The sequence below is a fragment of the Hippopotamus amphibius genome, chromosome 11 (genome assembly GCF_030028045.1).
Source record: "Hippopotamus amphibius kiboko isolate mHipAmp2 chromosome 11, mHipAmp2.hap2, whole genome shotgun sequence".
NCBI classification, from domain to species: Eukaryota; Metazoa; Chordata; class Mammalia; order Artiodactyla; family Hippopotamidae; genus Hippopotamus; species Hippopotamus amphibius.
Window position 1 is genome coordinate 15,096,344 of NC_080196.1, and position 121,896 is coordinate 15,218,239.

The 121,896-nt window shown below is 40.6% G+C and overlaps 2 long non-coding RNA genes across 3 annotated transcripts; one reads left to right on the forward strand and one right to left on the reverse strand.

Annotated features, from left to right (window-relative positions):
* Positions 1-49,583: 49,583 nt before the first annotated feature.
* On the reverse strand, positions 49,584-68,542 carry LOC130831522 (uncharacterized). Of its 2 annotated transcripts, XR_009048069.1 has the most exons (7): positions 68,428-68,542; positions 61,602-61,645; positions 60,192-60,279; positions 55,256-55,451; positions 53,993-54,169; positions 51,463-51,621; positions 49,584-50,876 (listed from the first exon to the last, which is right to left on the reverse strand). It is a non-coding gene; the product is annotated as an uncharacterized LOC130831522 (long non-coding RNA). The 2 variants fall into 2 exon arrangements; XR_009048068.1 differs by having other exon boundaries at positions 49,584-51,621.
* An 18,320-nt stretch (positions 68,543-86,862) lies between these two features.
* Positions 86,863-102,863, forward strand: LOC130831891 (uncharacterized). The gene is made up of 3 exons (XR_009048138.1): positions 86,863-87,001; positions 93,743-93,818; positions 94,281-102,863. It is a non-coding gene; the product is annotated as an uncharacterized LOC130831891 (long non-coding RNA).
* The last annotated feature ends 19,033 nt before the right edge of the window (positions 102,864-121,896 follow it).

Genomic DNA, 121,896 nt, shown 5'->3' on the forward strand with positions numbered 1-121,896 from the left:
TTGCAGGTTTATGATTCCATGAGTCAATGAATAATCTCACTTTGAAAGAGGAATGTCCTTGCTCATTTGAAGATTTATAGCAGTTTAGCACCTTCCTTCCCTCTGTAGAAATAACTTAATATTAGGAAAACAGATTTGCAAATTTTGATAAGGGACTATAATAACATAGACAACGATTTTAAGTGAGCCTTGCAAAGAGTTAATAATAATGCAATAAATACTTTTGCTGTGCTGCTAACTGAAGAAATCAGAACAATATTGTACATATTACATTATCCCAGTTATAGGTGTTTTCTAACTTGCACAACAGCAAAACATTGCTTGGCTCTGACAGGTGGGAGCATGGTAGATAGTTGGTTTTTCATTTTCTTCTTTGATAGTTTCTTTATTTTTCATGAAAATAAAACCCACTTTATTTTCAAGGAAAATAAATAAGCTTTGTTTTTTGAAAAGATTTATGACCCTGGCATTTTGCAAGTACCTGAAAATTTATGCATTTAACAAACATAGGCCACTAGAATCTGCTCAGAATATAAATGAGCTCTGATAGGATAGAATGTATCTCATGCTTCTTTCAAATTCCAGCAGTTACTTAACAAATATTTTTGCCCTTGACTCTGGTGCTAGAAAAATCTAATCACAAGAATATGAGGTTAGGGCTGAGAAGTGGGGTCTTTTGTAAGAGCCAAGAACCACATGACTCTCAGAAACCAATTCGAATCCCTACATAGTATAAGACAAATGTTAGACAATAAATAAAACCAGATTAATTGATTGACTTATGGTCGAAAAGCATCTGGCTTCAGCTTTCTCCTTATGCCATTTGTCAGGTCAGCAGCTCTGGGCCCTCATCCAGGCCAAATGGTACTTAACCAGTCTATGGGCTCCTAACTGAGGATGTAGGCTTGAGTAACATGAGCTGGAACACCTAGACCATAGATGGCAAATACATATGTTGTTTGTGAGCTGCCTACTATTACTTCCATTTCTCCAGCAAGTATTACTAATGGATAAAGGTTTGCACCCTTTATCCTTGGAAATAACATTAGCAGTCACTACCAAACAATGGGAGCTGACATGTAAGAAGAATCCAATTCACCATCTCTTTCTTGGGTGAGGTCTTTTTATTTATTTATTTATTTAATTGGCTGTGTTGGGTCTTTTTTTGCTGTGTGTGGGCTTTCTTTAGTTGCGGTGAGTGGGCTCCTCATTGCCGTGGCTTCTCTTGTTGTGGAGCATGGGCTCTAGGTGCATTGGCTTCAGTTGTCACAGCACATGGTCTCAATAGTTGTGGCTCATGGGCTCTAAAGCGCAGGCTCAATAGTTGTGGCGCACAGGCTTAGTTGCTCCACAGCATGTGGGATCTTCCTGGAGCAGGGCTCGAACCCGTGTCCTCTGCCTTGGCAGGCAGATTCTTAACCACTGCGCCACCTGGGAAGCTCTGCTTGGGTGAGGTCTTAAGGTAATCATACAGCAACGACTTGTGAGGAATAAATGGAAAGTATTGGATAGATGGACGGATGGATGGATGGATGGACAGATAGATAGATGAACAGATGTGAAACTTGTAGTAAAAATGTTTTGACAACTCTAAAGTGTATGCTTCAAAATCTTGACTGAGGTTGGAGGGAAGATCTATGTCACATACTTAGCGACTTAGTGCTGGTTGTTGCCAGGAGACCTCAATTCCTTGCCAGATGGACCTCTTCATCACAAGGCTGCGTATGTGTCCTTACAACATGGCAGCTGGCTTCCCCCTGAGCCTGTGAGCACAAGGCAGATATCATAATGATTTCTATGGCCTAGCCTCAGAAGTTACACCCTATCCTTTCCTCAATATCCTATTGCTTGTACAGGTCAAGCCTATTCGACATGGGAGAGTATTACTCAAGTGTATTAGTACAGGAGGTAGGGAACACTGGGAGCCATTTTGGAGCTATCATACAAGTCTCTATAGCAGATTCTAAAAAGCCAACCCTTGCTCTTATGGAGCTCTTCGTGTAGTTAAAGGGACCCCATATATGCAAAAACAAACAACTTATCTAAGTAAAGAAAAAAAAATACTATGACAGACTACTAAGACTCACCAATATGTATATTCTCTGTTTCTTGCTAGATACACTGCTACACTCAATTTCCTATCCTTCTTGGGTTTTGGTATGACCATATAACTAACTCTTGGCAATGGAATATAAGAGGAAGTGATATATGTTACCTCTAGACTGAGGCAGTAAAGTGCAGCTTTGTCATCTCCATGCTCTTTCTCCTTCTTTGTTTGGTGATACCAGGACATAGAAAAGTGGTTTAAGATAGGAGTCCAAATTCGTTGTTTTGCATGTGCACATCCAATTTTCCCAACACAATCTATTGAAGAAATCATTCTTTCCCCATTGAATATTCTTGGCTCCCTTTTCAAATAGTAGTTGGGTTTATATGAGTGGGTTTATTTCCAGATTCTCAATTCTGACCATATATGAGTGGGTTTATTTCCGGATTCTCAATTCTGTTCCATTGGTTTACATGTCTGTTTTTATGCCAGTACCATACTGCCTTGATTATTATAGCTTTACATTATAGTTTGAAATCAGGAAGTGTGATTCTCCAGCTGTGTTTATTCTCAAGATTGCTTTGGCTACACAGGGTCTTTTGTGACCACATATAATTTTAGGATTGTTTGTTCTATTTCTATAAAAAAATCCATTAGAATTTTCATATGTATTGATTTGAATCTATAGATAGCTTCAGGTAATATGAACACTTTAATAATATAATTCTTCCAATTCATAAACATGGGATATCTTTCCATTTATTTGTGTCTTCTTCAGTTTCCTTTAATCAATGTCTTATAGTTTTCTGTGTACAGATCTTTCATTTCCTTGGTTAAATTTATTCCTAGTTATTTTATTTTTTAATGCTATTATTAATGGGACTGTTTCCTTTATTTCTCTTTCAGATAGTTCATTGTTTGTGTATAGAAATGCAACTCATTTTTGTACATTGATTTTGTATCCTGCAACTTTCCTGAATTTGTTTATTAGTTCTAACAGGTTCTTTTTGGTTCAGTTTTGTGCTAGTTTCAGCTCATAGTGATGCTATCAGCTAGGAATGCCTGGGGCATTCACTTGGGCCCATACTATTTGTGGCAAGCCTCAAAAGACATTTACCTGACTGGAGCCAGTGTTGTGACTGGACTGGCCTTTGTGGTTCTTATTATGCTTGCAAGATGCACCTCAACAACAACCATCAGGGTACTTTGACAAAACAAGATTTATTACTCACACGTTATGAAGAATACATGACACGCCCAGGGCCACAGAGACAGGTAGCAGGAGTGGGTGGGGAAAGAGACAGAGCATGCAGATCTGGGTTTCTGCATTTATTGGAGTTGAAGGTGGTTTGCCTAGGGTTTTGTATGTTCACTCTTTATTGGTGAATTTAAAACATAAGAGCAAGAATTAAAGCATGGAAATGTGAAAGGGTGGGGGGGGTCACTCAAGTAGTCAGTTTTCTATGTTACCCAGGGCTTTCTAAAAGTAGAACTTCATGGGTGGGGCAGCCTATTTATCTAGTTGTGTAGCTGGCAATATTTTTATTTGAGATAGATGTATTTGAAATTGATACTCCAGCAATCAAAAGCTTATTGTTTCGCACTTACACTACAAAGGTTTTCTATATATAACATCATGTCATCTTCAAACAGAGACAATTTCACTTCTTCACTTTCAATTTGGATTGCCTTGTGTTTCTTTTTCTTGCCTGATTGCTCTGTCTAAGACTTCCAGTACTATGCTGAATAGGAGTGGCTAGAGTGGGTACACTTGTCTTATTCCTAATCTTAGAGGAAAAGCTTTCAGGTTTTCACCAGTATGATGCTAGCTGTGGGCTTTTATTACATTCCTTCTGTACCCAATCTGTTGAGCATTTTTATCGTGAAAGGATGTTGAACTTTGTCAAATGCCTTTTCTGCATCTAATGAGATAATTGTATGATTTTTATCTTTTATCCTATTTATGTTATGTATCACATTTATTGATTTGCTTATGTTGAGCCATCCTTGCATTCCAGGGATGAACTCCACGTGATCGTGGTATGTGAGCCTTTTGATATGCTCTTGAATTTGGTTTGCGAGTATTTTGTTGAGAATTTTTGCATCTATATTTATCAGGAGTATTGGCTTGTAGTTTTTTGTTTGTTTGTATGTTTTGTTTTGTGTGTGTGTTCTTAGCTGACTTTGGTTTCAGAGTAATTCTGGCCTTGTAAATGAATTTGGTAGTAATTCCTCCTCTTCGGTTTTTTTGGAAAAATTTGAAAAGAATTGGTATTAATTCTTCCTTAAATTTTTGGTAGAATTCACCTGTGAAACCATCTGGTCTTGAGCTTTTCTTTGTTAGGAGTTTTTTTTTTAATTACTGATTTAATCTCCTTACTCATTATTGGTCTGTTCAGATCCTCTATTTCTCATTATTCAGTTTTGGTAGGTTATATATTTCTAGGAATTTATTCATTTCTTCTTCTAGGCTGCTCAATTTGTTAGCATGCAATTGTTCATACTAGTCTTATGATCCTTTGTATTTCTGTGGTATCGGTTGTCATGTCTCCTCATTTATTTATAATTTAATTTATTTGAGTCTTCTTTTTTCTTCATTAGTCTAACTAAAGGTTTGTCAATCTTGTTTCTCTTTTCAAAGAACAAATTCTTGATTTTTAATCTTTTCTATTGTTTTTCTATTTTCTATTTTAGTTATTTTACTGTAATCTATATTATTTCCTTATTTTATGCCAACTTTGGGCTTAGTTTGTTCTTCTTTTTCTATATTCTTAAGGTGTAATGTTAGGTTGTTTATTTTATATCTTTTGTTTTGATGTATGCATTTATAGCTATAAACTTCCCTCTTTGAACTGCTTTTTCTGTATCCCTTAAGTTTTGGTATCTTGTGCTTCCCTTTTCTTTTGCCTCAAGATTTTTTTAATTTCCCTTTTCATTTCTTCTTTGACCCATTGGTTGTGGAAGAATGTGAATTTTCCAGCTTTCCTCCTGTTATTAATTTCTAGTTTTATATCATTGTGGTTAGAAAAGATGCTTGATATAATTCTATCTTCTTAAATTTGTTGAGACTTGTTTTGTGGCCTAACATATGATTTATCCTAGAAAGTCTCATGTGTGCTTGAGAATAATGTGTATTATGCTGCTACTGAGTGCTTGGTCAAGTCTGCTGTTGAAACTTTCACTGAATTCTTCAGTTCAGTCATTATATTCTTCAGTTCTAGGATTTCTGTTTGAATTTTTTGGTGGTTTCTTTGCTGAACTTCTTTGTTGAACTTCACATTATTTTCCTAATTTTGTTTACCTATCTGTGTGTTCTTTTATTTCACTGATCTTCATTAAGAAGATTATTTTGATTCTTAGTGAGAGATTTCATAGATCTCCATTTCTTTAGGGACAGTTATTGGAGCTTTATTAGTTTCCTTTTGTAGTGTCATATTTATCTCAGTCTTCTTTTTTAATATAAAGTTCATATTCACCTGCTTGGGGTTCTATGCTAAATCAAATGCAATCTTAGAATCTTTCTTGACTGTAAATTCTTCTGAGGAGTGTACCCTACTCTATTCATCATCTGTATTAGGTCAAATGTCACCTTTCAAATGCCTTTGTAGACTATTCCATCTAAATGAGTGCTCTCCTCACTGCTACCAGTTACTTTCACATTATTCTGTTGAAATTTTCTTTATAACACTCATTGCTACTGGATGGTTATTTTTATTTGCTTATTTACTTGTTAATCATCTGTCTTTTCCCACTGGAGTCGCAGCTTCTTGACATCAGGAGTCTTGTGTTTCTTGTTCACCTCTGTATCCGCAGTGTCTCAAACAGTGTCTGACACATAGCTGGTACTCAGTAAATGTTTATTGGATAAATAAATAAATCTTCATATTTCCCACTATGCCTAATGACTGGCCTTAGAAGGATCAATACATATTTACTAAATGAATGAAATTTGTAACTCCCCCAATACATGCTAATATGGCTAAAATACATTTTTATTTATTTATAAAATTTTAATTTATAACAATCATTTATTAGGACAACATTGATATTACAAATAAAAATAACAAACATGGAGTATTTTCTCCCTCTCTAACAGCTGACTTAACTTCCTAATTATGTTTTCATCCTGTGAACACTGGAAAAAGTCAGTGTTCTCTGAGCCCATATCAGCTGGCTAAATGATGAAGAAGAAGAGTGGAAACAGAGGGAATTGTCCCAGGTGCTGAGGGGATCTGGCTCATGCTTAATCAAAAAAACAAGCCACTGAGATGTGCCTGGGTGGTCAGATAATATAAAACCTGGCATAGGATGAATCAAGAAAGAAGGAAGAAAGAATTGGCCAAGGCAGCCAACTACCTAAATTTGAGTTCAGTATGGGAAACCCACTTTAAGCCACATGGAGCATTTACCCAGATGGGAAAGAAAGAAATGGAAATCCGAGAAGAAAAATAGCAATCCTTTTCCTGGACTGGAGAGGTGATAGAAATTTGGACTTTTTTCCTGGGTTGTTTGGTAAAAATTATCAATGGCTGACATTTAAGAGAAATGAAATCTGATGAGGCAGAGTAAATGCAGTGTGAATGATTTGCTTTTCCCCATAACTGAGTGGATAAACATGATTATTTACCTAATAAAGAATTCTTTGATCTTCCCAAAACAATCCTATTAGTTTAATAAATGGTTGAAAAATTATGATTTATACAAGCTTGGTTAATAAATATACTGTGCAATCTCTGCCCATTTATCATTGATTTCCATATGTTTGTACAGACAGCTGAGTTCTTTCTTTTCCTCTGAATGCTGTATTTGCAGAAAAATCAGGATTGAATTTAAAACATGAAATAATCATTATAAGCCTTCTAGGTAAATAGTACTAACTCATTACTCATATGCTGAAGAATCAGGGCCAGCATCCAGTAATAATGATTTTCCTGTTTTCTCTGTACTTCTCTGTATTTTAGAGAAGAGAAGACTATCCCAGGGTATGCCATCACTCCAAACACAGTGCCAAAGCTGGGGAAGATAGGAGAAAGAATCTTCACTTCATGATCACTTCTTGCCAAAAGAAGTTATGAAGGCATCAGAGATGAGCTCCCTAAAAGACTAAGAGCAAAAATCTCTTATCTGATCTTAAATATAAAAAGCAGTTCTGAGTCATGTTATAAGTTGTGCTAGCGACTCAGTTGCGTCCTGCAAAAATTCATATATTGAAATCCTAACCCTCAATGTGATAGTATTAGGAGATGGGGAACTTTGAGAGGTTGTTGTGTTTGTGAGGTCATGAGCATGGGACATTCATGATGGGATTAGTACCCTTATAAAAAGAGACACTGGACTGTTCTCTCTCTCTCTGCCATGTGAGAACACAAAGAGTAGGTGGCCATCTGAAAGTCAGCAAAAGAGCCCTCATCAGAAATTGAATCCTGGTAGACCTCGATCTTGGACTTTCCAGTCTCCAGAACTTTGAGAAAATAAATTTCTGTTGATTAAACCACCTATTCTGTGGTATTTTGTTATAGCAGCCTGAGCTGACTAATCCAGACTGCCACAGTATATTTATATATCTCATAAGCTTGCTCTCTCTGATATGTCAGGTTTCTAAAATAAAGAATTGTTCTTTTAATAGAAAGCTTAAATACCTTCACATGACAGTAAGATAGTGAGCTCCTTTCAGTAGACGTATGCAAGTAGATGCTGGAGGACTATCTGTGAGAAATGCTTTGAAAGAATGTAAGGGGCAGATGGAAGATTGACTTGTGGATCATGTCGATGCTAGTAAATATTGAGAACATGCAATTAAAATAATTAAATTAAGGTAATACATAAATTAGGTGAAAGCATCTGGACATTTAGTGGGAAGGTGAGGGAAGAGGACATGAACTGTCATTGGAAGGCAATCTACTCCACATGCTGAGAAGGTGGAGAAGGGAAAGTATTCTTCCTGGAATGACAGATGAATATTTCAGGAGTTTCTGTGTGATGGAAGATGTGACAGAGCTGTCACTGCCCCAGCCACAGCCGCCAAGGTCTTATTACATCAACGTCTGCCTACTCAACTTTGAACTTCCAGCAGCTCCCAACTTCCACTCTTTGTCCTTAAATAAACTTAGTGACTCACTTCTAATGAATAGAATATGGCAGAAGTGACAATGGGTGACTTCTGAAGTTAGGTCATGAAAGGTTTTGTGGTTTCTCTCTTGCTTCCTCTCTCAGATTAGTTATGCTGGGGGAAGCCAGCTGCCATGTCATGAGGACACACAAGAAAGCTTATGAAGAAATCCACCAGGTGAGGAACTGAGGTCTCCTGCCAAGACCATTGGGAGTGAGGCATCTTGGAAGCAGGACTCCCAGCCCCAGTCAAGCCTTCAGATAATTGCAGCCCCCGCTGACACCCTGATTGCAACCACTTGAGCCAGAACCACCTAGCTAGATGCTCTCAAATTCCTGAGTCACAGAAATTGAGATAATAAATGTTTACTGTTTTGAGCCACTGAGTATTGTTGTTACACAGCAATAGATAACTGAAACAGACTGAGCTAAACTACAGAGAATGAGCAATAAGGATCAAGGCCTGAGAGATGAGGAGCAAGACCAAATGTGGCTTGTGATTTTTAAACAAAAATTAGAATCACTGTGTAGGTTATTTTTTTTTATTAAGAACTTTTATTGAGATACAGTTAACAGACAATAAACAGCATATATTTAGAGTGTAAAATTTGGTATCCCCAATCTCCCAATTCATTCCCCCCCAACCCTTCCCGCTTTCCCCACTTGGTGTCCATGTGTTTGTTCTCTACATCTGTGTCTCTATTTCTGCCTTGCATTTCCTCTTTCATAGTTGTTAGCATTTGCCTTATGTATTGAGGTGATCCTATATGGGGTGCATATATATTTATAATTGTTATCTCCTCTTCTTGGATGGATCCCTTGATCTTTATGTAATGGCCTTTCTTGTCTCTTGTAACATTTTTTATTTTAAAGTCTATTTTGTCTGATATGAGTATGGCTACTCCAGCTTTCTTTTGATTTCCATTTGCATGGAATATCTTTTTCCATCCCCTCACTTTTAGTCTGTATGTGTCCCTAGGTCTGAAGGGAGTCTCTTGTAGACAGTGTATATATGGGTCTTGCTTTTGTATCCATTCAGCCAGGCTGTGTCTTTTGGTTAGTGCATTTAGTCCATTTACATTCAAGGTAATTATCGATATGTATGTTCCTATTACCATTTTCTTAATTGTTTTGTTGTTGTTTTGGTAGGTCCTTTTCTTCTCTTATGTTTCCTGCTTAGAGAAGTTCCTTTAGCATTTGTTGTAGGGCTGGTTTGATGGTGCTGAATTTTCTTAGCTGTTGCTTGTCTGTAAAGCTTTTGATTTCTCCGTCGAATCTGAATGAGATCCTTGCTGGGTAGAGTATTCTTTGTTGTAGGTTCTTCCCTTTCATCACTTTAAATATATCATGCCACTCCCTTCTGGCTTGCAGTTTCTGCTGAGAAATCAGCTGTTAACCTGATGGGAGTTCCCTTGTATGTTATTTGTTGTTTTTCCCTTGTTGCTTTTAATAACTTTTCTCTGTCTTTAATTTTTGTCAGTTTGACTACTATATGTCTTGGCATGTTTCTCCTTGGGTTTATCCTATCTAGGACTCTCTGCACTTCCTGCACTTGGGTAGCTATTTCCTTTCCCATGTTAGGAAAGTTTTCAACTATAATCTCTTCCAATATTTTCTCGGGTCCTTTCTCTCTCTCTTCTTCTTCTTCTGGGGCCCATATAATGCGAATGTTGGTGCTTTTAACATTGTCCCAGAGGTCTCTTAGGCTGTCTTCAGTTCTTTTCATTCTTTTTTCTTTATTCTTTTCTGCATCAGTGATTTTCACCATTCTGTCTTCCAGGTTACCTATTTGCCCTTCTGCCTCATTTAATCTGCTATTGGTTCCTTCTAATGTATTTTTCATTTCAGTTATTGTGTTGCATATCTCTGTTTGCTCTTTAATTCTTCTAGGTCTTTGGTAAACTTTTCAATCTTTGCATCCAGTCTTTTTTTTTTTTATAAATTTATTTATTTATTTTATTGGCTGCATTGGGTCTTTTTTTTTTGCTGTGCACAGGCTTTCTTTTTAGTTGTGGTGAGTGGGGGCTATTCTTCATTGTGGTGTGTGGGCTCCTCATTGCCATGGCTTCTCTTGTTGTGGAGCACAGGCTCCAGGCACGTGGGCTTCAGTAGTTGCAGCACATGGGCTCAATAGTTGTGGCTCACGGGCTCTAAAGTGTAGGCTCAATAGTTGTGGCGCACTGGCTTTGTTGCTCCACAGCATGTGGGATCTTCCTGGAGCAGGGATTGAACCCATGTCCCCTGCATTGGCAGGTGGATTCTCAACCACTGTGCCACCTAGGAAACCCTGCATCCAGTCTTTTTTCAAAGTCCTGGGATCATCTTCACCATCATTATTCTGAATTCTTTTTCTGGAAGGGTGCCTATCTCCTCTTCATTTAGTTGTTTTTCTGGGGTTTTATCCTGTCCCTTCATCTGGTACAAAGTCTTCTGCTTTTTCATTTTCTCTCTCTTTCTGTGGCTGTGGTTTTCAGTTCCACAAGACAAAATATTGCTGATACTGCTGTCTGCCCTCTTGTTGAGGAAGCTCAATTATTTTCTAAATGACTATTTTTTTACTGAACCTCAGATGGACACAATTTATTGATCATAATTCTTGGACCATTGCATATACTCGTCCTTCATCTACCTGTAGCCCTCTCTTACTTTGTTTTTAGTAATACAAATGTACACTCATGAACCCTATATCCAATCTAAGAATTCGAATATAGTCATTTACATTCACTGACGTAATTGTATGCACATGGATGATACTTTTTTTACTTTAAAATATATCCTATTGTTTCCTCATTGCATTAAATATATTTCAACATAAATTTTTTGTCTATATTCTGCCATACATGTGTCAGAATTTGTTTAACCAGTTCCTAATTGTTGACTATTTAAAATATTTGCAGATTTTGTTAGTAAAAATAAGATGGTGGTGAAGATCCTCATGCATAAATTTGGGTGCTGCAGTGATTAATTCCTTACGATAAGTTCTCAAAAGTATAAGTCTCTATGAGAAGCCAAAATCCAGCTCTACTGCTGTCAGGCATGCCTGGCATATTATAAATTCCCCATCTTCCCCACGTGAAGCTTCTGGACCACAAGACCTCTGGACATACCACAGAATCCACTTTCCTCCAAAAGACCATCAGAACTAAATTCAAAATGCTCTCCACCCCTCCTTACCTCATTCAGCCAGGAACAAACCTCTCCAGGCTTCATCTTCTAATCACTCATCCCCAAATTGTGCTGTAAATCCCTGACTCTGTTTCACCCCCCCCCCCAAAAAAAACACAAAAACAAAAAACAAACAATTAAAAAAACCCTTTCCACTGTGCATTCTGGAAATTTCTTTTCAGTAATGTATTATAAATTTTAACCTCCTTTCTGAACCACTACCCCCACCCACCTCCTTTCCTTAATGGAAACTGAACTCTTCCTTAAGGGTATTGCTGCGCCTATAGCCCTCTCAGGTGGAAACTATTTTCTCAACTTACTCCTTTGAGACAATTACTTTTCCTCTATCTTGAATAGCAATCATTTTGTTATGTATGGCAATTTCCTCCCTCCTCACAAGAATCATCTAGCAATTTCTTGGTTATTTCCCTCTTTCAATGAAACATAAGCTTGTGTCTTCTTCACCCCAACTCCTGATATCACTTGACATGGCCTCGAGTTCCCCATGAATGACCTGTCCAATAGCCTGGCCCTCAAATCCTCAGTCTTCTCATTGCCAGTGTTCTTTTTCTCTGTGTTACACCTGATTACCTCTCTGATCTCCTCATCACCAGAAACTACACCACATGTGAGATTGGTTTGTTGCTTTTATTTTTTGAAAATAAATTTATTGGTTATCTATTTTTTACATATTAACATATATATTTCAATCCCAATCACCCAATTCATCTTATCACCACCCCCCACCACTTTCCCTGCCTTGGTGTCCATGCGTTTGTTCTCTACATCTGTGTCTCTATTTCTGCCTTGCAAACAGGTTCGTCTGTACCGTTTTTCTGGATTCCACATATATACATTAATATACAATATTTGTTTTTCTGAGTAACTTCACTCTGTATGACCATCTCTAGGTCCATCCACGACTCTACAAATGATCCAATTTTATTCCTTTTTATGGCTGAGTAATATTCCATTGTATATATGTACCATATCTTCTTTATCCATTCATCTGTCAATGGACATTTAGGTTGCTTCCATGTCCTGGCTATCGTTAAAAAAAAAAAAAAAAAAAAAGACACTACATGTGATATTGTAAATTCAAATGATAGGGACCAAAAATGGAAGCTACCAGGCTTTGGTTGTACAGATCCAGATGATGGGCACAGCTGAAAAGCTGGACAGAACAGAGCAAAGCTTGATTGATGTGTGTTATAAAGGGCCTGAAGCTCTTCCCTGCAGAACACAGGAGATCTGGAATATAGAGATAAAAGGGAGAGGAAAACCCTGGAATTGCAGGCTGGAGTTCTAGAAGAAGGTGGTGCTGCAGCAAGATGAGAAGGGAGATGCTAGGGGAACTGACAAGCAGAGAGAATGCATACTATTTTGCTGTGACAAGAAATACAATTCTTTTCTCCTTTTCAAGGCATTTCAGTAAAAACAAAACAAATTTTTTAAGGTTTTTATGCTTCCTTGCATGTTGGCCTAGTATTTCTTTTTCTTTTTTTTTATAAATTTATTTATTTATTTATTTTATTTGCTGTGTTGGGTCTTTTTTTTTTTTTTTTTTTTTTTTGGCTGTGTGCAGGCTTTCTTTAGTTGCGGTGAGTGGGGACTACTCTTCGTTGTGGTGCACAGGCTCCTCATTGCCGTGGCTTCTCTTGTTGCAGAGCACAGGCTCTAGGCACGTGGCCTTCAGTAGTTGCAGCACATGGGCTCAATAGTTGTGGCTCACGGGCTCTAAAGCATAGGCTCAATAGTTGTGGTGCACGGGCTTATTTGCTCTGCGGCATGTGGGACCTTCCTGGAGCAGGGATCGAACCATGTCCCCTGCATTGGCAGGCAGATTCTCGACCACTGTGCCACCTAGGAAGCCTGGCCTAATATTTTTTTTGAACGCAACAGCATGTCGAGATGGGCCACTAGGCAGTCCAACATCATTTGTGGTACACAAACATTCCCCTCTCTAGCCACACTCACTTTGTCTACAAAGAAAATTCTTTGACTTCATGGAGAGCTCTAATCCCCTCAGCCTCCTCTGATATTCTCTACATTCATCAGCCCCCCTCCTATTTTCTTATAATTTCTTCTCAACTTCTGATTCTGTGGTCCAGCAATACAATTATCCTTGGCTTTTATGACCCTCTTGAATAAATGGCCACTGAAGGCCTTCTCCAGGTCAGTATGATGTAGCTGAATGATACTGGAGAAAAGTCTATAATGCATATTTTTGTCACTGTAAATGTATGACTACAACTTTCAAATGGGCACTCAGTACTGCCAGTGATTATGTTGATTTGATGAGTTTGATTTTACTGTCTCAGGAAGGATAATTTTACACCTACTCCACAGACTCTCTGTCTGTACATCATTGAGGAATGGAGGGCATCACTTAGGAACTCACTCATCTTCTCATCTCCAGGTCTATGCAACTGTTTCCATTAACATCCATCACTTTTCCCCCAATTAGTCTCAACAGAAAGTGTCCCTCCAGATATACTCCCTCTGCAACTTCTTTGTCGTCAAGTCTCTCTTCAGCATCTTCAATCATTCCTAGCATTCAGACATGCTCTAGGCTATGAGAATGGCACTCTCTGGTGCTGGGCACTGCAAGCAGCCTGGGTGCTACTATCTTCCCATCATTAACTCAAAACAAAACAATAAATCTTTGTTGAATCCATAGTTACCTCCATGTTTTATGGTCTTGCTATCCTTCTTTATGGTCAAACATCTCAAAAATTATCTACCCAATCTCATTCACCCTTCATTTAAAAAAATATTTAAGATATATTGACACAGAAGTGTATAGAGAACAATATAGGAAACAGTCTTGTACCCATCACCCAGTTTAAGAAATAAAACATTATATATATATTTTAAAATCCACTGCATATCTTTCCTAAATATCAACTCCTTTCCTTCCTCTAGAAAGTAACCACTATTCTAAAAATAATATTTGTCACTCTCATGTATTTCTTTATTCTTTTATCCCATGCAGTATTGTTGAACATTTACATCCACTTTATTTAAATGGTGTCATACTGGGTATGTGCTTCACCTTGTCTTCTTCATTTAACATGATGTTTGTGAAGTTCACCTATGTCTTTAAAGATGAGCTAATTTATTCATTTTGACTGATATGTAGTTATCCATTTTCCTAATGATGGACATTATGGCAATTATTTGCTGCTACAAGCAATGTCATGTGAACGTTCTTGTAACTAACTCCATGAGCAAATTTACAAAAATTTCTTTTAGGATAAATATGTAAAAGTCGGACTGCTGGGTGGTAAGACGTGTGCATTTTAAACTTTACTGAGTAGTGTGAGGTTCCTCCCCCAGCCTCAGAAAATGTCAGTTCCCTATAATCTACATCTTCATGAAGCAGTGTAGCCAAACTAGAAAACTTTTTCATTCTAATGGGTATGAAAAGTATCTCATCATGGTTTTCATTTTAAACTGGATTTTCTTGAATGTTGAAAAGACTGCATCTTCTCATATCTTCATTGACAACTTGGCCAATTAACTGCCTATTAATATATTTTACCCTTTTTTTCTATTGAGTTGTTTGTATTTTTATTATTGATTTCTGTCCAATTTTATATATCCCAATACTAATCTTGGGACTGTTAGATATGTTACATACATCTCTTTCAAGTCTGTTATATTTTTAACTTTTTGTGGCATCTTTTGATGCTTAGAAGTATTAATTGTAATACAACTGTATGTGTCCTTTTCTCTTTGGTTCACTCTGCTTGTATTTTGTTTAATATGCCCTACCCCAAATTTGTTCCCAGCCTTGAATTTCTAAATATATATTCTCCCATTTTGCCTTCTAATATTATAGTATTCCTTTCACAAGTAAGTCTTTCATGCATATGAAAGTCTTTCATTTTTTAAAAAAATTCTTTCATTTTTATTGTAGATAATAGTATGGATTTTTGTTATTTTCCATAGATAACAAATTGTTCCAGAACCATTAATTGATTTATCCATCCTTTTTCCATTGAAGGAATACTAATCCTGTCCAGTATCATGTCTCCAGATATGTATGGTGTCTGCTTTAAGTCTTTATTTTTCCCATTAATCTTTTTGTTTATTATTTTGTTAATACTAAGCTGTCCTAATTATTATAGGTTCAATTCTATGATGCTGCCAATATCTTATTGATTTATTGATAGAAAAGAAACAGAAATTTTGTATGATTCAACTTAATGATAAGTCTTGATAACCATTAAGTATGATATTTGGTAAAAGTCCTTTATCACGAAAGAGTATACCTTTCTATTCCTAGTCATCTAGAGTATATTTAAAGGTGTGTTGAATTTTGCCAACTGCTTTACAGCATTTACTGAGAGGTATTTCCTTCTTAAATTGGTTAACAGAATGAATGGTAAATTACATTTTTAAAAATATTAAGTCATTCTTTAATTTCTCAGGTAAATCAAATAGTTGAATACATTACTAGATTTTGTCTTTTAATAGTTTGTTGAAAATTTTAGGATCTATGTTCTTAAGTAAGACTGGCCCATAATATTCCATAATTACACTGTCATTTAAGTTAAGTGAGTTTAGTCTTAAAATGAGTTTTGGAGCATTCCTTCTTTTCTTATTCTATGGAAGTGTTTCACAGGATCTGAATCTCAGATCATTAGATGTGTTTTAGAACTTTCCTATTAAAAACATCTAGGCTTAATGTTTTTGTGTAAAATTTTAGAGAAGGTATATGTTTAACTCCCGGTTCAATTTCTTTATTGGTTATAAGTCTTTCCAGAGTTTCTATCTCTTCTTAAGTCAGTTTTGGTGTTTATATTTTTCTAAGAAATTGTCTATTTTGAATGTCCTTATATTTTTTAGCCTAAAGTTATTAATACAACATCCTTATTTTTTATTACTACATCTATAGTTATGTGCCCTTTTCATTTTTAATACTGGTTATGTGTGCCTTTTTTCTTGTTTTTAATCAGAAATTAATTTTGTTTAGTTTTTTAGAAAACCAACTTGGGGCTTCATTGATGCTCCCTAGCATATCTTTGTTTATTATTTATTAATTTTTGCTATTTATAATTTGTTTCTTTAAACATACTTTGGGTTTTCTTAAGTTGAATGTTTAGCATGTCATTTCAGTCATTCCTTTTTTTTAAAGCAACCTTATTAAGGTATAAATTACAAACAAGAAAATTTTATATTTCATTGAGTTTTGACAAATGTGTAACCACCTCTGTAATCAAGACATAGATCATTTCCAGTACACCAAAACTCTCTCATGCCCCTTTGCCATCAACCCCTCCCCACCACCACAACCTGGCCCCAGGGAACAGCTAATCTGCTTTCTGTCCACATGAATTTGCCTTTTTAAAAATTTAATACAAGTGGGGTCATACAATATATTTTCTTTTGTGTCTGGCTTCTTTTGCTCAGCATAGTGTTTTTGTTTCATCAAAAATTCATCCATATTATCACATGTATTAGTAATTTATTCCTTTTTCTTTCTGAGTAGTATTTCATGAATTATATTAAATTTCTTTCATTTATCAGTCAATGGAAATTGGGGGTTTCCAGTTTGGGGGTGTTATGGCTAAAGCTGTTATAAATATTTGTGTGCAAATCTCTTTGTGGATGCATGTTTTCATTTCTCTTGGATAAATATCAGAAGCGGAATTGCTGAGTCATATGTTAAATGTCTATTTAATTTATAAGAAATCACCAAACTGTTTTCCAAAGTAATTATATCATTTTACAGCCACTTTGGAAAACACCAGCAATGTTTGAAGTTTCCAGTTGCTCCATATCTTCATCAATACTTGGTATTGTCAGTCTTTCCATGTTAGCACTTCTCAAAGATGTGTAATGGCATTTCACTGTGGTTTTAATTTACATTTACCCAAAGCCTGACAATGCTAAGCAATTTTCTGGGTGCTTATTGGCCATTCATACATCTTTTTATCAAGTGTCTTCTCCCCATTTTTTGTCTTCTTATTATTGAGTCGTAAGTTATTCTCATAGTCTAGATACAAAGCCATTAATTATGTACATTTATTGATTATATACTTGTGTTATATATTGCTATATTTTAAATTATCAAATATCATATATTAACGCATATATATGGAATCTAGAACAATGGTATGGATGAACCTATTTGCAGGGCAGGAAAAGAGACACAGATGTAGAAAACGGACTTGTGGACACAGCGGCGGGGGGTGGGGGGAGAAAGAGAGGGTGGGACAAATTGAGAAGAGTAGCATTGACATATATACACTACCATGTGTAAAATGGACAGCTAGTGCGAAGCTAGTGTATAGCACAGCTTGGTGCTCTGTGATGACCTAGAGGGGTGGGATTGGGGAGGGTGGGAGGAAGGCTCAAGAGGGAGGGGATATATGTATCCATATAGCTGATTCACTTTGCTCTACAGCAGAAACTAACACAACATTGTAAAGCAATTTTACTCCAATGAAAAATACATATATGTTAACTTTCATGAAACTTAGTTACTATAAAGTAAGACTGAAGTGGGTTCAGCTTCACCATGCAGAACCATCCAGTCCTATAAGGGAAAGCTATATTTTTGCTTAAAATTGTGGACTCTAAAGCCAGACTGCCTCCACTTAAACCCTAGCTCTGCCACTTCCTGGCTTTATAAACCTAAGCATGTCGCCTAATGTTTCTGTGCCTTAGGTTCCTCATCTATGAAATGAGGGAAATAATAGTACCTACCTCCTAGAGTTGTCAAAGGATTAAGCATTCAGCAGTCCCTAGTACACACTACCTAATTTTTACCTGCTAAGATTGTTTTCTATCCTTACTTTGGCTTCTATGCACTCTTACGCACAGCCAGCTACACCTAATTGAAGCAGAGTATCCTTAACTGCAGATATTTTCAACACAAAGATTGGTATAGCTGACATTAGCTCTGACCTCTACCCCAATAAATGAGATAATCTCAGCTACTTCTGAGTTAGTTGCTTGCTAGATGCTTTGGAAACTCATAAAGAATGCAAAGAAGCAAAGAGAGTAACTAGTAAGTCACTATCTTTTTCATTTGTCCTAGTGAAAATTATTAGATAATGGAGTTATTTAGCAATAATTAGGTAATAGCCTAAGGTAGTGGACACCTCAATAGATTTATAATGAGAGAGGGCAACATGGTCAAAGCTAATGAGAATTTTCTAAGCCTAACTGGTGCTCCAAGACACTTAGCTGCAATATTTCTAATTATTTCATTCCAGGGAATTTCTGGGGGACCTGGCACTTAAAGACAGCTGAGGCCATATGCCATCAGTTTCCATGGTGAATCTGCCCCAGCAAAACAGCAGAGGACAATTAGGAAGTCCCAGTTGTCTTTGCTTGAGTACCAAAAGGCAGTTCCTGGTGGTTGCCACTCTGGGTCCATAACCCTGGTTACTGGAGTAGGTTGAGAGTCCTGGCAGTTTCTCCCTGAGCTTTCAAATGTGGTCTAGCATAAATTATAAGAACTTCCAGATGACCCAAGTTTCCACGATAATCCCTGTTATGTAAACATGGGGGTTGTGGGGGAGGGAGGCAGGTCACTTCTGTACTCTATACCTCCTAGCATATCTAGGCTATCTCAGCTGTGAGGACCCATCTCCAAGGAAGAGAGTTCCCAAACAATTCTATTATAAAGAAATATTGAAAGAGGTGTCCCAAAGCTGTAAGGAACCTGGTACAGACACTCTGGCCCTAAAAGAACTTGCTGGCCTCAGAATGTGCTTAAAGGGCATAGGGGACACCAAAAACTTTTAGAACAAAAGTTGCACATACAAGTGCCTGCAGGGCCAAGTAGGTAATATAAAACACAAAGGAGAGGTTAGGTCAGTGGGAAATTGGAAAGAATGTCCTATCTCAAGGGGCTGCAACTGAACAGCTCCAGAAGATGTCTACAAACTGAGGCCCAAGGCTAACCTACTTCTTCAAGAGAAGCCAGCAGTCAAGTTGTTCTTCGAAATCTTTTAAATATCAGTAACTATTTTTTTTTTTAAAGCTAACCCAAAACTCATAACTACAGGTCGTATTTTGCTTGTGGCTGCCAATTTCCACTTGTTTTAGAACATAGATCTCTGACCCTTTTGTAATCCATCATGGCACAACAGCCTGGAGCAAAGCCACGGTGCCTGTGACCAATGGGCAGCTTCTATGGCAATAAGCTGAAGGAAACTGTCAAATGTAGCACATGTGATGTATATTGTTAAGGTTGTAGACAGTCAATACAAAAAAAATCCCCTTTCTTTCTCTACAGACTTTGGATGCACTTGAAATATAAGATACAGGAGACAGACAAAATGATGAAAATGTCAACTTTCTTAATGATAAATAATGTGATAAAGCTCCGTGGCTAGACATGCTCCTAGTATCTCCAAGAGTTAGATTGATTTACCCTTGAATCACTGACACAAGGGGACAGCCTTGGACGGTACCTGCAAGGCAAAGCCTACCCTGCTAAGCTTACCCGCAGAGGACATCCTCCCAGAACAGGAACATGAGAAAAGAAAAGCTCATCACTGTGGCTTAAACATGCTCAGTTTCTTTTCCCAAACTCACCAATCAGAAAAGGAGTGACTCAGAGGGTGAGGAAAAAACAGATATGTGCTCCCCACCCCCCACCCCCCGTTTTTTTTTTGGCCGTGCCAGGCAGCTGTCATGTGGGATCTTAGATCCCCAACTCCCCAACCAGGGATGGAACCTGCGCCCCCTGTAGTGGAAGCTCAGAGTCTCAACCACTGGACCACAAGGGAAGTCCTTAGGTTCCCATTTTTAAACAAGAAAAAGTGCTCCCCCAACATAGATCTGCGGCGGGGGGTGGGGGGCATGGGGTGACGGGGAGAGTCATTTCAGCTTGGAATGGGTTAGGGAAACCGTCAAAGCACAAGTAGAATGTGAGCTACTTCTCAAGGAATGAGTAGATCTTTCTTAAATTGTGTTAAAAAACACATAACATGAACTTAACCATCTTAACCATTTTTAAGCATACAACTCAGTGGCATTGAGTACATTCACGTTGTTGTGCTACCATCATCATCATCCATCTCCACAACTTTTCATCTTGCAAAACTGAAACTGCAAACCTGAAACTCATACTTTTGAACAGTGACTCCCCCTATACCCCTTCCCCCAGTCCCCGGCAACCACAATTCCATTTTCTGTTTCTGACTCTGGATACCTCACACAAGTGGAATCATACAGAATTTGTCCTTCTGTGACTGATTCATTTTACTTTACTTAGCATAATGTCCTCAAGGTTCATCAATGTTCTCACAGATGTCAGAATCTTCTTCCTTTTTAAGGTTGAATAATATTCCAATGTGTGTATATCCCATGTTTTGTGTATCCATTTATCTGTGGAAGGACACTTGTGTTACTTCCACCTTTTGGCTATTGTAAATAATGCCATATGAACTTGGGTGTACAAATATCTCTTGAAATACCTGCTTTCGATTCTTTTGGGTATATACTCAGAAGCAGAATTTCTGGATCATATGATAATTTTATTTTTAATTTTTGAGGAACTGCCATACTATTTTCCATAGCAGCCGCACCATTTTACACTCCCACCAACAGTGTACAAGGATTCTCATTCTTCCACATCCTGACCCATACATGTTACTTTCTGGTCTGTTTTTGTTTTGTTTTATTTTGCTTCTTTTGTTTTTCTGATAGTAGCCATCCTAATGGATGTGAGGTAAAGGAATGGATGGAGGCTTAACATGAATATAATGCATTTTAGGGAGGAGGAAGAATGTGTGTAAGGATACAAAAGTAGAGATCCCGAGGAATATGAAGGGGATAGTTTAGCTGGGAACAGAGAGGAGTTTTTGTAGAAAACACTGGAAAGATTGTGAAGGGCCTTGGATGTCAAGCTAAGGAGTTCCAAAATTGTTCTATAGTCAGGGAGAACTCCTGGATGTTTTTAAGGGAAAATGACAATATGAGAGCAATATTAAAGAAGAACTGGAGGAAAGCACCATTTCAAAATCTGCGGTAGTTCAGGCTGAGGCAGTACCAATGGAGATGCAGAAGAAGGGAAAGAAAAGATTGAAATTCTTCCCAAATTTTCTTAGAAAGAAAAAAATCCCTTTTATTTCTATGTCCCTATAATTTTATTTATTCATTATAGTTAAATTTCCATGTACCTGTCTCTTAGAGAACAGCCTCTTCGAGCATTTCAAATTGCAAGTACCTTGTGGCTTGTTAAGGCACCGGGCTAAGGATGGCAGAAAACCAAGAAAGAAGTAGCGAGGGTCTCAGTTAAATATGGAGTCGCCATATCAGTCTTCCACTGCCAAACCTCTGAATCTGCTCCAGGTGAGAGAATGAACCTTGTGTGGTTAAGACACTGGTTTTGGTACATGTGACCAAATCTAACTCTAACTTATGTAGCCTGATTATTCTTTATTATTAGAAAAACAAAAAGCCTTTCTAATGTGTCTTATAAAGTAGAGACTTCTCAGGTGTTATTTTCTAATATAGAAAAATCCAGGGAGTCAGCAAGGGCCAGACGTAGGCTCTGACATTAGACTTTAGCAAATTGACTGATTGCTTTCTTCAGTCATTTGGAAAAAAGCTTTAAATTTAGAAGATTTAACTGAAGCAGGTAATAAAATGAAAATGATGTTTTCTGAGGATTTGGAGGACACTCTTCTAAACCCTTCTGTTATCAGTGCTCAGTGAATCCACAGAGTTGACTAAGAGGTAAGTTGATAACTCCTGCCTGTCTCCCATAACCTTCAAGTTTGCTTCTTGAGGACGTCTAAGTTTATAACTGTTAGCATGTCTTGCTAAACCTGAGAAGGATAATTCAGAACTGCTTTTGATTATTAAATCAGTAACTATACCCCAAAGGCTGCTGGTTCTTTTCCCATGCATACCGAGCATAGCTTCCCTGAAATGAACGTGCCCATAATACTGAAAATGACTAGGAGCGTTAATGTGAGCACAGACACCATGACCTTAGCAATTATGCCAGAAGTGTGAATTGTGCAAGAAAGGGGATTCTGTGCTGGGAACCACCTGCATTTATTCTCAACCAGTCAAAGCAGAGATGTAAGACAGTTAAAAAAGTATTCAAGGCAAGCAAACAATAAAGCAAGCAGCACACTCAACTTCAAAAGACATGAATGAAACCACCAATAAAAATGAAAACGTCCACCATTTTAATTTATCACTTTCAATGGTCTAAGAATTGTTATAATGAACTAGCCACTCTGATTATCTGAAGCTAATGGTTCACGTGGATGGTTTTGTGCTATAAATACACTGAGACTTTTCACAGAAATGCCCTGTTGAAGGTATTAAGGTATATGTCCTCTTTCCCTCACCCCTCGCTTCCTGCTGGGTGAATCCAGGAGCTTCTAGATAAAAATGCCCATGCCGAAGTTTTCAAATCCATTTAATGAGGCATCATGACTCAACTTGGCGAGGCTTTTTCCCCCTTGCTTCTATTCCACCTCAAACTGTTTTGATTCATTTGTGAGAAATTTACTTTTGCCAATTGAAAAACCCTTTTGTGGCTGCCAGTCACTAATCTCCCCTCTGACACATTCATTCAACCAGACTAAATCCAATATTGACATTTGTATCTAGGGGAAAAGAGGTTAAGCACTGGGAGGAAAAGCAACTCCTGCGCCCTGCCAAATGCTGTGCGGCATCTAAATGAGCTAGGATGGGTTCGATTCATGGGGAACCCCGGAGAACTGAGGGGGGCTTTGATCACATCCAGGGGCCGTCATTCGCTACCCAGGCAGCCAAATGGAAGCTGTTTGATGCTATCTATAGGTATCTGTAGCAGCCTAATTTAAATTCTCCCTAGCTCTCAGAAATCATTTTCTATTACCATCATCTCAAGGGAGTATCTTAAATGCTTTTACTAGACTTTGCTTTCTCTGGCATTAAAAAAAAAAAATCCACCATTGTAGTCCCTTGAACATTCTGCCCACTTCTAGAACATTCCCTTTCTTAGACTCATGCCTTAAGGTAACAGAGAGGCAATAACAGTTCCTCCTATCGAAGCTATGTGAGGTGGTCTATTTGGTTAGGACAAAACCTCCTCACCCCCACTCAGGGTATATGACTCTGTCTTCAGGGTACAGTGATACACGACAGCTGCTTACCTAATGTAGGCATTACTAGAAAAACACTTTTCTTTTAGTAAGAAATAAAAAATATAGATTGGATTGAAATGTAGGAAAATAAATATATGCCATGTAAGTCAAAAGTGAAAGTGTGAATTTGAAAGCGACTGAAGGAATCGAATGAAAATGGAGGTGAGAAAGTCAAAGTTCAATCTGCAGACCTGGGATATGATCCAGTATTCTTTACACCCATTTTCTTTGATATCTTCTTCTCTCATCCCCCCTGCCTCATCACTGAGGCATTATTCCTCTTTCTTTATGTATTTTACCAAATTAAACAAAAAGGAAAATATTATAGAGAGGATGCAGTCCTTACAGCTTTCTAGTATTCACTGAGCGTCAGTGTTTTTTTCTTCTTAATTATGAATATTCTCTGGTAAATAATATCAGACAGCAATAACATGCAATCACTTAGACTCTATGCCTTCTTAATAATGTATTGCTACATTCTGTTGCTTTAGGAATGTGTTAATTGTGTCTGAGTGGCCGATGGGGTACAAGTTTGTCCACAGAATTCTAACACAATATCCTTTTATGTCTTTTTGCAGTTATTTACATATTCTTATTATTTTAAGAATGCTACACTATAAACTGCGGAAACATAACATAGTCACACATCTCTTAAAATGTTTTTATATGACAACTTACTTTTCATGTCCAATTACTTTTCAAAAGCAGGTCATCGGTACTGAAGTTCCCTTTTTATTTTTAAACCAGGAGTATTTAATCTTTTTTTTCCCCAACAGTTTATGATTTTAGTCTACCTTGCACCTCTCACATTGCAAGCTGGTTTCATTACCTATTAATAGTCATGTCAGCTTCCCTTTGCTCCTCAGATTCAAGCCAGACGTGCCAACTCCCTAGGTCCCAGCCTGCTAGGCTCTCTTTCTTACCCACCTTTTAGTTGTGCTGATTGTCAAGCTCCATTAAGTAAGTTATTATTATGTAAATGTTACAGTGTGCACAATCCACTATTCATCACGACTGCCAACAACTCCACAGATCCGTCAGGAAAATGGGGATGATATATAGAAAATTAATTGTGTTTGAGGCAGAAGAAAACTGAAACTTCAACGTGTAGAACGAAAATGCAATCTCTGTTAGGTTTCCCTGAGAGTGTGATGTTGGTTTTGGAGTACAGATCAGAGGTAGAGCTCATCATAGACTCTGAGAGTTGGGATGGACTATTGAATATCTTCTAAGCCAATATAAAGTTTTCTACTGGGCCACTTAATATAGTTTAGCAGACAAATTTGCTGTCAAAGTATAATTGTCAAAAAGTTAAAACCATGACTCCCAGACAACATGAATCTGTGTTAAAAATTTATTCAGCTGATTGTGTTTAGCCATTAAAACGGTAAAACTGATTAAAATGAAAATAAGAGGAACAGATATATTACTAGGAAAAATTTTTTAAATAAGTTTACTGAAATAGAGAAAAAACTGGTTAATGTTCTATAGAATTATAAAACCATAGCCTTTGGGATTATCCTTTCTGCTGGGCAACAGTTATTGGCATCTCTCTTTTAGTGGCACCTAAAAAGCTTTACAAGTTATCATGTACTGTCCAGTGTCTGAACCTTTAATTAATAGTCAAACACAGGTATACTCCCTAGATAATAGATAATACTGGGGTGACCTGTTTTTTCTTTAAAGCCTCAGTTTGACGTTAAAAGAACATGCCTCCTAACTTTTGGCTTTATTTCCAAGCTTAAAATAACAAGGATAATAAATTCCTAGTTTATTCAGGGCCTATGGTAGGCTGAATAATGTTTTTTCCCACCAAAGATGCACATTCCCTAATCCCAAGAACCTGTAAATATGTTACCTTACATAGCCAAAGGGACCTCGCAGGTGTGATTAAATTAATGACTTTGAGAGGGGAAGATAATTGTGGATTATCTGGGTGGGCCTGATGTAATCCTAAAGATCTTTACGAGAGGGATGAAGAGGGTCAAAGGCAGAAAAAGATGTGAGGACAGAGGCCAAGGTTGGAGTCATGAGCTGTGAACCTGGGAACCAAGGAATGCAAAGTCCTAGAAGCTGGAAAAGACAAGGAGTTGGATTCTCCCCTAGAACCTTCAGAAGCAAAGCAGCCCTACCAACCCACTTCAGACTTCTGACCTCCAGAACACAAGATAATAAACCTGAGCTGTTTTAAGCCCCTAGGCTTGTAATAATTTGTTACAGCAGCTTTAGGAAACTATTGCAGAGCTCAAAAGGAGAGCTCTCATAGCATCTGAAGTATGAGACTTGGTAGAGGAATGACAAAATCTAAAACTCCAAGCTGTTTTCATTTGCAGTTTGCCCACGTACAAACTAACAGATCCAGAACAGAGAAAAGTTGGCTTAAATTTTTAAAAAACAATTAAGTTCAAAAAACTATTTTTACGGAGTTAAAAAACAATCTGGTTGATCAAAAATAAACAAATCAACAAACTGAAAACCCCACTTTGTTGAGTTTGCAAGTTTAAAGAAGAAAAACAAAATGTGTTTCATTACACTCATTGACAGTATGGCTGTGTGACTAGCACAGTCACCCTTCAACTCCGTACATGTGGTGCAAGTTTTTAACTCTTAACTGGCTCCATAAACTGTGTTGTTATACCCTATTCTCTATTATGTATATACAGCCATAATTCAGAGTTTGTCGTTTGAATGTCTCTTTGATACAGATTTCTAAAAGTGACTAAATTTAACTCTCAAACCTTATCAAAGTTCTTGTTTTGTTTTGTTTTTAAATCCAGACTCCCCAGTTCTCAGAACTGCAGATCTGGTCAGCAAGGTTTGGGAATGAGTGGCCTGCAATTGTCCCTGCCCTCTGTACCACCCTTCAAAATGTTCCCATTGCAAACCGCTCACATAAGGCTGGCAAGACCTGGCATGATCTGGACCTTCTTGCCACTGCAGCCTATCTGCCCCTCCTGGCCTCACACTCTGGCCTGGAATCCACCGCAGCTCTCCACCAGAACTCACCTTGCCCCTCCACTCACAACCCACAGGAACCATCCACTCACTCTTCAGACCCAGGCTTGCCGTGGCCCTCCTCCACAAGCCTCCCCTGAACTTCCACAGCTGAGATAGAGACCCCTGGAGCACCACCTTCTTCCCCATTACAATCTCTGTTTGCTTATGGGCTGTTAGGTCGCTGGAGATGGGGACAGTTGTCTACCAGTTTATCCTCTGTTGGATTCTAAACACTTAATTCAGTCTCTGTGCTTCTCTCAACCAGACTAGCAATAGTTTGCAGACCAGGAATGGTGTCTGGACAACACTCTGAGTAGCATTGGCCAGTAGAGTGGTAGTGGCCCCAAACCTGCTCCCTAACCCAGCCCTTCTTACTCACTCCCACCCCAAACACACATCAGCACTCCTGGGAGAGAAGCCTGTGCCTTGCTAATGACACTTGCCACATCCCACATCACATCCCAGTTTACACCATCCAGCCTACATCCCCAAGTTGAAGAAGCAGGGCCAAATGAGTGCTTGCACAAGGGGAGTCCCTGATTGGACCAGATTGAGCACCTCACCCCAGGGGGCACACTTCTGGGCTAGCTATTGATCTATATATCGAGACCTGGCACATAACGGTCTGTCTCACTGGGTGAAGTTAATCTTTGGGCAATCAGTTAGGTTCTCTCCAGAAGATACAGAGCAGAGTGGCCAGTGAATAAAAAGAAATAGAGGGGGCTGTTACTCCTAATATAACGCAATTTTTGCCCTCAGACTAGTGTGATTTAACAAAACACATGTTGTATATGTTACATTTATACTGCGGTATAATTATTTTCTTACCTGTCTCTCTCCTAAGCTTAGTGAAAAAAAAAATCTACCTTATTTTTGTATCCACATTTCTTACAACAGTGGCTGGTATGTACTATTAGCTCAATTAAAAAAAATTGTGTGTTTTATTCAAAGGAAAAAAATAGAGCTGGAAGAGATGAGTTTACACAAGGAATGAATTGCCAGGCAAGGACAATTTTATTCTAGGTTTTATCTTGTAGACAGAGGAGTATACTGAATCATTTGAGGGCATGGGTGTGACAGTCCTGTGCAAATGAGCAGGAGAATAGAAAGGCTGGAGACAGAGTTAATTCGAAGACATTTGCTAGGCAAGAATCTGGATAGGAGAGCTATAGAAATGGGAAAGATGGTGCAGATGTGCATGAGAGCATAAGACATTTATTATTACATAGGGAAGAATCTTAGGTCGTTAAAGGGAATGTGACTGCCTCTTAAAGTTAAATCTAATGGTATTACTGGAGTAAAGAGTGACCATTCCTTTAAGAAATGCTGCATCATCAATGTTGTTAATGATACAGGGAATGAAACTGAGGAGAAAGAAAGCACAAAAGATAAAGATTTTGAATAGACTGAATTCTGTACCATTCAGGGAACTGTCAGGAAGCAGATTTCCCTATTGGTGAGTCAAATACAAAGACTGTGATGAAAGGACTACTTACAATCATGTGGTCCCACCAGGAACCCATTACCACCCCTAAGACTAAGGAAATAAGGGAAGGAAATCTTAACAGAAACTCTATGAGAACTGGAGAAGATGTAGTCCCAGAAGATCATGGGTACTACCAGAGACACTGCCACAGCTGGAAGAAATGCCCCAACCTCCCTCTCCTCATGTCCTCCGGTCTCCAGGTAGTGCATTTCATTAGCTGAACCAACGAGCATCCATTTGGCACTAAGCTTGGAAGATCCAGTCCACAAGGGTCAGCCCCACAGGTCACAGAGCCAGGCAAAGGAAAGCAGACAAACAGATCCAAAAGGCTAAATAGAGAGTGTGAAGGAGCTTTAGAATATTTGACAAGTTTATTTCACTGACATTTTCCTTTTTAAGTATCTAGGCACTGAAGTAATAAATGATAAACACAAAGTCTAAATATGTATAAAAGAGCTTTTGCAAGAAGCATAAAACAAAAATTCTAAATAAGAAAAACATTGTGTCAGTTTAACTGGAAGACTTTTCACTTTCCTCATAGTTTATAAAATACTGGTGAGTCATGTCAGTAGCATCATTGCTACTCTTTAAAAAAAAAAAAGAGTATAAGAGTATTTGGTAAGTTAGGATACTTCCCATTGCAAGTAAACCCACCTCTAGGTGGACTTCAAAGTTGGGTAGATTTGGTAGCCCAAGGATGTCATCAAGCACATGGTCTCTTTCTGGCTCTCTGCTATGTTTTCCATTGTATCATATTCACCCTGGAGCTGGCCCCCTTCTTGTGGCTGAAATAAGGCAGCAAGCAACTCCTTGAATTATCGCTCTCAAAATGCATGGAGAGAGAAAGAGCTGCTTTGCCAAGAAAAGAGCAAATGGATGCTTGGGAGGTAAGTGCTGCCTCTGTAATACTACTTAACTAAAATTTTTCCATTACTCTTAATTGCATTAGAAAACATGTAACACCTGTGCAATGGTTAAGAGTCTTAATAACAACCAAACAAACAAAAATCTATTCTGGCTAGTGGGGAAAGAAAAGGATTTTATTAAAGGGTGTTAGGTAGCCCCCAGAATCTTCAGAAGGATCAGAGATCTAACTAGAGAGCTGTGCAGCCACGCAAGTTGTTTGCTATGGAAATACCCAGTAAATACCATTTGGCAATGTGGCATTCAGAATGCCAGAAACTCTGCCAGTAAAGTGATGATGGCCCCAAACCTGCTCCCTAATCCAGCCCTTCTTACTTACTCCCACCCCAAACACACATCAGTGCTCCTAGGAGAGAAGCCTGTGCCTTGCTACTGAGAATACCCTGACATATGACACTTAGCACATGCCACAGAACATCCCAGTTTATACTATCCAGCCTACATCCCCAACACTAAGAAACAGAACACCTTTGCCACCATGCTCGCCAAGAGAGTAGTCTCCAATGATGCCTTCATCTGCATTCAAATCTTACATGTGGAAGTCTGATTGCTAGAGCCCAGGCCACGTGTCTGAACCCTAGCTTCCAGGGGAGTATGGTGATGGGGTGTCTGGTGTCTACTTGGGAAGGTAGGATTCAGTGTGGGTAGGGTTGAAGATAAGAAGAGTATCCAGAAGATTTTGGACAGCCACAGTGATACTACAGCATGCAACACTACTCCCTGCTCCTGGAGATCCCAGAAAATGTACATGAAGGCAAATGAATCACAGCCCAGAGAAAGAAGGGTGTGTTCATCAAATGATTCACACAAAGTGCCTCACACAACAATTAACAGGGTGGCATTATGAACAGAGTGTGGAGGAAGAAAAGTTTCCCAGAAGTGTTAACCTCTAACTCCATCAAGCTCAAAATCTACTGCATTATAGGGCCAACACTGACCCCTGCCACGACATGAATACTCCGTTTTAACAACTTCCCATGTATTTTCTCTGCATTACTTAGTTTCTCAATTCGTTCTGACAAAATCCTTATCTTTCATAATATACTGCAGATAGAAAAGCCTACTAACAACAACAAGATATATTTAGGGTTCATTTCTCTTTTTTGATGTGGCATGTTCACTGTTAGGGTTCTTGAGAGTACACCATCACATGGACAGGCTAACTGAGATTGCCTTTACTGGCATTTTTGTGAGAATGACCCAATCACTTACAAAGAATTATAATAATGTCATCACATAATTGACCCCAACCATATGTACCTATGTTAGCCATTCTACAAACAATATCTCATTCAATCTTCCCAAGAATAAGAAGGTAAGTATTATCCCCATTTACCAGAGAGGAAACTGAGGCTCAGAGACATTAGCTATGTTGCCTTCGGTCACACCATCTGCCCCCAGCATCATTCACTTTCAAAATCTTATCTGTTCTCAAAATCTTGAGAAACACAGAGATGGCCTGCCGCAGAGATGAGCGTAGGATTCTTACATTTCCCAGAACTTTTCTAACATGTGCCTCCAACAATTGTTTCCTCCCATCCTGAGATACCACGTCTGGTTATAGTCCGCGTCTCAGGTGACAGTTTCACCGACCCATCTGGCCTTGGTTTCTTCCAGCCTTCGTTAACTCTAATTTCATTATCCCCTGTTCTGGTGTGACCCTGAGTTCCCCGTGCACGTATCTCCTTTCTCTTGGGAAATGAATTCCTGTCTCAGCATCAGCCCTCTATCCGACCGTGTGAGCCCTGAGGCAAAGCACTCATTTGTATGTGAGTACTGTCCATCTCTCCTGTCGTTGCCAGCCACCTCCTAAGGCTCTGACTTTTCGGTCATCTCTGGCTGCAGATGAGACCATGGGGAATTTCTTAACCAGCATGGTAGTTTGCGTGTGTGTGTGCACGCGGGTGCACATAATATCTCTCAGATAATTTTTACTTCATTTATGACGTATTTCTGCATTTTATTTAAATCTCCTCTCACTCTTTTAATTTCATGAATTCTCACACCAGTATCTAATATAGCTCATGTATCCTTTGGGAGAAATAATAAATAATTTTCTAGTTTGGTAACAAATTAGGTGTTGTTTGGCAGCTTTATTTGATTTGTTCAGAAAGGCCAAATTTCTCAAAACAGTACGTAAGCAGGAGGCTATTCCAGCAATACCAATGGAGTACACATCAAAAAGCTAGGAAGTCATAGCAAATGGAAAAAACATATGAAAGACAAGAAAAGGAAAAAAAGAACCCCGCTTCTCCTTTCTCCTTCCCCGCCTAACCCTCCCTCCTCCCCCACCCTGCCAGCCTTCTGCAGCAGGAATGTCCTCTGATTAGAGGCCAGATAAAATAGCAGGGCAGTAACGTTTTATTTCTGTTCTGTTGCCAGTGAGCTTGTGCTACATCTCTCTAATCTTCTCTCTTCACATAAACATCTCAAGCAAAAATGGGGCAGTAGGATTAGAGAGTGTGAAGTCAGGGTGTATACACGTACCCACACATAAATGTATACGTATGTATACACACACTACTCCTCTAATTTTCATTCTTTTACAAATACAAGGCAGTACTTCTTGTGATCTAATACTGTTAAAAATAAACTTGAATAAAATAAACTACCACTAAACTTAGCATTGGGTGATGTTATTATGTATGTTACATAGAGTCTCCATTATTAATTACTTTGGGGGTTTTGTATTTTACTTTTTCCGCAGGAAGTAAATGTTGTCATTATGACCGTGGACTCTTTCCTTTTAGTTTTAGTGGGCAAAAGAGGCATTAGGACGGCCAACCAAGAAAACAAGGATAAATACCATTATCGATTTCAAAACATAAACAAATAGGAGATTGTGCTCCTCTGATCAAGAGAGAAAGAAATACAATACCATATGTCAAAAGAGAGACGTCGTAGCTATTTGGCAAAGGGAAGGGTTAAAACAAAGTTGAATCTAAGAGAAGTTATGTTTGATTAGTTTTCCCTCTGATTCATCCTAAGAAGTTATTTTCTCCCAAGGCCTGGAATGGACTTTTGAAGGACGCATGTCTGTTATTGATATTGAATTCAGCCTCAGTACACTATTTTTAAAGCAGTCACAGTTGTAGCAATATGCCAGTATGTGTATAGCCTTCAGATAAGCAACTGACCGTGAAATAATAGTACATAGCTTTTAATATATACCCTCTGGTTATGGGTGTGCATACTAAACATACAGTATTTTCAAATATATGCATAGACATATAAACACACAAACCCTGCGCGTTAAAGCTCCCTATATCTAAATGGACTGGCAGCTGCTTGAAATTTCCCCTCTACTCTCCCTAGGGTCTCAGGTGTAGGATTCATGAGCCAATGTCTCAGCTAGAACAGGTGTCTATCGCTGGGTAAATAGCAATTAGGCCCAAATTTCAGACTTTTTTTTTTTTTTCAAATCCCTTTCGGAGGAAAAGCCCAGGAATAAATAGTTGCTGTAACGGCCAGGGGTATTGTGTAGCATTATAGCCTCCAGCTGGTCTATTACATACTATAGACAGGCAAAGAATACGAGCACCTGACAGATGTGTTCTGTTAGCTTCATTAGGAAAGAAACAAAGAAACTCCTCAATTAATAGCAGCAGAGCCAAATGGGGGTGGGGGGGGAGCTTGAGGGGAGAGGAATCATAGCCTGTTATTTAAACAGAGTCAGGGAGCCTTTCTCTAGTGGCTTAATATGATTCATTAATAAAAACAGCTTTTTGAATGCCCAGTTTAAGTCAAAAGAAATCACCAGCATTTTTTTTCCCCAGCAAAGGAAGGGCAAAATGACAAATCGGTGCTGTTAAATTCATTTCATGCCGGGATGGCCTTTCTCAAAGATCTCTCAAACTGCAAGGCTGGATGTTTGTCACATTAAGTGGCAAAGCAGTTCTCAAAAATCGACTGTGGCACATCAGGGTCTCAGGTGAATGGCCAGCAGTGGTCATCCAATAATTTTATATATCCAGACCAGGAAGCATTTAGTGGTGTTTAAATGAACGACGATTTTTAAAGTAATGAAATGCAGCTCTTACCCTAATGAAAGGAAAATCTGTCCACAGACTCAAGTTTTTTTTTTTTTCTTCTTGGAGTGGTTTAAAATACAGGGGAAGCCCTGTGACAGTGGGTATCACTCCTTGCAAGCAGAAGACAGGTGGTTTCTCCTCTTATATTTCCTTTGCTGAAGATGTATGGTGAACTTACATATCACATAATATATAATTGTGAAAGGGTGAGCTATATATTGTGTTAGTAATATGTGAGTTCTGAAGTTAGAATCTGCTGTAACAACTCAGCTTTTATAATAATAATTCTCAGCTATGACTTTGGTGTGATATTTTTAAAAAGAACACTGTTCGCTACCAGGAGGCTAAAATAGACAGCCTGACCCATTTACTGGCTCCAGGAGAGAAAAATGAGTTCTCGACCCCTTTCTCTCTATCCCCCTATCACCACCACTCAATTTACATATCATGGAGTAAAAAGGACTTAGAGGCAAGAACCTAGAGAATTCAGGGAAAATTTTGGTCAATTATCCAGGTAATTCAGGCATAATCAAGGTCAAATTACCACAAATACATTAACCTGCATGGTTTTCTTATATGCTAAGAATTCGTGGATAGCAGGATTATAACTATCAAGGCACAGTTTGGAGAAAATAGCCATTGGAGCCCTGGAGTAACCTAGACCAGCAAGGATGTGCTCCAAAATCAGAACTGAACGCTCATCTGTCTAATTGGGGTGTTGTCCCGCCAAAGAAATAGAAATCAAAACATAAATCGTCATGGCCAAATATGATGGGCCAGGGTCTTTGTGATGGAAATGTAATTGTAAATCTTTATGGCCAACTCAGGCTGTGATGTCTTGATGCTCTTCAATTTTTAAAATATACTCTTGGCTTCTATTTGTATTTTCCCCCTCAAATAAAAGCCGCAGAACAAGAAGGGCTAATATCTACTCCCAAATGAACAGGAATAAAAAGGAAAAACAGCAAGCTTTCCTGGAAGCAAAGGCATTTTTCACTCCCTAGTCTCTTTGTACACTACTAATATTTCACATCTGACACAAAGAATTGAAAGCATGAAGGAAAAAGTTCAGAATGTGAAACTGTGATGTTTAGACTCTGTCTTATGGATCTTAATCTTCAGAGAATAGTAATAGTTTCTGTAGTAAGTTACCATTCATTGTGACTTAGAGTTTCTTTTCAGAGGCCTAATGAAAGAAACCTTCCTTACCAAAGGTTGCCAGAGCTTCATTAAATGCAATCTTTCTAACTTAAAGTCAGTTTTTATGAGGGTGCAGGAAATGTACAACCCCCCCCTCCCCACCACCACCAAAAGATGAGGTCAAAACTCAAAATCATGAAAACAATCACTTCAGACAAGCTGACAAATTATAATCCCATCTGTGTGTTTAAATCATAAAATATAGTGCACATCACCTCATTTAGAAAAATGTGCTTTGGATTTTTATTATTTTTCTTTCTCTCTCAATGTCAAGCACCATCTTCCTCTTTTGGTGTTTTAAACAACTCAGAAACACTGATGTCCATTTGTTCTCTTTTGCATTGTAAGCTCCTGGCAGCCAGGTATGGTGTCTATGTAATTTTCTTTGCTCAGTACATTTGCATGCGGAATCCATGACTGTATTTTATTATAATCTGATATTGGAAAAGTATAGGGTTTCTGGTTTTACTTCTCTTTCTCTAGAATTAATGTTTGAAAACTTTAAAATAGAGAATACTCTCAGACAGAAAAAGGTCTCACTTACTGAAATTTGTGCATGTGGCCAACTATATTGTTGGGGGTTACAGAATTTGCTACAAAGTGCATTGAGATAGCTTAATTGGGACCATAATCTGAGACTTTTCATTCCGTGTCCCTTTTAGCTGAGGAAGAATCACATTCTTGTAAATTTTTTTCCATTGGGAAATCACTCATCTCAATTTAGCTGTTCACAGATTCCTGTTAGGGGCCAGATTCAGTTAGATCTGTCACAGGCAGGCTCAGACACACGCAAACGGGAAACGTGTTTTCGGGCAGCTAAGTCTGGGTAGATTCTGCCACTGACAATACTGTCTCTTGTTGTCTCGAATAGCTCCTCATCTGTCAAGCCTGCTGGTTTGAACCTTCCATTTTGTTGTCTGCAATTCTTCCCAGTCTCTCCAATCCTTGAAACCACACGATGAAATTTCATTTGCATTTGAATTTACAAAAAACTTACAGATCTGTTCTACCATTTTTGCAGTTCCTATTTGCGATCTTTCCTCCCATTCTGCCCTTTAGTTCCTTTAACTGGCATCACAGACACAAAAAAAGGACTCTTTTGGTACAGCATAGAAACCCTTTGGTTGGCAAAATTTTCAAAAGAAAAATAAATAATAACCTCAAGACCTTCTCTTAAGGGGTAACCTTAAGAGAAAAGAAACATTCATGAGAAAAGAATAAATGCAACTTTAAAAACTTAAAGCAAATTCCATATGTATAAAACAAGGTAAAAGATAAGATAGAGAAATATCATCAGCAAGTGTGACCAAGTGTTCCCACCAAGTGGGACCCAACTGAGGGTCCCTATAGTCAAATGGCCACAGGGTATGAACAGACAATTCAAACAAGGAAAGCATTCAAACATAATAATAAATGCAAATTAATATGGCAAAATATTATTCTTCACTTTTGCAAAATTTTTTGGATAATACTACTCAGTGTTAGTAAAGTTAAGGGGAAACTGAGATTCTCACCTTACTGGTGGTATATAAATTGATCCAATTCTATAGAAAGTCAGTTTGGCAATGTTTCAGAAGTCCTAAAAGTGTTCATATTCATTTGTATTGAAATTCCTGTATGGAAAATGCTTGGAAATTATGTAAGTTTAAAAAAAATACGTAAATATATTTATCTAAATGTGAATTTCAACAACAAAACATTGAAAATATTGTGTTCATGACACACATATATAAGTGGAATATACAACCAATAAAAATTATATATGCCAAAAGTTTTTTGATAATATAAGAAATGCTAATGGAATTATATTCAGAGAAAGAAAAATAGTATATAGTATTGTAAATTTTTTTACTCTCATTTGAAAAGCTGGCTGATTTTAGAAAAGATGCTTTCCTGCTTTAATCATAGGTATAGATAATATCTAATGTAAAAATACCTTTAAAAGACTATTACAAATGCAGCAAATTGTTAGCAGACAAATATTGATTATGATAATAATCTTGTTTCAATATTTTGTATTTTAATTTTTTATAAGAATATGTGTTACTTTCACAATTGAGGGAAAATACGGGTTTAAAAAACTTAGAAAGCTGGAATTTTTTTACTTTTCCTATTTTAGATCTCCTGTGATTAGTGAAATCTACCTAAACATTAATCCTTGGAAGTGAAATTATTTGTAACCCATATGTATCAGGTACTATGCTAAGCAATTGAACATATCTCATTTAATCTTTATGGTAACCCTGAAAATAGATATTCATCCCATGTTTATGTACGAAGAACCCCTGAGACTCAAAAAGTGTAAGCATCTTGCCCAAGGTCATATGGCTAATAAGTACTAGAGCTGGTCTTTCAATGCCGTATTGTTTCCACATTGTTACCAATGCTAGACACACCTAAAGTGACCTCCCTTCCAGGCTAAATCATATGTTAGGAAGAAAAAATAATTACAAATTTAATTAAGGAATGAGGTTAAAATGTACTTTTTATTTGAGCTTTTGCATTGCCTTGCTTTGTTTTTAGAGATTTAACGAGCAGGAAAAGACTTCAAGAAGTGACTTTTCTAAAATCAGACAGTGTTGTTTCAGCTTTTCAAATGAGAGCAAAACAATTAGCAGTCTATAGGAACCCTTGTTTTCCTTCTATATGCCTCATCTGGCCATACCACCTCTGGTTGGAAAATATGTTCTTTACTAATAAATCGATAAAGGCACTCAGAATCTTCCCCACAGACCTTTTCTGTGATACTCTGTGATTTGTTTAAAAAGAATGGGCAAGTGACTACCTTCAGGTCTGTAAGTGACTAAGTTCCTACTTTTTCTTAAGCTTCTCTCTCATCTGTGCATTAGAAACAACTCACGGACATAGATTCACCTGGGAAGTCTGAGATAACTTTGCTCTTGTTTTCTTGTTGTTTTGGCTCCTTTGTTACTTATTTTATACCTAACTGACTACTAAAAGCCATTTTAACCACCTTCCTCGCTCTGAGGGCAAAGCTCACAGGTAAGGAAAATCACTTCACACAGGTAAGGAAAATCACTGAAGCCAGTATGCTTCAGGTTTGTTTCCAGAATGTTTGTTTCCAGGTATATGCTTAAGCCAGAAATCAGAATCTCATTCATGCCCAAAAGGCTTCTACCCTCTCTTCTCTTCTATCCACTTTCTAAAAAATTAGAGGAACATAGATTATTCCTCCGAACTCGAGTATCTTCCCTTGACACCGGGGACAAAAAGATTATAGCTGAACTTCTATACCCTTGTTATATTTATGGAATTTATGGGTAAGTTCTTATAATCAAGGAATTAATGCAACCAGAAAAGTCTGTTTTAATCTCTGTGCATGTTTTTTATTTTTTAAAAAATATTTTCCCCTTTCATCTTTGCTTCACACACTACCACAAATCAGTTGGTTCTATTCCTCTAGTGCATTCAGCTAGCGTGTTGCTACGTCCCAGCTCTCCATGTGGGTTCCGGCATCAAAGCCTTAGGCCAATTTTATTTCATTTGTATTTGCTGTCAGAACAATGTCTTTATTCTGAAAGGCCCTTCTCAAATCACCTCTCAGGTGGTTTGATAGAAGCAGCATGCAGCAGAAAAATAATATCTTTTTAAAAATCCATGTTATTTCTTTTATGTTTTACCCTGTGAATACTGAATGCACAGCACACTTAGTTAAACAGCATCCTGAGTTCCATTTTTAAGATGAAAAGTACCTTTCATTTTAAATCTCCTGGAGACAACTGATCTGCTTCCCTTCTATGTAAGGGATGTGCGTGGGGGAGGGGGGAGGTGGTATTCAAATTGCCACTCAGCAATAAACATTTTTACAATATCATTTGTTTTAGGCTGCCAGATGACACCTAGATTGATTCAAAAATTCTCACAAAATAAAGATTGAAGTGCATTCAGGGAGCTGACAAGGCTGTAGAATTCCATCACGTCAAATTAGCATGAAAAGGAAAATGAGGGCGAGGGTGGACGCGTGGACTGAGAACCGTATCATCTTGCCTAACCACACTGTGTAATTGTGGGGCACTTGCAGGAAAATGCCTTTCCTTTAGCGTGTGCATTGTAGGAAGCCAAAGGGAGGGAGAAGAAGAGATTTAAGGAGAAATTGCAGTGAGCTGGCAGGTAGTGGGCAGGGGATCAATCCAGTTTGTCACATTAAGGATTGTAAAGAATCCATCTCAGAATGACACTGATGATTCAGGGTATTAAGTGCAGTTCAGAATAAGGCAAACCGCAGTAGTAAGCTGAGAAGTAAACAGGGAATTCAGACCCAGAGCATCCTGAGAGAAGGGGAGACCAGGCACTGTGGCCCATTCTGAAAGGCTGTGTTTGCACAGGAGTTAAAGCTCTCCCCTCCACTCTCTGTTTTTTTCTGACCGTTATGTCAGCCACCCTCAATTACATTTTAGACAATCAATGGCCGGCCTTTGCAGATGTCAGTCAACTGGATGCTGAGGAGAGTAAACTGCTGTGCATACTTGTGTCTGTGCTGGGCTAACGGGAGGAACGCTTACATGGGTGCACAGCACATGTACTTTCCTGAAGAAGCCTTAGTTGTGAGCCCAACGAATGCAAACCACCCGCATCTGCCATCACTTCCTGCTTCTTCAGAAACAATTGCTCATTAACCCCCATCAGCCCCACGGAGGGGTGTATCCTCAGACCTTCACCAATTCCTTTGACTTTCTCTATCTACCTGATAACTGCTAGGTGACAATTCCTTTGTCCTTCATTGCACTTATTCTAATTAGCAGGTATGTATTTATTTGTGTGTTTGTCTAGTTTCTGTCTTACTTCTTAGGGTGGAAGCCCCGGGAGGCATGTCTCGCTACCACTATATCCCCACCACCAGGCACAGCACACAGTAGGTTCTCAGTAACTACATGTGGAATAATGAGTGAATGGTTGGATGGGCGAGTACATGAATTTAAAAAATGTTTCTAGGAAATAGAATATATAGTTTCTATCTTATAGACCTGGTCAGGTCAGAAAAGAAACATATTTTGTCACATTCTTTCAATTATGAGGTTTTCTCATATTTTTAATATCTCTCAGGTAGGATGGATTTTTATGGACCCTTAAAATTATAATCAGCAGAGTTGGGATTTTTTTTCCTTTCTTAACAGTGCACGATATAACGGTGCATTTTACAATCACTGGTATCTTGGAAGAGTTATAATCACAAACCATAATGGCAAATAAGAACAGCTGTATGATGCTGTCACTCATCAGTTTTCCAGGGTCCCTTCAGATGTCAGCCTTTTGGTAAAGGCTTATCAAACTTTACATCAGAATCACTTTGTTAAAAACACACATTTCTGGGATTGACCCAAGAGATTCTGATTCAGTAAGTCTGGGGCAAGGCCGAGAAATCTGCGGGTTAAAGCCTTCCAGTGCCTGGGATCCAGGCAACCCTCTGCCCCCATTTGATAAACAGTGTTTAAATGCTTCTCCACTCCTCGCAAGGCACCTGGAGAGCTTCAGTCATTCTTTATAAATCACTGAAGGTCTAGTCTCCAAAAAAGGACTACCCAGTGAGAGATACGTCCTCCTGCCTGAGATCATTCCCTCCTGTTCCCATGGGAAGACACATTTAGTAATTGCTGGGCACACCAGCCGTCTATGGTACAACTAGAAAATGCAACCGTATTCCAGGTTGGACAGTGTCCTATGACCAGTTCACATTAGAAAATACAGTAGCTGAAACACAGTAGCATATTCAGGAGGTCATATCTGGGTGGATTTGCAGAAGCTGGTAGAGCCATTCTCAGGTGACTAAGAGCTGAGAAGGAGGGTATTTCTAAACAGGAGGAATAGCATATGCAAAGCAGGTGGATGTGGATGTCACCTCAAATCTTTTTTTGGAAGGAGAGAGTCAACCAGTAGTTATAAATGAAAATATTGGTGCCACTTTCTTCTTGTAAAAGCTTTTGATTTATTAAGGCAGGTGCACATCTAATAGTGAACACTTTCCTTGGAATTACTCATAAAAATGAGAATACTACGTGTGTAGGGGCCCCTAGATGCCCCCAGTGATCCTCATCTCCTGGTATTCATGCCATGTGTGATCTGTGTCCCTTGAGTACAGGCTGGACCTAGTGGCTTCCTTCTAATAAACAGAGGCCAGCAAAAGCGATGGGATGTTACTTCCAAGATCAGGTTACAGAAAGACTTGCTTCCATCTTGCCCTTGCTCCCTTGCTTTCTCACTCCCTTGCCCTGAGGAAGCCTGTTGCCACATGAGTGAGCAGTTCTATAGAGAGGTCCACATGCAGCTGAGAGAGGCCCCCAGTGAACAGTCTACAAGGAGCTGAATCCTGACAATGATTGTGCGAGCAAGCTCAGAAAAAGACCTCACCCCACACCTCCCAAGTCAAGCCTTCAGGTGAGACCAGAGCTCTGTTGACAGATTGACTACAAGCTTATTAGAGATGCTGAGCTAGAGGCATCCAGCTAAGTTGGGCCCAGATTCTGGATCCTTAGATTCTATGAGATAATAAATGTTTGTTGTTTAAGCTGCTCAGTTTGGAGTAATTTGTTTCACAGCAATAATAAATAATACAGTACTCTTTTTTTGTTGTTGCTGCACTTTTACTAGAAACATATAATATCCTTGAGAGGTAAACAGAGCAGATATTATGAAAGTTGTTTTACAGATGTAGAACTGAGTTCAAAGACTTTGTTACCTGAAAAGTTTATTTAGCTCTGGTAGTTACTACTGAGACTCAAACCTAGACTCCAAGCTTCTTTCTTTCAACTGCATTTGCAAGAGTATTAATTTAAGACTCTGAGAGCTGAATCCTGATCCGAGCTCTACCAGTATTATCTGTGCTACCAAGTAGCTCAATTAACCGATCTGGATGTTAGATTCTTCATGAATACAACGAGATGGTTGAGTTGGGAGTTGCTAAAGTCTCTCTTAGCTCAGAATTTCTCCATTTTATAAAAGGAAGACAAAGCTGTAACGGAAGTTATTTTGATGATTAGGGGCATTAAAAAAACCTCGGTTTCTCAGCTCCAGGCTCTGTGCACTGCTCCTGTGCTATTCATGATGTGCTGTTCTTGTTTACAGCACTGCCAGATCCAGGAGGTGTGTGGACCGTCATTATCCTACCTTTTAGCTTCCTCTTCAGGGACAGTTCCCTGCCTTGACCTTCCCAGATCCAGTGATGACCAGCTGTGGGAGCTATAAATTCCAGATGACATTTAGAAGGCTGATTTTTATTAGTAGATTCTACTCACTAAAGCATTGAGTTGCCCATGCTCAGAAAAGCATAATCTCATTTTTGTAACTTACCTCTTTTAGTTAATACCTAATGATTTGGGGAGCCAGAGGCATCACCAAGAGAAAATCAATATAAAATATATTGCTTGAATACTCTCTGAAAGAACTTCCCATTTCATGATGAGTTAACAGTAAGTTATTGGAAATGTGACTCCCTTTATTGTAAATGATTTTTTTTTTATCTACACACAAGAGGAGTGGGAGAGTAAATGTACTGTGCCTTTATGAACCTGTCAGTCACATACAGATGAGACATCAGCTCCATCAGGAACAAAATTTCCTGCCACTCAGAAATCATGTTTAACATTAATCTGTTATTCTGATCTGTACTCACTAGATTTTTGATGGACAGATGAACTTATGAAATTTTTAATACAGTTATTTTCTAAAAAGCTAAAACTTGGAACTAAATGTACTCTTTGGTAAGAATCATCCATCATTATCTAATGTCCATTTCCATAGTTTCTTCTATTCTAACCCATCTTACCATGATTAAATAGCCAGTGAGACTCCACAGAGACACTTAGCATATAGACAATCTGCTTAAGATTGTGGCCAAATAATTGCTGGTGGCAAAATTAGGAGTAAGAAAGTACACTCTGGCACTATCGCAAGTAAGTACTAAATTTATCTACTCACACATGCAGACGACAATGCATTTTAAATACTTGTTTTCTCTCAGGCAGGATAAAGATGGATAAATAAATAAAAATCAGCAATACTGTGTCCAGGGCACAGAATTAAAAAAACTATTTTTCATGGGATGACATCCTAAATTAGAATAAATGACAAAGATTTAAAACACAAATGGGAGACCAAAATGAGCTGATGAGCAACCAGGAAAAAAAAAGTAAAAGAAAAGATATTTTTTAAAAAATTACAGGAAATATATAATTCACCTGAACTAGGAACAATGCCAGTATCTTAAATAATAATAAGCCCAGAAGTTTCCTTACCATTGACCCAGATAGACACTTTCTTTTGTAGACCCTCTCCCCCAAACCCAGCCCCATTAAACTGCAAGGGCTAGTACAACCTGATGATTTCACAGAATGACGCTATCTTTAATACTTAGAATTCAAAAGTAACCTCTTTGAAAAGGGTTATACACTATTTGTTCTCCCAAATCACTAAGGGTCACCCACAAGTCAAGAACAGCTTTTTAAACAATGCAATCACTTAACACTTCATACCATTTGCATATTTCAGGATATTTTAACAACCTATTTCAGAATGGGACATACTTATAATTTTAAAAATCTTCGTTACTTATCTGAAATTCAAATTTAACTGAACATCCTGCATTTTTATTTTCCAAGTCTGACAACCCTATGCCTAAAGCCCTGAAAGGAAGCAGAGCAGTTAGCCAGCTAGCTGATGCACAGCTGAGATCAGAACTCAAATCTCAAGACACTTAACCCTGATCACCTTCCAAAGAGGAGTTAACTTAGAAGGAAAGTTACAGCTAACCCAATCTGAAGTGCATGCATGTCATTAACCACAAGAATTAATGGGCCAAAAGGAGAAGAAGAGGAAGCATATCTTATCAACTGGCCAGGAAAAACTTTTTCCAAGGCAGCGGCAACTATTTGAAAATTATTTTAAAACGTCTCTTATTTTTTTAAAATGTCTCTCCAAAAGTCAGCCTCCAAAAACCACATTAGATTCTCTTCACAAAAACTTTGACCTTCACCTAGATCTGAATTCCTGGGAGATGCCAGGTCAAATAGAAGTCACTGGAATCCAAAGGTGAGATATATAAACATGTGTAACAGGCAGTGACTATTCAGCACCGCGGACAGTGGTTGCTATGGTGGTAGAGGATACATTCTCTTCATTCTCACTATTCTTGAGTACTGTGGGTTTGGAATTAGCTTTTCCCTCTGTGCAACCAGCTGTGTGTTCTCTCTAGTTTCCGGTCAGTATAGTGGGTTAGCTCACCACTGTGGCAGAAAAGATTTTCAAACAGATGTTGACACCAACACCCAGGGCACTTTCTATCACAGCTATAGGCCCTTCTTTTGGTCTTTTCCTTTCTCCAGACCCTTTCCTTCTTTTTCAAATTCTCTTTCACTTACTTATTTTTTTCTCATCCTTTTTAAAAACTCTTTATTCCAGCCCCTGTCATGTACCACGTGCAGTCCTAAAACAATATGGCCCTACAGTAATCAGGATGGTATAGAAGAGGTAAAGGCAAGATGATAGAAACAGACAATGGATTAGTGGTTGCCAGGGGCTGAAGATGAAGGGTAAGGTTAGCTACAAAGGAAGGAATGTGATGAAACTGTTCTATATCTTGATTGTGGTAATGGTTGCACAATGGTATGCATTCATCAAAAATCATAGGACTGTGTATTACAATTATACTGCATGTAAATTACACATCAATAAACTAGATGATTAAAGAAAAGGGCATCAGAGAAAAGAGTGATATATGTTTGATAACATCAGTGCAGATCATGGTCAGTCCTGCCCATCTGCTACATTGCTTTAGGACATCAGCTGAATTGTGTTTGCTCTGGCAATTTCATTTAGAGAGGGACACTCACAAACTAAAAACAGTCCAGATATTAGTGACTATGACTAAAGGCTTAGACCTTTCAGTTTGTCTCCAGAAGGTAGAACTTGTGCTAATGAATGGAATTGAGAAGAATGTGGAATTGATTTATCCAGGAATAGAATGGGTTGCCTTCCTACAAATAAGGAGGAAGATATTCATATAGTAGCTGTATAACATTCCATCAGAGATTATACTAAAGAGATTTGGAGTTAGATGGGAGGTTAGGCTACATGTCAGGTAACATCCCTTACAACCCTAAAATTCTGTGAAATTTAACTGAAGTCACATTTACTTGTCATGCTTCATTATTAGTGTTCCTTCACAATGGGTCACTTTTCAGAAAGCAATAAGGCACATTTTCTGGTAAGCAGTCATGACTTAAACCCTTAGAAGACAAAAAATACATTATTCCAAATTAATTCCTCATTACATCAATAATTATTACTTTTATATAAGAAGCACAGTATTTGCATTAACTTTATTAAAAGTATAGAACAAGTTGTTCTGTGAATAGTGTTGATCTATTAAGGACTTGTTTATTTGTTTCATGATTTCTACAGAAACACTACTCAGCTAATATCTTAGACTGTTCAGAAGAATAGCCATCCTTACCTCAAACCAACAAAATATTATTACACATGAAACTTAGAGTGACATTCCAACAGCCGCTAGTTTTTTTTCTTTTCCATTTTTCCTTATGTGGAAAATGGAGTTATTAACCTCCTATTCTCCAGAGCCCGAAAGTAAAAATTTTTGAATGTTTAACATGTCCCAGTGGATTTGAGGTCCTTGGATGCAATCTTTTGACTGTCATAAAATTGTCAGTGGTAGGGATGTTAAACTGTTGCCCTTCTAAGATTATTATCAAAAACAGGATAGACTTTTCCTTAAGTTAGCTTCTCATTCTATGTAAACAACTGATCATTGCTTTAATATTAAAAGCACTTGAATGACAAACAACACGTATAAGTCTCTCAACAATCATGTGTTTAGATTTGCACAGTACTACATTCTAGAAAAATCACTACAAGAATTTTTAAAGACTCTGAAGAAATCAAGCTTCTCTGAAGAAACCACATATGTTATTTTCCTGTAAACTAATCAATTTATGAACATTGGCTCAGTCACATTTTTCTTAGCAGTCTGTATGTAAGTATTACATAGAAAACAAAGTCCAGATTTCTTCCCTAATTATTATATATTGTATACATCATATTCCTAGTGAAATCTGGCCAAAATTTTAATAAAAAAACATTTTTGCTCTGTCTTTAAAAGTTGTAAAGCCCTATTAAGGATTCCAACCAGAAAAGAGACTTTCTGGAAAGAGGTGAGAAAGAAGCATTTTTTGTTAAAAATTCCAGTCATGGTGCAGGGAAAATTCTAATTGTTCTTTACAATTGAGTTAAGTAAAAATATAAAATATAAATGTAAAAACAAGTAAAGGAACAAAACCAATTAAGGTTCTTAAAGTTACAAGATGCGTGACAGCAAATTTCAGGGTTGTTAGTTCTCTTTGCTGGAGTGGAATTTCATACACAGAATATATGAATCGTTGAGTATGGATGGAGAGCTGTAGGCTTTCTCACCCTTATTACATAATCACATAAGATAAAACTCTATTAAGCAATGGCATAAGCAATATAAGAAGCAAAAGACAAGCACAACAGTCACTCTAAAGTCGTGGTTCTCAAACGTGAGCATGCATCAGGATCACCTAGAGAGCTTGTCAAAGCACAGATTATTAAACACCACCCCCAGAATTTCTGATTCAGCAAGGCTGGGTGGGGCCCAAGAATTTGCATTTCAAATAAGTTCCCAGGTGATGCTGCTGCTGCTGGTTGGGACCACATTGAAGGACCACTGGCATAAAAGAGAAGCAGGAGGATGGGGCTTCCTAGATGATGCAGTGGTTAAGAATCCGCCTGCCGATGCAGGGGACATGGGTTCGAGCCCTGCTCCAGGAAGATCCCACATGCCGTGGAGCAACTTAGCCCGTGTGCCACAACTATTGAGCCTGCGCTCTAGAGCCCATGAGTCACAACTATTGAGCCCATGTGCTGCAACTATTGAAGCCCATGCGCCTAGAGCCCATGCTCCGCAACAAGAGAAGCCACGGCAATGAGGAGCCCACGCACCACAACGAAGAGTAGCCCCCACTCACAGCAACCAAAAGAAAGCCCATGCACAGCAAAAAAGACCCAACACAGCCAATAAAAGTAATTAATTAATTAATTAATTAATTAATTAAACAAAGAGTAGCAGGAGGGGCACTGGTGTGAGAATCAGAAAACTTCAATGCCAAAGACAGGTTTAAGGGTGGAAGATCTGGAGAAAGATGCCAGTGTTTGAATCCCAGCTTCTAAGCATTATTTTTTTTATCTATAAAATGGGGATAATGATAACTCCAGTGTCATTAAATTATATCATTAATTTAAATTGCTTGACTTAATGCCGTTCTCAAGAATCATTAGCTAGAATCGTTATTAACTGTGACTTTAGGAAAGACACATAATACATATAAGTTACAGTTCTGATAGAAAGAGAATGTTGTATTAAATGATGTTTAAGAACATCTCACACTAAAACCCTATGATTCAAAATATATTTTCCATTCTCCTTATTTAAGACAATTTAATGCTAATACAATTTAAGATATTTTATGTTCCTCTAAGTGATTGGGAGGCATAAAAATAAGGGTAACACAAGTTCCCTGCTCTTGCCCTTGAGAGGCTTCCAATCAGGTTGGAGAGAAAGACCACATATACATGAAACAGGTAAATAATAATAATGATAGTGTATGATGGAGTGCCATAGTTAGTGGTTCAGACAGTTCAGAAAAAAAGGTAGGCTCTCCAAATTTAAAAAAGGACTTGGGCCTTAAGCTTTATGCTGAAGGACATGTAGGATTACAATAATTACTACTACTACTGTTACTACTACTACTACTACTACTAACTATTTAGTTCTTTTATAGCTGTAATAATAATATAATATTAATATAATAATGTAATATAATAATAATTTACACAGCTTTCAGGACAATCAATATATATCATTGTAGATATTATCTCATTTCATAAATGAGAAAAAAACAGGGCCCAGAGATGCTAAGTCATTTGATCAAAGTTACACAGCTAATATGGTGAGAACTGAGAATCATTCTCAGCTCTTCAGATGTCATACACTCTTTCCATTATACAGTGGAGTAGACGACAATTTAACCAAGGGCATGGAGAAAAAAATGAGCATGTGATATTCAAGGAATGAGATGATATATCTTGACCAGGAGATTTAATTTTGTAATCAATAGGCCACAAGATTAGTTAGAACGAGAGCTGAGTAGGGTAGATGGTAATTATGGGAACCCTTAAAATTCATTTTAAGGGTTTACATTTTATTTTGAGGTCAGTGGGTTGTTACTGAAAATTCACTATTTATCTGGGTACAAGCTAGATTTAAGGAGAAGCATTCATTAGTCAACATTTATCCATTCATTTAGTCAACAATAATTTATTGAGCACTGAATAAGTGCCAGGTCCTGGGACTACAAACATGAATAAGATATAGTTCTGTCTCCAAGGAGATCTTTGTCTAGTGGGTAAGAGAGAAATGTACATTACAGAGTATAATGCCATGTGATAGAGTAATATTAAAAGTAGAAATCAAATGCAAACCTACATTTGACTGCCAGAAGTTCCATTTGTAGTGTTTTCTCCATTTAAGTAGATTTAGCATTAAATCAGTTACCAATGAGTATCTCTAATTCATGTAAAAGAATTCCAAATCACACTTTGGTATGAACCCTAGGACAACAGATACAATTTCTACTTGAAGAGGAATGCAATTCCTCCAATAGGGTAAGGGAAGGCGTGAGAAGGACTGCATATAAAGTGGTATACTTAAGCTGGATCTTAGAAGATGAGTAGAAATACATCCAGAAGACTAAGGGGAAATGCATCCCAGGCATTGCAAAGGCCTGGCGCCCTGAAATAGCCCAACCTCTTAAAAAATTTGCAAGAAAGTTGGTTTTGCTGGTGCCTGGACCATGGTGATTGCAATGAAAATAGATAATAGATAATGTGCTTCTTAGATAATTTAAATGCAGTTATCTATATCAAGTGCCTAACAATCTCCCTGACACATCCTAGACCCCCAACATATCTTAATTCTTTCCCTCTGTCTTCACTTCACACCTACTTCTTTTTTTAGAGATAAAACATAGGTTTGAATAAAAACACTTACTTTTTTACTTATCAGGGTCCCAACTCAAAAATGTCAGATGCGATTGTGACCAGATATTATAGCCGCCTTTTAAAAAGGTCTACTACTATCTAAACCATAGAAATCTCTCCCCTCAGGGTGCCCTGGAATTTACTCTGGAATGCAGATTCCTGAACCACACCCACAGAATCAGAATCTTTGAGGGGAAGTCAGCCCCAGGCATTCTGCAGAATACAAGCTCCACAGGTAAGTCTAATATGCAGCCATGTTTGGGAATCACAATCATAGCACCAGGAATTTATAAAAGATCCACCAGTTGTGGGACACTGCAGTCACATTGGCTACTAATAGATAGAGAGTCCATTTTAAATTTTGAGAGAAAATCTGTATTGTGTGAAATGCAAAATCTGAAGCTTTAAGTTCAAGTTCTGATGACTTTTGACAAATGTCGGTCCCACATCACCCAAGCACTCCATCAAGATATGCAGCAGTTCCATTGCCATCAGGCTGCTTCTTAGTCAGTCCCTACTTGCTGGTACCCAGAGTCAAGTCTCTTCTGATTTTTATCATTGATTCGTTTTGCCTGTTTTAGAACTTTGCATGAATGATATCATACAATATGTGCTACTTTGTGTTTGGCTTCTTTCATACAACATAGTTTCTGTAAGAGTTATCCATGTTCTTTAGTGTATCTGTAGTTCATTTTTTCCTTTTTATCATTGAGTAGTATTCTGTTATACAAATATATCATAATTTATTCATTCTCTTGTTGATGGACATTTGGATATTTCCAGCTTTATGAGTAAAGCTATTATGGCCATTCTTATAAAAGCGTTTTTATGAACATACTCTTTTTGTTTATCTTGTGTAAATACTTTTGAGTGGATTTCATGAGTCATAGGGTAGATATAGGTCTGACTTCATAAAAAACTGCCAAATTTCTTGCTGTTGACTTTCGAGTTGTTCTGTGAAACTTACAACTTTTCCCTTTGACCAAAGATTGCATTACTATTATTGCCTCCCAGGAATGAAGCTGAACAAGAATTGGGACCTTCCCACGTATAGGCGTATAGGCATGAGACTGCTATTTGCTGACCATGGCATTTACACATGAGCTTTTTTAAACCCCTTCCTGACAGCTGCAGCATCCTGTAATTCATGAGTGAAATTTACATGGTCACAAAAAGAAAACATAGCCCAAAACCCTAAAACCCTAATGCTGTAAAATTAACCTTTGCACTGTCAATGGACAAAACAACCTACCATAACAGAGGACAGTGTCCTCATGAAGTGAAACTTTTGGAACTCAAAGAATTGAACTGGAACAAGTGATATGTAGCTATCGGAAAAAGTAAATTTATAAAAAGATAACAAAAGGTCTAGCCTAATTTCATTATTTTATCAGCTTCATTTTCCACTCCCCAACCAAAGATTTTTTTCATTTGTTCCAGAAATATATTTTATTACATGATATATCATGGAGGGGAGAGAGGAACAAGAAGAAAACCGCTGTGGTAATGACATTACTTCCTTCCGAGACATGCAAGTTCAGTAACAGTGACAAAACTCTAGCACTTTATCATAATTCCCCTTCCCAGAGAGTGGACACATTACCTGAGCTTCATTTCCCCAAAGTGCACTCCTCAGCACTTCAATATTGTACTGGAAGCATACTTATTTTATACTACAGCATACTCAAATGAGCCAAAAAATAAAAAATAAAGAGGTCCAGCCCATCTGCCAGATTTGGAAGAGAGGGAGGCATATAGGAAGAATTTGTGCATACATGTCAAAGAGAAAACAAGAGGGGAATGTTCTGGAAATAGTAAAGGTCTTTTAAGCATGAGTTGTTACTAATGGTAGGACACGAAGCAGAGCCTGTATCCTCCATAGTGCACGGCGTAGGTGCAGCGGGAGAGGGGGAATGAATGAGCTGAGGTAGAATAGAAACGAAAAAATGGGCATCGAAAGAAAATCTGTGGTAGCACCACATACTTTAATGGCCTCACTTTATAGGTCAATGTTTTAAGGTAGCTTTTTTGCATTTGAGTTTCCTGCCCTCTTCCCTAGATGACGAGCCTCAGCTTCTCTCAGTTAAGAGGAAAAGAAAAAAAATGATTTGCAGCTACCTTCTGGATGGCAATACAGAAAGCCCACTTAGGTGACCTTGCCCAAGATATGAATTGAAGAGCAGAAAAGGGCAGATCTCAGAGCTGAAATAGCCATTAGCAGCTTCCTTCCTGGAAACAGAGGGGAGATGATAGATGATAGATAGATAGATGATAGATAGATGACCGATGATAGATAGATAGATAGATAGATAGATAGATAGATAGATGATAGGTAGATGATAGATGATAGATAGGTGATAGATAGAATGTAAATAATAAAGTAACATGTATATATATGAAATAACATATGCAATACACATAATTAATGTATATATTACCAATTATATGGTACATCTCACATAATACATCAAATATCAAGATGGGGGCACATAGCTCTAACAGAAGCAGAACTCCAGTCTCACCTCTACTATAAGCTTCAGGGCTTTATTTCAGTACAAGGAAAAACAACAACAAACTGAAGTGCACTTTCCATCCTTTCAAAGGACAGTTGTCAGGAACGGAGGGCGAGAGCAGAGTTGCCAGGTGGGAGGACAGAATTGGCAGGGAGAGACATTATAGCAAATCCAGAAATGAAGTATTCTTGACTCCTTTTTTCCCTGGTGTGTCATGTTTGATTCAGGGAAGGAAAATAAAGTTGATCCTGGATTAGTTCCTTCCTTGGATTCTCCTTCCACCAAATTCTCCCGAGCGAGGAACAGCTACCCACTTGGAGCTTGGGCAGCCTCTTCAACCATCATTGGCCTAACCTGGCTTGTCAGGAAACCAGCAGCCCCCGCCGGGCTGCTCTATCCTGGACCACTCCTGCAGAATTGTGTCAGGTTCCCATAGCCCTTGTAGCTCCTACTCTAGATTCCCATCCTCTCGCTGCAGGGGCCAGACCAGCTCTTTGTCTGCTGCCACCGTGCATATTTACAGCTGCACCATGAGAAGTGATTGAGGGGCTTTGCACTGTGGCGGGTGGAGGAAAGCAGTAGCGGCGGAGAGAGCTGTCTTTCCTTCAGGGCTGTTTCCTCTGTCACTACCTCTACCATGCCCCACCCTACTCCCACCAAAAAGTGGGGGCAAAAACCAGGATGTTTTTCACGGTCCATTCCTCCATGTTTTAGTGAAAAAGCCCCCATCAGAACCACGGGGCCCTCGGGCTTCCACAGCATCATCCCTGTGCCCGCATCACTCGCCCACCTTTTTTTTCTTTCTTTTTTGGTCTGGTGCAGCCTCATCTGCCCTCCTCCTGCTCAGCCTGGGCGGCAGTGCAGGGGCAGCAGCCCAAGGGGCGGGATGATAAGTGCAGAAGCACGGGATCAGTGGAGAGATTAGTCTGTCAGCCTCCGAAGCACTTTCCTGCCGTAGAGGAGATAAGCGGGAAAAGGTGAATGAGAACACTAGTCACAGCAGATGGTGCCTGAGATTTGGGGAAGAGAGAGGGGGAAAGGGAAGGCTGTGGAGTGTGGGAGACAGAAAGGCTTTAGGGGAAGAGCTGGTGGGGAGAGAAAATGGTCAGCAAGCAGTATCTGGGTGGAGCCTCTGACCTTGACACCACAATGGGATACCACCTCCTACTCATTAGGATGGCTATTATAAAAAAAAATTTCTTTTTTTAAGAAAGGTGAGTAGGTAAAGAAAAAGGGTTGGTGGGGATGTGGACAAATGGGAACCCTTATGCACTATTGATGAGAATGTAAAATTGTGCAGCCACTGCGGAAAACAGTATGGCGGTTTTTCAAAACTTAAGAATAAAATTATCATATGATCCAGCAATTCCACGTCTGAGCCTACACCGAAAAGAACTGAAAATAGGAATTCAAAGAAATATTTGTACACCCATGGTCACAGCAGCATTATTCACAGTAGCCAAAAAGTGGAAGCAACCCAAGTGTCCATTGATAGATGAATGGATAAACAAAATGTAGTTATATACATACCATGGAAATATTATTTAGCATTTTAAAGGAGGAAATACTGTCACATGCTACAATCAGAATAAACCTTGAGGACATTATGCTAAGTGAAGTAAGCCAATCACAAAAATACTATATGATTCCACCTCTATGAGATAACTGGAGTAGTCAAATTCATAGAGACAGAAAGTAGAGAGATGGCTTCCAGGGGCCAGGGTGGGGAGGGAAAGGAGAGTGATTGCTGAACAGGTTAAGAGTCTCAGTGCTGCAAGATAAAAAGAGTTCTGGAGATGAATGATAGTACTGGCTGCACAACACTGAGGATGTATTTAACACACTTAAAAATGGTTATAGTAGCAGCCTGGGGTACCCAACTTAGGACCTCCTGAAAGCTGCATGCTGGGCCCGTACTCCTTCTAATTCTAGCATGTCAATACGCTTTTACAAACATTGCTATATCACAGCTTGTATTTTTACCACTGCAATAACAATACCAGTTAAAAAGTATTCAGAGAAAGGTTTTTCTCTTTTCAGTGTTGTCCTCTCTCTGAATTGCCTCTTCCAATTAATGAAAAGAAGTTGAAAACATTCCCCCACACACACACACAAAAGGGTTAAAATGGTAAATTTTATGTAATGTGTATTTCACCAGAATTTACTTTTTTTTTAAGTGGGGGCGGGAGAGGGAAGGGAATATCTGAATACCTTGGGATCAGGGCTGTTTTTGCTATTTGTGCTATGAGGCTATTTTTCATGGTTACAGTCTCTAATCAGAGAAACCATATAAGTAATTCATTCAATAGCCCCCACTTTCTGATCACATCCTTCCTCACATTCAGTGTCTCAGAAGGCTGAATGTGAATCTGTTGTTCAGATTCCATTGCTGACACTAGTTGCCCGTATGTGGACAGAATTTTAATCCTCATTTTAGCTTTATTCCAGCTCCTTCTTCCTGCTTTAGCAAACCCTATCAAGCAAGCATATAGGATCATGCTGTCAGGTACTATTTTAACCTGGGAGTCCCCTTGTGCTTGTCTTCCCCCGAGTAGTCCAGATATGCTCTCTTCTGAAAAAATATTCATCAGCCATTTCTGCTCACTCAGCCTGAGCAGAAGACTAAGTATGAGGATTCCAGCTATGCTGGTATTATACATTCTATTAACATTATGTTAATTAACTGAAAAACCACACATTGATTTTCCTTCAGAGGGTCAGAGGATCAAATATCAATGAATGGACCCAGCTAGGCTTAATTCGCTAATGGATTTTTAACTTAGGTGGAGAGAAAATCTTCAAGGGAAAAGTAATTTCCCATTTGCCAGAAGAAATGAAGAACTTACCTTCTCCAACGGGTTTAGAGAATTTCAATATTCCAAGGAAGCCAACAATGATTTTTGTACATGAGCATTATGTTTTTCTTTAAATTATTGTAGAAAAGGTCTAACGGAAAGAACCTCAAAGCAAGACCTCAAGTTCAATTAATTATGGAATATCTGGGAATTGTGGATCAAAATGAACATAATTCATTGAACTTGGGCATTAGTATCTATTCTGTCAAGGATCTTAATGCTACATGTCAAAAAATGTTTAGTACTTATAAAATGCTTATGTGTTTAGGACAGTAAAAGGAAAATTCTAACAATGCAGTATAGCACCCTGCTGGGCACTGGGACCCAAAAGTAAATGAGACGTTCACTCCTGGAGCAGACAGTCTAATCAAAACAGTCATCGGGAATCCCTTCAGTGAATGACAGCAGGTCGAATTTAGTGATCTGACTTTGCAAACTTCTCTCTAAACATCTCTTCTTACTCACAGTCAACGTTATCATTGTTATTTCTTGGGCTGGTTTCCAGGCAGGTTTCCTTAAACCACAGGGGTGTGAGAGGTGTGAAGAGTGAAAATACCAGTAACAAAGCGGTAGTTTCTGTGAGCACCCACAACACATCTCTTGTATCACAGCCACAAACATCTTCCCTGATTCAAGAGGATACTGGGGAGAAAAAAAGAAATGGAAGAAAATAGAGCTCATATATCTTATACTAAAAACTGGGCAGCATATGTAATAGAAGCAGCAGAGATATTTACAATTACGTAAAGATATTCATAGGGAAAGGAGCCCTTGCTTCCATCCTGCTACTGTGACACCAAAGGGATTAAAAAAAAAAAAGAGGAGACCAGGGCTCCCCAGATGCTCCTGATGGCCTTTCAGTGCCTCCCGTAGCCCCAGCAGTGTTGTCTTGCCATGCTCGTGTCACTCCAGTCCCAACTGAGGGCAAGTCCTGTCTCCTCTTGTGTCCTGTCTCCTCTTTCCCCTGGGCACAGCTATACTACATTTCCCAGCCTCCTTTGCAGGCACATAGCCCTGTGATTGAGTTCCAGCCAGTAGGCTATGGGAAGAAGTAAAGTACCACTGCCTGGGCTGGCCAGTAAAACCTCCCTCATGATCTCCTGCTCCCTCTCTTCCCCTGTGTGGCAGCTAGTTGTTCATGCCCAAGGCAAATGTTGAAGATGCCAGAGCCCCTGTTGGCCTGGATCCCTGAATGACTGCGTGAAGCAGGGTTTTCCTTACTCCCTTCCCTCTACACACCACTACCCCCACCCACCAACTGGTCTTTATGTCAACAAAATATGAACTATTACGTGAAGCCATTGAAACTGAGAGTTTTCTTTGTTTGAGCCAGGGGTATATTTCCTGAAAAGGTAATGAAGCTTAAGTCTAAGGACCCCTCATCTTCATGGTACCCTTCAAAGAGCCAGGAAAGGTCTCTGGCAATGACTTCACGTGGTCATGTTTTTTTTCTAAAATTTGCGGAAGTAAAATATTTTAGCTACAAGTGGTGAAGACCACATTCTCTTTCCTCTTGATGTCCCCTCCACTATACTTCACTTTGTCTCTAATGACATTGGAGTGGCCGGGGGCATTTTTGGAATTTAGTGAAGAGAAGTTTATTTTAGATTTAATGGGATCATTTATCTGGTTCAAAGTCACATCCAGGTATATTTAAGTCATTGCTAGCTGTACCAGTATAGAAACTGCTTTCCAGGAATTCTCCCATTGCCCTCTGTGCCAACTCACCTGGTGTTCAAACATGAAGGAGCAGGACCAGAGGCTCTAACTTAACATGTACAGGTTCTGTGGGTTTCCTGGAACCAGAGGGATGGGTAGTAGAGTACAAGGTTTGAAATGTACCCTGTCAGAAGCTTCTCTGGGAATTCCTTCTAATCGTTAGGCACGTAAATGTGCAAGTAGACAATTTGGTTCTCATCAACACCTAGTCAAAACAGAGATTGTGTTTTGTGAGTGTATACAATTATAAGTGTGCCATACATTTCCCCCTTTTATTATAGAAATCACTCAAAATAGAATCTATCAGAATTCTTGTGTTTGTTGAGCACAAGCTGTAGGACTACTACAAAGAGGGCATCATTTGCCTTGTCTTCCTTCTTCTATTCATCCTAACAATCAATAGTTGAGAATTAACTCTAATTAACTATCCTAGAAGAAAGACCAAATTATGTTTTCATTCTCTCTGTAGAAAGTGATATTATGAAATCATTGGCATATGAAGAAATGATCAAAAAAGTATGCCACTCAAGAAAGTAAGAAAAAAAGTCTCAAAGAGATGTGTCAGACAACTAGTAAAAATATATTGTTATGTTTCTGGGCTTCAGACTATTTATCAGCTTTTTAAAAGTGCAAGTTATTGGCATGCCGATGGAAATTGAGTAAGAAACGTTTGGATAGTTTCCACATACTACATTATAATTATTAGAAAAAAATAATTTCAAGAGAGCAGGGGGAGCTTCCTAGGTGGCACAGTGGTTAAGAATCCACCTGCCAATGCAGGGGACACAGGTTCGATCCCTGCTCCAGGAAGATCCCACATGCCTCGGAGCAACTAAGCTCGTGCACCACAACTATTGAGCCTGCGCTTTAGAGTCCGTGAGCCACAACTACTGAGCTCATGTGCTGCAACTACTGAAGCCCATGCGCCTAGAGCCTGTGCTCCACAACAAGAGAAGCCACGGCAATGAGGACCCCGCGCACCACAACGAAGAGTAGCCCCCACTCACCGCAACTAAAAGAAAGCCCGAACACAGCAACGAAGACCCAACACAGCCAATAAAATAAATAAATAAATAAATAAAATTTATTAAAAAAAGAGAGAGAGAAGGAGGATAATTTGGTAGTCAAGTATAGCTCCAAGGTCTCAAAAAGGACTCAATTTTTCTGGTTTTCTTAATAAAGTCCAGTGGAAATATGAAAAAAAAGGGCAAGTTATTGGGATGTACCTAATTATTCTAAAAAAGTCCCTTTTGTGCTGAGTTTTATATTTGTAACTGTGTATTCTTTTCTTAAAAAGCCCCCAATATTTTATAACCTTCAATCCCCGCTATGTCCACCCCTGACACAGCATCTAGCATTATTCTACTGATACACCTTCAGTGCTGCCCAGGGTCACTATGTTGTATGGGTGGGCTGCCCTCAATCTCAGTGCTCTAGGGCATCTCCAGGGAGAGGCTTCTTTCCCTTAATCCACTCTCATACCAGTTCCCTCTCTTGGGGAACATGGGGCAGGTTGTCTGAGGCTGGACAGGAAGACAGTGCAGAGGCATTTTTTCACCTGTGCTCGCAGTGATCACGCCCTCCCTTCCAAAAAGCATTCCTGGACACAGCATGAGCACCCGTTTTCTAGCTCCCCAGCACACACAGTGCCAGGTGCTACTCTCGGGGGCCAATTGTCAGATTTAATAAAACCAGTCACTGGCTCCCCTGAGCTGTCAGGCAAGCCCAAATCTGGCCAACCTGCCAATTAACCCTCCAGACTTGCCCAAACACGTCTGAAGTCACAGCCACCACCCAGCTCAGATACTCGGCTTCCAGTCTTTCTAGTCTAAGAAGTGCTTCTAAGTAATAAATCTCATGCAATCCTGTGAGGATGCAAGTAGGATTCCTCCCTATGTTATAGACAAGAACTGGATTTGGACAGCTTCAGCGATTTCCCTGGGGTCATGGAAACTACAAGCCCTAGACTAAGTGCTGAAACCCCAAGCTTCCACCTCCAGAGTCCGGGCCCTGTGGCCCCTCAATCCATTGAGATAAAAAGCACTGACTACAAAAGGATTAGGCAAGGTGAAGATGCTAAAACATTAGCACAGCTGCTGAGACTTTTTTAGAAGATCCGGGGCTGTTTTTTTGTTTGTTTTGTTTTGTTTTGTTTTGTTTTAAGCAGATACACACACACAAAAAAGGTTGGCACCTTCCACCAATAGTAGATATGGAATGGATTATTTCTTCCTTGACCCATTTAATTCTCAATTGAGAGGGAATCAAATAGATGGCCCTATAATGCTTTTCTATCTGAAATAATCATCAGTACTCCATAACCAGAACAACAAAGCATATCTTCTTTTCTCTTACTATTGCTATTCATGTTACACAAAAACACCAAAATGTACTCTAAGCTGTTGTAATATCAATTCATCTACATTGCAGATGAAAGAGTGATCCCTAAAGCTGTTGTAGAGAGCTTGTAAGAGGGTAGATGGGAGAAAAAGATGAGGATCTGACCTTACACAAAGAGATTGAATGGCTCTCACACACTAGAGGCAAAATTCACAGCAGAGGAAATGGCTCTGTGTCGGAAATAGTTCTTGATGGGTCTTTGATGGAGAAAAGTGAGCCCCGCCCCCACCTGCTACTCCCAGGGGCCAACAAAGAGGAAAGATGCAACTGGAAAAGAGCTACATTTCTTGGTAAGAAAATAACAGAATTAGGAGTTGTTCATTGATGGCTTGAGAGAAACTGGGGTGAGGTAGATGTGGCACCAAGAAGGAGGAAGGAGGAGATATAGAAGGAAGGTTTTGAAGAAAAGAAAGGGGTCTGAGTAGAGTCCATAAGCAGAAACCAAAATGGGAGATGGTGGCTCAGTAAGAAATGCCCTGAATTAGGAAAAGGCCATGGAACCTTAAGCCAGGGATGTCTACAATGCAGTTTGAAGATTCTTCTTGTGGTGCAAACTCTAATATCATCACCCCCCATCCCTTCCCTTTCCCCTAAAACCTCCAGTCAAAATCTGCTCTCCTCCACAGTCCTTGCTGGGACACTTTGGAGAGAAGGGACTGTGGTTGGGTCCTGCATGAGAAAGCCAATCCAAGAAGAGAGAGGTCTCAGAGCCAAGAGCAATGACCAGCTGCAGCCCTGGGAGCCCTGAAGAGTGAGTCCCCTTAGAACATGCAAGCAGTATCAGAGAATCCTTCTAGCAGCATGTGAGATGGAGGCTCAAACCATCTTATCTGGATATTAAAGGATGTCCACAGAATTTTGCAGAAATTGGGGATGTCTGGGATGCATAAGCCTAATATAAAATAGCTCACTTGTTAGGCTGATATTAGTCTTTGAGTCTTAGCGTGAAGCAAAAGACATCATACAGGATCAGAAGCCAGGAGATCTAAGACTGAAAGCAAGGGACATAGCTAGTGACAAGGCTGGCATTAATGCAGCGTTCTGCTTCCCTGTTCACAGTCCTTCCCAGAACAGCATGAGTCATGGGCTGAATTGTGTTCCCCCCAAATTCATTTAAGTCCTAACCCCCAGTACCCCAGAATGTAACTGTACTTGAAGATAGGGTCTTTAAAGAGGTAATTAAAGTAAAATCAGGTTATTACAGTGGACCCTAACCCAATCAATGACTAGTGTTCTTATAAGAAGAGGAAATTAGGACACAGAAAAACACAGAGGGAGGACCATGTGAGGACACAGGAGAAAGCCATCAACAAGTCAAGCAGAGATGCCTCAGAGGAAACCAGCACCTCCACTGCTGAGAGAGAAATTCTATTTAAACCATCCAATCTATGGTACTTTCTTAGAGCATCCTTAAGAAAATAATATAGCACCCTCCCTCTCCTGGTCACAGGTCACTGAGGTCAGACCAGTCCCGTCCCCACATGCCAAGGTGGCTAAAAAAAAAAAAATCCAAAGCATGAACAAAAATCCTGAGAATTTTCACTTTGTATTTTGAGTAATTTGAGCCAAACAATTTACTCTGTATATACAAGGTATTTTTTGCACATAAATGTGCAGTTTCAACAAATAAAACCTGATTGCAGGCTAAAACCATGCTCTCTTTCACTCTGATCTCCAGGAAAGCAAAATATTTGCATTATGTAAGAATAAAAAATATTTCTAAATTATTTTGTATTAATTATACAAAAATTATTTTGCATTTAATTCAATATCTGACTCTATATTTCTAGGAATTTTTACATGGCATCCAACCTTGTGATACCTAGTTCATCATGTGGCAGCTTGGAGCAGCTGTGGAATTGTTGGCAGTATATTCTTTGTCATGTTGCCTTTAAGGTATTTATAAGTTTGGAGTCAGTGTAGTTGATTTCTACACTTTAAAGCTTATCTATTGACTTATTATAATATTTAGGCTTTGTCAGTATCAAAAAGATGGTATGAGAACATGAGGGTACCCACAAACTCTACATGTGTTCAACTTTAACTGTATCCAAAAGGCAACATGATACATGACTTGGAAAATGTATCAGTTGTCACTTCTGTCTGAAAAACTTTGGTCCCACTTATAAGAGTGTACCGTTGACCCTTGAACAACATGGGTTTGAACTGCTGTGGGTCCACATATACACGGATTTTTTTTTTTCACTAAATACATACTATAGGACGACATGATCTGTGGTTGGTTTAATCCGTGCACAAGGAAACTTGGGTAGGGAGGAACCACAGATCTAGAGGGTTGACTGTAAAGTTATACCCAAGATTTCAAATGTGGGGGTATGGGGGTCAGTGTACCTAACCTTCAAGTTGCTCACGGGTCAACTGTATTTTAAAGTTTTCCCAAACCCAAATTATATACATCCCAAACAAGTTATCCTTCCTCTTTCCTGATTGTTCCCTCAGAATCAATGCACATGGTAGACCCAGTTTTTAGAGTTTCCTGTTTGATCTCCTGGGTACTCAAAGAACAAAGACGATTTTAACTCACTTTCTCCTCCTCCACACTGGTTCTGGGGGTGTGGAACAAAAGTAGCAATCAATCCAAAGAAATGCAGAGCTAAATGGTATTGGATCAGCTGGATACAGAAAAAGCAAAACTTAATATCATCTTACAAACAAAATTATTTCCTAGACCAGCGCCTCTTAAACTTGAATATGCATAGGAAGGTGTTGTAAATTGCTGTTGGAGGACAAAGGGAATGAAAAGCGCTTACCAAGCTGAGAAGGTATCTTGAGACGAAAAAATAAGGGAGACAGTTCCATATAATCAACAGGTCTGTTTATTATAGAGTAACATACTCACAGGGTGGGATTGGGAGGACAAGGATCCGGAGGAGCCACCGCTGTACTCTACACCAAAAAGGGGCCCTTGGGACAATTTTATAGTCAACCTAGGGTATATGGGCACGTGCTTGGAAACAGTACGTGCATTCCTAAGGCAAGATTTATCAATGGATAGCTAGTCTCGTGGGTGCTGGGAATACATTCAGCAAAGGTCTTTGTCATTGTCTGGGGACTAACAGAGCATAGAGGCCACCTGGTCCTAATGATTATTAAACAATATCTGTTAACTACAAAGCCCTTCACAACAGAGAAGTGATTTGTGGCACAGTACAGTCTTGGGTAGGGTCAGTAGAAGGACAGGAGGGACTGTACTGGCCCAAGATGGTATCGGTTATGCTAACAGCCATAACAGCCATACAGTTGCAGACATGAGGAGGTCTGGGATGGGTCCTGAGATTCTGCGTTTATGAAAATCTCTAAGGTAACAGTGATGCTGCTGATTTATTGAAAACACTTTAAGTAGCAAGATTCTAGATTTTATATATATATATATATATTTCTAAATCTATAAAAATGTTACTATATAAAGTATTAGAAAAAAGTAGGAGAACATTTTTATAATTGGGGTGGGGTGGGGTCAGAGTTTCTTTCCATAGTAGGTTTAAAGAAAAAGACAATTAGGTTTAATGCATAAAAAGTTTAAACTTCTATGCAATGAAAACTTCTGTATGATAAAGTTGAAGGACAGTAAAGCAACTGATAGCATATTTCCAAAATATATAACAAAATTTCCTATTCAGAATATACTAAGAACTCCTTCAAATCATAAAAAAAGATTAAAATCACAGAAGAATTACAATTTAGCAATAAACATGAAATTGCATCAACCTTTCTAGTAATGAAGGAAATGCAAATTGAAACCACATGAGATATTTTCTATTCATTCAGTTGTCAAAAATTAAAAACAATGTGTTTTGGCATTTTATAACCTGTCATTGTTAAGTTTAAGGCAATACAGCTCCAAAAATGGGAATATATTTTATCATAGATACCAATTTAAAGATGAGGAAACCGATGCTTAGAAATGTGAAATGATTTACCCAAAATTACTTACTGTAGTAGCTATTTAGAACAGTGGCCTCCCAGCTGGCAGTTTAGCTTTGGAGATAAGAGACATCAAGTTAGAAATGTCAATGGCATGCTGCAGTCCATAAAACAGCAAGATTTATCATTCTATCCCATTTATCATTGTCTGTAATGGTGCCAATGCTTTATTTTCTATAGCAGATGATGAAAATGTAGAATTCAATTTTGTTTTAATATCTTTCTTATGTATATTCATAGTATAATATATGTACATATATAAACAGTTGAGATTACATTGTGTAATCTCACTGCATAAAAAAATATAAAAAATAACAGTATAAAACATTACATAAAAATATGTATTAGCATTATATAAAAATACTTTCAGGGAATTCCCTGGTGGTCCAGTGACTGGGACTCTGCATTTTAACTGCCAAGGGCCCAGGTTCAGTCGCTGGTCAGATAACTGAGATCCCCCAAGCTATGTGGCCAAAAACAAATTTTTTTTTCACTATTAAGAAAATACAATTTTAGTAACTTCTTAATGGTTCATCCTGTGGTAGAATATGTCATAATTTATTCAACATCTCCCCAACATTGGACGTTTGGTTGTTTCCACCTCCTCCTTGCTTTTGCTATTCTAAAAACCATCTCCATAAACAAGTAAATCTATGTTAACAACTTGGCTATTATTTCTTTAGGAGAGTCACTGAAAAGTAGAATGTGAATCAAAGGGTCAAAACATTTTTATATCTTTTGATATATATCAGTAAATTCCTTTCCAGAAAGATTGTGCCAATTAAGGCACCCACCATTGGAGTATGAATATTATCTTTTTAAATGAATAATGTGATTGCTAAAAAAAAAAAATGACTTTAAATTTTTAGTTTGTTAACCATTAATGAGACTAAACATTTTTGCAGGTTTATAATCCATTTATGTCCTGTCTATGAATATTTTCCACCCACTTCCTCTGCCCTTATAGATGTTGGGTCTCAGATGTTGGTCCATATACACTTTTCAGATATGTAGAATATTCACTTTTGTCCATCATGTTCCTGACAAATATTTTTTCCCACATTTTGCGCATTTTTTCATTTTCATTGAGGAGCTTTTCCACAAGGCCAGTAGTTCTATATTTTTTGATCTGTAACAAATTCTTCTTCAGTCCCAATGCTGCCATTGCAGGTCCAGGCTCTCCTGATCTTAATATTAAATCACAGAGAATTCCCTGGCCGTCCAGTGGTTAGGATTTGGTGCTGTCACTGCCAAGAGCACGAGTTCAATCCTTTCACTGGGAAACTAAGTTCCTGCAAGCCCATCCTGCTGGACAGCACCAGATTTCTCATTCTGAAACCCGTTCTGAATCATTTTACACGTGAAAGGAGACGATTTGCTTGCAGACAGTATAGATGAGTTCATGCTGGTGAACCTGCGCTTGCCTGTGGAGAGAATCAATACCTTTTCTAGCCTTATCCAGATCAGGAAACGATAATTACTTAATTTCCTCTGGATACCTCTATTAAGGACTCAAGCCCAAGCTAGTCTCCTCCCAGGGTTATTTTAAGCAGATTTCAAAAAAAATTCTGTCTTTATTTCCAATCCACTCATTGGTTGGTCCAAAGAAGCTACTAGTTCCTAGCAAGTCCTGAGTTAAAACCTTTTGTTTCCTGATCACTTTCCCTCAAACAGCATGGGAGCCTTGTTCTGCTCTGAGCTACTCTTTTCTTAAATCAGTGTTTTAGTTCAACATCTCCCGAATAGCTAGGCAGAGGTACCCATGTTCCTGTGTTTCCCCATCGTCTCTCCTTGCTACTCTTGAGAACAGACCATACTTATCTGTTCCGCCAAACACCAGAGACACACTGTCTCCTTCAGAGGGTCATCTCTAGGTCATTCTCATGAGAGGAGGGGGTTAAGTTGAAGTGAGTGTGACAGCCAGAGGGCTGGTCTCAAAATGAGATGTGAGTCCCTGGGGTCAACTCACCAGGGTGCCTGTAAGTGTCTAGAGAAGCAGAAAAAGTCTCTTCAAGGACAGAGATGGAGTCAGCAGCCAGGGTCCTTCAGAATGAGTGCCCCCTACTCTGTAGTCCGTGAACCTGTCCTCTCTGGAGACAGTGTCTGAAGGGGTCGTAACCCATTCTCTCACCACAAAAGACACAGACTTTTCCAGCTCCCAGAAGAATGTGGGGCAGGGTGTGAGTTTCCTCCAAGTTCATTGCCCTGTCTTCTCTCTCTCCAGCCCCTCACAACTTGGTGGGGGTGGGGGGTATCTGACTAATAGATTTGAGTCCTGTAACCTTCTGAAAATGCTAATGAGAAAGAGAAGGACCCCAGGAAGCATCAAAATGCTGACATGACTAGGGATGCATTTGAACCTGTGCAGAGAGATGTGGCATATTTATCAGGCAATTTTCCAAGCATGCTGGGTCTCCTTGAAGATGCCACAAGCACATGAGCTCCTGCATATCACAAATCTTGTATTTAATGGTAATATTATTTTCAGTTTAAGTTTCTTTTGCTCCACCATCTACTGCTTCAAGTTGCCCAAATAGGCACAAATTTGCTTTTTCTTTGGAGATTGTTTCTGGAGGAAGGAATGGTAATGGGGCAAGAAAGGCAATAACTAACTTTTTTTAAGCTTCTCTGTGCTTTACATATTTTGCTCATTCTCTGCCTCTACTCTTTCCTGGCACTAACCATTTCCTACTATCTCACAGAATTATGGATTCATAGAATTGAGAACTGAGAAGGACCTTGGAAACCGTAAGACCTAACTTCCTCATTTTACAAATAAGGAAACTGAAGCCCAATGAGGAGAAATGAGTTGCCTAAGATCACACTTCTACAGAGTGGAGATCCCCCGGGCAGAATGCCCTTGCCTCCATGCAGGTTGCCTAGAGACCACCACACCTCCCCAATCTCCCTGCTGCTCTGCGTTCCCTCAGCACTTTAAAGTCTATGTGGCCCAGACATCCCTACAGCACGTATAATGTGATGGAGGCCTTCTCTGGTTGTTTCACACATAAGAGCAAAAACAAACTTTCATCTTGGACAGTCCTTAGAAATCTTCCCACCCTGCACCCTCAGGTTCCTAGCTTGTATTGAGTCCCAAGAATTATATATGATCCCTGGGGAGGTCCATTCTTCTGTACACAGGTCTTATTTTCCCAGTTAGACTGCAAGAAGCATTCTTCCTTCCCTCCTCTTCAAGCAATATTCAGCTTGATGGCTGAACTGAAATCTACAATGAAATGAATCGAAGCAAATGATATCAGACCACAACACAAAGGAGGGGGTACAGGAGGGAGAATATGACAGCAGGGAGGTGTGTAGGAACCACACTATAGAAAAAGGAGGGTTTGGCTCCAACTTTGTTGCCATAGGCAGAGACTCTCCATACAGTCCTGCTGTCCTCACAAAGATGGGTTTTGCTTCACCCAATAGTCATTTTTGTCAGCCCTCCATCTCCGGCCTGGGAGCACATAAAAGGCATACCAGGACTCGAGGATTCCCCATCCTGGAAACAAATCCAAAGCTGTTGCATCCTGTGGCCAAAGCACAGACCGAAAAAATGCTGCCTGGTCACCCCTTCTCATTCTGTTCAGGCCACTGGACACAGCACTTGCCAGCTCCAAACTCACTTTTTGTCCAGAGACTCAATACACCTATTGAGTGAGTGTCCAGGAATGGCCTTTCCTCTGTCCCTTTCTGGTGCCTCCAGGCAGAAAGCCCAGCAGGCTCTGTTTTGTGAGCGGAGCCCAAGGCAGGGGAGGACCGGGCTACATCGGGAGCCCCCCTCATCTGCATTCAGCTCTCTTGCTTTGCATCCTTGTCCTCTGCCACAAACAGGACACAAACAGGGTCTTGTTTACTGAGATCCACCTGTGCGCAGCACTGTGCTGAGTCCTGAGAGGAACAGGATAAAGAGAATGGGAATTTTGGGTCATGGTAGGATTTCCAAATAGCAACATCCAGAAATATTGCATAGACCAAAGAATCCAATCACCAGGTACCACGAGCAGGCATCTTTCTGAAGAGGGCCTTCTGCCTACAACCTGTGGGTAAACTGTTTCTGCCATCTGATCTCTCCGGTATGCATAGTTGAGAATTGCCTAGAGTCTACTTGCTATTTATTTGCTTGTTTGAATTTTTGGTGAATTCCCTCTTCTTATTGATTTGTATTCCCTCTCACCCCCTCTCTTCTCTCTAGCATCACTCCCTCCCAATTTTCAGTGTTAGGGAGTGTGGGATCAACATGTACACACTGCTATATTTAAAATGGATAACCAAGGACCCACTACTGGATAGCACAGGGAACTCTGCTCAATATTATGTAACAACCTAAATGGGAAAAGAATTTGAAAAAGAGTAGATACATGTATGTGAATCACTTTGCTGTATACCTGAAACTATCACAACCTTGTTAATCAACTATACTCTAATATAAAATAAAAAGTTTTTAAAAAAAGACACATCTTTATTCATAGCCACATGAACACATACAAATATTTATAAGGATACATAAGAATTTTCCTTTTTGTATTTTTTTTTTTTTACAAAAATGGGTCATACTAGGTATGATTGCTCTTTGATTTCTCACTTTGGGATGCATGATAAACATTCCCTCTGGTGCATGGATATAGTTCTAACTCATTCTTTTCAGTAGATGCATTGTATTCCACGGTTATGTGTACCTCAACTCATTCAATCATTTTTCTACTAACAGTCACTGAGGTTGCTTGCACTACAAATACTGCTACTATGAACAGCGTTGCTGAAAAACCTTTGTTCCTATGTCCTTAAATGTTGAGTTTGTGTCTATAGGATAGCTTCCTAGGAGTGGCATTCCCAGGCCAATTACATGTATTTTAAAGGACAAGTAATTATAGTAGGTGTGTTTTAAATACGCATTTTTAAAAAATAATCAATTTATTTATTGGTTGTGTTGGGTCTTCGTTGCTGCACACAGGCTTTCTCTAGTTGCTGAGAGCGGGGGCTACTTTTCATTGTGATGCATGGGCTCCTCATTGCTGTGGTTTCTCTGTTGTGGAGCACGGGCTCCAGGTGCATGGGCTTCAGTAGTTGTGGCTCACAGGTTCTAGAGCGTAGGCTCAATAGTTGTGGCACATGGGCTTAGTTGCTCCGCAGCATGTGGGATCTTCCTGGAGCAGGAATTGGACCTGTATCCCCTGCATTGGCAGGCAGATTCTTAACCACTGTGCCACCTAGGAAGTCCTAAATAGTTGTGTTTTTAAATACATGTAATTATAATTCAAGTAGATGTTGCTAGATTGTTTTCCAAAAAGGCTAGGGTGTTTCCCATTCCCACCGGCAATGAATGAGAATACCCCTTTCCCCACTTTCTAGCCAGCACTGGATTTTAGTGTTATTTCTCAACTTTTGGCAAACAGTTGAGTGAAAAATTTTTTATTACATTGGCACATCAATTTGCATTTTCCTGATTACTAGGCAGATTGCTCATCTTTTCACAGATTTATTTGCCATTTGGATTTTTTTTCCTATAAATTGTCCACTCATTCCCTTTGTCCATTTTTCTATTGAGATGTTAAAATTTTTTTTGCAAGTGAGTATGAGCTCTTATATATTTTGGATGTTAACCCTATGTTATGTTTTTCACAGCATGTAATTTATCATTTGACTTTCTTTTGTCTTGTAAGTAAACATAATCTTCTATATGCTTATCTTTCCTTTCACAGCTTTTAAGATTGTTGTCTGACTTAAAATTCTCTTCCCTACCTGAAGTTATCTAATATTATTTTACATTTTTTCTAAATTTTAAAATCCTTTTGTACTTAAATATTTGCTGTACTTTTAAATGTGGGGTTTTTTTTCCCTAAATTGTGTGAGGGAGGGGCACATCTTCCTTTTCTTCCTGATGGATAACAGTTTTGCCAGCACTATCCTTTAGTTACTAAACTGAAATATCACCACTGTTACATACTTAATTAGACTTTGCCTCTATTCTGTTCCACTGATCTGTCTTTTCTCATGCCAGTATCACAGTATTTTGATAACTGTGAGTGATCTAAATGTTTTTAATGTACACTAAGTCTAGTTTCCTCATCTTTTCTTTCATAATTTTCTTGAGAATACATAACATGTGATTGGCATTCCTATGTGGCATTTCTTGTTGCCTTCTGCTTCTGTCAAGCTTACCGTGAAGCATTTGCATATAAGTGCCTTACTTTCTAGCTGGAAAGAGATACCATGCTTATAAAGTAGGGAATAAAATCTAGGATCCCAGAAACAGAGTCCATCATGAAAATTTCTGGGTTGAAAGTTATCTATTTTGCAAAATGTTGCATCTTAGGTCCAAATATAATCTTTAGTTTTTATACTTGTTGGAAAAATTGTAGAACACACAAATGCATGGGGACATAGTCCAGACCACACAGCAAGTAGAGTGCTGTGGGGATTCAGGCAGATGAAGGAAGCAGAATAGGGGTAGAAGTCAGGCCATTTCCTTGAGGCAGTAAGTTTTGAGTAGTTTTGCAAAGTGATGATAGATGAGGAGGTCATTGTGGTTTGAGTTCCACCAGTAATTAGCTCAAAAAACACCTTTGACAAGCTACTCAATCTGGGCTCCGTTTCTTCACTTACAAAACAAGGTGGTATCACCTGGTTGTTTTCAAATAAATGTGTAATAGAGCATTGTGATTAAAAGCACAGGCTCTGGAATCACCCAAACTGGCTGAAAATCCAAGCTTATATACTTCTCAAATTACTTTGGAATTCTTATTTACTCTCTCAGTTTCCTCATATTTACTTAAAAAAGAAAAAGATGAGGAGAAGAAAGATGATGGCGAAGTAGAAGGATGTGCAATGCATACCTCTCCACAGATGCATCAGGAATACAGCAAAAGACGCAATCATTCCCACAGAGAACCAGCTGAACACCAGCAAATGACCTCGGACACCAGAAAGGACTGCAGCTGGGCGGCCATGGTGGCGGCTCGATACTGCTGACTCACAAGCAGGGGGGAGGAGCCATGGGTGTAGCCTCTCTCTCATCCTGCCATGGGCAAAGGAAGGACCTCTGTGGGCCTGGCTAATGCACTCAGGGATAACAAAGGCCCCCGGGTGGGGCTAGCCTAGAGTGCTAGCCTAGAGGCTAGAGTGCTAGCCTAGAGTGCCTGCCTAGAGTGCCAAAAGTCCGCAGAGTGGCCCAGCTCTGGAGGCATTCTGTTTACACCTGAGCCGCCAGCGTCCCTCTGCAACAGGCACCACGACAGCCAACTGAACCACCACATCCCAGGAGGGTGCCACTGCTCACTCATTCCCAGGGGAAGGAGCCACTATTGTACCCTCTCTCTCCCCACACACCAGGGTGCTTACAGACAAACAATAAAGGAAGCTCTGCTGCTCACAGAGTAATACAAAAAGCCCAAGGCAGGTAAAAGGACACTTACAGCTGAGACCCCAAGGAAACAGAGATATTATTATTAATTCTATTGATCTGGTCCATTCTGGGGTCAGTTCTAGCTTTTTTTTTTTTTTTTTTTTTTAATTACAATCTTAGTCCTAAGGGATCTACCCATTTTATAACATATTTATTATTCTATTTTTTATTCTATTTTTATTTTTAGCCTTTTGATATATTTCTATTTCTAGCTAAGTTTTTGTGGTGCTGACTCTATCTCTCCTACCTTCTTTTCATCTCTTTCATACATTTCTATTTTTTTCTTTTTCTTTTCATATTTGCAGTCACACTACGCTCTTCTGTTGCCCTCTCTTCTATCCTTTTTTAGTTTCCTTTATCTTAATATACTTATAAGCAATATTGTCAGTCTGCTCTGTTTCCTTGCTTTATTCTCCAGAGGACACACCACTTTAGTTCTTGTTATTAGGTTTTGTCTTTATCTTAGTTCTAAGTATAATCGTCTCATTTTGTTCTGAGAATCTTCAGTCTGTCTGGTGGTACTCTTGCTCTTTATTATATTTGAACCTAGCTTTCAAAATCTCCCTGGATTTGTATTTGTGTGTGTGTGGTGTTTTTTTTGTTTTTTTTTTTTGGTTTTGAATTTCTGTTGGTTTTCTTTTTGATTGTCCAATGGCATACTGGGGTTCTTCTGTCAGGTCTTTCTAGTGCCTTATGTTCTAATGGATTCAGTATTTGTGTGTCTTATACATGTATGTGTTTCCTTGATTTATTATTTATTTGACTCAACACTCTGCCATTACTCTGGGGCTTGGACAGTCTTATTTAAACCCCTTTATTGCCAGGACAAGCAACCTCTGAAGTCTGGACTACACCATCAAAAGTCAAGTAGGATGCTCTGGGGAGGGAGCACTGAATCCAGGATGCTAGACTACTAGAGAGTCCTCAGACACAGCGAAGATTAACTGCAGAGAACTCTCACGTAGCCCTGTATCAGAGTCTAAGACTTGGCTTCGTCCGACTATCTGCAACTGCCAGTGCTGGACAGCTCACAACAAACTACAAACAAGACAGGAACACAAACTCACCCATGAGCACACAGACCACCTAAAGCCATATTAACCTCACAGACACCTGACACGGCCCTGCTCATCAGAGAGAAAAGACACAGAGCCACATACCGGAAAGCAGACACCAGACCCCCCCACCACGAAGCCTACTCAAGACAATGGACAAACCCCACCACAGGGAGCAGAGGGTAGAAACAAGAGGGATTACTTATAGGCAGCATAGGGAAAGGAGACAGCAAATCCTATAAATTAGATAAAATGAGAAAATAAAGAAACACCATGCAGGCAAAGGAGCAGGAAAAAAACCCCAAGACCAAATAAATGAAGAGGAAATAGGAAAATTGCCTGAAAAAGAATTCAGAGTAATGATAGTAAAGATGATCCAAAATCTCAGCAACAAAATAGAGAAAGTACAAGAAACAGTTAATAAGGAATTGGAAGAATTAAAGAGCAAGCAAACAGTAATGGACAAAAAAATAACCAAAATTAAAAATACTCTAGATGGTATAAACAGCAGAATAACTGAGGCAGAAGAATGAATAAGTGAGTTGGAAGATAGAATGGGGGAAATAACTGCCACAGAGCAGGAAAGAGAAAAAAGAATAAAAAGAATGGAAGATAGTCTCAAAGACCTTGGTGACAACATTAAGTGCACCAACATTCGAACCATAGGCATCCCAGAAGAAGAAGAAAAAAAGACAGGGTCTGAGAAAATATTTGAAGAGGTTATAGTGGAAAACTTCCCCAACAAGGGAAAGGAAATAATTAATCAAGTCCAAGAAGCACAGAGTCCCATACACAACAAACCCAAGGAGAAATACACCGAGGCACATATTAATGAAACTAATGAAAATTAAACACAAAGAAAAAATATTAAAAGCAGCAAGAGAAAAGCAACAAATAACATATAAGGGAAAACCCATAAGGATAACAGCTGACCTTTCTACAGAAACTCTGCAGGCCAGAAGGGAATGGCAGGATATACTGAAAGTCCTGAAAGAGAAAAACCTGCAGCCAAGAATACTCTACCCAGCAAGAATCTCGTTCAGATTCGACAGAGAAATCAAAAGCTTTCCAGACAAGCAAAAGTTAAGAGAATTCAGCACCACCAGACCAGCTTTACAACAATCGCTAAAGGAACTTTTCTAAGTAGGAAACACAAGAGAAGGAAAAGACCTATAAAAACAAACCCCAAACAATTAAGAAAATGGTAATAGGAACACACATGCCAATAATCACCTTAAATGTAAATGGATTAAATGCTCCAACCAAAAGACACAGACTGGCTGAGTGGATACAACAACAAGACCCTTCCATATGCTGCCTACAAGAAACCCACTTCATATAGACTGAAAGTAAAGGGATGAACAAAGATATTCCATGCAAATGGAAGTCAAAAGAAAGCTGGAGTAGCAATACCCATATCAGACAAATTAGACTTTAAAGAAAGACTATATAACAAGAGACAAGGAAGGACACTACATAATGACCAAGGGATCCATCCAAGAAGAACATATAACAATTGTAAATATCCATGCACCCAACATAGGAGCACCTCAATGCATAAGGCAAATGCTAACAGCCATAAAAGGGGACGTCAACAGTGCCACAATAATAGTAGGAGACTTTAACACCCCACTTACATCAATGGACAGATCATCCAAACAGAAAATGAATAAGGACACACAAGCTTTAAATGACACATTAGACCATCTCGACTTAATTGATATTTTATAGGACATTCCATCAAAAAACTACAGAATATACTTTCTTCTCAAGTGCACACAGAACATTCTCCAGGATAGATCACACTTTGGGTCACCAATCAAGCCTCAGTAAATTCAAGAAAATTGAAATCATATCAAGCATTTTCTCTCACCACAATGCCATGAGACTAGATATCAATTACAGGAAAAAAACTGTAAAAAATACAACCACATGGAGGCTAAACAATACACTATTAAACAACCAAGAAATCACTGAAGAAATCAAAGAGGAAGTCAAAAAAAATCTAGAAATAAATGACAATGAAAACACAACAACCCAAAACCTATGGGATGCAGCAAAAGCAGTTCTAAGAGGGAAATTTATAGCAATACAGTTCTACCTCAAGAAACAAGAAAAATATCGAATAAATAACCTAACCTTACACCTAAAACAATTAGAGAAAGAAGAACAAAAAACCCCAAGTGAGCAGAAGGAAAGAAACCATAAAGATCAGATCAGAAATAAATGAAAAAGAAAGGAAGGAAACAATACCAAAGATCAATGAAACTAAAAGCTGGTTCTTTGAGAAGATAAACAAAATTGATAAACCATTAGCCAGACTCATCAGGAAAAAAGGGGAGAAGATGCAAATAAACAGAATTAGAAATGAAAAAGGAGAAGTAACAACTGACTCCGCAGAAATACAAAGGTTCATGAGAGACTACTACAAGCAACTATATGCCAATAAATTGGATAACCTGGAAGAAATGGATAAATTCTTAGAAAAATACAATCTTCCAAGACTGAACCAAGAAGAAATAGAAAATATGAACAGACCAATCACAAGTACAGAAATAGAGACTGTGATTAAAAATCTGCCAACAAACAAAAGCCCAGGGCCAGATGGCTTCCCAGGTGAATTCTATCAAACATTTCGAGAAGAGTTGACACCTATCCTTCTCAAACTCTTCCAAAATATAGCAGAAGGAGGCATACTCCCAACCACATTCTATGAGGCCACCATCACCTTGATACCAAAACCAGGCAGAGATGTCACAAAAAAAGAAAATTACAGGCCAATATCACTGATGAATAAAGATGCAAAAATGCTCAATAAAATACTAGCTAACAGGATCCAACAGTTCATTCAAAAGATCATACACCATGATCAAGTGGGATTTTTCCCCGGAATGCAAGGGTTCTTCAATATATGCAAATCAATCAATGTGATACATCATATCAACAAATTGAAGGATAAAAACCATACGATCATCTCAATAGATGTGGAAAAAGCTTTTGACAAAATTCAACATCCATTTATGACAAAAACTCTCCAGAAAATGGGCATAGAAGGAAATTACCTCAACATAATAAAAGCCATATATGAGAAACCAACAGCCAACATTGTTCTAAATGGTGAAAAACTGAAAGCATTCCCTCTAAGAACAGGAACAAGGCAAGGGTGACCACTCTCATCATTATTATTCAACATGGTTTTGGAAGTGTTAGCCACAGCAATCAGAGAAGAAAAAGAAATAAAAGGAATCCAAATTGGAAAAGAAGAAGTAAAATTGTCACTCTTGGCAGATGACATGATATTAAACATAGAAAACCCTAGAGACTCTACCGGAAAACTGCTAGCACTAATCGATGAATTCAGTAAAGTAGCAGGATACAAAATTAATGCACAGAAATCTCTTGCATTCCTATACACTAACAACAAAAAAGCAGAAAGAGAAATTAAGGAAACTCTCCCATTTACCATTGCAACAAAAAGAATAAAATACCTAGGAATAAACCTGCCTAAGGAGGCAAAAGACCTGTATGCAGAAAACTGTAAGACACTGATGAAAGAAATCAAAGACGATACAAACCCATGGAGAGACATACCACGTTCTTGAATTGGAAGAATCAACATTGTGAAAATGACTGTACTACCCAAAGCAATTTACAGATTCAATGCAATCCCTATCAAGTTACCAATGGCATTTTTCACAGAACTAGAACAAGAAATCTTACGATTTGTATGGAAATGCAAAAAACCCCAAGTAGCCAAAGCAATCTTGAGAAGGAAAGATGGAGTTGGTGGAATTAGGTTTCCTGACTTCACACTATACTACAAGGCCATAGTGATCAAGACAGTATGGTACTGGCACAAAAATAGAAAGGTAGATCAATGGAACAGAGTAGAGAACTCAGAGGTAAATCCAAGCACATATGGGCACCTTATCCTTGACAAAGGAGGCACGAATATACTGTGGAAAAGAGACAGCCTCTTCAATAAGTGGTGCTGGGAAAACTGGACAGCAACATGTAAACGAATGAAATTAGAACACTTCCTAACACCATACATAAAAATAAACTCAAAATGGATTAAAGACCTACATGTGAGGCCAGACACTATAAAACTCCTAGAGGAAAACATAGGCAGAACACTCTATGACATCCATCAAAGCAAGATCCTTTTTGACCCACCTCCTAGGATAATGGAAATAAAATCAAGAATAAACAAATGGGACCTAATGAGACTTAAAGGCTTTTGCACAGTGAAAGACACCATAAACAAGACAAGAAGACAACGCTCAGAATGGGAGAAAATACTTGCCAACGGACAAAGGATTAACCTCCAAAATATACAAGCAGCTCATGCAGCTTAATACCAAAAAAGCAAATAACCCAATCCACAAATGGGCGGAAGACCTAACTAGACATTTCTCCTAAGACATACAGATGGTCAATAAACACATGAAAAGATGCTCAACATCACTAATCATTAGAGAAATGCCAGTCAAAGCCACAATGAGGTATCTCCTCACACCAGTCAGAAGGGCCATCATCAAAACATCTAGAAACAATAAATGTTGAAGAGGGTGTGGAGAAAAGGGAACCCTCCTGCACTGTTGGTGGGAAAGTAAGTTGGTACAGCCACTATGGAAAACAGTTTGGAGGGTCCTTAAAAAACTAAAAATAGAACCACCATATGATCCAGTAATCCCACTACTGGGCATATACCCAGATAAAACCACAATCCAAAAAGAAACATGCACCATAATGTTTATTGCAGCACTATTTACAATAGCCAAGACATGGAAGCAACCTAAATGCCCATCAACAGATGAATGGATAAAGAAGATGTGACACATATATACAATGGAATATTACTTAGCCATAAAAAGGAATGAAATGGAGCTACAGGTAATGAGGTGGATAGACCTCGAATCTGTCATACAGAGTGAAGGAAGCCAGAAAGAGAAAAACAAATACTGTATGCTAACTCATATATATGGAATCAAAAAAAAAAAAATGATACTGATGAACCCAGTGACAGGGCAAGAATAAGGATGCAGAGGCAGAGAATGGACTGGAGGACACGGGGTTGGGGGGGGGCGCTGGGGGGCGAAGGAGAAACTGGGACGAAGTGAGAGAGTAGCATAGACATATATACACTATCAACTGTAAAAGAGATAGCTAGTGGGAAGTTGCTGTATATCAAAAGGAGATCAACTCGATGATGGGTGATGCCTTAGAGGGCCCAGGACAGGGAGACCGGGAGGGAGTCATGGGAGGGAGGGAATATGAGGTTATATGTATAAATACAGCTGATTCGCTTTGGTGTACCTCAAAAGCTGTATAAGAGTGTAAAGCAATTATATTCCAATAAAGAGCTTAAAAAAAAAAAGATTCTGGAAGACAAAAAAAAAAGATATCAAGGCAGTTTTAGGTGTTCTATCAAGAAAAATGAAAATAGTAACTATTTCACAAGGATTTGTGAGTTAGATGAACTAGTACATAAAATATAATTTGCATATGCTTGGCAAGTAGGACGCACATAATGAATGTTAGTTATTACCATTTCTATCATTATGCGTCTAGAAATACTTCTTGTCAGGGAGGGGGATGTTGCACAGGTGGGGTTTCTGGCCCCACCTCTACTTAACTTAGGAGTAAGCCTTAGAAGTGTTATTTATCTGTCTAGTTAGGGTTCTTTGAATCTGTGCCATAAAAATAGACTGAAAGCCAGTGGACTAATTGATCACCAACGTCACTTCCAGTTCCACTGTGCCAATTATCTGTCTCTACCATTCCTAGCTGTCCACCCACGATAAGACCTAAAATCTTGACCTGAGATGTTTTATAGAATCACCATGTTATCACCATAATGCACCTAATGGCCGCAACTCTGAGTGGACTTAGGATATCTAATGCACCTCCAGAGATTTATGCTCTTTAACTTTAGAAGAAGCAGAAGTGTCACATACTCCAATAAAATTAACAATAACTAATACTTCTATAGCACTTATTGCCAGGTTCCATTCTAAATACACAAAAACCCAGGAGACGGGCATCTTTAATTTTCACAACTCAGTGAGGTAGGTAGAGGTTGTAGTACCTAGTGGCAACGTGACTTGTCTCAACCACTCATCTGTTAAGTAATAAATAGAACAGGAACTTGAACTCAGGCAGTAGGGTTCAAGGGCTACTTCTTTGTCACTCTGCCTCTTCCACAGTTTTTACTTGGAATAAATCATTTCTGACCTGGAAGCTCTGTTTCTGGATACCCTGCTCTTCCTCTTGTCCGCAAGGACTGCAGCTGGATTTTTGTTTGTACAGTTTTTCCTCTATGTGTGTAACATGTGTCATGAGTTGCTTTTGCTGTTTGCTGAGGACCTACCATGTGCCTTGGGTCAGGCACTGTCTAAATGCTTTACATATATTATCTCATTCATTCTCACAACCTCCCTATGAAGTAAGCACTATTGTCATCTCCATCTTTCAGCTAAGAAACCCAAGACACAGATACAGTGTCAGAGACACACAGTTAATAAGGGGCAGGTGGGCTTCCCTGGTGGCTCAGTGGTTAAGAATCTGCCTGCCAACGCAGGGGACACTGGTTCGAGCCCTGTTCTGGGAAGATCCCACACGCCACAGAGCAACTAAGCCTGTGCACCACAACTACTGAGCCCACGTGCCACAACTACTGAAGCCCACGAGCCTAGAGCTTGTGCTCCACAATAAGAAAAGCCACCACAACGAGAAGCCCCAGCACCGTGACAAAAAAGTAGCCCCAGCTCACAACTAGAGAAAGCCCACGCACAGCAATGAAGACCCAACACAGCCAAAAATAAAATGAATAAAAAATAAATTAATTAATTAAAAAAAATAAGTAAGTGGCAGGAAAAAAATTCAAACCTAGGTCAGCCTGATTCCAAAGACTGCCCTGAGCCACAACTCTACACTCCCCCAACTTACAAAGCTATAGAAAGCTCTGATTACCATCTAAAAAGAACCTGGCAAAGGCAGAGATGAGCTCTCTTGTCAACCAGCTTCCTCACCCAAGGGAGCAACATTGCACTCTCATCTGCCTCCCAAGCAAGAAACTTTGGATGACGCCAGGACTGCTCACTGCCTCCAAGTCACACAGCTCATATGCTATGGAATCCCACAGCTTCTTCTTCCTTCCTCTTCTCCCACAGAGCTAAAGCTTTGGTCCCAGAGCCAGACACGTCTCCCCTATACGGTTAAAAGCTACCTCTCCTTGCAGTTACCTGAGAAATGTTTTTGATAATGATTGTGCTATTTAACTAAGTAATATTTTTCTTTATTTCTCTGGCAGCTGCTTAGGCAAATGCACTCTGCTATCTTTTCACTGGCATGATTTCCAGAAAACATCTTACTTTGCAAGTAGCAAATCTGGAGGATAAATTCTTACCTGGAGGAGACATTAATCCATAATCCGGATAATTTTGTAAAAATTACTCTACTGAGTCTTTCAAGACGTTATCCTTCTCAAATGACAAGTATTGAAGAGTTAATTCTATAAATGTGTGTAGTCATGATGCATTCATTTTTTTAAAATCTCATAAACACAAGTAGAATAGCTTTCACATCTTTTTATCACCAAATGTTTGTCCTTCTTTCTACTTACCTCGAGTCTTACACAAATATGCATAAACAAATACTTGAAAGTTCCCAATGGAAGTACATTAAATGGTTTTACACTGAGAAACTTTAACAAACTGGAATTTACACCCATATTTTTATGTCCAAAAGTTTAATTGTTCTGAACGAATTCCAACAATCACATGTTTTGGAATGAAAGCAGTCAAAACTGAAACCTAGAATTTATGTTGTCTATACTGTATTCAATACAGACTCCCTTAGCTTTCAAAAAAAAGTTTCCTGCTCCACTGCGCGTTGGCTCCATGCTTTATATCTGGTGTTGGTCAGAGGGGACATGGCCGGTTTGTCCGTGGGTATGACCCTTACACCTCAAAGACAGGCCCCATGATTTCCAGGCCTTCTCTATGAAGTTGTCACAAACATTCCTTTTTTCCTTTCCAGAATCTATTATATTTTAATTTATATTAAGGCTAAATATAGATGCAAGTGAATCTTAAAATTAACAAAATAATGATTTGTAATCATAAGCAATAATCAAGCCAATAAACTTAGTCATTTATTCTCACTCACAGGCCTTTAGAAAATGATGTTGTTTGCACTTCGTGTTTGAGTTTTAAGTGTTATATTTCATACCAGAAGCCAAGGTGAATGAATAAATGCTGTCTTGATGGAATCTACCCTGCATCCTTCCTTCTGATCATGAAATCCCTTCTACAGAACATCTAAGAGGTGACCTCTTCAGGTGGGCTTGAATTCTTCCAGTGACAGAATTTACTACCTACGCCACAGTTTAGTGAGTTAGTATTTACCTTCTGTGCCCCTTACCTAGAGCTAAAAAATATGCGTAATCTTTTTCCCACATAAGAGCCTGCAAGAGTAGTACCCAAAGGAATAATAGTATCATTTATACCTAATGTTGAAAAAAATTCAACAGGCTTGTTTAAAGTTATTTTGTGGTACTATCTTAGAACAACAGAATATGAGGCCATTAATCCACAAAGGTCACCAAAAGTCCACAAAGGTCCACAAAGGTCCACAAAGGCTTTATTCCTCTCAGAATGTGGCTTCTCTTGTTTGTTTTGCTCTGTAATGGACACAGTTGCAGACTCTAACATTGTCTCTGGGTCTCAGGCTTTCCTTTTTTGAGTCTGTCTTTATTTTTCCTGAGACATTCTCTTTCTTCACTTCATTTTCTTCCTCCCCTCAGTCTTGAGTTTTTTAGGCAACTAAAATTTAAAATAAAATTTTAATTTTAATTTATTGTACTTAGTGACTAAAGTTTACATAGTCTGATCTTAATGTATGAGTGATTTTTTTTTAAATTAAAAAGTTAAATTTTAAAGGGTGAAAATAAAATCATAGATTTATATTTGTATTTTCTTATAATTGCATGAAGAAACTACAAATATATCTAAAAACGAATCTGGAAAGCCACCTATAATGGGTAGGATGGGACACTAAGCAGGTGTGGGGAGAGAGATGTGTATGAGAGTTTCCACTAAATTCTTTATAATATTTAATTATCAAACTACATTAATGTGGTATGTGCTCAAAAAAATAAAAAATAAAAATGTCAAACTAAGTAACCACACTGAATTTTTCTTTTTGTCATATGGAGCACACCAAAATAATTCCCCACTTCTTGCATAAATTCTGATTTTATGTAAGATGTCTTTTTTAGAAACAGGAGAGGAATCTATTATTTCCCTGATGTTAAAATTTGTCAGTCTTATGTTACTTTTGCTAGAATGTTTGCCTAGGTAAAATATATTACAGCTAGATAAATATTTCCTCAATGGAAGCAATATTTTCAAAGTTGCCTAGAAAGTAATCAATCATTGCCTATTAAACTATAGTTAAATCAAGTGTGATGATTAATTTTATGTGTCAATTTGTCTGGGACACAGTGCTCAGACAGTTGGTCAAATATTATTCTAGATGTTTCTACAAGGGTGTTTTTGAATGAGATTTACATTTAAACCCATGGACTTTGAGTAAAGCAGATTGCCCTCCCTAATGAGCGTGGACATGCAATCAGCTGAAGGCTTGAATAGAACAAAGGCTAGCCTCCCCCAAGCAAGATAGAATTCTGCCAGCTGACTGCCTTTGGACATGAACTGCAACTCTTTCCTGCATCTCTGGCCTGCCAGTCTCTCCCATCAGATTTTGGACTTTGCCAAGCCTCACAATCATATGAGCTGATTCCAAGTCTCTCTCTCAATCTCTCTCTCTCTCTCTCTCTCTCTCTCTGCTGTTGACTGTTTCTCTGCAGAAGCCTGAATAACACTTCATGCAACTACATGCATTTATTCAACAATTGTGATTTGTGTGCCAGGTGCGGTGCTAGTCCTGGTGGAGAAAGACGGAGAGGGAACCCCTGCCATCAGGGAGCCCACGAGTTGAGTGAGGGAACAGGTAAGAAGTTGGTAGAATGAAGTGTTTCAGGTGCTACCCTTGTGGTAATAAGGACCTCAAGAAGGAATGGTCAGTCTGGGCGGGTGGGGGTGGGATCAAAGGCATTGCCTAGAGAAGAGGACAGCTGAATTGACCTTCTTTTGCTCCGTTTTGGTGCTAGGAGTGAGCAGCAATGGTCTGCAGTGCCCAGAGCCCCTGCCTGCTGACCTGGATTCACCTGCCCTGCTTCGTGTCTCTGGCCTAACAGTCACACAGAGCACTGTCACAATGACAAGGGACCCACCTGCTGGGCTTTGAGATTATCAGATAGAAGCACCTATAAATACCAAGTAGAAGGAGAATGAATAAATCACACTCCTTTCCTGTTTTTCTGGTTTTTTTTTCAAAGTCAGTGAAAGTTTTTTGATAACTACCATGTCCTTATATTTATGGAAATCCAGCTCATCGTATATCAATGCAATATTTATAAAGTTCATTTATCAGATATATACATTTAGAAGTAGTCACTAAAACAATTCATTAATTTTTAAACAGAGACAAATGGCATACTTATTCATTATTCATTCACTTATTTACTTTATTAAAGTTTTAAATGAAAAAAAAACTACCATTTTTCCTCTGCCATAATGCTCTTATAAATCTACATGCCATCGAGGATGTCAAATATAAACATGGTATGTACTTTCATAGATTATTAGTTGAGACATCCTGTATCTTTATAAGGAATGCACAAGAAGGTACACAGATCTCTACCACTCATGAAAGAGACACTTTTGCCTAAAAATCGGTCTGCAGTATCCAAAACTATTTCCCCAAATCAAGATCTGATTTCTGAAGGGAGAGCTGGAATTTGAAGCAGAGTAAGAAAATGGAAATATCTAAAATGAATTGAAGCTAAAATCATTAAAATGGAGGGTTTTTAGACAACAACAACAAAAATGAGATTTGGAAAACAGAAAGCATAAGCTGTTTGATAGCAGGCTTTGATGCTGAATTTATAGGATATAAACTCTGCCCAGCACATAAAGTTAATGAGAATAAAACATTCCCTAAGCTGCCCTCTGAGAGTCATAGGTGGAACAGGACCGGGGGAAAGCACAGCAGCCCCAACCAAGCCTTCCAGGAAGAATCGAATAAATCATAGATGAAATAAAATACCTGTTTTCCAGCTGTCTGGTTCCTGGCTGCAGCAAGGGAGACAACTCCATATACCCCAAAGGGCCCAGGCAGCAGCAGGATGAGTAGTGCCTGGGCTCTTTCAAGCCAGAGCATCCTTCATGAGGCCTTGGTCCTCTCCATCCGGTTAGAACAGGAAATGCATTGGGCATTTGCTTTGCTAATACACACCACTTGGTGAAGAGTTCACACTCTGAAACAGAACCAAGCAGGCGCTGGATAAGCTATCGCTGGCTGCAGGTAGGCACACCGTGCCGTTATTGTGGTGATTTTTACTTTTCCTGGGGGATGTGTGTGTGTGTGTGTGTGTGTATGTGTTCAATGGTTTAACTTTACTAAAGCTAAGTATTTTCCACAAATCTCCAGAATGAAATCATACTCATTAAAATACTAAAAACAAGAGATAAGAACATTCTATAACCTTTCAGTCAGCCCAGAAAGGATAATAACACTGAATATATACACCATGTTCAGATTTACAACTTTTTGACAATGTCGATACTTTGAAGAATCCTTATCCGTTGTCATTGTACAGAATTTATTGTTGGTTTAACTTGCAGACAGTAATATGTAATTTTAGAAGCACATGTAAAACATCCACCTTAGACCACATATGTGCTAGGTCATATCCTCTCTGGACTGCACACTTCATGAAGCCAGGGGCTGGGCTAAGTGTGCAGATCCAACCCTTGGCAGCGTGCTTAGAGAACTGGTCACTCCACTAGGAGGTCAGTAATCATATATCTCATTTCATACTCATAAGTCTTTAAGTAGGTGTTCTTATCTCCATTTTATAGATAAAGAAACAAGTCCAGAGCAGTTAAATATTACTAATCACACAGCTAGTCAGTAACTAGTGACACATGTGATGATCTTTATTCAAAATGCCAAACCCCAAGTGAGATCAGAATCCTCACATGGACAGTCCTCACTATCATGCGATACTTGCCTTGGTGGGAATTAATGTCAGATCTTCACCTCGGGTAACAGGCACTATTACAGGGGCTGTTGCGTGTTCTGTGAATATCCTTAGGAGGAGAGATGCTGATGGCCCCGCCAGCATTCTTGCTGCCCTGAAACCAGCGTGGTTTCAGTGTATTTACCTTCATGACCCTCTGAGGTCTTGTTAGGATCATGTTCAAGCCCAGAAATGAGCAAGATCCCTGCTGGGGATATTTCTGACCGTTTTCAAACTTCTAAGATTATTTGGGAGGAAATTCGGAGGCAGTAAGGAAAAGGACCTAGGGAAAAAAGTACAAATGGGAAAGGGCTAGCTCCCACACGGCAGCCAAATATCTAAAGATTATCGTCTGCCAGAAGATTTACATGAATCAACAGAGCTTTCCTGACGTTGATTAGAGTGGTGAAAACCTCGGAGGAAAGATTAAGTGATTATTGTATCCAGGGAAGAAATAGTGAGGAAATGGCATGATAATAGTCTTCAGGTACTCAAGGAGATACCAACCACAGAAAAGGTAGAAAATAAGAAAGAGAAATAAATCTGTGCTGAAGCAGGAAGCATTAAGATTGCCAATAAGAAAACCTAATTTTATCAGTACCCCAGTGATTCTCAACCTGTTTGGGCTTGTCCTTCCTTGTTTTTGTTTGTTTCTATAACAGAGTTTTGAAAATCACCCAAGGGGAGAAAAGACTGGGTGACATATGTACACACACATTAAAATTAATGGGAATTGAAATTAATTTTGTTGCTAGTGACCCAGCCAGGGTTTTACCGCCACAATCTGGCCGATAGGGCAGACCGGCTTGGTGGGGAGGAACATTTGAGATAAGGATGTCCCGACACGTTCTTGTGCTTAAGCTAAAACATTCACACTGGGGCTTTAGAGACAGAAATTTCTAGATTTCCCACTGCCTGAGAGTGACTGGAGATAGCAACGTGTCCAGGAAAGAGCCCAGACCAGGGCTGGGCAGACCTGGCTCCAGATCCTCTTTGCTAATAAGACCTTGAGCAAGTTATGTAGCTTCTCTGAGCCTTAGTCTTTCCAATTGTAAAATGGGAGAATAATACCAGCCTTGCTGAGAAGTAAGAATTGCATGAGACCAAGCACAGAAAAAGCCAGGTATGTAGAGGACACTCAAATATAAGCTACCTTCCTTGCCCCTCCCCAACCTCTATTACGTTCCCCTGGGGTGACCATGCTATGGGGACTGCCTGAGCAGATGGCAGTGTCCTCATGACCCTAGGATTTTCATTTGTCTCTTGAAAATAGGAATGAATACCTGGGTTATGCTTTGCCAAGCAAGGAAGGTGAAAAAACCATCAGTCTTTCTTACAAAAAGACAATGGTTTACTGCAAAGTATACATGATTAGAGGGCTAGTAATAAAAAATACTTTTCCTGTTGAGGTTGGGGGCCCACAGGCACCACAGGCTACCCACCACCCCCACCCTGAGGAGGAAGAAAACAACACAGATCTTCAGCTTCCTACCCAGGAGATTGGAGGTGTTTTGGCAGGAAATGAATCTAGAATTTGACTTCAACCTACCTCTGGGTGCACTTGTGAGGTTGCCCAATTTCAGCCTCTCAGCCAGCTCTGCACACGTGTGGATGTGCGTTTGCTCATGTGCGTTAAGATGGTGGCTTCATCACGAAGGGAGGCACTTTCATCACACAGCTTCCAAAGGTAAATCTTAGCAATGATTGGGTTGCATAAGCATCTCCCTTACCAGATCTCTACAAATGACTCTTTTGCATCTGCCACTACCTGTCACGGCTATACCCAAAATCAGTTAGCTGGTCTCTCAGACCAGTATCCCAGAGCTCTTATAAGGATAAGTAATCTAGTTGCTCACTAAATATTTGTCAAATGTGAATGTACCAATTTCCTTAAACAGGCAAGGGTTCCACATATTTTCTGAGCATGAGACCTCCTTCTAAATGTCAACATTTGCAAGGACCACCTCCAACAGAGTAGTTATATGTTACTCTCTGTTGATTGAATAAATAGAACAAAACAATATAATAAATTTATATAATCACAAAAGCATCCACCTCAAGAGACCAAGCCTTTAATGACAGTGCACTGGGTCCACTGCGGATGGTAATGCTGCCTTCCTCACCGTGTAATGCAAGCAATGCAAGCCTTCTTCATTAATGGACACAGCAAGCATTTTTTTGTTAAAAACTAAACATGATAAATTATCAGTAGATTCACAGTGATGTTAACCTGACACGAACTCAGCATCTCAACTTGGTTTCAATTTGGCTCTCATTATCAGTGTTTCTAGGCAGCCTAATTTGGTTTAGATGTTTATTTTTAATTTGGTTCTGTAGAGCACTGTGGGATGAACACATTTCCCAAAAGAAAACAAATAATGTTAATTCCAAGGGACTTCACATTTAATAGCAAAGCATTCTTTAAAATATGAGATGATAAAGGAAGCTGAAAACTTATGCTCCTTTTTCCTTGTCGCTCTGTAAAAACTTACCGTGAGATGTGCTTTAGGCTCTTTTCTGGACTCACAAAGCCCGGTGGTCTGGTCCCTATCAGTCTTTACCCTCCATTTCCCTGAATGCCCTGCCTTGCTCTCTTCACTCTAGCCACACTGTTCTTCTCATCCCCTCACAAATACAGTGTGTCCCTCCTACCTCAGGGCATTTGCACATGCTCTTCACTTTATCTGGAATGCTCTTCCTTCTCCTATTTCATCCTGTTAACTCCCAGTCATCTTTGAGAACTCAACCCAAAAGCATTTGTTCTCCAGGAAGATTTCTCTGAAATCCCTGGTGTGAAAGTGTGTGTGTGTGTGTGTGTGTATCTATGCGCATACATGTGTGAATGCTTCTGCAGGGTTTGTGGATGCAAAGGGTAGGGAAAGAATACAGTTTCTCCTAGCACCTATATCTCTCATCTTTTTTGTACCTTTCACAATTTCTATTTACGTTTGTTTTATAGTTTTTCTATTTTTATGTCTCTGCCACTAAACTCTAAAATGAACAAATATGGAAACCATGTATGTATTTGTTCACTATTGTTTCCCTAACATCTGGGATGCTGCCCAGATCGTAGGAGAACCTCAGAAACATGAGGTGCCTCGTTTGTTGAATGAATGAATGAATATATATATATATTCTCTGTATTTTCAAAATCATAATTGATAAAGGGAAAGGGAGAAAGTGTCACTGAGATATCCTGGTTTAGCTAAAGGCATATAGACTAAAAAGCAGGAAAATGACTCGGGCATTTTCCAGCTATGTGATTTGAGCAAATTATTTAATCTCTCTGAGCCTCAGTTTCCTCAACCATAAAACTGTAAAAATAATGTCTACTTCAAAATATGGCGGTAAAAATTAAATAAGATACTTCTGAAATAAAAACTGATTGGTTCCCATTCCTTTTATTATCTCCTTGTATTTGACTTTGCAAAGACCGAGTGTTAAATTCCCCAGTACAGTATACTCAGGGGGACCAGTTCAGCTGCTCAGTGTTTAGAGACCCCCAAACACATTCTACTTCTCCTTATAATTGAGTAGGCAGATTTTCAGTAGAGCAGGACATGGAAGGAGATTTCTAAAGCCAAAACGTGCTTTAGGAGTTAGAGGTCCATATTGGACTACTCTCTCCAACTAAAGACACTTCGGATCCAGGAGCCCTTTGTATGGATAACTATTGTGGATTTCAATAGCATGTCTTCATTTACCACTGGTTTCCCTCTTTCCAAGTTAGTGCATCATTTGGGGAAAAGCTTCAAAATAGTTTTGGAAACAACTTTAAAATAGCATCCAGCGATTCCATTTATTTTAAGTACACAAACAGGCAAAACTAATCTAGGCTGTCAGAAGTGAGGGCAGTGGTGACGTTTGGGGGAGGGGCTGTGACTAAAAGGGAGCTTGAAGGGGACTGGGAAGGTTCTGTGTATTGATCTGAGTACTGGTCACCCAGGTGCGTTCTCCTTGTGAAAACACATTGAGCTGCACTCGTAAGATGTACACACTTTTCTGTCTATACGTTATATTTTATTCAGGCCCTGTGGAAACTGTGTGGAGACTTGAAATTGCCCTGTTCCTCTCCTATGATGGCTGTAATTCAAATACCAGGGTCTGGAAGTCAGTTTTTGCTTTTCTCCCTCCCTCCTTCTCCCCTTTCTCCTTGCTTTCTGACCCCACATCTGCAGAAGAGCATGTACACACACACACACACACACACACACACACACACACACACACAGGTCTTACAGTCACTCACTGTAATGACTTGTCTGTAACCTCTATGCACAACTGATCTCACTTGTTTCTGGCTCTAATATGCCAAAACTCATACTATGGAAGAGTTTCCTGTCCTTAGTAAAAGGAATTTATTGTAAAAACTTAAGTGACTCCATCTCTCAGACCCTTAGCATCTCCTGTCACCCTACGTAGCTCAAACACACACACACTCTATCCAAACACAGGAGCCAAATGGACAATACTAAATATCAAGTCATTCCTGTTATGGACCGGAAGTCTGTGTTCCCCGCCCCAAATTCATATGTTGAAGCCCTAACACTGGATGTGATGATACATGGAGGTGGGGCTCTTGGGAAGTAATTAGATTTAGATGAGTTCTTCAGGGTAAGGTTCCCATGGTAGGATTAGTGTCCTTATAAGAAGAGGAAAAGACACCAGAGCTCTCTCCCCGCAATGTGAGGACCTAGTAAGAAGGCAACCATCTGCAGCCATCCACACGCCAGGCAGAGGGTCCTTACCAGAACCCAATCACATTTGCACCTGATCTCAGACTTCCAGCCTCCAGAACTGTGAGAAAAAAATTTCTATTCCTCTACAATCACTCTTGGGACCAAGAGACACATCTCTTTCTAAAATCTGCAATGGAGTTCCAATTTGCTTAGACTAAAACTCAAATCCCTTGTCACTTCCCACAGGCTCTGTGAGACCTGGCTCTTGCTTCCTCTCTCATCTTCCTGTCCTAGCACATACACCCTATCCCACCATGGCTCTCCTCCCCCACTCGTCTCCTTTCTATTCCTCACTGGCCCCGGGGTCTTGGCCCTTGTTGTCTCCTCTCCCTGGACCTCAGAACTCCACAAAGAGGGCCACGTCCCATCCTCCCAGGGGCAACACTACAGGTACTTCTTCTGCTAGGCCTTCCTTAGCCACCCTCAATGGCCAAGTTCATCATCCAGTGCTAATTCCTTAACAGTGCTCACCACTGTCTGATATTTTTTTCTTTCTCTTTTCCTTTTTTGGGGTAAAATTGTATGTATCTTAGGTGTACAATGTGATGTTTTGCTACCGCTGACATTTTCCCAGTCATTGATTTATGTGTCTGTCATATGCCTTCTCCTGCTAGAATGTGGGGGGGTCCGTGGAGTCGGGGATCTTACTTGTCCCATCGCTTCTCCCACCACCTGCTCTCTGGCCTATCAGTGTGCCCGGCACATACCGGGTACACAGCTCAAATTTATGGAACGAGGGAATGGCTGAATAAATATCCAACTGTGTTCTAGTCTTGCCTCTGCTTTTTCTCTGTAATCAAGTCCCCACCCTGTACCCAGTTCATTATCTGACATCTCCACGTCTGGGTCTCTGCCCTAAAGATCTACCTCATGTCCTGTTCTCTCAAGCCTGCTCCTGCCCTCACTCCTGCCGGGGCCCGCCCCGGTGGCCCTCCCATCTGTTGCCAGTCCCCCAGGGAGCTGACTCCTGCCCGCCCCTGGCTTCCTGTGCTTCACCCCACCCACCCCAGCCCTGCCCCTTCCCAGCGCCCACCACCTGCCCGTGCTTCCACATGCCACCTGCCTCCAGATTCCCACACAGCCCGCCCCACCCGCCAGCCTGTATGCTCCCTGTAGCCTGGTGCTGGTGGGTGCGGCCAGCAGTCTGGCCAGCGGAGTCCTCATCCTGCAACTCAAAGGTCTTGGAGCTCTGAGTTGGGCCAGTTCCATCTGCTGAATGTCGCTCTGCCAGCTTCCTCTCCTCCCATGGCCACTCCCTTTGTTGAAACCCCATCATTCCTCCAGGACTATGGCAATAACCTCCTTACCGGCTTGACTTTTCCGATATCCACTCTTGCTCAACTGCTCATTGGATTACTTTCATAATTAGGAAAGCCAGCCATGAAAACATGTATCGAGCATATATTTTGTGTAATGTATACTGTCAGATACTAGAAAGGCTACAAAGATGGTACGAGATGACTCCTCACGGTGGTTTAGAAAGGGTGACCAATCAACTGTACAAGGAGCTGGTTGGCAGGCGAAATGTGGTGAGTGCCATGAGGAGGGAAGATACCTGGGAACATGATGAAATACAAAGATGAGTAAACCAGAGACCAGAGAGGATGCACTTAGACTGTGAGCCCAGCATGGCGAGACCTGGGGGCTGCATCCCCAGTGGCTCTGAGACCCAAGCAGGTTTCTTTGCCCAAAGTAGACACTCAGTTAATACACATGGAATGAGTAAATGACTAGTACAACCCTTCTTATTCTATATAAGAGGAAACCAAGGCCCCCAAGAGTTAAATGAGTTGTTAAAAAAGTCACAAAACTGATTAGTATTTGACCAAAGCCCAAATCTGCCCCAGACAGGGCTTTTTCATCTGCACAGCTAACCTTGGCCTTTTCTTCTCTGAGCTAATGGGGCCAATTTATTTTACCTTTCCTTTCAGTTTCATTTTTATATCCTCTTAAACGTCTTCTGTAAGAGAAGAGCAGGTTAGGCAATTCTTGGCATTCAAAATAAACTTTGCCCCTGTTTGAAAAACTGATCATAAGAACACAGTGCACCACAGTTTACTTCGCATGCTGCTGGTGTTTGATTATTAAATATGAAATAAATACAACTGCAAATGGTGCCACCTTGCTGGAAAGAACGTATGTACTTTGATGTTCTCCCATTGACTTTCATCCTTTTGGCAGGGTGTCATGAACTAAAACACGGCATTTTTCCATAGGAATTCTATATCTGTTATATACTACATAATCTGCATATTGTGAGCTTTCAGAGCACACACATAAATTTGGCTATGTGGTGTTTATTTTTATGGTGGTAAAATATACATAAAATGTACCATGTTAACCATTTTTAAATGTGCAGTTCAGAGGTATTTAACTACATTGACAATGTTGTACAACCATCACCCGCCATCCACCTCCAGAACTTTTTCACCTTCCCAAACAGAAACTCTGTAACCATTAGACAGTAACTCCCCATCCCTTCCTCCCCTGGTCCCTGGCTACCACCATTCTACCTTCTGCCTCTATTACTCTAACTACTCTAGGGACCTCATGCAATATTTGTCCTTCATGTATGGCTTATCTGACTTAGCATAATGTCCTCAAGGTTCAACCATGTTATAGCACGAGTCAGAATCTCCTTCCTTTTTAAAGCTTGAATAACATTCCATTGTATGTATGGACTACATTTTGTTTATCCATTCATCTGCAGATGGACACTTGCAATGCTTCCACTTTTTGGCTATTGTGAATAATGCCGTTATGAATGTTGAAGTATAAGTATCTGTTTGAGTCCGTGCTTTCAGTTCATTTGGGTGTATACCCAGAAGTGGAACTGCTGGGCATATGGTACTTCCATGTTTAACTCCTTGAGGAATCTCCACATTACTTTCCACAGCAGCTACACCACTTTACATTCCCACCAAGGTTCAAGGGTTCTACTTTCTCCACATCATCCTCACCAACACTTGTCATACTCCATTTTGCTCTGGATTTTTGTTTGTTTCTAATAATTATCATCTTAATGAGTGTGAAGTAGTATCTCATTACAAGGTTTAGATTGCCTCTGTGTGTGTGTGTGTGTGTGTGTGTCTTGCTAAAGATAGAAAGGGAGTAGCTTCCTCTCTCGGGGCTGGAAAAGACCTCTGTCATTAGATCCCGAGCCCCATGCTCTCGGTAAGCCCAGGACATCAGTCCCAAGAGAAAGGAAATAACTCTTGATCTCGGCCCAGAGGCTGTGAGGAAGTTCAAGAGAGTTTACAGAAGCATGTTAGGCTGAGAAGCTGGCATCTTTCCATCTCTTTTCAAGCTCACTTCCTAAAGATTCTTCAGAACCTTGGAGGAAGAAGAAATAGGATGGAGGGAGAGGGAGTGGGATGGAGGGAGAGAGAGTGGGGTGCAGGGAAGAGGACACAGGATTAAGGGTCATACATCAGAGCCCAGTATGGCCAAGCAGGGTCACACAGGCCCACAAGGGTCTTTATTAGGACAAAGGATTAGGGTCCTCTCACTGAGTTGCCGAAGCTAATTATAGGACAGTCAATGTCCAGCTCAAACTCAAAGATAGAATCAAATACTAACAGGGGAGAAATCAAGAATCTGGGTAAGGTTACCAGGGAGGTCAAAACCTCAGAGATTAGTATCTGGATTAAAGTAGAGGCAAAATAACAGGAAACAAGGTCAAAAAAGCAGAAGGTCTAATTTGAGCTTCTAAATTGGGATCAGTTACACAGGAAATTAGAGGCAAAAAAATTGAGAAGGCTGTAGGGTTCAAGGTCACTAACTAAGACCTGTTAAGTGCAGAGAAGTAGATTTCCAGCATGGCTTTGAGGTCCCCTAACATCCCTGGCTGTGCCCGGTGGTGTGTCTTCTTCCACCCAACTGACAGCCATTTCCGGGGGCTCACCTACTGTCACTCGAGGGTGATGATACCCTCAAGGTCTTTCCAAGGAGCTGATAAGCAAAGCATAATATACATTTCCCATTTCTTCAGTGGAGAGAGCAGAGCAAACAGAAAAGTTGAGTACTGCCCCTTCCCAAAATGGATGTGGCCCCACTGCCAAATGCACAGGAGAAAAATGTTAAAACTAGTTACAGGGGCTGATGGACACTAGAGAAAAGTCAGTAGAGAATTTGGAGACTTGGGGTGGTAGGTGGGATTCTAAGATGGCCCCCAAGATGCCCACCTCCTGACGTGCACGTATAATCCTCTCCCCTTGAGCAGGGGTGGGACCAGGAAACATGATGGAATATCACACCAGTACAAAAGGGGGGGTTATCCTGGGTGAGCCTGACCTAATCAGAGGAGTCTTTAAAAGAAGATGAAGCATCAGAGAGACCTTCTCGCAGTAGCCTGGAAGAAGTACCATGCTGTGAACTGCCTCAAGGGACCACACAACCAGACACTACAGGCAGCCTCTGGTCGCTAAGAGCCCACAAGGAAACAGGAACCTCAGTCTTAAACGGCAAGAGAGTGAGTGCTGCCAACAACCTGGACATGCTTGGAGGACGACCCAAGTCTCAGATGAGATCACAGCCCCAGCCAACACCTTGCTTTCAGCCTGTGAGACCCCAAGCAGAGGACCAGCCAACCCATGCCTGGGCTTCTGACCCAGAGGAACTATGGTCAGAATCGGTGGAAATCCGTTATGCAGCAAGAAAAAATGAATGCACCTTTGCCTACTGGATGGAGGATAAGCAGTAGATGTAACCTGAACCTCGAGTGTCTTTATTTGTTCCCTGTGACGTAGACCAACAGATCAATACTCACTTCATAGACTTACAGATCCATGTGAGACCACAGAGAGCATTACCTCCAGCCCTCAGAGAGGCTTAAGTGACTTTCTCAAGGCCATGCTGCTAATTAGTGGCAAATACAGTGGTCGAACGTCAACATGCCCTTACCTGGAAGTAGTTCCGCTGTAAAATGGGTCAAGAATGCAGAGCATTAGAAACTGCAAGTCTTCAGCATCATCTTGTGGAAGCCCCTCCATTTCAGACAGGAGGAAATTGAGACACAGAGCGGTTAGGGGGTTTGCAACATTCTTTCCAATTCACAAAGCCATGACAAAGCACAGGTTCGGCCACCTAACAAACAATGGCATCTGTGCAACTGCCCTTCCAAACAGAAATCAGCGGTGTGCGCCAAAAATTGATCCCCAAATTAATAAAGAGCAAGTAAGAGGCATAAGAGATTCCTGAGCTCCGCTGACAGCCAACCAAGTTGCTCCCAGCTCACACGGGACATCGTTATATGGTCACTTAAAATGCCCAAGGCTTTATCCTTTCCAGGAAGCCTCGGCTGCACTGAAGGAGAAAGTGGGGAGGGCTGGCAGTGGAGGCAGGGACAGGCTTGTTAGGGTTTTTTTTAGAAGCTTAGAAACAAAAGAAAATATTGCTGCTTCGCCAGTCAAGGACCTTTTGTGGAGGATGACGTACGTCAGTCAGATTTGGGGGGGGGGGGGGTGCATGTGTGTGTGTAACTGAATAGCCTGTCACAGCCTCATTTTCCACGATGCAAGTCTCCCCTAACTGATAACACTCTAAATAACAGGTGAGTGACTCCTGGCAGGAAGGAGATTGTCTGACCTCATTGTTTGCCTTTTCCCCCCCTCTTTGTTCTTCACAAATAAAGGTTTTTTAATAAACTGAAAGGTCCTCCGCTCTTGCCTGATGATAAAATGAAAGGAACCAGTGAGGTATGGTACAACGTGGCAGCAAAAAAGGAGAAGCTCATCAGAAAATAACAAAGGTGCAAGTTAAAGATAAGGCAGCTGTCAGAGATTAATCCTGCCCGCCTGATTGTTTTCTTTAATACCAAAGCCTGCAATAGCAAGCGATAAGTTTGCTGAGTAATTTGGTTTTTGGTGTGGAAATAAAATTCAGGTAGGCCCCATAATTGATTTCCCTTTCTTTAGTTTTCTAAACATTAAACAACAACAACAACAACAACAACAACAAAAAGCCTGACTTGGCTACACTTTCTTCCAGCTGCACTGCTAATGCTGTCCTCTTGACAGAGTCTACCTTCTTCATCCCGAAAGCTTCCAAAAAGAATGTAGGACTGAGCAAGAAAAGTTCCCCTCTCTCAGCGACATGAGATGCAATTTCCACGGAGAACCCTTACATTCATGTCCCTCAGGGACTGAACTACGCCATCCCTCCCATGAAAGATGTTGGAGTCCTTGCCCTCCGTACCTCAAAATGCGACCTTATTCAAAGAAAGCATCTTTGGGAGGCAATCAAGAAGTGCAAGAGAATAAATTTCTGTTGTTTAAGCCACCCAGTTGGTGGTACTTTGTTTGGACAGCCCCAGCAAATGAACACAGCCTCCACCTCTAACACACCCAGGCAGCAAGGAACCCTCATCTCTAACGTGAATGTCTCGTTAATCCAATTCTGCTTGTCTTCACATCCCCACCACCCCCATCTGCAGTGGTTTCTCAAAAACGTTAGGCATAACTGGAAAGAAGGCAGTCAAGGAAAAAAACAAAAACAAAACAAAACCTGAAGGCACGTCCCTATCCCCTCCTTCTGTGTGCGAATGGATCAGAGCCCCTTCCCTCCCAGGACGCCCCGGGGGGGGTTGGGTGCATGGGCGCTTACACCAGGGCCCTTGCCACGTGCGCACACAACACGCAGCCACTTCCGCTCTGTCGTCTCTAGTTGGTGAAAGCGCAAAGCAGCAACCTAGCGCGCCAGTCGCAGAGAGTGACTTGGAAGGCGGATGCTGCTCGGAGGCCCTGAACATCAGGCAGGATGTTGTATCTCCTGGATCTACAAAATCTATTTTCGGTCTTTTAGATCCGTGATCTTCAAACTTGAACGTGCCTAGGAGTGAATCGCCTGGGAATCCTGTTGAAATGCCTGCTCCGACTCAGTGAGTGTGGGGCGGGGACGCAGAGGCTGCTTTGCTAACAAGCACCGGGTGATACCCACGCTGCTGGCGCGTGGACCACGCCTGAGGTGCAGGGTTTGGACCCTCGCGAGGTGGAGGTGTGGGAAGGGGGCTGGGAAGAGGGGTTCCCTGTGGTGGCCCAGAGGCAAAGCTTTAAGTGGCCACAGAACTCCGCAGATCCCGATGTCTCTGGGCCTTCAGTAGGGTCGGAGGGGAAAGCACAAAAGGAGACATCTGCGGGGTGAAGCTGGGGGGGGGGGGGCCCAAATGAGAACGTGTGCTGCGTGCACGTGCTCCCAGAGGCAGGCTCACAGGCGGCGCCGGCAGCAGAGTCTTATTTATTGTGATAACATGAACAGCCCCCAGGTTGCTCATCCAGCAGCCAATTTCTCATCTTATCTATTATGTGAATGAGATGGGAAAACAGTTTCCTGTTTCTCACAGATATCACGGACGTGAGAGATTCTGAACGAATTCCCTGGAAGAGGATGCAGTCACATCCCCCTCCGCCGGCGCACGGGTTGCACGGGGAGGAATTGGTGCGGCCAGGGCTGCCCTCAGATGGAGAAACAAGCAGAGCCTTTGCAGACTCACTTCACTCCCACCCCATGTTAATATCACCTTGGAAAATGGCTGAGGGGCCCACAGGTCTTTTGGGGTGGTCCTATTTCATGGCAGCTATTCCTTGAGGCCCAAATGATGGGCCGAGGCGGGGGAGAGGGGTGGTTTGAGGCCTCTGCCTTCCATGATCCGTCTCCAAGCTGGCTGTGGGATGCGATGGAAGATCCCCATCTGGAAGGAGGCTCCACCCGCAGCCACCTCCTCCTCCTCCAACCTGCCTTGCCTCCCATGCAAGGAGCCCCAGCAGGGCACAACGCCCTCTTCCCAAGGCCCTGTCAGTCACAAACCTTCCCCTTGAGAAGGAGGACGGTCCTGTTCCAGTGTACCTTAGAGGGTCTTGGGGAATCATAGATTTTCATGTGCATTTGGCGCAATTCTTTCCTATTAGCAAGGAGGAAACTGAGGCCCAGAGTGGTAGGCAGATTTGGCCAAGGTCACTCAGCAGGGACTAGCCTAGCCTTTGGGGGCTACTCTGTGGCCAAGGTCTGGCGGAAGGCAAATCTTAGAAAGCAGTGTTAGTGGGGTAAGAGGTTTGTCTAAAGACAATGAAATACCCAGAAAAACCCTCCTGACTCAGATTGTTCCAGGTTTTGACCTGGAAACGTAACACACCTGAGAACAGGTTCTGACGTGGAGACGCAGACGCAGCCCACACAGGAGGGTCCCAACTTGGGCTGCTTGTTATAGTCATGTGAGGGCTCTTTTAAAATGCTGATGACTGGCCCACACCTCTGACAACCTGAATCCCAATCTCTCAGGCCTCACAGTCCCTGTGAGCTTGTTAGAAATGCGGATTTTCAGGCCCCACCCAGTCCAATGGCATCAGAATCTGGGTGGTTCCCACGCATGGAAAGGTTTGAGCAGCGTGCTTGGGCTACACATTGGAACCACCTGACACCCAGGCCCCAGATCAGGCCAAGGAAATTGTAGTCTCCGAAGGGCGAGGCCTGCTGTGGGTGGTTTTTAACAGAGGCAAGGCCCACGGGGAGGACAGCAGGGCACAAAATGTAAGCTCAAAGGCCTCAAAGACATGTTGCTCTGTATTCCAATCTTGCAAAGCCCCAGGCATCTTCAGGAAAAGGAAATGTGGGTGAGGAAGTGGAGCCCGGAGAGGGGGTCCAGCTCAGCTCAACTTTATATGACCTGAGCCAATCACAGCTGACGCCAGTGACCTAGACCAAAAGGCTGGTGATTCTATGTTCACTTTGAAACAGGGCAAGAGCAGTGAGGGGACTCTGAAGTCTCAGCGCAGCACACTGGGTAAGAAAGGGAGGGGAAGGAGATAGGCAGGATGGAATAGCTGGAATCAGAACTAGCTCCGCTGCAGCTCTATGGCCTGGGGCAAATTGTGTAACTGCTAAGCCTCAGTGTGATCATCTGTAAAATGGAGAAAGTAACAACGCATTCATGGAGCCATCGTGACCTGTCAGGATAGCTGAATATATAAAGCTAAGTTTTGGGGGCACCCCTGGGCCAAAACAGCAGCTGTAATTAGTAGTAATTCAATTTTCCCTCCATGGTCATTTTGAGGAAGATTCTAAGTTAGTCAAAGACAGATGAAATGTGAACAATAATCCTCTCTTTACAGAGTGAAAAACTGATGTCGTAGTTTATAAATAACTCCCCTGGCTACGGAAGACTATTATCTCTGTCTCCTCCAGTCAGGCCTACTTTAATTCACCACAGTGGTTTCCTACAAATGTAAAAAGAAGAACAATGACAAAAAATATACAAGAAAACATGGGGAGGCATGAAAATCAACAAGACATTAACTGATAGGGAAAAGGGAGCAAGGAACTAGGTTAAAATTATGCAGAAGACCCTCTAGATAAATACCAGAGTGAAAAGACAGCTAATTGAAGAATGAGGGAGTTTTCTTAACCAGTGCTAGCTGACTAAAAATATAATTAGCTTTGATTCATGAAGATTGCTACAATATGACTCATTTACCAAAACAGTTACTAGCAGAATTACATTTGTTACTGTGAGAGGACCACGTGGGAGCGAGGGCTGCAGTAAATACCAAGTAAGGTTTCTACTTTCCCAGTGGCACCTTGAGAAAGAGTTGTGTTTCCTCATCAGCTGTTTTCTGTGACCCTGCTGCTCTCAGAAGCACCTTTGGCGATTATCAGGAACACAGAGACCTTCTAGAGAGATGGGAGGTGCTCATGTCACTGCTCCCAACCAGGGCCTTGGGAAGGTCTCAGCTTTCCCGGCCTGGACACAGCACTGTATGGGTCTCAAACTTCTTTTCTCCAAGTGAAGTCACAGCTCCTCGGCAGCTGTGCCCTTGGCTTTCGTGCCTTTGGTGCTGATGTCTCTCACCTTAGAGATTCCACACAAAGCTAGAAATCAAACCTTCCTTGTGGCTTATTGGTTGTCTGACTGCGTTAAGTAGGGAAAGCCAGTGTTTTTCCATTTGGGTATTTTCTCTTTAACTCCACTGTGGTAGGCTGGGCACTCATCCCTGCAGCACAAAGCCATTTAAAGATTCAAACCTTCAAAGATCTGTGTGCACAATTCAGGGAAGGCAATGGGCAGTGCTAGGCTAGGTCAGCGCACTAGCGCAGGTGCAGAGATGCTGGGTAGCGGGAATCTCAAGGAGCAAAGGGACCTTAGAGGAGTTCTGGCCCAACCACTTTAAGGACGGGCATGGATCCGGGGAATGTGTGTGTAAGTGACAAGAAGAGCCATGTGTTTTATAAAAACAGAGCGGATGGCACAGGAAGAAGTAAGAAGATGTATTTCTCACATAGAGAATGAGCACTGCAGGGAGAAACATCCAGAAAAAGGCAGCAGCAAACAGTTCTGCAAGTACAAGAGTAATGAAAATAAATACAGCTTACAAACCTAATGAAGAACATTTCAGAGCAGGTTGAGACCCTAACTGATACAAATGAGGCTCATTATCTTCCCTGGGCTCTCCTGTTCAGTGTAGGACAAGAATCGTGCAAATAGAAGGAGATGACCAGGGCCGTAATGGTAGAATTATAGCCCCACACCAGACCAGGGCCTCTTAATAAGAAGAGCCATTTTCATTCCAGACCCAAATCCACTTGAAGGCCTGAAGACCATCAATGTAAATGATGCGTAGCTGTCCTCATTGTAGGGTAGTTAATATGTTAAGAGCCACCCACATCTCTTTCCTCCAAATATGCCTAAGTGCATCAGTATTTCCCTAAAGCCTAAATACTAAAGATGATTCCAGAGATGATTCTCAGGCTGAGACCAACCACATTCTTTATTAAGTGCCTGCTGTGTTCTAGGTACCAGCCTAAGTACTTTACATGCATTATTTCATTAATCTCATCCACAGGCCTAGGAGGTAGGTATTATCAATACCCCCTTTTTTTAAATTGAAGTATAGTTGATTTACAATGTTGTGTTCATTTCTGGGATACAGCAAAATGTGTCAGTTTCTGGTTATACAGTGTATATATGTATATATATTCTTTTTCATTATGGTTTATTACAGGATATTGAATATAGTTCCTTGTGCTATATACCATGGAACTTTATTGTTTATTTATTTTATATATAGTAGTTTCTGTCTGCTAACCCCAAACTCCTAATTTATCCCTCCCCCACCCCCTTTCTGCTTTGATAATCATGTTTGTTTGCCATGTCTGTGAGTCCGTGTCTGTTTCACAAATAATTTCCTTTGTGTCATATTTTAGATTGTGCATATGTGATATCATGTGATATTTGTCTTTCTGACTTACTTCACTTATTATGATAATCTCTAGTTGCATCCATGTTGCTGCAAATGGTATTATTTCATTCTTTTTATGGCTGAGTAGTACTCCTGTGTGTGTGTGTGTGTGTGTGTGTGTGTGTGTGTATGTATGTGTGTGTGTGTGTATACCACGTCGTTATCCATCTGTCAGTGGACACTTAGGTTGCTTCCATGCTTTGACTGTTGTAAATAGTGCTTCTATGAATATTGGGGTACATGTATCTTTTCTAATTAGAGTTTTCTGAGGATATATGCCCAGGATTGGGATTGCTGGATCATGCGGTAGCTCTATTTTTAGTTTTTTGAGGAACCTCCATACTGTTTTCCATAGTGGCTGTACCAATTTACATTCCCACCAACAGTGCAGGAGGGTTTGCTTTCCTCCACATCCTCTCCAGCATTTGCTATTTGTAGATTTTTAAATGATGGCTATTCTGACCAGTGTGAAGGGGTAGCTCATTGTAGTTTTGATTTGCATTTCTCTATAATTAGTGATGTTGAGCATCTTTTCATGTGCTATTGGCCGTCTGTATTTCTTCTTTGGAGAAATGTCTATTTAGGTCTTCTGCTTATTTTTTGATTGGGATGTTTTTTGTTATTGAGTTGTATGAGCTGTTTGTATATTTTGAAAATTAAGCCCTTGTTGGTTGTGTCATTTGTAAATATTTTCTCCCAGTCCATAGGTTGTCTTTTTGTTTTGTTTATGGTTTCCTTTGCTGTGCAAAATTTTGTAAGTTTAATTAGGTCCCATTCATTTATTTTTGCTTTTATTTCTATTTCCTTGGGAGACTGACCTAAGAAAACACGGGTATAATTTATGTCAGAGAATGTTTTGCCTATGTCCCCTTCTAGGAGCTTTATGGTGTCATGTCTTATATTTGTCTTTAAGCCATTTTGAGTATCAGTACCCTCATTTTAAAGAAACAGATAACAAGCTCAGAGAAGTCAAGTAATCTGCCTAAGGTCAAACAGTAAGTGAGAAGTCAGAGATTAAAACAGAAAACCAGCTGTGATAGGTTATTTTTAGGGTCAACCCCGTGAGGAGGTGACAAAGATGAAACAGGCAGCGTGTCAGAGCAGACAGGAAGGAGTGGATCATCCTGTGTAGAGACAGGATCAGTGCAAAGGCCCAGAGGCAGAAAAGAGCTTGGGAGGTGTAAGGACCTTCAGGTATCTGCTGCTGAATGACAACCTGCCCTAAAACTGTGGCTTGAGACAATACCACTCATTCATTGGCTCATGGTTTTGCAACTTGGAGAGGATGCCTAGGGACATTTCATTACTGCTCCATGTGCTGCCAGTTGTGGAAACGCAACTTGAGCTGGAGAGTCAATTCCAAGGTAGCTTCCTCACGCGGAGAGAAAGCTGGTGCTGGCTGTCAGCGGGGAGCTCAGCCAGGGTCTTTATTCTCCTTCACGCAGCCTCTCCACAGGGCTGCTTGGGCTTCCTCCAGCATAATGGTCGAAGCCCCAGAGGAAAGACATGGACGCCGACAGCCCTTTCAAAGTCAAAACCCAGAGCTGGCATAGTGTTACTTCCACCTTGTTCTATAGGTCTACTCCGTCACAAGCCCAGCCCCGATTTAGTGGGAGGAATGACAAAGAGTGAAAAAAAGCCAGTGTGATGGGAGTACAATTAACTAGAGATGGGGGAGCAAGGAAGGGAAGGGTCCTGGAACAAGGTGATGAGAAAGGTTTTATAACACTTTATTGGCCATGTGGAAATGTCTGGATTTCACTCTGTGTGTATAATAAGAAATCCTTGCTTCTTTTTCTGACCCTTGCTCTTACCTCAACTTTAGTAGAAAACTAAGTTAGACACCCAAGGGATTTCAAGTCCACAGAGCAAATCTGCATGTGCATACAATGCTTTAATTCAGATATTTAATGAATATGAGAAATTAGTACACTGTCATCCTCAGATATAAACTTCCCCCAAATCCTATCTGAGTGACCCATGTAACACACCAGGTTTCCAGGATACAGGAATAATGCCAGTGTATCTTACCAGGTACCATACCAGGCAGTGCCACACCACCTTCACCTGCAGAAACAACCAGCGCTTGATTTCTTTTCTACTCACTACCTTTAAATACGTTATACTCCTGAAAACTGAAATTCAACAGCCCTTCAGTCTGTCTGTAGTAAACATCCCTTGGAAGTCAGGGAGCTTGGCTGTGCCCACAGAGCTGAAGCACCAGCTCCAACATGACTCCGCAGTGTTGCAGTGTCTTCAAGGTTAGAGAACTGGGTCCGTTGGTGCCAGTTAGAGTCCTTAGAGAATGGAGAATGGAGGAATAGCTGCCCTTTGTTGATAGGGCCCTGAACTTCTCTGTATATTGATGGGTGTAAATGTTGTAACACGGTGGAGGTTGGAATGACATTGCTAAGCACATATTAAATACTTATCTTTTGAGGCACTGAGGGTACCAAAGTCAGTTAGACACACTCTAAGTTCTTGAGATGCTAAGTATGGTGAGAAGAATTACCCATAAATAGCTTTTTTTTGGTACAATGTAGCATGTATAGTGATGGAGGCATTCAAAGGATGCAATGAGATCACAGAAGTGGGGAACCTAGCTCAGCTTTCTGTGGCAACAAAACAGGAGAAACACCTTCCTGGAGGAGGTGATTTGGGGCCTGAATTGAGAAGGAGGAGGAGGAAATAAGTAAGGTGTTTCAGCAGAGAGAACATTAGGAAAGAGGCTTCCTAGTGTGAGGCATGAGGCAGGTGTGTGTTTTGAGGTGGCAGGTGCGTGACAAGGCAATGTTACTGGAATAGAACTTTAATGCAGATTGTGGTCGGGGATGAGAGGGCAGATCACAGAGGGCTGTGTACACGAAATTAAGGAACTTAGCATTTATTCTGTAACTATCAACGATTTTTAAAGAGGATAATGACTTGATCAGATTTATGTTTTAGATTAATTGCTGTGGTAGAAATATAAACAAAGACAGCACTGAGACAATATCGAAGGCAGGGAAGCCAGTAGCAAGTACTGACCCAATTTAAGGGAAATGGTGACAGACTATGGCAGTGGCAGTGGGAATGGAAAAGGTGACACAGATCTGAGAAACACTTATGAGGCTGAATTATCACGATTTAGCAATGGATTTGAGGTAAGAAGAGGAGAAGCTTGGGAGACTCCTGGACTTGGGAAAATGAACAAAGAATGAGAACAACGCACAGGGAAGGTGATGAAGCTTGACCAAGGTTGACTTTGGGGTATCTGGTGGCTTTTCAAATTGGAGATGACCAGCGTTTGTTTGAATATATGAATTCAAGTTTGAAAGTAGACATTAAAGCTAAAAAAATAGGTATGTGTGTTCTTTTCACACTGAAGGCAAACAATATACATGGTTGAGATTCTCTAGATTCTGAAGAATAGTGAACATAGAATAGAATCCTAGTACTCATCAATTTTTAAGGGAGGCCAAGAGGAAAAATAGTCATAGAAGAAGCATCAGAACCTGCACAGTCTGGTGTAACTAGACCCGACTCTCCTTTCTTCCCACCACTGGCTCCAGAGGACCCAACAAAGGACCTGACAAGTACACATGTGGACACCCAAGCCTGCACTCCCAGGCTCTGTCCACGTCCCTCTGCAAACACCCATTCCTTCCTTGGCCACCTCCTGGGCCTACAGATGCACACGCAGTGGGTTCATCCAGATTTGGGAGAAACGATTTGGGGAAGAGGCCATGCAGGCCATGGAAGCAGATTCGTGGCAATCTGTGTGAGCAATTCTGGGGTCCTGCAGACTTATAGCATGTGTGATGAGTACCAGGAAAGTAAGGTGCAAGCTCTGGATGGATGTGTCCCCTTAGCTCCGCATACCCCTTGCCGTTTAGGGAGGAGCGAAGGGGGCAGAGGCCAGAATGGTGCTCTTTAAAAGCCCACGTGCAGGGCAGGGCCACTCTTGCCCAGGTCTATGGGTAGAACAAACAGTCTGATAGCCTCTGTTTTCTTGATGAAACACGAAAAAGCTAAGGTTATTTGCTGAGACAGGTTGGGTGGCGTTCCACCTAAAGGAATCAATGCCACCTTGATTGTTTGGTTCTTTTAACTCTTGGGAAACATAGTATCTAAGCAGTTTGCCATGAGAATTTGTTACTTAATTTGAAGTATCACTAGAACCATGCACCAGGCAATCACATATGGATTGGAATCCCTAAGGTGCTACAATGTACAGGCATTCTCTTGGTAGATTTTTTTTTTCTTCTCCTGCCCATCTCAATCAGCCCACAAAGTCTGCTTTGTGACAAAAGCATGGACTAGAAATGGGCGGGGTGGGGGGGTGGGCGGCCGGGCAGGTGCATCACACACCCTGCTTCAGAGCCAGAGGGCTATGAACCTGGTTTGGGCTCAGGAATCCTCAGCCGTGGTGAAAGCAGGTCACCTTCAGAATGATCTGTTCCTCCCAAAGACTACTGGGCTTTACCGCGGGTGGATCTTCCCTCCTGCCTTAAAGGCAAGTCCTTTAAAGATGACATCCATGGCCCACAGAATCAGAGCCAACCGAAGGTGGGATGTCCAGAGAGCATTTTTTTAAATCTTAAAATCATGTGAACTTTCTTTCAAAGAAAAGGAACTGTTTTTAAAAGGAAGAAGAGAACATGAATTAAATAACAGAGCAATGACTAAACACCAGTTACATAATTTTAAAAATATTTCTGTACATGTGTAAAATGTTCATGATGTTACTTTAAAGGAACTTGAAGTTCTCTCCCTGTATATTATACCTGAACATTTGACCAAATGGTGCTTTTTTAAATACTAGGATTTTAAAGACCCTTCCTACCATTAATTTCCTATAATGGCTGCTGAAATGTTTTTTTTTTAATGAATCATAAACGTTATTTCAAAATGGAAGCATCACTAAACATGCAGACACGTTAAAACAATAAAATTTACAATTTAATTTTTTTTTCTTTTTGCATAGGACATCATTACAATATAGAATCTATGCTACAAAATACATATAAAGTTTTATCCGAGCAAGCCAAGGCCAGATTGGGAACTGTACAACTGTAATACTTCACTGTAGTGATCCAGCAAAGACGAAATGTGGCCTTCGGAAGCATGGTGTGGTGCTGGTTTAAAAAAAAAAACAGCAAAAAAAGTTCCTACGGAAAAGGAAAACGTGTGCTGGATGGAAATGGTCTTGGATCCTTGGATTCTACCTTGGGATTTTGGCAAACAACTCCAGAGACACTCCATCAATGGCTTTGGAAGGAGGAAGGGCCATTTGTGTGGAGTCTGGGGGCAGCCGAGACCCCTTGTGCATGCTGCACACCCACACAGCCATTCCCAGCCCCAGGGGAGCCACAGAGACCTGCACCCAACAATGCACAACTGCTCAGTAGAGCCAGGCCTTCCAGCCCTCAGGGTCCTCGGACTTGGCACAAGGTACACTCCAAGGCAAGGCCAGGGAGCAAAGCCTCCTGCCCCCACACCCAGAGACAGGCACCCTGACCTAGGAGTGGATGCCTCCCCCCCGGGTGTCTGAGCCACACCGGGAGGTGGCCCCCTGCTCCATGGAGGGCAGGCTGGGGAGGGAGAGGTCTGGCCTGGAACAGGTGCCCCTGGGCTGAGAGGGAGAGACGGGCTTCACCCAGACCTGTGGTTGCTGGGCAGGCATTCGGCTGCTGAAATCTTATTGTCTGCATTTTATTGCTAGGAAAACTAAAATATAGAGCAGTTAAGTGACTACCCAATGAACAAGGGGCAGAATTGGAAACAGCACCAATAATTCATCCTACCTGTGAAATCATACTTCCTAGTAACCTAGAGGTGCCTCTTTGCACACTGATCTGCTTCTGACTTGTGGCCGGTAGAGTCCTATATGCCTACCTGTTAGGACTCTATGGTCCATCAGCACCTAGCCATGTATTAGGTTCTGTTAAATAATTTCATTGAACTTGAAACTTTGTCTTTGAGGACAGAATAACTTATGACCTGTCATCCAATGTGCCACATGCCAATAAAAGGAAGTCCTAGTTTAGAAGAGAGGTGGAAAGGAAAATGTTCCGGATTTAGATTAAATCCAGGCACAATGTATTCATAATTTATGGCCTTATATTAAAAAATCTCTGCTGGCTGAACATCCCTCCCCCACTTTAATTTATCTTTTCTCATAGCAATTATAATTGACTACCTTACATTTAGGCCTATGCATGCACATTTTATTTTCCTTACTAAATTAAGGCGGTCATTGTGTCTCATACGTTTTGTGTCCTCCATGGTGCATAACATTGCCTTGCTTATGGTAGCTGCTCATAAGATGTTGCTAAATGAAGGGGGACAAAAAAAGAAGAAGAAGAAGAAGAAGAATACCTTGGATTACATCACTAGCCTAAGATTCATGTCCCACAGAACCAGGCCTACCCATTAGCTAAATCCTAGGATAGAGCCCTAGGTGGAAGGAACTGCAGGTCAAAACCAGGAACAATTCTCATGCTCTAGAATCACAAACCAAATGACGGATTGTGCGTGAGAGAAAAGCTGCTGTCCGAATTAAGAAAACAGATACAAATTCTTCCCTTAGTTTCTGTCCTGACAGCAAGGAGCAGGATCCCTGTATCTCTCATCAAGCCCAAAAGAGGACCTAGCTAAGAAATACAAGTCCTAAGTGAAAGATGTTTGTTTCAACTCTATGGGGAACTCCTTGATGGCAAACTTGTGCTCAGGGAAAATCTGTTTATTGTGAAGTAAATGGGAAGTCCCAAATAATTATGAAGCATCCTGCACAGGGGAAGAAAGGAAGTCAATAACAGTATTCCAATGTGTGTTGTATCTAAACTAAACCACAAAAGTAGCTTTTTACCATTGCATGCAAATGATGTCTGGAAACTGGCCTAGTCTGGATAATTGCACAGCTGTGGGCAGTCTGGCTTCCAAAATTCAGGATGCATCTTGATAGCATGTGTCAGACCCATAAAAGGGTTAATTTTGAAAACAGCCACTTTCCTATACAGATGGAGACAGAGTGCCATCATCAATGTTTAATCAATCAATAGGCATTTATTCCTATGATATAAAGTTTACATTATCCTCCATCTGGAGCACGTGGAGGAATAAGGAAGGGAATCTGTCAAAAGCAAAATTACTTCTTGTTAGCTTTGCCCCTGTAATTTCAGCTCAGCTTAGTACATGTTAATCTTTTTTATGACTTAAAGAAAGCAATGAAAGTGATCACACTTTAACCCTCTTGTGAATTTCTCAAACACTTTAATCTAAACCCAACAATTTAGACCAGGCTGGGGATGAGCTGTCAGATCTCTGTCTCAAAACATGATCAGATAATTGGCCAGTTACTTTGTAGTTTCCGTTTCTTTCCCAATTCTGTTAAAGCCTGTAGTCTCAAGTTTCTCAGCCTCTTTCTTTCCATGCAACTCTGTGTTGTAATTTCTAAGTCTAGGATGCAGTGTTGTAGAATATATGCGTATGGATTTTAGGTTCAAATAGACCCATATTTGAATTCCAGTTCCATGGAGTTGCCTATATGAGTCCCTAAACAATATGTTAACCCCTGTAAGACTCAGTTGCTTTATCTGTAAAATGGTTACACTAATGCCTGCTTGTAAAGTTGTTGTGAAATCCAACAGAAATAGCATGTGTGAAATGCCTGGTGCAGGCAGACCACTTAGTTCATGACTGTGTTGTTTCCCTGCCCTCAAATGGAATCACTTGTTTCCTCTGCAGTTAGAATAGTGTTTTGTTAGTGTTGTTTGTTTGTGTGTTTGTTTCATTTACTAGACCGCGGCTCATTAATTCACGTGGCCAAAGCACAGCGTAGAAGCAGCAAATTTGTGTCTTTCATTTCTGAAAAGGCTAATTAGTAAAAGGGGAGAAAAAAGATCAGCCATGCACACATGCTTAGTTGATCACCAGAAAGTAAGATTATTTATGATTAATCTGATGTATTATGTATATATTGTTTATTGTTATATAAGTGTGATGATTATCATTACTGGGATGTGAGGGGGGAGGGTAGTCAGTGAAAGTCCATAGCCTTCTAACCGGGATAAATGAGACAGAGGAAGGCATAGTGCCCAGATGCACATACGATAGAACCTGTATGCTCTTCTCCATCATATCTCATCACTAAATTTTCTTAGTAAAGAGAGAAATGGATGGGAATTAACAAATTCCCACTGTGCCACTAGGATTTCCTCATTCAAGCCTATGGTATTAAAGAATCCCAAAGGAAGGGTCTCCACGACCTCCTGCCCTTTCAGTGACAATCATTTACTATGTACAGAAAACCTCCAGGTAGAAAATAGAGACCTGCCACCACCGTGTTTAAGTTCCCAGGTCAACGTTGACATTTTAAGGTAGCACAGAGTTCTCATTGTGGCAGTTTCTGTTTAGTTCAGGGTGACGTGGGCAGCCTTGAGAATGCAGCATAAAATCAGGAGGTACTGATGAATAATGAATAAAGGTTTACTCCCAAACCAGGCCATCAAATGGAAAGCCTAACTTGATTTCACAACCCAAACCATTGTTCACCCATTGTTCTGCTTCTTGCTTTCTGTCTGCCCTACTTTTCTGGTCACAAGCTGCTAAACCACCAAGCAAACCTATCACACATAACAAGTCCAACCTGCTTATTTCGTCTAACCTAGTCTTAGCATCACAATTAGAAATTCTTCTATAGTAAGAATCTAGAGCACAGATCCTGAATAGTTGGTAATTCTTATATCGTGAAGATCCCACAAAGCTGTCCACTGGGCATGCTCACAGCATGAAATCACACCTGTCGAGGTGGAACAGCAGTGGTTTTATTTCTGATAGGCCTTCCTGAGAGGTACAAAGATTGGACAGAATATAGCCAATAACCACTCACCAGGACAGAGAGTGCAAGAAATGTTGCATTTCCTCCTTTTTCTTTAAATCAACCTAAGTCAAATTCTAAGTTCCAGCCCTCTGATGAATAGAAAAGATGAGTTCAGTCATTATCAGAGCTCCCCACCCTTGGGCCACACAAAGGTCTGTGGATCTTAAGTAGGAATAAGCTTCAGAGAGGCCCCACTGGTCACGAGACGTTGGGGGACACAGAATACCACTGGGGGCTCCATGGTCCCAGAACTTTGAGGTATGGCAGCTCACTTGCTTCTGCTCCATTCGTGGGGTTCAGAAAGTCTTTGATGACCTGGAAGCCCCACTGCCTGCTGTGTGCATAGGCAGACAGCCTTCTGAGAGCACCCCTCCCCTGGGCGGCTGCCACTGGGGTCCATACTCCCTGTTACCACTGAAACTCACCAACATGCAACCTCCGCCCAGGCCAGGGTGAACCATCTCTTGCCTCCCCTGCTCTCAGAAGCACTCCCAGATCACCCCTGCTTCTCTGGGGATGTCTAATGTCACCTGGGATTCGGTGTTTACAAAAATCAGGAAGAGCTTGTCCTCCTGAGGCAAGAGAAGGACACACTTCAGGTTTCTGTTCGAAATGGGAAAGGCGGAAGTGACTTGGAAAAGGGAGCAAAACTGAAACCTCAGAAAAGTGTTCTGTCCTGTTGGTCTCATAAACCAGCAGCAGACAGGAATCACCCTTGACTCCTTGGCCTGGGAACTGGGTAGGACCGAATGTTCCTGATAGAAAAGTAGTAGGAGGCACGATTCGATGCAGCAGCTCCAGGGACACTGGCTAAGCGTGAGAACTGAGAAATCGTCATGGGTGTTTCAGGGCAGTGGTCCTGTGTGCCTTCCCACCCATCCCTCTGCTGAGTCTGGGCAGAGGTTCACACGGCTTGGGAGTAGGAATGGATTAAGCAGATTAGGGTAGATGAAATGAAAGAGTCCTAATAGCAAAAGCATGGCAGGAATCTGCAAACACAAGACCGTCCTACCTTTGAGCCTAAAATCCAGCCGGATATTTAGAAAGTGGTCACTCCACCAGGGGCCAAAGGAATGACCAGATCCAGGGGCACTGAGGAGGAGAAAAGCTGGGCTCAGAACTGTGTCATTGCCCAGAGCCAGCCTGAAGGGGCCCTGAGAACGAGGCAGGACAGAAGAAATCATGTCTCCCCTGGGGCTACCTAGAGCCCTGCCGTGGGCGCACAGAGGGCAAGTGGCCAGAGGCGACCACAGGGCAGTGGAACAAGAAGACAGGCAAGGCAGTCACTCGCAACACTCAGAGCCTCTGCCAGGGAACTGGGGCCTCCACATCCAGGGACCCCATGCTGGAGGTTCTGGAACAGTCCACATCTACTGCATCAGCCACTGTAGACAGAGACCTCTCTGTGCCCTGTCAGTCTGGCATTGCCAAGAAAACTACAGTTACACTTTCAAGCACAAGTAAAAACCTCTTAATGCTGTAAGAAGACAGTTAATGGCTGTCTTCTTAAATGACAAGGAGTCTTGATCTGGTGCCTGTGTGATTTGCCTGAGATTGTACTTGAGCAAATGTCTATGGGAACAGGAGGCTATGGTGAACAAATTCATTAATTCAGTTACGGCACCGGGTAGCTCCTCAATAAATGTTTGTTGTCTCTGCTGCCAATGATAACTGCAATCCTGTTTATAGATGGGTCGTGATGTATAATCATTTCCTAACTATCTAAGCCCTTATGCCTTGATGAGCACTATCGTTATATGTAAATATTGACTAAGGCTGAGCCTCGCGCATGCCTTTGAAATTCAAGTTTATAATCTCCCACTAACCAACAGTAATGAACTAAACAGGGACCTCTCAGTCTAAACAAACGACTATTCACACTGATGGTGGAAATGTAGATGTGGTCCTAAGTCAATACATTTCATAGTCATTTTTCTACAGTCTACAGACAACCTGGGCATTTTGCATGAGACTTCTGATATTTCCTCATTGTTCAGTGACTTTTGGGATTTCTAGTGGGGAAAGTCCTCTCCCTGATACAGCCTCGCAAAGTACCCAGAGAAGATTGGGAGGTCGAGAGCTCCTGGAAGGTTCTATGGGCCTGTGATACTCCAAATGCCACCCACTGGAATTTCCCTAGAAAGAGGAGTAGTCGCTTTTTCTTTAGAAGTCTCTCTTTTCCCTAGAATGACCAAAAAAAAAATATTTTTCTAGACGCCAGTCAAAACTGGTAAGAACTGAAGTGCTGAGCTGAGTTTGGTTCCAATCCAAATGCCTTCCTAATGTTCAGTAGGAAGTCAGAGACTGAATGGACACGCAAACAGGACTCCTTGAAACACTTTGCCACACCCAACACACATGTAAACTATTTCATAATTTACTAGATGGAAATGATTTATAGGACACTCTTTGTAAGGGAATTAGAGTAAGTCAGACAGAAACTTTAAAAATCAATAAACCCAAAGCCAAACTCCCATTTTGCCACAAGTCCCCCAAACAACTCAGCTAAGGTTATGAGGACTCTTCTCCCAGGGTCTGCGAGGGACACAGCCATGCAGGTGGCTGCAGGAAAAAAGAGTGAAGGCACCTGTGTGTGTGGGTGGGTGGGGAGCAGATGAAGCCACCTGAATATTCTAGAAGCCACTGCCTATTCTCTGGCCAAGGGGAATTAAGGATTACTTAAGCCAGAGAGAAGGAGCTGTAGTGTACATCCTACTGGAAACTCTGTGTGTGAGAGAGAAAGAGAGACCGAGACCGGAGAGAGGCTGAGAACAATAAGACTGGCTAGTGAGTTATTTCCTGGGAGAGGACGTACTGTCCCTCCTCCCAATATGAAAGGCAAGGTCACAAGTTTACACAGTACAAAGCATCACTCCAAATACTTTTTAAAATGTTAATCTTTTATTATAATTTGGAGCAATTCCCATAGCTAAGTAATATTTAACTCCAACTTTCTTTTCTAATCAGGAAACAAAGTGTATCACACAAGATATTGCTGGTCAGAAACAGACGTAATAACAGTTTTCAAAGTTACCTGAAACTAGACCCATTTGTGTGTATGGACGTCTGGGTTTAAAACCACCATACTCCCCCTAAATTAAACTACATTGGAAAACGGGGGACGATGGAGTGAGGTGGAGTGGAGAAGAACACGGCCACGTTTTCAGTTCCTGGAACAATAGTGCCCGACGCGTCAATGGGGCACTGGACTGCACCCAGGAGGCTGCATGTTAGGGTCTGGACAACTGACTCCATTGTGTGATTTTACTACCTCAGCCCAAACAAGTATCTCCATTCTCGTTCCTTTTGCTCCTGAATCTCAGTGTGAACAAGTATTAAGAGACAAGCCCGCAGCCAAATGGAGCAAGGAGAGATCATGGCAAAGACTTATTGTGGGGTTCACTGAGTTTTCAGAAAGTAAGGGATGCTCATGGTTGTAAGTGGGCGTCTGCTTTAACTGCCATAGATGAAGGTGGATCTTCACACAGACCCCCACCCTCCAGAAAAACACCCCCTCCCTGGGATGAGGTGGAGTAGGAGAACTAACCATCTAGAATGGTCAGCTACATAAATTCATTTCAGCATAAACTCATTTCAGCCTGATAATCTTGACAATGTTAACTTGTTCTCCAGAGGGAGAGAGAGGAAAAAAAACAAAACAATATTCTTCCCTTTAATCTGGTGAGGATAAACAGGGAGTATGGGTGTGAGGGACCATGCGTTTTGTGCTGTGCCTTTGAAAAGAGAACAAAACACAATGTCCAGAGATAAATTGTCATTTTCTGAAGCCACAGTTTTCTGACAAATTCTTAAGGAAATGTTGCCCTCTTCTGGACAAAAGTGCAATAGGCAGTCACCGCAACTTTGCCACCCAGCCTGTTTACAAATTCATCTCCGTGGTTTAGTAAAGAAGGGTTTTGCTTTGGCTTCTCTTCTTTTCTGTCACTATGCCTGCATGACACTGATATACTTTGAGAAGTCACTATAAAAGCAGTAATTGTATGCATAATAGAACAGAATGCCCATTTTATCAATTAAGCAGATTCATCTAAGAAGGGATAATCAATCACATTGACAAAGTTTACCAGATTTTTTCAGTCTTATTTGCAGACTCCTTAACTCCTATAGGACTTGAGGAGAGGTGGATAGATTCTCAGTTTTTTAGTTATGTTTTATTATTTAGTTTATTATTATCTTATTATTTATGTTTTCTGTTTGGTTTTTTGTGAATACTTATTCTCTTTCAAAAATGGGTTCAAATTAGGAGTTTGGGATTAACATATACTCTACAATATGTAAAATAGATAACCAACAAGGACCTACTGTGTAGCACAGGGAACTATACTCAATATTTTTTTAATAACCTGTAAGGGAAAAGAATCTGAAAAAGAATAGATACATGTATGTATAACTGAATCACTTTGCTGTACACCTGAAAGTAATATGACATTGTAAATCAACTACACATCAATTTTAAAAAAGATGGAAAAATGTGTTCACGTTTGCCTAGCTAAATAATCTTGAGTTTGATCTTTCAGTAATTTTAGAATTTTAAAGAGATGTGTTTTGAGCATTAAAAACTGAAATGACACTACTGCTATCCTGATGGGTTATAAGATGTTTAGGTCCCTCTCCCTTTACAGTGGGCCACTCCTGGTAGTCACTGCTTACCAGCAAATGTGTTGCCAATAAACAAGGCACTTGAATGGACGTTTGTTTATTTGAACACCTATGTGTTTGTCCCTCTGAAGAAAAATAAAAATCAAAGAAGGAACAGGCACACTGACCAGGACATGCCACCACCCCAAAAGCAGGAAGTCATCTTTCTGCTGTTGACATCTCTAACGTGAAGAAGTCTGCAAGCCTAGAAAGCTTATTTCTCAGCAGAGTGCCCACAACAGAGAGGGCCCACATTCTTGTTCGTCTCAGCCCTGTATCTTCAGGCTTCTACAGTAAGCCCAATACCCTGCTCCGTGCGAAGCCTGCCAGCGGGGTCAGGGAAACGGGATGCCAATTCTCTGAGAAACTCTGCTCATCTCTGTGAGCACGTGATTGATGGTGATTGACAACCCTGCCCACCTGCGTCAACGATGCTCCTGTTTCTACCAAGGGAAACACCTGTGGGGAGGCCCATTCTCACTCGCTGAGCGTGTCTCAAACGCTGCTGGTGGAGCGTCCTCTGGTCCTCTCTTCCCTAAAGCTTGGGACAGGTGGCCAGGAGCCCTGTCATCCCACCCAAAAGTGGCAGCCCTGTGCTATGATGTCGCCTGTTTCTTCTACACTCATCCTCTGGCTGGAAGCAGCAATGAGTTCCTCTTTGTGAAGGAGGTAAGTGCAAGGGAAGGATAAAAGGTGAATTTCTTAGACCCGCAGGCAGAGTTCTTTTTGTCGCCCACCAGACCCTGGCTGAGATAACTACAGCAAACATCACCTGCGAGGCCAGTGGTCGGACTGTGTGTCATGACAGGTGCCCTGGGGATGGTAGGATGTGCACAGAGAGAGGGATGCCGCCGTCGCCTGCCTCGCGTACATCTCAAATTACCAGCTGCACTGCTGACTTTAAAAGCACTACCTCAAAGGCTGACTTGCAGCCTTTCAGTGGCTGCAGCATCTCACAGGGGCCTCGAGTGACTGCACGGAAAAGCACAAAGAGAATGAAAGGGGGACGTAGGGGGCAAAAAGTGTTCTTAGAAATTTTCTTGTTTTGAATTGGGAAGTTCCTGGTGCAGAAATGTCTTTGGTGCTGGTGATAATCTGGGCCTGCAAGTGCTAAATTGATTCACGGTTCTGCAGACACCCGGGGGCTGAGTATCAAGGAACAAATGCATTAATCATGGCAGGCCCTGCGTGCCAAGGCACATAAAGACCATGCTCCCAGCAGCAGTGAGCGCGGGGACCTCACCACAGACCACATGCGCCGAAGTCACTCCCTGAAATCTCATTACTGAGTGGGGAGGGGGAGTGTTGGGGGGGAGGGAGGTTGGGGGGGTTGTATCTGACTTTCTCTGAAACATGCATTTAGAAATAAATGTATTTACACTTAGCTTTATGTTTTCAAAAAAAGAGGTGGAGGGTGGAATCTTTGGACCAGAGTCGTTATAGATGAAACAAACACACACACACAGACACGCGCACACGCACAAAAGCTTTCAGGGAGAAAAAGAAAATAATGTTTAGCAATTACGGTCCACAGCTGCTGCAGTTCCAATGTGCGCGTGCTACACAGGTGCGGCCATTATAACAATGAATAGCACACATTAAAGGTGCCATCCATAGGGGTAATAATACTAGGGTTGAAAAGGTATTTTCATTTGCAGCCTGATGTTAGGCAGGAAATAAAATAAGGCGTTTCACAGCCAGCCTGATGGCTCAGCTGCCACATGGGAGGCCTGAGCCTGAGATTCATCTAGGACTCTCATGTGAGCATCTGACAGCGGGAATCTGGCGATGGTTACCTGGAGAGACCACCAAATCTCTCCTGATTCTTCAGAAAGGCTGCTGATTGGGGAAACTGCGGCTCCCCGCAGTTTATAGACTTAGCCTCAGCCAGTGTGAGATCCGTCCCTGCCTACCACCTACTAGTCTCTGGACGCTAGAAATATTGTCGGGGGAGAAAAATAGAGGGAGCGTCCCAATGGGTGGAGGAGGAGAATGGCTCCGGCAGGGGAGGAAGGGGGGGGAGTGGTCCCCTCCTCAGGCCTTGTCTCTGGCCGCTGCCCCCGCATCACAGAAATGCCCTTCCCAGGGCCCAGCTTCCAAGGCTCGGTTCTAAGCCAAACACAGCCAGCCTGCTCTGCTCACTTCTCCCTTTAGAAGCCGAGCAGCGAATGGGCACTGTACCCCATCGCATTCACCGGCCAGAACTCCTCAAATCTCTGAACTCTTCAGCCTCGGGGGAAAAAAAGGAGTCTTCGGGTAACCACAACATTCCTGAAGATGGATTGTTGGGAGCAGCTGAGGGAGGGAGAGCCTGGGGAGGTGATGAGAGTGAACTCTAGAATCTGAAGACAAAAGACCAGGTCTCGGTGCCGCCCCACGCCAGCCCCGGGAACTTGAGCAAACTATGTCAACCCCCTGAGCCTCTGCAACATGGGGGTATTCGTACCTGCCACAGAGGCTTCTGATGAAGTTCCAGTGAGGCCAAGGAGATGAAAACTCTTAACACCAAGCCTGGAATACAGAAGGTGCTAAACAAGTGGAAGAGATTGTTCGAGTAACTTCCATTTCTACCAATTTATTTTCCTAAGTGGGTCTGTGAGTAACCTGATTGACTTTTAGGCAAGAAATGGAAATCTGCATCAAGAAAGGAGAAAAAAAAAATACCAGTATACACGTTTCTCAGCACCATAGTCAACTTCAGACCAGACATGCCAGGCTGTTTTTTCGTTTGTTTTTTAAAAAAACAAAGTTTAAAGCTCAGCCAAATAATTGTTTTCATCTTGTCTGCTTTTAACAGGCAGTAAAAGCAAACAATAAAATGAATAGTGCATGTTGTGGGGTGAGTTTTAAAAACGCAGGGTCCATCAGATCCAGGTGGGTGCTGGCCTGGCTGCTGTGAACAGGGCTGGCTTTCCCAGGGCCCAGGTGGAGAGCAGCCTTCAGCCTGGATGTCCCCGGCCTGACATGGGGGGCCCCGAGGTGGGGGGGCACATAGCCCCCCGCCAGGATGAGCACTGTTCTAGGGAATAGGATAGGCCCCGGTTCACCAAGGAAGGTGGGAACACGGCCCTTTTTAGAGGCCTTAAAAGTGAGGAGAGGATTAAAATTAATTTGAAACTTCCCAGGAAGCCTGCATAATGAAAACAAAACTCAATTGCAGTGCTGGCTGGCGCACTCTGGATCTGGAAGAGCTCACGCAGCAGAGCTCTAGACAGTTCTCTGAAGCTGGCTGCAGGAGCAATAATAACAGAGCTACGGTGGTGGTGATGGTGGAGATGGAGAAAAAAAGTCTTAGTCAAACTCCTGTGGATCACGGTTCCCTGAGGCACATTCACAGTGTGTTCATTTATTCATTTAACAAAAGTTGGGGACCACATAGTGTGAACTGGCACTATCCTAAGTCCATAATAAGACATCAGGCCCCATGTTGAAGAAGCTGCCAGTCTGAAAGCAGGGACAGGAATATCAACACATAATTGTTAGATTGTATGTGAAAGTATTTGGCAGAGGAAGAAAGCGGTGCTGGGAGAAAAGTTTAGAGGGTGCTTAATCCAGACCAAGAGTTCAGGAGACGCTTTTAAGAGGAGCTGATACCTGGATGAAAACTAGACAGGGAAAGAGGGAGGTGTGGATGCAGGATGCACAGAGGTCTAAGGGAGAGAGTAAAGCCATTCCGCAAACTCGTAACTGAAAATTGAACCGTGAAGAGGGAGGAAGAGGAGAGGCTGTGATGGCAGGAGCTGGCGCAGCCCTGTGTGCTGTGTGGACTAAGGAAGGCTGAGGGTGCAGGAAGATCTTTGAACCAAAGTTATTACAGATGAAATACACACATACTCAGTGGTAACTAGACTTCTGGATGGCTGCCAGTGGTTTCCACATCCCAAGATTCATAGTTTGGAGTGATCCCGTCACACACTGTGCCAGCATGGGTCTATGTGATCAATGGAATATACCAGAAGTAATGGTATGTCACTTCTGAGATTGTTATAAAAGACATTGCAGCTTTGTTTTCTCAGATCACTCTCCCTAGAGGAAGCCAGCTGCCATGCCTTAAGCAACCTTGTGAAGATACCCACATGCAAACAATCTGAGGCCTTGTGAGTAAGCTTGGAAGCAAATGTTTCAGCCCCAGTCTTTAGATGACTGTAGCCCTGGTTGATGTCTTGACTGCAATCTCATGAAAAAGTGTGAGCCAGAACCCCCAGGGAAGGAGTGTTTCTGACCCTCAGAAACAAGAGATACCAAGTGCTTGTTGTTTGGAGCTGCTAAGTTTTGGGCTAATTTATTACATGGCAACAGACGGCTAATACATCTGATAACATGGAAAAACATATATACATTACTATGTGAAAGAGCAAGTTATGAAGAAAACATGTTTAGTATGATCCTACTTCTTGTACACTACAGACTGATATGTTGTATTTATAATAAAGTTTCTTTTTTTAATATTTTTATTGAAGTAGCGTTGATTTACAATGTTGTGTTTCTGGCATACAGCAAAGAGATTCAGTTATATGTATATATTTTTTCAGATTCTTTTCCATTATAGTTTATTAATAGAAGACATTGAATATAGTTCCCTGTGCTATACAGTAGGACCTTACTGTTTATCTATCATATATAGTAGTTTGTATCTGTTAGTACCAAACTCCTAATTTATCCCTCCCCCACCCCCTTTCCCCTTTGGTAACCGCAAGTTTGTTTTCTATGTTTGTGAGTCTGTTTTGTAAATAAGTTTATCTGTCATTTCTTTAGATTCCACATATAAGTGATGTCGTATATTTGTCTCTGATTTACAGTTTCTTTTTTATTAATCATTATATCAAATGAACCAAAAAAGTAATTTTTAAAGTCTAAAGCTCCATGGTAATGTCAATTAAGGCTCATAAACAGTGTAAAAAGCTGATCACCAGAGGCATTTTAAGATCACAGGCTAACTCTTTGGAGTGTGGTTAAGCCACAGAGAAGCTCTGTCCCCTCCCTGCACAGCACCTCAGCTGCAGGTGGAAGGTGGGGCCTATGGTGGGGAGCAGGAAGGAAGCCACATTCTTGAGGGGGTAGGGGGGAGATGTTAACCAGAAGATCAGGGCAAAAAAGAGCAGAGGCTGGCCAGATAATTTCCAAGGAAGATTTTTGGAGCTGAGGGGCAGGACAGACACCCAGAAAGGCTCTAGGTTTTCCAAAGAAGAAGGTGAGAAGGGGCCAAGTTGGCAAAGGAGGAAAATGTACCTGCTAAAGGATTCCCGGGATTTGAGAAAGGCAGCCCTCACCCGCTGGCCTCAGCAAGACCAACCAGACGCCCCAGCAAGCAGAAAAACATTTTCTCGTGTAGAATGCGGTGGGAACGCACCTCAGGGGCGGGCCTGAAGATGGTCCAGCGTGCCAGCCTCTCGGATGTCGCTGGCAAGCTGTGGTAGCCTGCTCTCTTCTACCACGTTATGCATCACAGTCATCAGTGAATTAATTTAAATGACATTAGTTTACCTGTGATAGTAACACCTTTTCTCTGAAACACTTTTGTCATATATTGAGGAGTTATAAAAGTGGTATTTAAGGTCATACCCAGTTTTTTTGGTTTTGATTTTTGGGTTTTTTTTTTTGGGTGGGGGTGGAAACTGGAGGTTCTTAAAGTGTGTTAGGCACAGATGTTTGCGAAACTGCCCCAGCAGTGCCTCTGAATGAAGACATACTGGTCTCAGGGTGACAGGTTATCATCAAAATCCCATTCCACAGAGAGTGGAACCAATTGTCCTCAGTGGAGAGGCGGCTGCCACAGTGGGTGGGACACTGCCATCCCATGCCCTGCCTGAGCAAAGACGTGGAAGAGTGAGGCCCCATCCTGGGCTCTTTGTTGAAAAAGCCCACTCACCAGTGGACACCCCAAAGTCTTTGGGGGTTTGAGTGCAATTATCAGTGATGTCCACAAAAGAGGAAAAGTAAAGGAGGCATTAGTTACACAAGCGTTGAAGGAATCATGGAAATACATGCCTGGAGAAGATTTTATTAATTTTCTTTCTAGTTTCTGTGCTTAGAACAAAGCCACGTTTACCAAATTAACGTTGAATCAGCACTTGACTTCAATAAGCATTTGCCCTAAAGACCAGGCACCCAATTCACTGTGTTTAGATTCAGAAACACCTGCCTAATCCTTTCCCACTAAATAGAACCCTACTTTTTAGATGTAAAGATGGCATTGTTTATGTGTGATAGAGAGATTATTACTCTCAGACATGCCACACTGCCTTCTCCAGGGTGCTGGGAAAGGACTTGGTCCCTGTGGTCTGAAGCATATGCCACCAAATTGTTATCCTCCTTTTTAAATGGAGTTCCTTTTAGGTCTTTTGCTACGTGGAATAGCTCCTTTTGGCCTGATACCCTCCATAAAAGCACAAATATGGTAAAACATAAACCACATAAAACTTCAGTGACTACTTAAGCAACTGCTGTCAACACAAAAGATAAATCACTAAGACAAAGGGGATACTTAGCAATGATGGTTTATTTTGGTTATGAATTTAATAATCACTTAAGTGGTTCATTTTATATATATATATATAAATATATAAACAATTGTTTTATACATATACACACACACAATTGTTATTTTTCTCCGAGGTATATACCATCACTCACATATTCAACTTTTATCATGTCATTCAAAATTGACAGGAGATCAAGAGAACTCTGTGTTCCTTTTTCTTTTCCCCATGTGTGGATAGGCTTCCAAGTATTTCTGCTTTTTAGAAATGCCCAAAAGACACTGATATATCTTGGAATGATTCTGATAAATAATTTAGAGAGGAATACATTTTGCTTTATTCCACGAACAGGTTAGTGGTGGAAGCTGACGTCTGTCACACGACTTTGTCATCATTTGGTAGTGATCGTGATTGTAGCAGGAAGAGAGGTTTCTCACCAGACTTCTTGACTTTCAAATCTGGATGGCAGTGAATATTCAACATGCTGGTGGTACATCACCATGTCTCTCTCTGGCCTACTCCTTTGTTTTGTTTGTGTAACTATGCAGTTCTCTTTATTATTGGTATGGCTGTTTGAAATAAACCACAAACCCTGCAGACTCTGTTAATTCAATGTCATATTGGAGCTACTAGAATTCCTTTAAAAAAAAAAAACCTACCAGTAGCATGCTTCAAAATAGATTTAACTTACATGGTAGTGGAAAATGTCAGAGTCTGAAGGACGTGGCTGGAATGAGCAAAGTCTTTGCTTCTCGAATGCTGGATGTTTCTGGGAGGAGGTGTGCAAACTGACCTCAGGGCTGCTGGTAAGGTGAGCCTTCTGACGCTGTCTGGTTGCAGACACTTCCGGAGCCTCCTTGCCTGTGCCGTACGTAGCCTTTGCCGATGATCTGTTTAACCAAGTTCTCAGGGCATCTAGGACTTACTGCCTCCTTGTTATAAGGTCCATTACAGGTTATTCAATTTTTGGTGTGAACAGTTTATCAAAATCCTTTCTATAAAGCAGATTTAGCAATAGGCTGACCTTTCCCGTTCGTGGAGCACACTAGGAAGGTGTCACTTCTTCTTGGTCATTGGGATGAGCTCTGAGGGACGCTGCTTAGCCACTTTGTAGTGGTTTGATTTATGCCTTGATGTGATAAGCTTATGGTTTTTTTCACATAAAGATATTAAGACAATTCACATTTATTCTAAGACGGGTTGGGATACTCATACTTCTATACCTTTTTTAGATCCTGTTTCAGTTGCTTAAAGTTTAATGCCTAAGATTCTCATGAATATGGCAAATAAAATTGTATATTTATGAATAAGCATAAATTTCAATGACAAAATAAATCACTGGTATATTGAAAAGAGCACGGGCTTTAGAGTCAGACATAAGTCTAAACTCCAGGTCTCCCATCTATTATCTAACCTCTTTGGGCCTCAATTTTCTCATCTGTAAAATGAGGACACATGCCTTCTCTACACCTCACAGGTTATCACTGTGATGCTTCTTATAATGAATGACATGTGGCTGCAGATGAGTTCCTGAGACCAGAGACTGTTGATTTTCCTCATGCAGGCCGGGCAGAGAGGAAGAGTTCAACATACTTGCCGACTTGAATTAATTGACGTTGAGCCACTGGGAGGTTGCAAGTTCATTTTCTTCCACTGAAGTGATAGTGACACATTTTCCTGCCAAGTGGACTTACAATGAACTGGGCTCCAGGCTCTCACCACTAAGAGAGAAGAAAAATGTTTCCAGAGAGGACCCTCAGGATTTGCCAGTGATAGCATGAAATATTAGCTTTGTTTGCATAAACCTTTGCCAACTGGGAACTTAACACCCAGAAATGCATATTCAGAGTGGCGATGTGTCTCTGGACAAAAGTTCCACTCAGCTGCTAAGGGTCTGGGGACCACAACCAGCAGTGAGTAAGGAGTTACAGGACAACATTTGCCCCAACGACATTTGAGAACCTGAGATGTCAGTTCTGGTGTTAGCTCCTCAACCACTGTGAGACCACGGGAAGGTCACGTCATCTCTTTGTCACTTAGCTTTCCCGTGAGGGGCGTCTCTGGGTCCATGGAGTAAGGATTATTACTCCCATTTTCAAAACGGGGAAAGCCAGGTTATTGTGAAGTGATTTATCATGCCCAGAATCCCTTCCTGAAATGTGAAATAGGGCTTTGGGGACTTGGGGACAAGACAGCCATTTTTTGTAAATTTAATTTTCAAATAAGAAATACATTCACAGTGTCCAAAAGCTATATAATACACATACAACACACACACACATAATGTAAACAGACACTTCACCAAAGAGGGTATAAGAATGGCAAATAAGCACATCATAGGCCATTAGGGAAATTCAGATTAAAACCATGATAAATTCCCACAACCTATTAAAATGGTTAAAATTTAAAATATAATACCAAGTGCCATTGAGGATGTGAAGCAACTGGAACTCTCCCACTCTCCTTGTTGGAGGAAATGGAAAAATGCATAGTCACTTTGGAAGACAGTTTGGCAGTTTTTAATAAAGGTACACATACACTTGCTATGCAACCCAGCCATCCAACTTCTGAGTATTTGCCCCACAGAATTGAAAATATGTTCATACCAAAACCTGTACATAAATGTCTATAGCAGCTCTATCACAATTGCCAAAAAAAGAAAACAATATAAATGTTCTTCAACAGATGAATGGGTAAACAGACTGTGGACCACTCATACCATGGAATACTTAGTAATAAAAAGGGAACAAACTATTGATAACTTATTGAGTCTCTAAAGCATCAGGCTAGTAAAAGAAGTCCGTCTCCAAAGGTGACATACAGTATACCATTTACAAGGCATTGTTGTAAAGCATCTGTATCTGATGGGTAACAGATGGGTGGTTGCTGGGTATGGAGGGCAGGTGGGTGTGATTACAAAGGGAATTTTGGGGGGTAGTGAAACTATTCTGCATCTTGAGTGTGGTGATGGCTACATGATGGTCACACATTAAAATTCATAGAATCATATACCCAAAAAGAATCAATTTTACTGTCTAATTTTTAAATAAAAATTTTAAATACAAAAAAGATAGAATGAAAAATGCATTTATCATCTTTAACCTCAGCCTAACTCAACATCCTTGAACAGAGGAAACTACTATGACTAGTTTATCTTTCAAAAGTTTCTTTATACAACCAGCACATTTATTTTTCTTTTTTTTTAACACAAAAGGTAGCCTATAATAACATCCTATTCTGAACTTTACATTTTTCACTTGACAGTTTATCTCAGATTTTTCATATCAGTGCACAGGGAACATTATTCTTCTTTTAAAACTGTTAAATATTTTGTTGCATGGATGTACCACAATTTACTTAATCTCTTAATGATAGACATCTGGTTTGTTTCTAATCTTTTACCACTACAAACATTAATGCAATGAATAATTTTGTATATATACAATTTCACGTATGTGCAAATAATCTATAGAAAAAGTCCCAAAAATGCAATTACTGGGTCAAAAGGGTAATTGCATCTGTAAGCTGTAAGAAATGGCTAAATTGCCCTCCATAAAAGTTGTATGGACTTGCACTCCCACCAGTAATGTTTACAATCAGAGCAGCCATTTTTGAGAGCTAAGTACAAACAGAAAATGGAAAACCATGGAGTAAACTGCATTACATTTGGAAAAGTACTTACTTCAGAAACTAAATATTGGGCAACCTTTTGTTCAGATTTTGAGT